General features: G+C 47.8%; 2 protein-coding genes across 7 annotated transcripts in view; one reads left to right on the plus strand and one right to left on the minus strand.

Moving 5' to 3' along the window:
* The first annotated feature begins 5,944 nt into the window (after window positions 1-5,944).
* Window positions 5,945-67,028, plus strand: bcor (BCL6 corepressor). 3 transcript variants are annotated; one of them, XM_088913247.1, is made up of 15 exons: window positions 5,945-6,189; window positions 26,717-26,845; window positions 31,718-31,796; window positions 32,703-35,735; window positions 37,271-37,327; window positions 37,746-37,911; window positions 40,522-40,845; window positions 42,205-42,591; window positions 45,566-45,903; window positions 47,867-48,142; window positions 56,458-56,624; window positions 57,948-58,093; window positions 62,612-62,689; window positions 64,201-64,351; window positions 65,796-67,028. In XM_088913247.1, the coding sequence occupies exons 2-15, from the start codon at window positions 26,760-26,762 to the stop codon at window positions 66,091-66,093; spliced, it is 5,586 nt and encodes a 1,861-aa protein (XP_088769373.1). In that variant the 5' UTR covers window positions 5,945-6,189; window positions 26,717-26,759; the 3' UTR covers window positions 66,094-67,028. The 3 variants fall into 3 exon arrangements, with proteins under 3 accessions (XP_088769373.1, XP_088769375.1, XP_088769374.1); XM_088913249.1 differs by lacking the exon at window positions 42,205-42,591; XM_088913248.1 differs by lacking the exon at window positions 37,271-37,327.
* Window positions 67,029-96,554: 29,526 nt separating this feature from the next.
* LOC148835847 (uncharacterized) overlaps window positions 96,555-143,444 on the minus strand; it is a 150,131-nt gene continuing 103,241 nt past the window's right edge. For all 4 annotated transcript variants that reach the window (XM_088913250.1, XM_088913254.1, XM_088913251.1 and 1 more), the window contains 4 exons: window positions 138,932-138,979; window positions 118,231-118,313; window positions 100,449-100,596; window positions 96,555-97,181 (listed from right to left, as the gene is read on the minus strand). In XM_088913250.1, coding sequence (XP_088769376.1) covers window positions 97,017-97,181; window positions 100,449-100,596; window positions 118,231-118,313; window positions 138,932-138,979 — 444 coding nt within the window. In that variant the 3' untranslated portion in view covers window positions 96,555-97,016. The remainder of the gene's footprint in view (window positions 97,182-100,448; window positions 100,597-118,230; window positions 118,314-138,931; window positions 138,980-143,444) is intronic.

The raw sequence follows: 143,444 nt of genomic DNA on the forward strand, positions 1-143,444 counted from the left end.
GCACGGAGCCCCTTTCCGCCTGGGCCGTCCAGCCTCTGGGCACGACGGCTCTCCGGGCGGAAAGTTTCGGCTCCGCGTAGCCTGCAGCGCACGTGCCGTTCGGTGTTCTTTTTGTCATTCTCGGAAGCGCACACGCACACGCACACCCGATTAACTACAGTGATGGGTACGGCGAGAACTTGGCGGATGGCACCCACAGCCCCACGTCCACAGACGACTCGCTTTGGCGAGGCGATCGCAGAGGGAGCGCGCGCGGAGGCACGGGGTGACGAGGGCTGGCTAGTTCCCCGAGTTTACTCCCCTGTAGGGGGTTTCTCTCCATCACTAATTATAGCTCGGTGACGTGAGATGTTTCATGTGCCCTCACTCGCTGCTCGCTGAGGGGAAAAAGGATGTGGTTCTCAGAAACAATAAGACTTCAAAACAGAAGAAGAAGAAGAAGAAGAAAAAAAAAGTTTCGCTGCTTGCTCGACACGCCACATCGTGATAACACGACGTGAAAGGCCGTAAAGGTAGAAACTGGAAAAGCAATGCGACGACACACGTGTACGTGAATTTCAGGGAATCGTCGAATCTCTTTGACGAACTAAGGGTTCTTGGCTGTGAGCCTCCACCGGGTCTACTGCCAAATGTTACAGTGTGAAAAAAAAATCCTATAAAAACGGAACAATCCAATATTCTGTACAGGTAACGTTTGCCATACGATTTCTAAGAACATCAGAACCGGGAGACAAGACACACAGCGTTAGAGCCCACCGTCCTCAATCATTTTGCTCTGATTTTCTGATTTGTGCGCAGAGTCCCGAGCTGTGCGCTGGCTGCCCGGCTCTGGACGTCGCTGATGAAACGGACAAACTCGACCGTACAGCAGGGCCTGTTTTGTGGGTTAAGTGATCTCGGCTCGTGTTTCGACAGCTCAGGGTCATAAGAAAGCAGGCGCTATCCCTAGCTTTCTCGCCAAAAGGAAATAGAGTCGAATATTAAAGATAAATCTACCAACTCAAAGGCGTGCAGCTCAAAACGTGCGAAACAAAAACGAGACGTAATTCTACGCCAAACACGAAGCCAAAAGGTATACAGATATTTAGGCTGTATTTATGTGCCTATTGATATAACTAACTTGTTATAATATTTCACAATCATCCAACTTCAATAACAGCATAGTTCAACAGAGGGTCATCCGCTACCTAACCTGGTAGACAACCAGGACAAGACACACCTATACATTGTGTTGCGCACACGCAGAAACGAGGGGAAATTAAGAAATACCAGTAATGTTTGACATTTTATGACTAACAATAGGAAACGAGATCACCGAGTGCAAACGCTCACAGACGGAACATGCGAACTCCACACAGACGCCGGCTCAAGATCTAACCTCTGACTTTAGAGTAGTGACTGAACGTAACCAGACTGTAGTAAAATGTCGTAGTCGCCATTTATTATTGTTGATTTATGATATTATATATATATTTTGATCTATTATTAGATGTTTATTGTAATTCAAACATCGTTTTCGCCCTGTTTGTACACCGATTGTTTGTGGACATTTCAGGGTATCCATATTTAAAGTTATTGCAAGAGGCATCCCCTGATAGAAGGGTCAATCCTTAAAAAGCGAACAGTTCAACGTAAATGTGATCGTTTACATTAAGGAGAAGTTTACCCTTAAGCTATATTCACCCAACCTTTGTTAATAGCTGCTGGCTTATTTGAAACTTGTGCTTTCCCCGTCTGAAAACAACGTATATGTTAAGAGTGATGTACTATTAACTGAAAACGTGTGAGCTCTTCAATGAAAAAGCGCAAAAACCCGTTTTGTCCCAATAAATGTATGCTAAACAAGAGGAATGTGCTTACCACACAGGTATTTCAGCTTTTTTTGTATGTTATTGTTTACGGTCCAGCTTCTCTTGAAAAGCCTTCGCGCGCTAAACGCGGTGCACAGTGGTCTGACCCTCGGGTCAAATCCCGGCGGGGCAGCGGGTGGGGGGGGGCTGTCAGTCAGACTACAGGCAATCCTATTACGGCAGGAGTGTGTGTGCGATTATCCAGCTTCCTGCTATACAGCGCAGGAGATACTGGTCTTTCACAGCTTGCTGGTAGGTAAAAGAAAAAAAAAAACAACCAACCGCATCGCAAACACGATTTAAAGAATAGCTTCTTGAGACCTGTCTTATTTTCGTTAATGGATGCAAACTCAGACGACCAAAAACAGACTTGGCAGCCTCAGCGCTGAGTACAGCATTTTCAGTACGTGCCCGTGACAGAATCGAGCCGTTGGGGATTTGAATGAAAGGTTGGTGAGGGTCACCGCGATCTGTTTCGGAGAAGCAGGCGCGTCTCCGCGGGTTTTCGGGAAGTCGCTGTGACTGTTAAAAATGGGAAATCCTGGTTTATTCTGTGTCCCGCACAAGCACCGGCGGAGTTGGAATCTCCCACAGGCTTAGCGAAGTGTGGTGCTTCTTCAAACTGGGAAGCAACAGCCTGATTTCTACACGACATTTTCAGCTGTTCCGTCACCCTCTCTAAGGCGAATTGGCTGTTTTCTACAATACTTTAAAGTTTAACCTGTTTCCCTTATATCGCTTTTCCACGTCGATTTCTTCTAACAAGTTGGCTCTTGCAGCATACAAGTGAACGTGTAAGCCAAGCTGCTGGTCCAATTTTTAATTCACAGGAGAAAATAAAATTGTTTGTACGACAGCTGGTCACTCTGTTCTGAAAGGATCGCTGTGTGATGTTGTCCATTGTGGTCTATGAGCGACACATGCTAGCAGTGCTCAAACTTTGTATGAGAGACAAATGATGACCCCCTTAAGCCCCCAGGGATTCAAAATATTCTTCTTGTTTAGCACTAAGTTAAAAAAAAAACATGAACCATTAAAATGTTTAAATGCCGGACTGAAGCGACCGATGTCAAATGAGTAGCATAGAACCATTCTCCATTCTTTTCAATGCAGATCAGCTGTCTGGTTGTGTTGGGTATGGAGTGAAGCACAGAGGGGATTAATAAGTTTATAGTGCGGTTTTACTTATTGAAATATGAAATATTATGGCTTCATATTTTTGGACCCCTTTGGACCAAGGTCCTCTGTCCTAGCTTCAAGAATGACATCCCCAACCCCTGAACACACACACACAATTACTGATTAATTAAAGAAGATGATAGAACCTCTGAAATTAATGGACAAAGGTGACATTGGAGCCCTTGGAAACTCAGCAGCTGCAATGGGCGTCTGGACCTCATGTTCCTCGTGATACAAGGTTACTGTAGTCGGCTCGTGTCAGAAGACAAGTTCAAAATGAGAGGAGGCCATGTGGCCCATTTAGCCTGTTCAGTACTTAGTCGTTAATGTATCCAAGGATCTCATCCAGCTGTTACTTCAAACAAAATTCTACATAGTTTCCACTTGTGCCCTCTAGTTTGTGGTTCAGTGTTCATTCGGAAGAAACCTGCTGGGTTGAGGTTGTCCGTGTCTCTGAGGATTTTGAACACTTGTGTCAAGTTCTCTCGTAGTCCTCTCTGTTCACGACTAAAAGGGTTCAGTTCCTTCAGCCTGTCAGTGTAGGACGTTCATTCCCTTAAGTCCTGGGAAGTATGTGGTTGCTGTTCTTTATTTTTGCCAGTTGCGTGGCGACGACACAAAGGTTTGATTGTGATCTTAAAAATGGCGGATCTTTTCCAAAATACAGAGGAGGTAGCATCACAGGCAGACCACTCTCGTGCAAGTGTTTTGGCAGTTGTTCAAAACACCGGGCGGTTGGATATATCCAAATTCTCCTCAAGATAGGTGGCATTAAAAGCCTTTCAATTCTCCGGGTCAGCGCCATCAGAGGGATGCAGAAATATTCCGTGAGAAGCCAGTCGTCTTTTGCGCCCGTGTGACAACAGGGAGACGTGGATGAGTTGCTGTCCTGGAGTGGCTAGAATGAAAGTCAAGGAGGCACCCAAAGGACAAGATCAATGCGTCCTCGTTCTGGGGGTTCAGAGGGAGCCCCGGTGGCTCAGTCGGTGTGATGAGAGGGCGGAGGCAGGTCACGGAGCAGGAAGGGTGTGTTGCTGCTGCATGCCCGTGTCTGCTCCCTCGCGCAGGCCTCTGCGTTGCCTGGGCTGCTGCTGGGGAAGACCCCGAGAGACCGAACCCCAGCCTGGCCCCGGGTGACGGCTGAGCCCTGCGGAGCAAGACCCGCGGGTGATGAAAGCCCGCTGATATCTTCTGTGGCCGAGCGGAAAAGAAGCATTCACTGGCCAAAGCAGTCCGAGGAGAGATGCGCCGACCTTAAATAGATTCTATTGAAAAGCCGCACACAGGCCTTGTACACCAAACCCTTTTAACTACGTTCTTCTATAACACGTTGACCCACCTTCCACTACTGCGAAGCACACTGCCTACACTGGTAGTCTGTTCGGTCCAGTTTTGAGCCACAAGCAGATTTTGAATGCACTGCGTTCTGTAGAACCGGTCTGCAATATAGTTTTTTTTTTTAAAAAACCAACAATATTTCTTGTATTTTTAACATTGTGCTTTCTGTCCATATCTGAACGCAGAGAATCTTATATTTAACACGGGGGTGTCACAAAATCAAGTAAAAAATAAAAGACCCAGTGGATTTTGGTAATGACCGAATGTATTTATTTATCTGTATGTAATGTTTGACTACTTAAAAAAACAACAACAACTTAGAAATATATTATAGCCAAAACTGTATTTCCTTTGAAATACAATGCAGGGAGCTTGTGTAGACATTAAATAGGCAAAAGACTTTAAGCAGAAGTAAGTCAAGAACGAGTAAAGACCACTCCACGAGGCGCTTGCACTCGGCCAGAGTCAGGACCGCAGCAGAACCGCTAGCAGTGGTACGATTCAGAAAGGTTTAAGCGTGTCGCATAACATTATTTCACCCGATATTCGAAGAGAAATCAATCTAAAGACCTTCGTCGCCGCGCAACATTCAGTACCTCGGATTTCACTGCTGTATCTAAAAATTTGCCGCGGAAGGTTTAGCGGGGAGAAAGTTTTAGAAACGAAGCATACGTTGTCACCTTTTTTTTTTCCTCCTCTTACTTGGCTTTACATTAATCTGTGACGACGAGGAAACCAAAGCCAGGAATAATTAAAGTGAAGCAGCAGCCTGCGTCTTGTAATAAGCAAACACGCGGCGCAGTCAAGGGAATGAACACGAGTAGACTCGCTGGTTTTGTTTTTACACGGCCGTCGAGCGAAGTAAGTTTGCTGGAGGTTTATGGTAATTGCGGTTCCCCGACTGGCCTTCTGGGTAGAGTCTGTGAGTGGGAGCGAGTAGCTCTCAGCGCTCAGTCTCCGCTGCACGCACGGAGAGAGCAGCAGCTGGTGTCTGGTGCTGCAGAGCCAGAGAAAAGGGAACTGTTGAGAGAGAGAGAGCGAGAGAGCGGAGAAGAAAAACAAGGACGAAACATTTTGTGTTTAGAAAAGAACCCTAAAGCAGAGTCAAGAAGAGAAGAGGTGTGAGATGAACAAAGCTTCAGAAAAAAGAGGGATGTCGTGTAAGAGGAGAGGGTAACTACTACGTTCTGAAGCGGCGTGTTCAGCGAGTGCGGTAAACCCAACATGGCGCTGTGAGGCATCACTGGGCTGTATTAATTGCCGGAGTCCGCGGACCGTCGCCACCTGTACCCGTGTGCAAGACGCGAAAATCCCAAGTTCGCTTTCGTTCCGAGGAATACCTGCACTTTTAACATTTGGATCTTAAAAACCAATCGCTGTAAATGCTGAGGATGTATGTATATTCCTTTAATTTTGTGCAGTTTTCTTCCCACTGGAAATCTACCGTGACTCTCTGGATCACTACAAAAAAAAGTATTCTGAAAAGCCTGTCCGAGGGTGCAAGAGAGGGGAAAATTTAAAGCACCTTGGGAGCCTTAATTCCTTCTGTTCCCCAACACCGGAGATCGGTCGATTGTGATCAAACTACAGCAACAGCTTTTTCTGAAGGGCAGCCCGTCTAGTTTCCCTCTGCACGACGCTGGGCTGAATGAGTTTGAGTTTTTGACTTGGATGTTTGCGCTACTGTGAAACTAAGCTAGTGGATCGTGTCCCCGTTGAATTTTCGAAGCCTAAAAGTTACGAAGGGGGGAAAAAAAACCAACTTAAAAGTCAAGACGGGATCGGATTCTGTACGGAATTCATTCTCTCGGTTATCACGCAGGTAAGACGATGTGTTTTAGCGTTAAGCGGCTTGGGCTGTTAAGACCTGTTTCGTTTTATTTTTGCCACTTTTGCTGGGCGCAATCAGATGTTTGCATATACAGGGACCTACGCAGCAGAACGCATTAAAAACCCTGTGAACAACAGCCAAGAGGAAAACTGGCGGATTTTCTCAGACGTAGCGGGATTCCTGGTCGTATCGGATTTTTTTTAAGCGTTGGAAGTCGTGGAGAATTCGCTTTGCCAGTAGGTCTGAGTAAAATTTATGTTCGGCGTCTGGTGGAGTCCGATTTAACACGTTTATATTGCTTGTTATCGCACGGAACAGAACAACAAAAAGCGATAGCGAGACGGGTGGTCTTGGGATGTTTCGCCGGGGTAATTGCGGACGGTTGATGAACTACTCCGGCTGGATTTTAATCATTTCGCCCCTGAACGGGTGCAAACCTTAATGTCAATAATGAATCATCTGTAAGCTTCGTGACGGGGGGGCTCCCCGGCCGGCGAACCGATTTTTTTTTGTTTTGTTTTACAGTGCTGGTATCGCACAGGGACAGTAGCCCGGAGAGAGGAAGAAAACGAAATGTCCGATTCGAAAGTTGACACGGAGCTTTAATGAAACGCCGAGAGAACCTCACGCGGGTTTCGTGAGGATTTTGCTCTGCCCCCCCCCCCAGAACTTGGGAACGATCCGCCCCTCGGTCACATTTAAGTTGCGTTTTGCCCCGAGATGAAGCCGCCGGCGTTACAGAACAAGAGCCTCGCCCAGGTTTATGGTAGCCTAGTTCATAAATAATCTTGCGGCTCGGCGCAGTTGGAGGGCATCCCCGCGGTGTGGGTCTGCGTGCGTGTGCGGTGAGGAGACGTGTCTCTGGGGGTGAAGAGAGTGCTTGTTGCGAGCCAGAGAGACAGGATAGAGACTGCGGCAGAGACTGAAACCTTCTGGAGAGCTATATATGTTGTGTTCTCGCTCACACCCCTCCCCTCCGCGCGCTTATAGACCGCAGATAGGCTCGTGCAGGTGTGAACCAGACTGCTACAAATTACTTTCTGACGCGTCTGATCTGATTTAACTCGCCGGGCTTCGCAGATAGATTAACAGTCTTAAAATGTTCGCGACCCCCCCCCCCCCTTTTTTTTACAGTTCACGGAAATGGAAAACGGGCAGACAACACCGCCCAAGATTAACCCGTGTTTTAGATCGAGTTTTTTTTTTTGTTTGCATGTTAAGCCTCATTGAGAAGACTGAGGACCCCTTGTGCTCTGTCCGTATTGTTTAGTTTTTTTCTTTAATACAGATATTACTTTTTATCACCGATTGCGTTTTAGGCGGTTTTTCACTCTTTTCCAGGGTCAGCGACCGAGCGTTAATTAGGAAGTACTCTCCGGATCAATGCGTTTTCCAGCTCATTAGTTATCCGGCACCTTCAATGGGACTGAAGGGTCTCTGTTTACCTTTAGCAAGCCAGCTCGCGGACAAAGAGCTTTCTCACGTTCGGGCTTCCAGCGATCAATTGAAATATAGAACAGTGCTGTGTCGTTTATTGGCGTTTTAGTGGAGCCTGCGTGAAGTAATGGGGGTAGATTAACATATGAAACTCTGGAGTGTTTTAAGACGTAAAAGGTGCTGTTCAAATAGTATTTAGTGTATGGATGTATATGTCCAGGTGTCTGTGAGCACTGAAGAGCTGGAAGTGTTAGACTGATTTGGGATTTTTTTCGGATGGATTCAACTGCGTTTTCGCCGGGCTTCTGCGCTTCTGAACGATAATAAAAGACAGCTATTTGTCATGCATTTTTAGTCTGTGTTATGATCGATTGGTCTAGACAAGCGCTTGGGATCTCGAAGCCGAAGCGACACAAACGTGTGTGTGTCGGTGTGTGTGTGGGGGGGGGGGGACACTAGATTGGTTGCGAAAACAAGAAATCGCGTAAAGATCAAAGTGAAAGACTTCACAGGTCGCTGAAGGAGAGCGATCGAGCTAGGAAAGTTTAAAAATGACTGTCGCTGTAGCCGGTTTGCCCACTCTCTGTTCGTCTCGGAGGCCGCGACTTGAAAAAGGGGAACTTTCAAAAGACAGAGAGTTTTGTCGTCTCGAGGCTTCGCTAGCTTTGTGTGACCTCAGCCTTAATGGCAAATACGGTTCTCCTTCTGTGTCTGAAATTAGACGTCCGGCTGTATAGAGTTCTGTGTAATCCATCTTAATTATGTTAATTAATTATAACTTGGTATTCACCTCGGGCTGTGTCCCGCGCCGCGCTTCGTGGATCGTAGCCTGGTGAATAGCACACGACAGGAAGCACTCGGGCGAAATAGAAAAGCAGCCACGAAGACAGCGGCGATTCATTCCTATTACTTGTTTTAAAAACTATACATAACATATGCTCGCATTGAAATCGTCGACGCGGTAAAGAATTCATGGGAATCGGCTGAACGGTTTCGTTCGCGCGGCCCGTTCTAAATATTCGCGTTTATGTGTATCGACTCATTCAAAATCGTGAAAAGACACCTGAAAGCAAAACTGTTTTCAAGAAGCCCTTGACCGCTCAGCTGGCCCCGAGTCCCCCGCTCGTGTAAGGAGGAATTTACTTTTAGTACCATCTCCGGTCTGTCTCGAAATTAACCCGAACAGACGGCGCGCACGGCTTTGTTCTGAGCACGTAGGACCGCAGCCCGGGCGATCGCGCTCCAAGGATCCGCTACGCGGTGCGCGGTGTCCGGCGCTCTGTCGCTCTGTCCTCGGCGTGAGACCGAGTTCCGGGAAGCCAGACTCTTGCGGCTTCTGATCGGCACTCGTGGCGTCGAAAGCTTCAGATCTGGAGGCTGTTTTTTTTTTGTTGTTGTTGTTGTTTTTTTTTTTTAGGCGTAAGGTGTTCACACGAGCAGGCTGAGTGAAATGTGCTCTCGTTTAAAGCGCAATCATCTCAGGGGGAAGGGTGGTTCTTTCGTCCGTTTCCGTGCTGCGATTCACCGCGCTTCATCTTGAGTGTCGTGGGGGTCTTGTCGGCGCGCGCGGCGGTAACCTCGCGTCCCCCCCCCCCGGGTCGGACCAGTTCTGCCTCGCGTGCCCGTGATGTTAACAGGATCGGAAGTTGCGGCTGGTTTCGTGCGCCGGGCGACTCGTGGGATCATAACCAGGGCCATCTAAGACTTTCTGATGGTTAGGCGAAACGGGTAGAATCTAACCCTGTCATCGAGACAACCCCAAAGAGTCGCCGTGGCGAGATTTTAAATTCGCCCCGTCTGCGCAGAACTGGCGTGTGCAGCCGTGCTCCTCGTAATTAACCGAAACAGTATTAAAAAAAAAAGTTCCACCGCCACCGAAGATAACCCCAGATCCACCCATCTTAAGTGGGCGTAAGCTTTAAACCCTGTGCATTACGGCTGGTGGCAGTTCATTTTCATTATTGAACAGCTTTACATTAAGAATTCATCACTGTAGTTGGCTTTTCCCCATGATGGTTTAAAGTAAGTATGGCGAAGGGTAGAAAAAAGAGGGGATAATTGCCGGCTTTTACCACGTTCCTTTGCAATTGTCAGGTGTCTAGATTTCATATGAGGAGCGATTGTTGTCGTTTAAAGGATTCAGAATATTAATGTTGATTTATAGTTGGAGATTTAAATCCGGGAGCTATAGTTGGGGAAAATGCTTAGCATTGTTATATGAAATAACACGAGGAGTGTACGTAATAGATACGCTGCTGTACAAGAGACATAGGTATGGGCAGGAGTTACGATATATTACGAGCATTAAAAATATACTCAAAGCCTTCACGAGTGTGTTTTCTCTTATAACTTTGTTGATAGCGTTTACTTTTGTGTGAAAAGAACTTGTCGTTAAGCAATCTTTAATTGCCATTGATCATCTTCAAATGTATGTGTAATCACAACATCTCAAGGTAAACTATATGTGAGAAGTGTAATAGAACGTAATCCATCACATATACCAATCAAGTCTAATTGATGACTCATTGGTGGGCGTTTCTGGTCATTAGCAGAATTTGTTCCTCTTTGCATCCATATTCCACTCGACAGCTGAGAGGCTGCTTTGGTGTGGCAGCGAAATAAAGCTTAATCTGGATGAACCGATTTGAACATCTCTAGGCTTTCAGGCAGCAATAGAACAGTTTTTGCATAACGAAGAAGAAAGACATTGAGTGAAAACCCCGAGCACTCTAGTTTCTGAGGTGTGGTATCTGAAGCATAGCCAACATGCACGGAGCAGAGAAACATCATCTATAATTGATGAACCCCAGACTGGATGACCCCAAAAGCTACTAACAAGGATGAGCAATACTTGAAGGTAATATCCTTCAGGAACAGGGAGATGAGGAGCGCTGGTTTGTCAGAAGAGCTGGCAGAGGGCTCAGGTGTCATTCAGCTATCTGCAGTGTGAAGGTAGCTTTTGAAATGAAGATTTAAGGGAGGTGGTGTAGCAAGAATAGCACTGTTAAGGGCAAGGAGACTAAAACGCATTCAAGAATTGGACCGTGGTCAAAGGAGTTTGGCGCAAAGTTTATCTGGATCTAATCAGAGACACTGCATGAGTCAGTTGACAATTTAAACTCCTCATGAGCCCCTTCTTGAACAGTTAAGCACAGAAGAGGTTTACTTCCTTAGGTTAGGGGGATATTCTCAGTGTTGGGGAAAATTGAGAGTATGTCGACTGCAGAAAGGTACAAACACATTTAAATCCAGCGTGGTAGTCTCTGTGGGGCAAGACCTACTGGTCCAGACTTCACCTTCCTGCTGCATAAAGATCCCAAACTCTCAGCTGGAATAATTCATTCCAGCTGATTTATTAGAAACAAATTAGAGGTTTGAGAACACACCCTGCTCCCCAGAATGAGATGGTCTTTGCAGAAGGATGGCTCACCATTTCAGAAGAGTGTATAACTCGTTTTTGAGTCTTTAAGAGTCCTTTAAATAACTTTTTTTTTCCCCCAAGGAAGGTGATCGTATGCTTCTTATTTTATATAAAGTTTTACTGTGTATAAATGTGGTTATTTGAATTAGACTTATTTTCAAGGGTGCATGGAACGTATAGATTAAAGTATAAGGGGCCAAATGGCTTTTGGACAGCAGGTTTTCTGACTAATGCGGTAACTGTCTATCGAGGGCTTGGTTTAAAGTACAGTTCCCATTTTTAGTGAGGTGTGCTGGGGGGCCGATTTTTTTTTTTTTTATTTCGACCAAGTTGAAAAACGACGACATTGCAGGGAGGGAGAGCGGAGCTCGGCCCGTGCAGAGCAATCAGAGCCGCGATCAGAGTGAACGCGCTCGTATTTTCCTGGAATGCCGCGAGGCACGAGTTGCCGTCTGCTCTTCATTAGAGGATTGCAGCTTAGTTGGCTTAAGACGCGGTGTGGAGCCTTCGGCACTTTAAAGGAAACCCAAGAATGTTTAAATATCCCGGGTGAACTTGGGAAACCGCTTTGGACTGTGGACACCCGGCAACACTTCCAGCAATACATAAATTGCTTGGTTGCTATTCATAGAGCATTGCGAATGTTCGCATTAGGAGATCGTATCTGTTCGGATCCGAAGTGCCCTGTTTTGGTAAAAAAAAAAAAGCATTATTTCTAATTCTTAAGATTTATTCCACTTTTTTGCAATTCCTTTGGGAACACGAGCAACTTTGAAGTGTTGAGCACTTGGCAGTAGTAGTTAATCTCTCCAGTGGAAGGTGTAACGTTGGATCCTGTCATCTTGAACAACTGGGTTGCGGTGCAGTAACTCCCTGGCCTACAATACGTCGCCTTTGCACTGATGTAATCTTAGCCTTAGATTTAGGGAGACGCGAGCTGCGTAGATGGTGGTGGTGTTTGCGCTAATGAAGGGTGTGATTGGGCGATGTAACCGTGACCTTTGTGAAGGAGTGTTTTCCTGTAGTGTAACATTCAGCTTCGCGTCCTGAAGACGCACAGATGTGGTGATTCAGAATTACAGGTTACCATAAATGCAACGAAACGTCCTTTATCGGGACTTTTGCTCCGCTTCTTGCTTGAATTAATGAGCTGTGGTACCTCTTTTCATTAATATTTCTTAATGTCGGCGGTGCACTGACTCCGTTCTCTTTACGAACACGAAACGCATTGCAAATCCAGGTGAATACTTTTAAGCGGCAATGTTGAAAGAGTGGGGTGATTTGGAATTCAGTTCGAGCATGTTTTGTGACTGTTTCTTCAGTTGTTTTAGAACACAGTTTAATACAACACCAACACCGGTAGAAAACACCGTCATCGTTAAAGTAAGAGTTCAATGATAAAAAGTGCTCAAATGCCCTAACCTGAAAACCACACGGAAAGTCTGATTCGGTTGCGTGAGAGGTTTCGGTGTGTTTCGCGAAAACATGAATAAGCCTATGCTGTATACATCAAGTGGGATTGTTTTTCTAACGTTAAACACCTAATAATCACTATCATTTTTTTTCTTGTTGTATACTTGGAGGTTAATTTATTAGCTGGTAGCCTCCTTTATCTATAAACCTGAACGTCTTCTTTAAATCTTCGTAAGTGCGAAGTTTAAATGCTGTTTTGAGCTGGAATTAATGGGGTGTTACGCTCGTTTATTTTCAGGAACTGAGTTCTGTGCGTTGTTGATGCATATTTGTAGTAATGTATGAAAGTATCATATTATATAATGAAGCCAAACGTTTTGCATTCGTACATTCTATCTGAATTCATTCACCGACGATTTGTTCGTGTTCCTCTGCCGAAGCGGTGCGGTATAAACACCCACAGGCCGACTCCGCGTCAACCAACCATCTTCTAGCGGAGTCCAAAAGAATAGTTGCGCCGCAGGAAAACGTCTTATTTACCAGACAGGAATTTAGATGACTAGGTGTAGGTGCATACCATCCAATTAAAGTCTCTTTGCGATGACATCGCCCTTTCATCAGGAGGCCAGCTACAGCCATATAAACAAACCGGGGGTGTGCGTTAGTACCTCAAAGTGTCATCAGGGTGCGTCATCGGCGCGGAAGTCCTGAAACGACCTGGAGGTATGAGTAGCCGCGGAGAGAAAACCTCACTTTTAATGTAATTTTTACTAGACAAATTCTAAGCATTTAAAGGTACTCTTTCACCCCGGGCTAGTATTTAAGTACTATCAGCTTTCTGCGATCTGTTTTCGGGATGTAACTCTTAGCCTAGGCGTTCGGCCGTCGGACTGTAGAGACAGACGCCAGATGACACGATTGAAAGCTAAATACGGAACACCCGAGGCTCAACACGTCTCGCACAGGGGGCTGGTCCTACTCACCCCGCTGCTCAGTTAACAAGCATTAAATATTCGTTTTTTTTTTTTCAGGAACCGTGCATGGGGTTTTAGCGCTTTTGTAGTATTTTGCCTGAATTAACCATTGACGGTAGCGAACAGAGCATCGATGTTGTCTTTCTAAAAATGCGCCTGAACGGCGATATTGAACGTGAATAAAGAATGGTTTCAGTTGAGTGTATTGGAAACCAGAATGAAAAGCCAGTGCTCAACCCCAGACATGGGCAAAATGGGTAGATAAACGCTGTACTAATACGGGGCAATGTGGAAGGGCTGATCAAGATCGTTGCTATCTGTATTTTCTAAATAAAGGACGATGTGTCGAGTTGAAGCAAGAATCTAATGGCAGGACTCCAAGTGTCTTAGTGGGTTGAAAGGAAGGGCTAGCGAGGTGGATGTAGGCTGTTTGGGCTATTCGATAAACGACTATTATGGGAGCTCCACGAATTGTGATACCTCTCAGGTTATACATTTTAATATGAAACTGGTATGAGCAAAAACCGGGCCAGCAGCAAGTGATCGGAAGGACCGTTAACTCAGCCGACCGTCTCAAAACCCCAGGCAAGTTGTCACCCCCTGTTAATGTTGTTTTATTCATCTGCATAGAAGGTTGAAACCTTGACTTAGTGGGTCGTTTACGTGCTATTGTAGCGTCCCCCCCCCCCCTCCATTTAAATGGGACCAAATGCAGTTTCTTCAGCGTTTATACGCGAGGTACAAAATTTGAGTCACCATTTCAAGTTGCGTTTTGAGACGATCGGACCTAGTGTCCCTTCCGAACAATTCCATGTTCGTCCGCTTTTGACCAAATCTCAAAATGGACGGCCGACACAAAGGGGTCGGGAGGGGTTTAGTACGAGAGTGACCCCATTACCTCTCGTATTTCGGACGCTGCTTATTATTTTCGGTGTCTGCAGATCGTCAGGGCTTGCGTGCGTGGTTACAATAATTCACCGTCACCTTATCTCCCTGAAATAAACACCTGGCCCGGGCTGGGATTTACATCCGAATCAGGTTTCTTTCCTGGAGCTGCAACTCACCGCACGTTGCGGGGACCCGCTCAGGAACAGCGACCGCAAAGCAGCCTTCCTCAGCGGTCGCCTGCTGTTCGCAGCGGAGAAGGTGCTGAGCTACGTGGCCTAGTATAAGGAGGTAGAACATGTGAGTGTGTGTGTGAATAAAAGGCAAAAGTATGGCCGTGAGCTGGCGAGATCGGGTTTCATAGCGGGCTCTCAGAGGAGAAGTCATGGTTTGATTGAAGTTGCACTCCGTCCCAGCCTCCCGGGGGACGGCAGCGCTGAAACAGGAGAGCTCTTTTCTCCGCCTCAGAAAGCCTTTGTGCTGCAGGAGCTCCGCGGTGCACGGATCGCTGCGCTCTCACAAGAACGTGTTACTGCCTACGCTAGCATTGTTTTCTTAACGCTGCATTTTTACCCTCGGAGCAAATCGTTTCGCCTGGGAAACAGCACCCTGCGCCTTTTTTTTTTTTGACGCAGGTCGTCAGGTTCTCCCCGAGGTTGGAGGGCAGTGGATGTTATTTTTAAAGGTTTTGACGCGTGATGTCGTCAAATAAAACATTTCCATTCACTCAAGGCAGCTTCTTTTTATTTATTTATTTTTTTTCCTGCAGCGTGCTTTTTATTTTTCTAATCCGAATTCGAGCGATCTAGGGTGAAGTGTAAACAGCGTCGCCTCTGCACCGCTCCTAATCCTTTCAAGGACTTTTCGGGGAAAAACTGCTTACTGTTATTTCTAATAATACAAATCTCCTAGTTTAGCTCAGCACATGTGCCAAACATCTGGCTTATTTTGCAAATATTAAACAGATATTGATTCACAAATACAGCAGGGGGCTGGAACTGTCGGATGTATATTGGAAGCGTGGTGGGGTTTTCAACACGGCTCGATTATTTTAATAGCTGCGTGGAAGTCTTCTATTAGGACTTCGAGTTGGAGTGGAGTCACTGACACTTCGATATTATCTTATTCTCGAGCGCCAGAGGCCCAGTAACACAGTTGCAGAAAGACACGTCATAAAGTTGAGAAATGTTATTGTATTTACAGGACGCCTACGGACGACAGACGCACTAAGAAAGTCATGATTTTCAATGTCCTGCCAAGATGGGGTCTCCTGTTTGTTTGCCTGTCAGTCCCTGTCAGTCCCAAACGGGTTAGGCGGGCCGCTCCGACACCCTGTCGTTTGTAACCTTTATGCTCGTAAGAAAATTGACTATGAATAGTTGCAAGGACGTCAGTCGACGTTTGGAGGTATCCGACTTGGAAAAAGATGCAACGGGGGGTGGGGGGGTTCTGGGTTTTCCCGTTGCCAGGAGGATTCTTTCTGTCCCATAGAACGACCTGCTGTATTTGAGTGATATTCCTGCCGATCCCGAAGCGGGTCGAACAGTCAGTGCGGCGCGCTAGGCGGGAGCAGAAGCGGGTCAGTCCGCGGCGACCGGGAGAAGGTGACGTCACCGCCGAGGAGCGATTCTTCAGGTGTGCCCTGCCGAGTTGCTTGAAGACCTACTTGCACTGTTCCGTTTTTGATGTGTCGTGTGGGATGATGGGTCAGGAGGCCTGCTTGGTTCGAGGAGACCGTTGGGTGGAACAGATGTCTAATAAAACGTCCCCCTAGATCTGAAGACGTTACGAGGGATTCTGCGACTGAAGGCGGCGTGGGGGTCGAGAGCTGTTCCGCTGACCCCGATGACGTGTTGTGCCGAACTGGAAAGAGCACAGGGTCCGCGGTGTTTAGCAAGGCCATGCCGGCTTCTATTTGGATAACGGGAGGCGACAACGTGTAGGAATTGCACACGAGCCGGTATATTGGCTTCCCCTTGTAAATCGCAGAACTTTATGTACAGCCTTATCCCCACCCCCACCCCCTCTTCCATCCGGCTGGAATGAGTTCAAGAGTCCAGCTGCAGCGGCAGATTCTCCGGCAGCAGCACGAGTCGCACAATGCTGCTGTTGTTAGCCTGTGGTCCGAGTCGTGGAGAATTGTCCGTCTAGCTCTGTCGCGCTGTGGCGAGGGGAGAGCGGTGAAGCCTGTTTACAGGCAGCGCGGATAATGCGACAGCTGTTGAGGCGCGGGTTGTCCGCGCGCCTCTCCGCTCCCCCCCCCCCCCCCCCCGCTGCAGTCACACAATGCCTTTATTATAGAGCTTGCACTTCACCTAAGCACGGGGTTGATACAGCCGCCCCAGTGTTAATTTGAATGGATTTTTTCCTCTCTTTTTTTTTTCTTTCCCTTTTTTTTTCAGACGTGTCCCTTTCAGCAATGAGATGTAGCCTATATGCGGAGCCTACGGTGTATGCATGGCAACGCTTGCTCTCTCGGGATTAATTTATCTTTTGATTGGTTCGGAGTAATTTTAGACAAACATTGTTAATGAGGTCTTGGTATTGCGTCCCAAAAAAAAAAAATCTAAGACAGTAAGAAAGCTTCGGGATAGTTTAATTGCTGTTTGCTTGCATGCATCGCCCTTCCTTAAATGTGTTGATGTGCAGCCCTGTGACTAAGCATTGCTTATTAAGCGAGCTAAGAGCAGCGAGCCGAAACCAGCGCAAGACTTGGCCGCTGCCTTCGTTTGTAGTGGGAAAACCTTTCATTAAAAGTCATGTTTACTTCCTCAACTTTGTTTTCCAAACAATTTACAAATATTTCGAATTCCTAACGCCAACGCCGGCGGCATCTAAGTGTTTTTTTTTTGTGTGTGTACCTGACGACGACATACTTATCTGCATTTGACCGTCCCGCGAAACTGCGTGCCTGGACAGCCCGTCGTGGTTCGGTCACCACAGACTTTTAAAGTCGTGCCCGGTCGCTCGCTACCCAGCCAGCGCAGGTGTTCTAGGGGAAGTCCAACTGTTTCACAGGGGTGAATGACTTCAGATCTGCATCACACACGGATCTGTTTTCCGTGGAACCCTCGTTCGCTCTGCTAGCTTCGCCCTAGGCAAAGGCAGTAACATGAACAAGTCCCGGCCGCTGAGAGGACGCGACTGCAGGTACTTTTGCTTTAGTGTAATTAGAGGAGAAGCTCGTCGTACCACAGCATGTCTTTTCTCCGCAGTGTGCGGCTGCACGTACGGCCAACGCTTGAAGCGGGTGATCCGGAGTGTCTCTTTCCCATGATCTCCGTGCCACCTCGCTTTTGTTAGGAGGATGTATTGTATAGGGACAGGTTGGGGGGGGAGACCTCCTCAATACCAGCAGCTCGCTTTGTGTCCACGGTTTCCGAGGATGCTCTTGGTTCCCGAAGTGGAACAACGTGACGTTCCGTATTTAAAACGACACATCAGAACTGTTAAGTTGTTTTTTTTTAAGAACACGTGCGAAGACGTGTCAATTCTTTTTGTGATGGAGAACAGCGCTTTCTAAATATGCCTTTAATAAGGTTCGCAAAATAAGAAGGTATTCGTGAGCACGTTAGTTGAGCCGGACCCTCAGCAGGCTGGCGGGGAACCACGAAAGAAAACTGGAATTCTGAAAATTGCTGCCTGAAAGAAAACCGTACTGTAGTCACATCGGCAAGTGATCTTTTGAAATGAAATCCTTGTGTGCCGGAGTACTGTACTTGATCACACTTGTCGAGAACGTAAAGTGGGCATCCCGGGGTGAATAAAAACCCTGGCACTCCGTCGTCAAATGAACTCTAATGCCATCGTGTGTCCTGCAATCTAGCCCGTTTAGGTCGCAGTTGTAGGAATAAAAGACCACGTGTATATCTCTCGCATCCTAATGGACCGTTTTCTTAACATCGCGCTGTTGTGCCTTCAGTAGGGGGGTCCCACGGAATACAGAACTGTAGGCCTGCTTTTTTTCGCCTTTGATCTTGTCTGACCTGGCTAGAAAGACAAAGGACCGCCGTGCGTCGGTGCCTCTTGATAATCCCCGTGCTAAGTGTGACTCTGGGGATCGGAAGGCGTGTGACGGACATTTTCTCCGAAAATGAAGGCCGACGGGTGACGAAATTGTGTGCTGTTCCGCGCCAAACACGTTAAAGAGGCTCGCTTTTGGGCGAGGAGCCCGCCAAGTCTGATCTGAAAGTAATGCGAATGTGTTTAATGCCTTTAAACACTACTCGTAGGTGTGAAAGCCACACAGATCCACCGGGTAGGTAAAGTTAATTGTATTAGAGGAGGTGTCAATTAATCTTAAGTAAAGCCAGCTGTATCGACTGTGCAGCCGGCTTCTGTGCTGCTGCTTCATTTTACCCCATATAATGCCGTGACGTTTCCATTGAGTTTTAAATTTAGAAACAAAGCCCGGCGTTACTCATCATTACAGCTGAGGATAAGGAAATTCTGTATATAGATCTAAGCTACATCAAGATCACCAGCGTCCCCTTTTTTCATAAATTCTTGTCATACACGGGCAAACTAAAACGTGGCTCGCGAAGTTTTCAGGGCAGATCTTTTAACAGGTCTGATCTGTAAATGTTTCGTTTTGACTAATAGGCTTAAACAGCCTTTTACAGAGCTCGGTTTGTATGGGGGGGAATTACCTATTGCTGTTTTCGCTCCTTTAAGATCTGTCCTCGTTATTGTTCCAGCTCCAGAGTGTGGGATACAAGTACCGTGGACGGGAGAGAAAAGCCGGTGGTGGTGGTGGTGGTGTTGGGGCGGGGAGGGGGGGGGTTGGTGGACTGGCTGCGCGTCCATTCGCGGTATAATGAGCTCTTTTGAATCCCCGGGGTTTGCTTCCATTCAGATAGGAAAGGGGAGGGGAGGGATTGTAGCTAATCGATCAGCCCCCTCAAAGCTGTTGCGCCGTCAATGTGGGAAACACAGCCCCTGTCAGTCGCAATTATGCAAAACCAACTCCTCTGTGATCAATAGGCCTATCCGCTAATGTCTCTGCTGAATAGCTCGCGGCCCCCCTCTCTTTTTTTTTGATGACACTTTTCTTGTTGGCATTTTGCCTTTAAGGCAGGCAGTGCCTACTTCCCCTCTTCGCAGTTTGTAGTTCGCCTTGCGGTTTCGTAAACTGTTTGGGGTTTCGCAAAAATCAAGATGAGAAATAGGGTAGGAGCGTCTCTACAGGGCCCACAAAAACAGCTTTTTTGGGGGGAAAAAAAGAAGAAAAATAACACGCATTACCCTCCCTTTTGGTCTGTTCCCTCGCGTACGCTGGGGTCTGTATGCAGTTCAGCTGCCCGATTCAACATAGAGACTGTGTGACGACGTGCAGGTGAACATTGCTCCCTCACGTTCGGATGTATTTGACTAACACGTGGGCGCAGTCGTATTCAAGTCTGCTCCCTCTGGGGGTAGTCTAGTGGGTTGGAAATGTTTCTGTCCTGACCACCTAAAAGTGACCGAGCAGCGCCTCACCGCTCTCTGAGTCACACCAAAGTCTTCGCCCGCGTTAGCCCAGGCGTTCCCCCCCTCTCTCCCCCCCGCTTATCTCGGGTTTAAATTTCGTTTCTGCACGACGTGAAACTCCCGTGACGCCCCCACCACTTCTCTGGCTGTTCCGGCTTCAGTCTGTGGCTGCCGAGTCTCATCTCTTTTAAAATGGCGCGGACAGTCTGTCTCCGATACGCCGGAGCCTGTCTGCGTGGGAGAGAGAGGGAGACGGAAAGAGGCTGTGAGCGCGCGTCTGAGAGAGAGAGAGTGAGTGAGAGAGAGAGAGCAGGAGAGTTGCTTTGTAGAAGGACGGACACTGGCCATTTTATCCACCCCCCTAGCCTGTGCTCCGATGTCAAATTATGTGTTTCCTGCGGACAAAGGCTGCCGCGACGCCAGTGTTCAGCAAGTCCCGGAGCCCCTGGAACCCATTCTGTTCTATCGTGTCTGCGTTCCTATCAACAAGCTCACCAGAGCCGATTCCGCTCATCTCTTAACCTTTACTTTTTAAAGTGCGTCGAAGCTGTGGCTTCGCCGAGTGTTGCTCCAGAAACAGGTCATGTGGTGTTGTGAAGAGTTGATCTTCCGAGCCTGAAGCTCTGCAGCAGCAGCAGCAGCGGCAGGCTACTTGCGTTTTAGGGCATAAATAATAGTTTTGCGAGATATGTCAGAGAATCGATGCCGAACTGTTGAAGACGGTTTAAAGGAATCTCCAGACTGCCATTCTGCGAGTCTGGTGTTATTAACCCTATAATTTGTTTCATGTGAATTGTTTTTTAATTTTGATTTATGGAGATCATTAAGCATAACGCATAAATCAACGTAACGAGGTGAATATCCTTACGGAGGTTCCCAGAATAACGTCGCCACCGCCAGAGTTACACGAAAACATCAGCGAAGTCATAAAAAGCCCTCAGCTAATTGCTTGGTTTTCGGAAGAAAAAAAAAACATTTTTCACCCCTTGCTTGTTGTCAGAGCTTCGAGCGCTTGAGGTGTGAAGTGAACGGATACTATGAGGGTCTGCGGGTTTGCGTGCGGGCGTCTGTTTGACAAGTCGAGCCCGGTTCTCAATCCGCACGGAACTGGAGGAGCCAGGGGGCTGGCGGACTCCGCGCTATCAAAACGATCTGGATGGGGCTGTGTGCGCCGACTGTTCACGGGACAGCGGTGTGGTACAGAGGTTGACCCCCTTTAAGAGCAACTTCGAAATCTAGCACGACAACACGGTTGTATTATAATCGAGGCCAGAAAATATCCGTGGGAGAGAGGGCGGCTGAGGGAATATTTTTTTTTTATACCGTATTATGTTCGCCCACTGTAACTGCTTTGTTCTTGATTGGAAATTAGGATAATAGCCCAAAATTAAAATGCAGCACGCTGAGCATAGTCCCGTTGTTTGTAATATCGGAAGGAGAGCGACAGCACGGAGAGAGGTTGTGTATAGCGGCTTTCGCCCCTTTGTTCCCGCGTGGTTTAGACGCGCAGTTCTGCGCCTTGCTCGCTCTGGAGTTTGTCAGGTTGTCTTTCACAGGCGCTTTTAATACGGAGCGCCGCCCTTCACGATCCTCGAGAGACCAGATTGTTCAAAGCCACCACCGGCAGCCAGTGTGGCGGTGGGTGCGCTTTCCCCTGTGACGGTGCTCTACGGGATCACAGCGAAATGGGAAAATGTAATTAATTTTTTTCCCCTTGTGCTGCATTAGTGCTGTGCATTGTACATGATATATTCTGCAGGATAGGTGGTGGGCTGGTAGGTTTTTTGCTCTGCTGCAGATTTCGTTCGGTATTATATGTGTAGAACCCCCCCCCCCCCCGATTTAAATCCGGATTTTCGTCCTCTCCCTGTGTGTCTGATAAAGCTGTGTTCAAAGGCCATAAAGACCGTAACCTTCACGAGTCCGATGTCAGGCATTGAAGCAGTCGAATACAAAGCTCAGTCGCTCTAGCTGTAATCAAAAAGCTATTTAAAGGTTCTGGTAACGATCTACGCGTTCGGCCATTTTGCTGAAAGGTTTCGAATTAGCCTAATGCTTAAGTTCTCCCCCTCCTCGTGGGTTACCTGTTTTTGTTGGCCTTAATTGATTTTTAAGGGAAATTGAAGTTGCTGACGCAAGAGGGTTTAGGCGTCTAGATGCTTTGATCGGTCTCAGCTTGTAACTCCAGCAAACAGCCTTTGGGTACGGTTTCAGTAGCTGGTGTACCCTTGTCCCGGCTGAAAGTACCGGCTATCTGCCCGTCTGAGCGTCGAGCTCTTACCAAGGGTCTCTCTGAACAGGTTGAGCTCTAAGCGGCGCGGCTGGTAGGTGAGCATTTACGTACTTAACGATGCAGTGTGATTTGAAAGTGTCGTGAGAGGCATTGTTTATCGCTATTAGCAGGCAGCTCCAGTCATCCACGGCTAGATCCGGATTTTTCACGAAACAGGCTAAAAGTGCTTTATCCCACTGCAGGCTTTTTTTTTTAATTTTTGGCATATCGTCCTTATTTCACCTATTAATAACTAAATACGCCAGTTTCAACACGTTATAGCCTTGAGCCCACTCTGCTGTGTTTCTAAAGCCGGGTTAAGTCTTTTTTTTTTCTCGGGTATATGCATAAATTAAAACTGCCATCCTGCAGCTTTAAGAGACTGGGAGCGCTAGATACAGCTGGCAATCTGCCAGAGACAGAAAGCGAGAGGGCGCCAAAACGGAGCTCCCGAGCTGATACAGCTGACTTCTCTCGCCCGCTTCCCCCCCCCCCCCCGCTCCTGTTAAGAGGAATTCTCACATCGCGGGTGCCAAGCTCCGCACCTTGGGAGCCGACCGGGCGGCTGATTAAAACTGTGTACAGAACTGGCACCCCCTCCGCTGACGAGATAACCCCCACAAGAACTGATTGTTAGTGCCCTCAGTCCTGATGAATATCATTCACGGCGTGTTGACCTTGCCCTGTGCGATTAGGAGTGGATATAGTAGCCTGTAAGAGTAACGTTAACTCTTTCGGAGTTTTCGATCTACGGTTACAATTCTCGGCGCCTTTCCTGGAAGAGGCAGTGTAGAGCCAGTCCGGTTGCTACAAGCTTGCAGCTGCCTGGTTATAATTATGCAATTAATCACGTCTGTAATACATATAATTATAATGTAGTTCCATATTTCTGTGCATCCTTTAATTGGACTAATTCCAAAGTGCCACATCAATTTGTCAATTTTAGATGTTCTGCGCAGATTCGGTGTTTTTAAGCGTTTCTGTACGCGTGTGGTAGGTGGTCTTATTAAACTATATTCCCTTCACGAGGAACAGGTTCTGGGGGCTGGTTACCTGAGCGTGTTTTGCGTGCGGTTTTATGGTTCTTTGATGCAACGCAAGTCCACTGCCCTCGGATGGTTACAGCAGCCTAGCATCGAATTAGGTGATGGGGGGAAAAGAGGGTTTAACGATTATTGTGCATCTGTATAACGACAGCGTCCCGGAGTCGCAGCGTTATAAATCGATCGTAAAACCGAATGCCTCGGCGTGAGATTGCAGTTGTGGGATGACTTGCCTGTAAATTAATAAACGTGTCTGTACACACAACGCGTGGAGTTATGCCTGAGGTCTGCTCGCTCCCTGCCGCACCCCACCCGCGCTCAAATCCCAGTGGGGAGGCGAGAACTAAGGCTTGGGTGGAAGGGGGGTGTCGCGAACGCTCACACAGTGAGTTATCAGCTGCCTGCGACGGCGGGGGTTTAAGTCCAGAGCTTGCAGGGAAATGAAACAGAAGCTGCACACACGCACCGTGCCACATTTCAGAAAATTACCGTTCCCGGAGCTCTCCCCCCCTCTTCTCTATTATTTTTTTCCCCTCCTCTAGAGATTTATGACACTGTTGCCTCCGCTGATCAAGAGAGATAGAGGTCGGCGAGCTGCAGTCTGCCGCTGGTTGCAGGAAAATTATCAGTGGCGCCGCTGTTTGTACAACAGACCTCCACTTTGAAACAGTTCAGACGAAGTTCATCGGGGCGATAAACTTGTAACTAACTACAAAGATGAGGAAGCGAAATGAAAATTCAGTCAGCTTGCTGTGGGGTACTCACAATATATCAGCTCTGCGCTAAGCATATACTTATTACTCGTGCTTCAGCCTTAAACGCGTTGAATTTATAGTTGAACAGTCTTGTTAATTAATCGTCCATTTTTTGTGACGTAGGACAGCACCGAGTCTATCAACACATCTATATCGACGCCACCAGAAACCAAAAGCGAAAACTAATAATTTCCCCCACTTAAATCTTACTTTTTTCATATCACCACTGTTTTTTGGGTTAAAAGTTAAAACACGCATGTGAATGTTGGTCAAAATATTTGAAAGCACCCTTATTATTCCGTATTTACAATACTTTCCTTGTTACAAAACAACGGGGTGTTGAGGAGTGACACTAGACATCGGTGTTCTCGGGCTTAAGTTGCATTCGAATTTTTTAGACGCAGTTTTAGGTATTCTGTTTTTGATTACCTTTTAAAGTGTTGTGAAACCCTTCCAACACTTTTACGAGTTGAAACGGCGATGTCGTGAAATTTCATTTATCGTTTCATTTAACGTTGGTTTTGATTGTCCTGGTGGGGGGGGGGGGGTGTTCTGCAAGCGGCTCGTCGCGCCTAGCCGAGGAACCCACCGCTTGGTATAATTAAAAAGTGATTATATTCTGGTTTCACCCAAACAGAGGTTTCCACGCTAAGCGCTGCCGACTGTTAGTCGCAGTGCCAAACGTTCGTGATGAAGAGCCATTTAATTTGTTTGTTGAACAAACTATTTTTAGCCCAGTGGAAGGGTGCGGACCGGCTGCGCCGAGTTCCGCACAGTTGTGTACACACCGCCTCGGCTGCGTTCAAAGGTGCGCGGCGTGGCGCTTCCCGTCAGGGATACACCTGAGTGTTATTGCGTGTCTCGGTTATAGCTTCAGGAAACTATAAATCTGTTTGAAAGAATTTAAAGCACGAGGAAGGGTAAACCATGCGTAAATAAAGCTGCCACCGAGCTCGTGGCGCGTGAGAGCGGCGGCGTCGCGGCTGAGGCGGGGTTCCGTCTGAAGGTCCTGTCAGCTGAACGAGTTAAGGTGCAATGTAGGTCAGTAAGCTTTTTTTAGAGAAACGTGTGGTTGTCTAGTGGGATATCCAAGTACATCGTTTCCGATATGCCCGAAGATGCAGAGTCGAATTTGGGCAATATGTAATATGAGGGAGATGGTGTGTGTGTGTGTGTGGGGGGGGGGGTTATTAATTATTATAATCGCTTATGTATCGTTGTTGATGGCGAGACATGTATAAGGATCAAAGGCAAGCAAGTACTTCAATCTAATACCGGTTTTGGTGAGGGGTATCTCTCGATGAATTGAGCACCGCCTCCGCTTACTGCTCTTCGACCAGTCCCGCGTCTCCCCCGCCATATATTAATTACAGCCATTAAGCTCTGTTTCCACAGAGCAGGTTTAGTTCTCGTACCCCAGGTGTTGGAGTACAATTGAAACGGTGTAAAAAAAAAAAAAAAAGACGGTATCTGGGGCAGTGCCTCAACGCTATTGCGCCTGTTCGGACGCAGCCCTTGTGCGGGCTGAAGCCGGGAGGGACGCCTCCTCGCCTCGAGCCTGCTTTAATAAGGCAGCCCGCGCCCCGCGCGTCAAGGCGATGATTAATGGAACGTCCGCTCCAAATGAGGCGTCAGCTGGAAGTGGAGGAGCGGAGCCCGGGTGTCCGTGCCTCTGCTATGCTGAGCAGTGATGTCCGGAGTGTGTCGGATTCATCTCATCTCGCTGTTCCATTCCCACGCATTTTTATTATTGTCTGGCACCTGAACGACACCACGTCTCACGTGCCATACCCCGTTAATCGTTCAAAAGCTCGCGTGGCCTTAAAAGAATGAATCCAGAGTTACCGAGCGCGTTTTTTTTTGTAGCCATAACCGTGTCAGAGACTTAGCCGGCTGGTTTGGAAACTGCAGCTAGTTTTGGTTCCAACGTTCGTTTTTCAGTATAGTTTAGATCCACTGTTTAGGGTTCGGTTCGGTAGCTGCCAGTGCAAAGTGAGCTGGGTGTTCTTCGTTTTTCTTGAACCCCTTGCTGTTCTTGGGATTGCTTTAAAAGCAGTGAGGCTGAAGACCAGCAAGTTGCATTGGCAGCAGCCGATTATAAGATCTGAAAAAAAGGGTTATCTACCATGAAGTGCAAATTTTTTTTAAAAAAATGTAGCCTGTCTTATTCAGGTAAAAATAAAGACAGTCACCTGTACTTTAAAAGCTAAAATTGGTAGGGGGGGGGGGGGGTTGAGTTACGTGAGCAAATGTCGTGCCCAAAGTGCAAAGTATTACAAGTGCTGTAAAATCATTTACAGTACATGCACACTTACGCCAGAGAGAACACAGCATTGTCAAGAGCATACTATATATGGCCCAACCTAAAAATGGATTGGCAGGTGTCAGAATCTTGGCCCGCTCCAGATGATGGTTTTAATGGGTGAGGTTGTGACCCCATAATGACACATGGAGATAAGTAGGCTGCAGCCCGTGTTAGTTCCATCTTCTGGCACGCTAAAAACACGCTCATTGAAATGGGTAAGTGCTAAAACCTCTCTCTGAGCCATATTCCACACCCCCTCTCTTTCTGTCGCTCAGCTCTTCTCGTTGGTGCAGAGATGGATGAAACGGAGGGAGGTTTAATTTGCTTTGGGTGCGCAGAAGAGGAAGGGACATCTCTGGTGACCCCCGACCCCTTTGAGTTTGTTGCTTCACGATAGGGTACCTCCCTGGCGTTGAAGTGCCAGCTGTGCGTGGTGCTGCCCACGGGCGCAGCACCGCTGATGAGTCTGAAGCAGGCGGCTGTATCCTCAGTCTGGGCAGCGAAACTCACGGATTGTGTCGGACTCTTTTTTTTTTTTTTACAGGAGCCAACCTCGGAATAAAATCGACCGCACTTGAGGGGACATTATGCTCTCCGCAACACCCCTGTATGGAACAATTCACAACTGGGTGAGCAATGAGAGGGTCCGCATGTGTGGAATTAATGAAGAAAGGTTAGTGAGCCGTCTCCCTCCCTGTCCCCTGTCTCCTGTCCCCTCCTGTATTCCTCTGTACTTCTGCTTCTCCACTGTCTGTGTACGTCCGTGTGTTCCTTGCTCTGCTTTTTAAAAATTATTCAAAAGACAAACGCACGACAAAAAGAAATCCTTGAGGTGAACTCTATAGCTGTTGAGAGTGCAATGTCACTAGCCTAGCTATCGATACATTGAAGACTGTATTCTCCGTAGTATGCAGTACAGCGCAGTGCAACATAACTTGACCCTTCCATTACAGGATTTTGCTGCAACCAGCTTCTTAATGAGTTAATTGATAATTGGAAATCAATATAGCAATTAAGGAGCTAGCTGCCTCAAAGTGCTATATTGAAGTGGACTGGAGGGCTGGCAAGTTAAAGAGTTCAGTTACAGTGGCACAGTTCTCAAGTACGAGAGGATGCCTTCTAGATGTAGGAATGTGCTTTTTTCCTCCATGTCATCTGTGAAGTGTCTGTTAAACTGTTCATGTGTAGCATGCCAGGGTGCTGCCGGTTGGGTTGGGTTCTGGATCCAGGAGTACACCACGTGCTATACAGATCACACTGAATGTGGTTTTTGCAGTTGGTCAGCTTGTGTAATAAAATCTGATCTTGAAGTCCAAGATTATTAACTTTAATATGAACAGAACGTTGGGAGAAGCTTGTGCCTCCAAGCACAGCTTCACACAGAAAGTCCCTGAGGGCGCAGGAAGAGAAATGTTCTTTTTTTTCCCCCCACAGAAACGGGAAGAGAAGAGTTAAATTAGTCTGTCTGGGTGCAGACCCTCATTCAGAACGGGACACGGTGACCCGTGATCACTGCAGCAATGCTTTCTCATGGAGACACGATTTCTTTAAGGCTGCTGTGCTACTGTTAAGGAACCGATAAACATTTGCTTCAGTATTCACTCAGTCTCTTACTCTTTGCACAATTCTTAATATAGCTTTAATATGAAATGGGACTGAACCTGAACAGGCCTCCCTGTTTTGCATTGCCGTCTGCTGGCTGTCTGGAGTCGATGGGTCTCTTTTCCTGGAAGCTCGTTTGATACCGCACCAGGGTGCAGACTTGACAAAGCCCCCCTGAGTAATCGGGGGGGGGGGCTGGCCTGAGAGGAACTGGACACCGAGAGCCGCTGTAGTTCTTGCTTCTGCCCTGATTGTTGTGCAACACCCGGGGTGGTGTGGCTGAACTTTGTCCTTTGTCCTCCCTGCGCTGGGATCCATTGACGGATACCAGGGAGCGGGAGAGCAGCGCCTCAGCCGAGCGCAGGTTTTCCAGAGCCCTCACCTGTGATTTGCCGCAGCGAGGCGGAATTAAAACGCTGAAACTGAGCAGGCCTGCAGTATGCCCGGACTCGTCGCCTGCTAAATTGCCAGCGGTAGTGAAGAAAGGACAAAGGGTGACCTTACTAGGAGGACATGGTGTGGGTGGGCGAATACAATAGCAGTTTCTCTGGCCACGCAGTCCCCTCCCGCCTGTCGCTCGGCCCGGCCTCCGTCGGGGTGTGGAGGACTCCCAGGCAAGGCGCCGCGGCAGCGACCGGTTTGCGGACGGAGGAGAGCGAGGGCCCAATCCCCTCCGGGCTGGGGCAGCGCGTGAGCCGGAGCCCTCACGAAGATGGGAACGTCTCCAGGAGCAGGAGATTAATGGACCCGCGGCCTGCGCAATAAAAGTGGCATGCCGGGATTTAAAGCCGCCAGTGGCGGCAGCAGAACAGCTTTCCAGAACAGGCACATCTTTTCCCACAAGGACTGCGTTCCTTGTTTTTCCACCTCGCGCTGCCCCCCCCCCCACACACACACACTCACTCACTCACTCACTCACTTAAACCGACAATGACAACCAATCAGATAATAGCCTCTGGTGGTTCGAAATCCTCTGCAGTTTTATGACAGAGACTTTACAAATTCCCCAGTTTGGCTCGGCATGTGGAGGCACGGTGGCTGGAGCCTGTAAAGTTCAGTGCTTTGTGAATCCCGTCTTTTTACAGCGCTTCACTCTTGGAGCCGAGCCTGTCTGTTGGAGCCGTAGGAGAGGAAATGCCTGGATTCAAAAAGATTTTTCTGCTCGGTTAGCATGCAGAGGCGGCGTACAGCTCTATGCAGGATCAGTTGCTGCCTCTTTTTTTTTTTTTTGATCTGCTTTCGCTTTGTGGGTCAGCGCTCGAGCTGTCGGATTAACCCCTTAAACAGCCAAATCTGCCGCATCCCTGGGCAAAAATCCTTCCCAGGAGGGGCTGGGGCCGTCCTAGCGGCGTTCAGGCGCGGCCAGCGCAGCGAGGTCGGTCAGCTTGTCTCGAGAGTCGCGGGGTATTCCGCCCGCCGCAGAGCAAGCTTCAGAAGCCCCAAGCTGATGGGCTGGGACTGGTGCTTGTGGGGAAAGGGAAATTCTGTAGACGTGTTTAAAACCTGACGAGCTCACGAATCCCAGTGGGGTTCCCCCCCCCCCCCCCCCCGAGATAGATGCATCGTGTTTTGAGAAAGCAATGGAGCTGATGTATTTATCTCCTGGAGTGCCGCCTTTACCCCTGTCTTCCCATGCATTCAGATAGGTGGCTGTGATCCTGCATGGTGTCCTTTACAGAGTCTTCCCAAAAACAATAGGCCCAAAAAATCAGACCCGCTGTGGCTCATTCAGCTGACTTAACCTTTGAATAGTTCTAAAACCCCGACATGGGTGGGAAGTTTGCTCGAGTCTGCTGGGGTATTTTCTACAATGTGGTGCCTATTGAGCACAACTTGTGACTGCCTTCTCGTGTTCTCAGGTAGTTTCTGTTATTTAATTTCCCAGGCAAAACGGACCCTAGAACTAAGATGCCGCCCTCAATAGTGCAGTGTTGCTTTTTTTTCCTTGTAAACGCACGTTCTCCTTGGCTAGTTAGGCACAGATAACGTTATCTGCTCTGGCTTTGCAACTCCACAAGTAAGGTGATCTCATAAGCCTGCACTCTTCCCCCCCCCCCCCCCCCCGATTCGTTTTAATATCCAGCAGCTGGGGTGTTCTGATGAGGGATGTAGCATTCACAGTGCTCAGTATTCCAGACAGACAATTATATGACAGATGATTTGCTGCAATGCCTTACCCTGTAACCATTCGGAGGAAGTCATTAAATTTTTATCCAGTAGGAGTGACGACTTTGCAAAAAAAAATCTAATCGTAAAATCTTGCCTTCGTTAAAATGCTCTTAAATAGGTAGTGGTTAAACGCCCCCTCTCACCCTTCCTCCGAATACAGCAAAAATTCGTTTTGATTCAAGGGGGCCTCTCTAATGCTTTGTAGGGAGGGATCACCCCCCCTCCCTCCGAACCCCAAATGACACGTGAAGATTTGAAGCATATAATCTTCTCCCTCGCTGGCACGCTGAATGCGGAGGGTCAAGGAGACCACGGAGGAGAAGTGTTATTGAGGCTGGGGAACGCTTCTCCTCCACAATGAGAGGCTCACCTCCGGGGGGGGGGCGGGGGGGTGGGAACAGCAGGCCGATCCACAGCACTCCAGCGCAGAGGGAGGAGGGGGCGTGCAGTGGGGGTTTGATGCCAGAGAGCCCGACGGTAGCCGTGCCCTGCTGACCTTATTTGTGAGAGGGGGCGGAGGGTGAACGCAGCCCCTCTCTGGTTTGGTGGTGTGGATACCACGGTCTGCTTCCTGTCCACCCATCCTGCAGCGGTAGCGCTGCTATCTAAAGATAAGGCTGGGTCTGCATTATTGAAATCCTGGGCCCGTAAACACATCAATAAGAGAAGCATCATATAGCAGCCTAACGACGGCTCCTATTATGTCATTTCCCAGCCGTGGGCTGAAAGGCAGCGCTAGGTGATTGCATCTGGCTCTTGTGTGTAATGATGAAAATTTCCTTCTGGCAGATGACAGCCATTTTAGCCCCAGGATTATGAGATCTGCTGCCGAGGTATTTCTTATCAGTGCATTCATTCTGTGATAACAAGTCCCAGTGCACGGCCCTGGAGAGGCGCAGATGTGATGTTCCCGCACTGGAGTGCTGCAACCAGTCAGGGAAAATGGAGTGATCGTGTTATGTAGCAGCGAGCACGTCGCGGTGCCCAGGCGCTCGGTGTTTCTGCGCGTACGGTGCCGGGGCGGAGTGATGTGAGCAGTTCCTTGTATGAAATTACAAGGGTTTTTTTTGTTTTTTTTTTAGTGCTTTCAAAGGGTAGGGGATGTTGGGGGCAGAGCTCTGTCATCTCTGCTTGGAGCAAACGCGTTGGAGACCGCAGCAAGATCGCAGGGTAGTCTGAGAACTCCAAACGGCGAGCTCTTCAGATTTTCTTTTAGTGTGAAATCTGACGTAAATGAACATTTGAATGGTGCAGTCTGTAGTGCACGCACACACTCGATTCTACGCCAACTGGCCTGTCAGGCCCCTTTTCTTTGGGACTGAAAGACTTTTCGGTTTGGGGGTCAGAAGCAGGCCTTCGTTTTGGGAAATGATATCTGTGAAGTAGAAGCTCTGAAAGGTGCGTCTGTACCTGACCAGACGGTACTGGATGTTCTGATGCATTATGTGACATTACGTATTGCACCCACATGTGTGCTTTCAATGGCAACATGATTTATTGATACTAAATAAGATATTCAGATGTCCATTTGTACAGGCATGATAATTCCGTCTCTGGCCTTGAGGTAGTGTTAATGAACATAATTAAAACAATATTAGAAGAATAATTTTGATTAAATTCTGTTACTAGAAGTAATGTGGATGGGTGGATTTGATTATGAAACGCAACAGGCCATCAGGACATTTTTAATCTTCCTGGCGGTGTTTTGCACGACCCGAGCCACAGATTCAGCTTTATGATTCTCGCCTCTGAACGCAGATTTTACTGTTTGCAGGAAAGTCCCTGTAGCTGATGGGGAACCCCAGAAAAATAGGTTGGAATTAAGAGAAGAGAATCACATTACACCCAGCATGGTAAGAACTTTAATTTTATTCTCTCTTTTTTTTTCCGTGGAAAGAGAGCTTTTGTGGATGACTATCGAGTAGCTTCTGGCAAAGAGCAAAACTATCTTCAGCATTAGCAGGCACACTTTCTTCTCACAACCATTTTCTTTTGCTTGTGTGGACTAGGTGGTCCTGGAAAATAAGCTTCTAAAATATGTGTATATATTGATTTATCTGTTGTTTCTGTACATGCAGTTCTGTTTTATATGCTGCAGAAAAAGAGGACAGCGCAGAGAGCAACGTAATAGATCTTTGTTGAATTATAGCCTTTGGGCATTTTGAATGTATAAAGAACTTGCAGTTCTCTTTAAAAAGGAATTAAACACACAGCTGAAACATGCAAACATTAACATTTCTTATTAACTGGTGAATTTCTGCATATTTTAGATAGCCACACCGTTGTGTCGGAAGAGAGGGCCTACGATGTATTTAAAGCGCGTCCTTTTTGCTAAAATCAATGCCCTGTTTCACTTCCTGTACATTGTAAACTGGATTGTGTCCTTTTAAGAGACTCTGTTTTGCCTGACGTAGGGCTGATTGCAAGGTCCTGAGGGTCACATTTACTAGGTCTGTGCGCCCAGCTCCTGTCATTCACTCAGTTTGAGATGAAAGCAGTGTCGTGGCTTATCGCCTGTTGTCAGTCTAAACAGCCGCCTCCGATTCTTCGCTAAACTGTGTTGCTTGGCTGGCGGCATCTTTTTCCCCCCCCCCCTCTTTTAAAAAAACGGTCTTTCATGAACCCCCAATAGAACCGCGTGGGAGGCGCACACACCCTGTTAAATTGGCGCTTGCCTCCTCTCCGTCTGCGCGCAGAAGGCAGCGCTTCTGCCGCGGCCCTGCGTCTGACCGCCCGTGTTGCTCTGCTCCCTGCCGCAGGTGGACGCGGGCGCCGCCTGCAGGATGAACACTCTGGCGGCCCTCAGCATGGACCGGAACGCGCTGATGCGCGAGAGCCTTCGGGTGCACGGCGGGATGGTCTACCCTGGCATCCGAGCGCTGTCAGCGGACAAGGCCAGGGAGGGATCCAGCATGCCTCTGGGCTACGTCAGCGATCGCATTCCGGAGCTGCACTACAAACCCGCTGAGGTCACACTGGAGAACAGGAAGCCCCCCAATGGCTACAGTACCTTATACAAGAGCCCGCCTCCTGGGCTGCAGAAACCAATGATGGTTCCAGGGGGTGGGGCAGAGGCCCTGGGGTTGGACCGCCGGGTGGGGCCTGCCGATAAGCAATCTGAACTGGGCCTGAATGGCAGCACAAGTTACTTACGACTCCCCTGGGTCCCCAGCCCTTACCCAGAGGCAGGAGTCTACCCTTTCCTGGATTCCACAAAGTATGCTCTTAGCATGTACAAGGCCTCTTTTATGTCCCAGCATTCCCCTTACTTACCCCAGCCGTTGGCCTATCAATCTGTGTGTGCTGGTGGCGGCGCCGCTGGGGGCAGCGAGCGATTTCTGTACCTGCCCCCTTACCCTCCTTCCCCCATCACCGCTTCGCTGGCACCTCCCATGAGGATCCCCACCGCCACCGTCGCCCCCAGTCTCTCTCCGCTGGTCCACTGCCAGGAGAAGAGCATGCAGAGCATCGGCCCCAGGATTCACCATGAGCCGTCCGCCTTCGGCCAGCAGCTCCACCAGCAGCAGCCCCAGCCGCCGCAGCAGCAGCAGCCGCAGGTGCATCATCAGTCCCACAGCGATCGACAGCACAGCAGCAGCAAGCAGAGCCGTGCGCCCTCCAGCAAGGGGCCGAGCAGCAGCAGTAATAGTGGCAGTAGCGGCCTCTCGGTGGACTCGGCTTCAGTCCTTCTAATGCAGTCGCCGCGCACAGCCCCCCGCCTCCATCAGCCCTCTGCACCACCTCCGCACAGCCATATGGAAAGTCCGCCAGACTTCCAGAAGCCACTACCCAGAGGCCCTCCCACTTCCTCCTCCTCCTCTTGTTCCTCTTCCTCCTCCTCCCAGTCGGTGTCTCTTCCTTTCCCCTTCATGGCTGGCTTGGCTCCGGAGCACCCTTCTCCGGCTCGTCCAGCCAGCCAGAAGCCTAAAGCCCGGGAGGGGTCAGCTGAGCACAGAAGTGGAGGAGGGGAGAGGAAAGCTAGCAAGTCCCCTTGTAAGACTGCCTCGGAGAAGCAACCGAGCCAGGCCCCTACCAAAGATCCGGCAGATAAGCCTTTGGATTTGTCTGCCAAAATAGCAAGCTTTGGAGCCCCTCCCAATGGATTCTCCCCCAAACTGGAAGGCATGGCCAAACTGGGGCAGTCCCCAACAGCTCGGTATGGGCTGCCCAGCCGGGACCTTCTCAAAGACTCCCCGTCCTTCTCTGCAGTGAGCACTTCTTCCAAACCTCCAGACAGGCCTGAAATAATCAGCAATTTACACTCCTCCTGGGTTGTGCCAGGCCACACCCCTCTTACCCCCGAGTCCAGCCAAAATATCGCCCCCCCTGTGATCAAGAACAAGACGCTGGAACGTGTGATGCACCAGCAGCGTAGTTCCTCCTGCCCCAGAATTGGGGAGTCCAACAACAGCCCCGCTGCTAATCCTGCCCCCACCTTGGTACCTGGTTTGGGTCGCCCAGCTTCTGCCTCCCCCTCTCCCAATGTCAACGGTGAATGGCCCAAGGCAAATCCCAACCTTCCAGAAAAAGTTACTCCGGCCAGCCACGCTGGCAGCCAGTCATCTTCTGGGCAAAAAGCATCAAAGCCACCCAAGAGAGTGGAGACCCAGGACATTACCCATAAACCACAGCAGCAGCATCTTGACAATGGGCCCGCCACAACCCCCCTGTATTTACCACAGAACGAGGCCTTCCTCCCTCCATCCTTAGCTTATGCCAACAGGTATATGTCGTACTCGGAGGGCCTGCCCCTTCCTCACTTACCTCTGCCAGCGAAAGGCCCCGTTTACCCACATCCAGTACTGCTGGGCAGTGGCAGCCTCTACCCGGCCCACTTGGCCCCTAAGCACGGACTCCCTTACGGCCTGTCATCCAGCCATCGGGAATTCCTCACTTACCATGACTCTCAGGAGATGGTTCATCCTTTGATGACACCCCTGACTCTAGACCCAAAACCCAGCGAGAGGCTTGAGCGGAGGTCCCGGTCCCAGGATCGCCCCAGGCATAACGAGGAGCCCGTTCCCAAAAGCCGCCCCGCGATGGAAGCTGCCGAACCTGTTTGCAAACCAGAGAAGGAAGCTGAAAAGGTGCTTAGCCAGGGTTTGAAACCACCGAGCAAGCCACCGGCGATGGAGAAGGAGAAGATCGTCTGCATTGACTTGCTCCAGGACGACGCAGATGGAGGCTCCCTGACCACGAAACACTGTTTCCCCATTGCCAAGAAAGGAGATGCCCCGAGGCATCTTGGCGGCAGTGACTGTGAGGGCAGCAGGATGGGCAGTGGGGAAGGGAAGGAACCCGAGCTGAAGCAGCTCCTTCTTTCAAATCAGACTTTTGCTCCGAGGCCAGCTGATTCTGAGAGACAGCCAGAGATCTGTAGCCCTCCTAAGCTCCAGGATCACGGCCTCTGTGGGGAGTTCCTCTCTGCCAGGCAGGATCCGGCTCGGAGGAGTCCTGCTCAGCCCTGCCCGCTCCCTGAACTGCTGGAGCAGCAGACGCTGCGCTGCGCCAGGACGTCGGGGGACAGGGCCGGGGAGGAGGCCGGGTTCAAAGGCGAGAGGCAGGGCCCGGCGGCCCCGCGGCCCCTGGAGGCGGGGAAGGAGGAGGACGTGGAGACCCAGGAGGAGGAGGAGGAGGAGGAGGACAGCCACAGCTCCTCCAGACCGAAGAAGTCCAACCTGGCCAAGAGGATCGCCAACTCGTCCGGCTACGTGGGCGACCGTTTCAAGTGCGTCACCACCGAGCTGTACGCGGACTCCAGCAAGCTGAGCCGGGAGCAGCGCGCTCTGCAGGTGAGCAGCAGGCCTTGGCAGGGGAGAGGGGAGAGGGGGAGGGGGAGGGAGGAGCAGGGGCTCCACCAGCTTCTGCACTGTTTACTCACTGGAATGCTGTGTGCAATACAATCGCAAAATGCTCTGTGGACCAAGCGATGCCTGATACGGCACTCGCCGTCTGTCTTTACACGTGAGGTCCTGTCTTGGTAATGCCATAATCACATGGCTTCAATATCCCTCACAGCTCTGGGGAAAAAGACATTCTATTCTTAGTTCTGTCTTCTAGCGGAGACATTGACTCCTGTTCCTGAAGCCCTTATTCTGCCCTGGACCCCTCAATTAATTAACCCAAAAATAATTGTATTATATTTTAAGAAACTGAGAAAAAATTGTAGTCAGCTGGGGAGGGGGTTTGGGCTTATAGAGCCTATCCCAGAAGAGGTGACTTGGCTTTTCTTCCTCTCTGTGTGCTGAACACACGCCGAGTGAAAGCCTGTGTCTGGCATTACCATTCTACCCAAGTGATGTTCAGAAAAGCCCGATCTTGAAGGGGGAAAAAAAGAAAGCAGCCCCAGCAGTCTGACCCCGAGCAGGTAGCTGGTGGTGCCTGCAGATCGGCCAGCAAGCTGAGTCTTGCCAAGTCCTCACATCCTCTTGGCTGGCATCCGCTAACCTCCCCCGCTGCTGCGCGCTGCGGTTGAGCAGCTTTCGCGAGGCGGGAGTTCTGTCAGTGAGGAGGGGGGGGGGGGGAGGGCAAAAGGAGGCTGACGCTAACGCCGCGCCTGTCTCCGTGCCGCCCAGCGGAGCGGAAGATGGGCCGCGGCGCGCGCCCCTCCTGGCCCTGTGGGCTGATACCGCTGGAGGGGGGCAGGCGTGAGGGCACCCCAACCCCCCAGATCAGCCGGTTCAAGCCCACTTCGGACTTCCCTGTACTAGGGATGGCCGGGTCTGAGCAGCGGCCCTGTTACGTTGTGCGCCATGCAGTCCAAGCTGTAGGAGCATTTCCCCCCGATCCAATCCCATTCCCAAGATTCCCTGCAAGGGCTCGCCAGCCTGCAAATGCTAGCTGTCTGAACATCAGTTGGTGTGCTTTTCTAGTAGTTTACCTGGGCAGACGCAAGACGCTCCAATACAGTAGAAGAGACTTTTAAGTGTACCACAGAAGTGTTTCATACTACGTCTTGTATTTTTTTGCTTGCATGTGAAGAGCCTATGCACAAAACTATCAAAGATTTTTTTTTCTTTAGTATTTAAATATGCGCCTGCCGCCCTACGGATCTATTACCAGAGATGGGCTTCTGTCTTTTACAAAGCAAAAAAACACGAATGATACTTCATACTCTTAGATACAGGATGCCTAAAAGGAGAACCCTAACTGTCTGTAGTCATGCTAGATGTAAGAAATGTGTAGTTTTGTTTTAGGCTCATTAATTGCGTGTGTCTGAAATATTCTGTCTTAATAGGGCTAAGGTGTATGCTGTTGTATGTTAAAGATGTGTCATTATGATTGAAATGATTGAAAGATCTATTGAGCACCCATTTTAATTACTTAGATGGAAGTCTTATCACAAGAGGACAGTAATTTAAGTCAACCTGCTGCTAACTGTGAGGTCAGTTCTTTAAATTTCTTATTACAAATTTAAATATTAAAATGCTGCTGGTTTATTATGGTTTCGCAGAGGGTTAATGCAGTTGATTGCAGTCAGTCTCATGAGGAAGTTTTGCTTTTTTTTTTTTACTTCTATAAAAGAGGCTAGCCATATTTAAGAAATATGTATATTTCCGGGGGAAAAAGAAGAGCTGAGCTAGAACCGAGAGAGCATGGAATGAAAGTGAAAAGGTTTTTTTTTCTTGGTGTAACTGTTGCTGTCATGTGAAATGCTGCTTCTTTTCATTTGCCTTTAGAGATTTTGCGATGTAAAACTAAAGTACTATGGAGAGGCTTAGCCAGGAAAGAACAGCCAGCTTGCCTGAGAGCTCGGCGTGTAGCGTTTTTTTTTTTCATGGCCGTTTTATGTATGCTTGTAGCGTGCAATGATGCGCTTCTCTGAGCTGGAACTGAAGGAGAAGGAGGGGAGCGGTGCGACGGGAAAAGACCTGGCAGACGGCCAGCCCGGCGAGAGCGCCGGGGAGGCCAGAGAGCAGGCCGCCAAGCACGGCTGCGCTGTCCTCCGAGAGGAGCCCGCGCAGGACGGTGAGTGACCCGGCGCAGCGCCCGGCGAGGCCGCCACCCCGCCCCCGCCCCCCCTCCGCGCGTCAAGCGCTCGGTCTATCATCTGCTTAGCGGACCAGAAGAGAGAAGGTGTTGGCAAACATTTCCACTCGTGCCTTCTGCAAAAAAAAACTGCCAAAGAAGGAAGAGGAGGGGGGGAGAGCTCACTTCTTTCAGGTTTTTTTTTTTGCGCTTTAAAACACGAAGGCGTGCTTCTCCAGGCGGTTCATCATAGCGTGAAAACAGCGCAGGCTGATTAAACTCTTGATTTTTTTTTTGTCAAAGCGCCTTTTAATAGCACATAAAAGACTGCCTGTTGTGTCCAAGCTTGGGCAACGTGAGGGCTGGCATGCCTAGAAATTGTCCTGCCCCCCAGTCACAGTGGAGCGCCCCGGCTGGAAGACCAGGCTCTCGGCCGCTCTGCGAGCTGTGAGCGGCGGCGGGGCCGGCCTGGTATCCGGGTGGGACCTGCTGCGCAGCTGCTCGGGGAGAGCGGTCTCGAACTGGGAGGAGGTCCGCGTTAGATGGTGCCCACACAGAGGCCGTCATTGTTGAGAAGCCGTAACCCCGAGTTCAGTCGCTGAAAGCCTTTGCTTGTTGTTGTAGGATGGGCGAGACCAGGGTGTGGGCTAGTATATGAAATGAATTCGGATCGCGTTTGTCCCCAGTGTTCTCCTCGCCTCCCTCTCGTTTGTGTTGCTGCTGTTTGTTCTTCCTTGTATCGGTGTCCGTTATCGCGTGAGTCAACGACAGACTTGACACAAGTTCTGGGTCTACCCAAGTTTATCAGCGTATTGGCAGCCGTGACGTTTTTTTTCCCCTGCAAAAAGCTATCTAAATTCGTCACGTAGGTAAGACGTAAGCAAAAAAAACCCCAAGCTGTTGAAACCTCCTCCTACTGTCTATGTTTTGAATATGATCTATTTGAATACATGATGTGTTATTTGAATGGTCTGTTGAATTGCAACGTCGAGAGGCGCAGATTTACAGTATACCTAGCAAGGGCAGAGACTGCAATAGGAGCGCGTTTAGAAATTCCCGCAGTACTCAAATGATGTGGAAAATAAGACAAAAAAACAGGTGTAAGACATTTATAGAAGCCTGTAGATGTCTTTTTGCTTGCATAGGGGCCTTTTGTTGGAGTTACATAAATTCATAAGTTTCACTTTTTGGAAAGTAACGGGAATTAAAAGTGCAGTCTCACTAGTCATGTTAAAGTTGTGCGCTTTGGTGAATATACTCTAAAGAAGAACATGTTTCATTGTTCCTATCCAGGCAGTGTGTGGATTGTGTGCAGCAAAACTTTGTAGCTGGGGGTGGGGGGGGGGGGGGAGTTTGACAACGAATGCAAAGCAAGTTTGACCCCTTGGTGACCTTGTTATTCTTCTTCCATGTCTGGCAATCATTGGACATTTTAAGTGAATGGTGACGCTGGCTCGGTTGCTATGGGTGAAGTGGACAGGGTTGCCATGGAGATCCTCCTGTGGAGAGTTGCCATAGCACAAACATGGGGATAAATTATGGGATGCATGTGTCATGAGTCATATGATTGTTGTTCACAGATCAAGTGATTTAAACCACCGGCAGTGGGGCTGCATCACATCTGTGAAGCTCACATGGCCGCCCAGGGCCAAGAAGGGAGCACGTTCTTTTCGAGGCAGATATCACAGTGCGCCACTGTCAGCCGCCAGGGCTCACCCCTTCAGCCTGGTGCCCTCCACAGCAGCCTGGAGGGAAGGATTAAAGGGTAGAGCTGGTGGCTTTGTGTTTCGGCACACAGAAACCAACTACTCAGAAACCAGGACCGACCACTGTTCGGACTGGATTTTGTTGGACCTTAAGGCCCATCTTGAAAGGCTAATAAAGACAGCTAGGAAAAGACGACTTAGGAAAGGAGAAGGCCTCACGAAGCGACATGCACCTGACAACCTGACATCCTCATGGGGTTGAGGTCTGACCTGCGCAGGAAGTGACCTCACGTCCTGTAGCAAAGGTCTCGGCTTCCTCTCCCCAGGTATCAGCCTGGCCCCGTCTTACCTGCCCTTCATTTCTTCAGGTTCGGCCGCGAACGGCAACCTGTAGTTTCAAAGCCCGTGTTCTGCAGACGCCAAAGCAGAGCTGCGCAAAGCCGTCGTTCTTCAGAAGGGGTTGTGCCGGATCACTGTACGCAGTCGCTCGGCCGTTCCGGATGTGGCACGCGACGCGAAGGACTCGTTAAAAACCGCGCACTTTCAGAACCAAGTATTGAACGGCAGCCACGGGCCTTCAGACAGACATTTACGTTGCGGTCAGTGTGGCCCTGGGTAGCCAAGTCGCGTGGGTCTGTCTGCGGGTCCGTCTGAATTGGTTTTGCACTGCTCCTCAGAACTGGCCAGTTTCTGGTCTGAGTGCAAAACCTCACGTTGCAGGCGAAGTGACTTGGCGATTCTGTTTGTCATGGCCTGTTAAACCAGTTCTGCATTTCTTAACTCCAGACGATTTATGACTTTTTTGTCCTAGCGAAGTAAAGCCGAGCGTGGCCGGAGGTTTGAAAACTGGAAGCAGGAGGTTTACTTCTTTCTTTCTTTTTCCCTCTTTCCTGGGCCTGTCTAGGTGTCCCGCCTGCGTCTGGGAACCACAGGAGCGCTGTCCTCCAGGGCTCAGGCGTGGAGAGGGGGGAGGAGGATGGGGAGCTGCAGGGAGAGAAGAGGGGTGCCGCCCCGGCCTGTGGGGAGCAGTTCCCCTGCTCGCGCTCGGCGGGCGGGCAGGAGAGCCAGGCGGGAGAGCACGCCCGCCCGGCCGCCAGGAAACGCAAGCACAGCAGGGAGAGGGTGTCGGGCGAGAGCGCAGCGGAGGAGGAGGAGGAGGAGGAGGAGAAGGAAGAGGAGGAGGATCGCGCCGCCGCCGCCAGGGGGAAGAGAAAGAGGATGCTGGCAGGTAAGAGCCCCCGCGAACCGCACCCGTCGCCCGCTGCCCTCCGCGGTCCGCCCCCTGCCTCACGCCCTCATCGTCCGGACCCCCGCCACGCTGGCGGGCCAGTAACAAACCCCCCTGCCCCCCAAAAGAACACATCCCGCAGGGCTTCTTCCTTCTTCTGAGGAAGGGCACTGCCCTCTATCCTGCGCTGCTGTGTCACACGAATCCAGCTTCTTCTTTTCAGTTTTTGTTTGTGTCTCGTGTTTTGGGTTTTTTTTTCGCCCCCTGGCTTCTGCTTTGACTTTTTTTTTTGCACCGTTCCGTTTCCAAAGGAGGGGGAGAGAGAGAGAGAAATAAAAGTCACAGATCAGCTCTCGGCGCACACGCCAAGCGCAGTGGGTCGCAGGATTTTAGGAAGCTGCCAGCCTGCTCTGCCAGGCGAGTCGGAACAGACACTCCTCTAGACTCGGGACTCGGGACAAAGCCAGCTGGCCTTTGTGTGGGCGTATTTTATCACCATGACGTCTGAGAAACGTTCGGCAAGTCAGGGGCAGGGATTGTCGTGGAGTCCGTCCCATTAACGTGACAATATCCCTCTTGTCATAGTGGTTTGTTACACCAGAGCCTGATGTGTGGAAGGGTTCTGGGAGTGCTGAAATATATCGCTTCACAGTTTAATACCCTTTGATAACCATGTTTCATCTGAGCCCCCTCCCTTGAAATGCATGCATGCACCTGTAGCGGGTTTTTTGTGTTGTGCTGCCTTGTCCCCCTTTTCAGAGCGCGAGCTGCCTCACTTCTTACCTCCTGTATAATGAAACCCCTGTAAGAAATTTCAGTGGCGCTTCACATTTCATCTTCCGTGATAGGGGAACTCCCCCCCCCCCCCTCCCCCCCACCCACCCAGAAACGTTTAGTTTGCAATTAATTTAACCCCAGCAGTGCCCTCAGGCTGGTTTTTATCAATCCGTTTCTTCTCTGCAAATGTGCCTGAGCCAAGATAATTAGCTGTGCTCCGTTTATTTGGCTTTGATGCCTTCAGAGGGCCAGAAAAAAAATCGCTGTGCCGCGCGGCGATCAGAAACCGAGAAGCCGACCCCCCGTTTGAAGACAGTCCTGTCTGGCACTTAAGGGTTAAAGAGACAGTGTTTCTTTCCCTCAGCCTTGCAAAAGAGAGAGAGAGAAAAAAAAAGAGCTTTTCCGTTGTGTTAGATGTCTGTCTGCATGGTGCTTTGAAAGATACTGAAGGGAAAAACTCCCCCCCCCACCCCACCCCGTACACAGGCAGAGGAAAAGTGCGAGAGCTGCTGTTTAGAGTATTGAGGATCTGTCTCGGCATGGAGGGTGTGTGTTCTCCATTAATCCAAGTTGTCTCTTTAGATGACTGGCCTGAGAAGGAAATTACCAACCCTTCTTCTGAACACCTCTTGGAAGAGTCCTCTTGTAAGCAAGTGAAAAACCTCAAAGTGTGTATCGAGCTGACCGGCCTGCGGCTCCGCAAGCAGCGCCCCCTGCAGGAGCTCCGGCAGCTCTGGGAGCAGCAGGTCTCGCCCCAGAGGTCGGTCCTCGCGGCCGCCCCGCCCCCGCCCCCGCCCCCGCCGCACGGCAGGAAGGACCCAGCCGAGCCCTGCCCGCCAGAGGTCACGGCACGGGACAGAAAGGTCAAAGGCAGCTTGGTGGAAGAAAAGCCCACCAAGAAGAGGTCAGAGGGCAAAGTCAATAGAAGCTGGTCTGAAGAGCCTCTCTGTAAAAGTGACATTGAACAAGGTACGCTGGCTAGGCCGCTGTGTTTTGGGCGCGTTTTTTTTTTCCTTCTTCCTTTGTTTTTTTTTTTTGTCCGAAGCTTGATTTATGTGCATGCAGAGCAATGCAGGTTTTTAATGTGAGTGGAGGGGGACGCCTGGAAAGGTCTCTTCGTTAATAATGACAGAGCCCGGCGGTGAAGCTGAGAGATGTGTACTTTTAGCGCTCTCCTCATCGGCGCGTGTGTGTGCGCGTGTGTATTCCTACCTTCTCGTTATCCACACGCGAAAAAGGCCGACCTCTCCTTCCCTCCGGAGAGGACGATGGTGTGGTCTCCTGCACAGCTTTTCAGCCGCAGAGCCTTCAGTTTTTTTTCTTCTCTCGAGTACAGTTTCTGCCGGGCTGCTTTCTCTGAACGGGGAACAGGGCCGTCCACAAGAAGCGGGAGACCGTGTTAGGTGTTTTCCACACGAAAGGGGAAGTGGTGTGACCAATCGTTTCCTTTTCACGCAGCTAGTTGGTAGCCTCGCCTCCTTTGCATAGGCAGGTTTCCGAGAGTGGACTCCCCTCGACGGAACATCTTTTCCTTCTCTTCGGGGGGGGGGGGGGGTTCGATTCGCTGTTTCTCTAGCGAGCAGACCGCGGCCAGCGCTACGTCCTGCAGCAGTCGGAAAGCCACAGAGTTCCTTTACCTTTGCTGCACCACCTGAAGTGGGTATTTTAGGAGATCTCCTCAAATGTGGATTATGCTGCTGAACCCTTGGAAGAAAACCCGAATCAGACAGGGGGTCCTAGGCGCGTAACAGCCTGGATAGTGTCAGTTGCGAAATGGAGCTCCTTGCTTTTCTCCTCTTGCCAGTCCTAGAGTTCGCCCATCCTTTGTACGCGAGGAAAAAAACGTCCTCATCTCTGTGCTTTTGCCAAGACGCGCTGGTAGCTGGAGGACTGACTGACGGGCAGACTAGTCACACCCTTCTGTCTTATCAGGGGCACCGCTCAGACAACACATGCCACAGAATAATGAGGCGTGAGATTTGAGACGCGTACAAATAGCTGATGTTTAAGAAGCGTCAACAGGATGCCTTCCAGGTAGCTCTGTGGCGTCTTGGCGTTTCTCTCTGCAGGGCCAGAGGGATTACGTGGAACAGGCCCGGCTTTTGAAGGTTTTTTTTTTCAATCCTCGATGGGAGGGGGGGGGAGATTAATCGCCCAAAAAGTAACCTACGAAGTCTCCTGCCTCCTAATGTTGAAGTGCATTCGTAGTTACATATGCCAGTACTTTGGAGCGATAAATCAGATTTATTCTGTGTTGCATGCTAATGGGAAGGTAATTTTCACCAGATGTTGCCGTTAAAATATGGCTGTAAGTGCATTAATGATTTCAATGGGTGGAAGGGAAATGCAGCTCGGTACGCCGATCCATAGGACTTTAGTAGTGAAAAGACGAGCTTTATTCCCCGTTCTTTCACCTCCTGTTCAGCAGTGCCCCAGTGGTGAGACGAGCTTGCCTTATAGCTCAATCTTAATTTTATTTTTGTGTACAAATGATAAACCGCGCGTTTAATGCAGTGTGATTCTCGACATCGCAGTGTGGCAAACACTTGACCCCAAGACGGTATCTCACGGTTTTTAATCCACTTTCAGTCACACCCTAACCCTCAGACACTGCCTCAGTCTCTGGTGCTGGTATGTGGGTCGTTTAAGATACAGTATGAATACAGCGAACAGCTTGTGACCATTCTGCATGTGAAAACGGAAGAAAATGATCCTTTAACTACTTTCCCTGGAGGCATATGGGGTAGGGCATTAATTAGCCTTATTCAAGAAAGGATGCATTTTACTCAAGCTTATACTGCAATGTATACTGCACCCTAGGGAGTTTTTCCCTTTCTGTATTGGGAGTATTATACAGCTTGTGTACAAGCCCCATACCAAAGATCTGCTCAAAGGCAGGTTTCCACAGACTGGGAGCTGCACTGTGTATAAAGGCACATGAAAAGCAAGTACATTCGTACTGAACTATGCATTGCTTTAAGTTTGTTTTTTTTCCAGTGTTGTCCACTTCTGTGATCTGTCTCTTGTTGCCCGGGTGGTGGAGTCGGAGTGGTTTGTGCGGCTGGTTATTGCTGCTTCTCGTGTATGTCTGCGTGTTTTTCTTTTGGTCTGAAAATGCGGAATTGCATTCGCAGGGCTCTGTGCATGTCTGTGTGAGCAAACAAGTGTAAAACGCACCTTCGCATCTCCACTTGCTGTCCCTGCTGTCAGCCTTCCTTCTTTTGGAAGCACATTTGCTTCTAAGCACATCCCAATAAATTATTTAGCAACTAGAGGGGGTGAAAACCCGAGACTGCGTTTCATGAAAGGCCTGCCTTAAACGTTTCAGGGAGCTGGATTAACATAGCCGACGGAAGCTCAGTTAACCCTTTCGTGTCATTTCTTCACGGTTAATGGCGCGTTCCGTTTGAGGCAGTGTGGGTCTGAAATAGTCAAGACTAGCCCAGCGAGGTCCCAGCATTCTCCCGGACGCGGTTGGGCAGTGTCTTATTTTGCTTTCTTATCGTTCTGTCTTTGTCGGAGAACCGGAGAAATTCAGTTCTGCTCCAGCTCCAAGAACATCACGCCCGTTTGTTTTGGTTTTTTTAAAATCTGCGAAACCACATTTACGTGCACAACAAAAACCTTCATAGCCAATATGAACAGAAAGAACTGTCCCGTGTCCCGGTCTGCAGTCACGCGCTTCAGCTCAGAATGACACCTGGACCGGGTGCATGCTGCTCTTACAGGCTGGGGCTTGGTTCTTGCTGCCCCTGAGTGGCCTCGGTGGGATATGTGTGATGACGGGTCCACACGTCCTGTTGGGCTGTACTGGCTGTGCTGCTGGGGTGACGAGTGCAGCCCTGGATCTAGAGAGCTGCAGGAAGGCTTACCGTCTCCATTAAAGCACAGAGTCGCGAGGGCGAGGTGTTAACGCGTGTCTCTGCTGTGTTTTTATGCTAAGGTCTGCCTGTTCCTCCCGTGACCTCCCCGCACACGGACTGCCTGGACTCGCCCCCCCTGGACGAAGCGGTCTCCAGAAAGCCCCCCCTGGCGGCGACCCGGCTCTCGGACAAGAGGCAGCGACTCAAGGAACATCGGAAGGCCAGCGGGCTGGGGCCACCGTCTCCCAGCTCCGGGAAGGACGCCGAGACGACTCCCTGGCTGCGGAGGCACTCGGACCTGGAGAAGCCCAAGGGCAAGAGGCAGTGCAAGACCAAGCACATCAGCCTGAGGGAGAGGAGACGGGCATCCCAGACAGCGGAGGAAAGCGCCGATCTGGAAAGCCCAGTGGAACAGAAGGTAGGCAGTCGGAAGGGTTTTTTTTTTTCTTCTTTTAGTGTTGCAGGCAGCATATTCTGTGCTTCAAAAACCGGGCAGGCAGCAGGTTTCGGGAAGCTGGAGGTTACTTGGAACGGACGTGCAGCGTTTAAGTCTCACTTAAACTCAGAAACGAGTCCAAGCAGTGGTGCTAACCCACAGCGCCGCCGTCTGAAGAGCCACATCTGGAATTGCACTTGAAAGTCATCTGGAACGCAGTACCTTAACCGGCACGGCTTTCCCCTCTTTTCTCCATGCTAATAAAACATGGAGCACACAAGGAATGGGGGGGGGGGATGAAGGAAGATGTGCTCCCCGAGTTCCGAACAATCCATGCAAGTGATCAGAGCTCCGGAAGCGACGATTTTTCATCATTCGGGTGCCAGCCAACACTTGCAAGCATGTGGTCGCTCTCGGGAGCTGCTGGCAGCGGAGTGGCGGACTTCGTGCTAATGAGTTGCTTGTTCGCTGCCTTCCGAGTGAAAGCAGCGTGCGCCTCCCGTTTGTGATGCAAAAAAGACCTTAATCGTGAGCGATAAGTGCGAGAGCAGTGCTAGTAAAACACCCGCGTCACGGAAGAGGAAAGCCATGCATTTCCGAAGTGAAATTAGACATCCCGCACTCAGAAAAGCTCTGATGTGCTCCGTCGAAATCGCTGGACAGCCGCGATGATCAGATTTCCAACGCTGTTATGGGTTAAATAGGCTTTTGTAGGCTGGCCTGGGAACCTGACCACCATTTGTAACCTTGTTTCTATGGGAAACTGCATTCCGAGTTCAAAACACCCGACTTGAAAACGAGTTTTTGGAACACGTCCCGTTTGTAAGTCAGGGACTTCCTGTACTGTACTGGGATTTTTTTTTTTTTTTTTTTGCTCGGGTGATGACACGGGGTTTCTCGGTAGACAGAGGGAGGAAGCGCCTTGAGAACTGTTCTGTTTTCGAAGCGGCTCTGAGTCACCCCAGCCATGTTGACCTGCCCTCGCAGTGCTGACAGCTGGTTTGCCACGTTATTCCACGGGGGAGGGCAGACAGCTGTCCCGGCCCAGCAGCCAGCACTGCAGACCTGTTCCTCTTCAGAGAGCTTTCTCCCGCGGAGCATTTTAATGTTTCCCGTTGAACTTCTCTGGACATCAGCAGTATCGCTGAAAGACGCCTCTTCTCCTGCAGTAATAGGAACATTCCTGGATTTAATATCTGAACTGAACCTGAAAAACAAAATAAATGGGAAGACGATTTTCCCCTTGTGTATAGCCTCTCCTACAGCTGTAACAATCAAAACACACTCGGCTGTCTGAAAGGTTATTAAAACGCCTCTTTATGGTCCCACGGATCTATATTCATTAGGCCAAAGCATTTAAAGAGGTCTGCCTCGTGCTGTAGCCCTGCCGGAACACATCCGCATGGCTTCGCTGAACACCATAGCGCTGCAGCACGAGAACTGCATAGATCTAAGTAAGTGTGCGGAGTGGATCATATTTTTATGCTTCTCCTCTTGGTGAAGAGCAGTGACATTTAATAACGTATGCTGTGCCTATGGGCTTCCAGCACAGGGTAGCTTTCTGAACTTGTGGCTGTGAATAATTAGCACATCTTCACTTTCATCTTTAGACCAGCCGAGATGATAACCCCAGCCTCACAGAGCCAGGAATGGGCTGTGCTGAATTGGTTGGTTTTTTTTTTAATTGTAGCTTCCAGTTGAATGGAAAAAATGATTTTAGGTTTTACTTTTACTTTATTTAAGCATCTTTTACTTGAAATAAGAGGTATTCTCTTACGTCAAATGACTTCATTAGGATGACTTGTCACTTTGCGGTATTCGCATCATAGTGTTTTACATTCTGGTTAGAATGACCGATTCGATGCTTACAAATACAAAAATGTCTGACTTCTTTGGCCCGAAAAAGCGAGTGAAAGTTTTAAGTCGGTTCTCTTTCAACGAACAGGTCAGCCTGAAGAGGTCCACCAGGAAGAGGTCAGCGTCCGTCTCGGACTACGAGTCCTCTCCCGTCAAAAGCTGCAACCCCGCGGGCTCCCCAGCTGCGCCCCAGACCCCCACCTCGCTGCTGTCGCCTGCCTCCCACCCCTCGCCGCTGCCCGTCGGGAGCCCCCCTGCGGAGACCCCCACGAGCCGGCCCATGCCACCTGAGGCGCGGAGGCTGATCGTGAATAAGAATGCCGGCGAGACGCTGCTACAAAGAGCTGCCCGTCTGGGTTACGAGGTAAGCGGCTTTGCTTTTCTCTCTCCCTCGTTTGCTAGCAAGCTCCCCCCCCCACTCCTCCCCACCACCACACACCCCGTCCGTCCGCTTTCCCCTCTCTCCTTAAATCTGCTCTTCCTCTTTCTTTGTGACTCAGATTGTCGTTGGTGGCACCCACTTCCTCCTTCGCCGTGGAGCGGCTGGCTGCACTCGCTCTGCCCCCTCGCACTTCATTAATTCTCCGCGAGGCCTAGTGTGACATGTTAGCGTCCCCGACAGGCACAGAGCAAACGCTTAGCACACACGCTGGAAAATCTCACTTCTCCCCGTTAATCCCAGGCAGCTCTTAACCCCTTCAGAGCCCCGCCGCGGGCTCGAGTTTCTTCTCCCCCGGCGAAAGCTATCGACAGTCTGCAGAGCGCGCTGCACAACATCTTCCCTGTCTCATTTTTCTACAGATTAATGACGCTGTGGATTAGTTACGGCAGGGGTTTGCGAAAAGCCCAACGTGCAACACAGGAAATGAACAATTACCGTTGCAGGCAGACGCTCGCAGAAGGTTCATGCTCCATAAATAAAAGAGCTCGAGAGGCTAAAGTAAAGGGCAAAAGTCTAAATTTATCTTAATGGTAGTTTGCTCCTTCTGTCTGAACCTAGTCCGGCGCGTTTATTGGTTTCTGCGCAGGCTTTTTTCCCCCCCTTCCTCTTCAGTACCTTATCCCCGACGGGGGACGTACTGTGTCCCAACGGGGTGGGCTCTAGGAGGAGCGGCGGGTTCTGCCATCCGAGAGAGCCGCTGGGGTTTCTCGCACGAGGGTGGCGTCTTCATCCCCGGCGTGATCCGCTCGGCACCCAGCTCTTCAGAACAGTATTCCCCCCCTAAACAGGAATTTACCTTTCCAGCGACTGTGTGTGTGTGTGTGTGTTAGTAAAATAGTCCGGACAAGACCGAACCAAAGCGTTCAAGTTCAAACGGGAGTGAAAAAATGTGCCTGCCTCGGTTCCAGCCCCTGTGCGAGGTGTGCGTTCGCTGGCCTGGCGATCGGAGGCGGCCGGTACAGGTGCAGGCTGGGAGACTCGCAGTCGCGGGGCAGTCGGCCAAGGTGACTGGCCCTGGATCAGACCCGCTCTCCTCCTCCCCCCCCCCCCCCCCCCCAAGGGGGGAGGGGGGCGTCTAGAAATGATGTTAACGACAATAAACAGCAACCTGTATTTAACAGGAGCTGGGAAATGATGACTGAAAACATCACGGATGAAAACTAAAATTAATGTAGTGTTTCAAAGGGCTTTTCAAAGCCGCCCGCCCCCCCCCCCCCTCCTCCTCCCCTCCGCTCCTACCCCCGCCCCTCTCTCCCGGTCGGAGCCAGCTGCCGCGGCGCGAGTGTGGAGCACAGCAGCTGCTGCGCGTCAGAGAGCCGGGCCGCTCCGACGAGGCTCTGTTTACCGGGACAGCCTGGGCAGGGCCGCCCGGCCTCTGCATCGCACCGCCGTCTGCGCTGCCTCACAGCACACACACACACACGCGCGCACACACACACGCACGCACGCACGCCACCCGGCTCCCCTCCCGGCTCGCTCTCACGAGCGCTCTCTCTCTCTCTCTCCAGGAGGTTTACTTCTTCCACCTCCCCCCACACCCCCGCGTACACACACACATACACACGCGCACGCACGCACACACACTCTCTGTGCTCTATCACTGAGAAAATTAACACCCCCTCCCTCCTCTTTCCCCTCCTTCCCTCTGCCGCTGCCTTAGTTCATTAAGTCACTCTGCCTCCTGTGACAAAAAAAGACTTCTCTAAATTAACCTCCGAAAAGAGAGCCTCTCAAGGTTTTTTTTTTATTCCTTCCCCCCCCCCCCCCGCCCTTTCGTCTCCGCGTTTCCCTTCTCCTTTTCCGTGGCGCGGCCTTTGTCTCGTCTGTTCCGCTCCCTTCTGCCGAGATCCGCGTTGAGCGTCGTGATGGTGATGTGTTGAGTGGGGGTGGAGGTAACACAGTCCCCCCCTTCGGAAATTCTGCTTTCAGTAGAAATTGCTCTTTGCCATTAAAGCTCAATCAGTTATCCGACAAGTGCTCTCTGGGATCCAGGGCTTAATTAATCTTCTCGGTGATGGTGCTTTGTGGGGAAGGTGCTAAATAGGTGCTGTTTTAGGCCATTAGCTGCCTGCCTGTACCAGGACCCTGCTTTGTGAAATGGCCCTTGCGTCAGGCGGCCTTAATTGGTGCCACACTCCTGGAGAAGGCCGTGTCAGTCAGAGCGGAGCAGAGGGCTGGAGCAGAGATCACTGTACGGGCAGCGCAGAGAGCCAGCGAGAGCGCGCGCCGCACACACAGCCCGTTTTATTCCTGTTGGAGAAGACGCATCTCGCGTCCAAGGACCCGTCACGGCAAGATACAGGCTGCTTGTTTTCCTGCCCGGTTGTCTTTGCCCCCTCGCTTTGAGAGCGCTATGCTGTTAGCGCTGTAGTTGTAGGCGCAGTTTTCTTTATTCCGCGTGTCTATCAGAGGCATGGCCTTTTGTGTTTGTGCGTGAACCTTTGAACTTACTCCCTCCGAGACAAGAGGACGGGGGGCCGGCTCAGCCCGTGTTTCTCTGCTTAACTGTGCAGGTCTGACGTCGGTGAGAGACTGGCGCAAGAATGGGCCAGGTCCTGTTTCAGTGTTTAGGAGTGGCAGTGCCATCTCTCCCTTTAAATTCTCCACTTGAGTCAGCGATGTGTACTGTACAGCACTTTCAAAGAAGGAGAGGGTCAGAGCCCTCTTTTTTTATATCATTTTCTTTCAGTCATGAGGTCATCCAGTCTGTAAAGCCTTTCCTTTTCATTATCTCTTCCTGTTGTTTAAAGTTCTGGTGGCCAGCCGCCGAAGCCCCGCGGTATGGCGCGATTGAAGGGGAAGTTTTGTTAGTGGTCAGTACCTTGTTTTTGTAGTCTCCCTTTATTTCAGTTGGATTCAGACAGGAAGTGCCTTCCTAACTGCCTGTGTGTGATAAGCCCCCAACAGCTCCCTGAGGCTTCATGTGAAGTACAGCGAGATATGAACGCACAAAGAGGAAAAAACCCAACTTGGGCTGGCAAAATAGAACTCCAGCGCGTTGGAGTTTATTTTTAGGCTCCGTAAGTGAGCTGTCTGGAGCAATCTGAAATCCTCTTCAAAAAATATCATTTGACATCACTCACTGGGTTTTTTTTAAGAAGAACATGGCTCTTGTGGAACACAAAAGTGAGGCGCAAGAACTTCAGAGTGGCCGAAACCATCCGGCCGCCCACGTCCGGGTGAGCGCAGTTCTTTTGGAAGATTCCGAACGTGTCCCTCGTCGGAATTCGCAAGCTGCAGCTACAGGAGCTCTGCGGCTCGGTCTCTCTCCACACCGTGGTTTGGTCAGCACCTGTCTCGAGAGCACTGCTGCTCGTGAATCACTCTTTGTTAACGCAGCGGCAGCTGGAAGAGTTTTTTATTTTTTTTTGTGGTGGGAGGTGGGAGGTGGGAGGGGGGGGGGATTTTTTTAGGTCTGATTGTTTTCCGTCTATATATACACAGGCTGTATAAAAATAGGCCACTCGCTTCACGCCTTTGTCTTAAAGCACAAATTGCAATTTTCTGCTTCAGGGAAACAGTTGAACCTGCACAAACGGCGATGGCAGGTATCATAAAACATCCAGCCGCGCTGGGGAGAAGAAAAATTTGGGAAGCAGCGTTCTTTTGCCGAATTGCGGAGTTTATCGTTTAAGCTTTTTTTCTTTTGTGAGTGGGACGCTCTGCGCGGTATTGCGCTGCTGGGAATGTCTCGATGGCACAGCAGCCGTGCAGAGAAGAGGGGACGTCCCACGATGTCAGGAGGGAGAAACTCTCCTCCCCTCGTGTTCCCGCCGGCCTGGTTTAGACCGTCGCGGCCCTGGGAGAGGGTTCTGGTCCGTCACCTGAACTAGAGCAGTCAATCCAGTCAGAAGCCAGAGGCCGCGCCGATACCGGTGGCGGCGTCTGGTTTACTTCTGGATGGAATAAGTTTGGATTCACCAGCCGCTACAGAGTGTTTCACGAACGCTAACAGCCCCTCTGCCACACACACACACAGTGTCCCCATCACTCTTCGTCCCTCAGACCCTCTGTGTTCTTCGTGTTAATTTAGTTTCTGCGATGCTTGTCGCCGCACGTGAAAGTCTGCGCTCTCCGTGGTTTAAAGCCCGCCGTCGCTGTGTTTAAAATGTTAATGAGGGGAGTCGCAAATTAAGTCTTCATGGTTTGCTTCTGGTCTCGGAGTTACCTGCTGTGGTTACTGGCAGCCGTGTTAATAACCCAGAAGCGAAGAGCTGCCAAAGTGAGCGAGAGAGAGAGAGAGCCTCCCGCCTCTCCAGCCCAGGACTGCACAGCGGTGCGAACTGCTGTCGAGGCAGCGCGCAGAATTCCTTCGCATCTCGTCTGGGAGCTGGGGGCAGAGTGAAGAGCCCCCAGGTACAGCCGGCTTCAGCTGTGCTCCTTGGGAACTGCACAGCCTCTTAGCCAGAGACACCCCCCCCTCCTCTTTCCCACTCTCCCCCCCTCCTCCATCCCCTCAAGTCTAGTCCTGTCTCGGAGAGCTGTCAGTGAAAATGCCTGCTGTAGTGTAATGATACACTTCCCAAGCAGCGCAACCCTCTCGCTCTTACCGCTCCGACTCGCTCGCTGGCTGACTGACTGAAGGCGAGCGCGAGGAGCTCTGTTTCAATTAACAGATCCGCGTCCCGATCTGCTGCCTCTTTTCAGCGCCCCTCGCAGCCCAGTCGGGGGATCCAGATCGCCTCGGATTTGCATCTCAATGAAGGCGCGGGGAGGAAGATGCGTAGACCTCGAGTGGTTTTTTTTTTTATTAAAAAAAACAACAAATTGCGTTTTTAATTGGCACAGCCGCGGGACGGCCTGGAATCTGGCACGTCACTTGGGGGGAGGGACGGGGCTCTCCTCTTTTGCGGCTCGGCCACGCCGGCGGGCTTCGGCTCGGTGACGGTGCCAGGCTCGTTGTCCCTGGCTCCGCTCTCGGTGGGCAAGGGCACACAAGGCAGCGCCGCACAATGGGTGAATGCCGCCCTCGCAGGAAAGAAGAGCTGCTTCAGCCTTTACGGTGAGCTTAATTAGCCCCACCTGAGCTTAATTAGATACTGTACATCTCAGGCAAGCTTAAGTGCAGCTCATAAAGCTCAGCACAAAAGCCTGAATTACGCCTAACGGCTATTCATTTGGAGTCCTCTTTTTTGTCTGCATTGTGGGATTTCACATGCGAATTTGTGTACCCCGGACAGAAACAAATACCAGGAAGAAACACCGTCTTCAACCTGCTGTGCGCACACTTATCTTTCTCAGCATTTCAGCAAAGATTTGGCATCTTGACTCCGGGCTGTGGGCTTTTTAAAAAAAACCTTTCTGGGGTGGCTGTGGTGCGATAAAATACATTTTCCTTATGAGGCTGACTTTAAAAAAAGGCACACATTGTGGGGGGGGAGTATCTGACTGCTGGACTCATTTTGATTCATTGATTGTGTACGGCACAGACAAGTACTCCAGAGAGGGAGATTAAAAGGGAGGCGGAGATGTCTGGTTCCACCGTGGAGACACCAGCAACGGACAGAGACATACAGCTATCAATAAGCGCCTGTGCCCTCCTCAAGCTATTAAACAGCTTTAATTTTCTGCTTAATGCCATGCTAAGCCCTGGCTGGTTAAAATCCTGGCGTGTTCCAACGCATTATTCCCGGGGCTAGCGGGAAAACACGGACCGGTCGAAATCCCTTCCAAGTGGACAGCGCTCATAAGCAGTGGTCCGGTGCTCCTGGTGAAGTATAGGATTCTGCCAGTACACAGCAGTGGGAGTGAGGCTCCGCCGTGATTTCATTTCTTATTTACAGAAAGGATTAATTAAAAATGCTCTACGAGCGCGCTGGGCAGATCCATCTCTCCCGACGTCTCTAACCTGCCCCTCCCCCTCCCCCTTCCCCTCCGCCTGCCAGGAAGCAGTAAGTGGCTACTGGGCAGGCCAGCCTCGCAGTCATGTGACCCGGGGTATTTTCATGCCTCGGACAGAGGGCTCATTAGTGTCTGCTGCCATCCGCGTTAGCCTGGTGAGTGCAGGCCCTGGTGATGTTGCCGCTTCATGCTGTATCCTAGATACCAATCCCCATGCTGGCGGAATCGAGAGGCGGCACGCTGTGAAGCAGTGCGGATGTGAATGGGGTGGGCTTCGCTTATTTTAACACGGGTCGGAGGAGACGGGCGTTCCGCTGCCTGCACTCGAAGTTCGTCCAGCCGCCCCTGAGCGGAAAGGGCCGGCCTGCGTGGCCGATGGGGCTAGTATCCGGCCTCCGTTTGGGTTCGCTCCTTTTTAGTTTGAACGGCCCCCGCCCGAGTTCTTCCAGCAACTGGTGTTTCTCTCAACGTTTGGATGGATGAGTGTCCGTGCCCACGCCGTGATTACCAGGCGTTTGATAACGGACAGGATTTACGGTCTTAACAGTTCTGGAAGTACTGCGGGGGGGGGGTATAGGAGCCTCTTGCTTCTGCTGCAGGGTAAAAAAATCCTCCACGGGAAATGGTTTTATACCCCAGTGAAAAGCAAGGTGACTTCTTGTGTAACAGTGGATTATTCTGCTAATGAAGGAGTCAGTGGTGACAAACTCAAGTCATGGCAAATTAACCAGCTGCAGAGTTGAAAAGAAGCTCCTTTTTTTTTTGTGTAGGTTTACAAGCTTCAAATCAAAGAATTGTCACGTCTCAAGTACCTCTTTTCCTGAATGTTTCGCAGGCCATTAAGTGGCATTTCTTCTGGCTAAAAAAAAAAAACGCATAATTTTGTTTCAAGCGAAGCTTTAAAGCTCCCAGGACATGCTGCTTCTCATCTGCACAGAAATTAACCATGAATCAACTAAATGACTTCTGCTTCTGATGATTTTCATCTCCTTCCTCAGCCCTCCCCCCCCCCCCACCCCTGCCACAGCATCTACCTGTCAAGACTCGCTATCCCAGTTAGACGCATCATCCATTAATTGTGTAATCTGGGTTCTGAAAAACGCGTCCACTTCCATTAGATGTGTTTACCACTTTTTAATCAGCGCTTTAATTTTAATTCCGCTAGGATTTAACTCCGAAACGCTCCAACTCCCTAATGATCTATTACCTCTGTTATCAAATGTGATTATCAATGTCTAGAATGTCATAAAATACTTAACTTCCATTGCTGTGTGCTTGTATCAACCCAGAGGCCCTCCTCTGAGAACAGACCAAGTGCAGATTTTGTTTTCGCAAAAATTACAACTGTACTTGGGAGAACTGTACAGCGATCGTATCCTTTTGGGCAAACGCACATGACTATTTTTAAGTTCTCCCACCCATCTTGCTTATGTTTTATGGCCTTTTTTTCCTGCGGAGAAACCACCGCGATAAAGAGAAATCGGTTCTCCAGTCCTTGTCGCAGGGACGTCGTCTGAGGCCGAGCTGATTGAAACCTAGCGTTTTGCAGGGAGTAGATTTATATTCCAGATGTCCAAAATATTAATTTGACCATTGTTGACAGATTGGATTGAGGTGTTCCCAGTTTCCCAATTTGCGAAGAAGAGGGGAAAATTACGAAAGCTCTGACCGAGACTGCCAAATTTGCATAGAAATAGAAATTCGAAAAGATTGCGCAAGTTCAAATGAGATGTTTTCTGCCTGAATCCGGGGATATTAAATGTAGCTACATTGCTCATTTCTGTTTCTGTCAACTTTAAAGGCAGAGTGGGGCTGACCTTCCGATCCTGCCCATTAAACCAAGTATCAAGGCGTTCTGTCCGTCTGCATTTTCCTCTACCCAAACCCCCCCCCCCCCAACAAATCTCATCTTGATTTTGGAGGGGTGCGGGTTTAGTACAATCCATTCATGTGATTGCTCATTAGGCCTCCCTCTTTTTCTTCCCTGTTTTTAGAATACAAAATGTTTTCTTTCTTTAGCCACCGGGAGACGGTCAGTCTTGGCGTTAACGGGGATGTCAAAGAGTTTAATACTTGTTCTTGTGATAGCCTTGTGACTGATGGCAGCGCCGATGCGTGTGGTGTGAGCACTTTAATGTAATAAAGGAATGCTGCAGCCAGCTGAGAACTCAGTCCCCAAGTCGCTTAATTGTCGAGATTGTTTTGGAGTGGGGAAAGCCGAGCGCAGTGGCACTGGGCAAGCCTGAAAGTGCGTCGAGCTCTCGCACACCGATTAGGTTGACAAAGGCGGTTATCCTGCGTCCTTTTCTAATGCCTCGGAAGACTTGGTTTCCGTTCCGGCCCGCACAGCTGTTAACGTCGCCATCCTTTTGGGCTCCCTTTCCCCTTCTCTGCAGGAAGTGGTGCTGTACTGCCTGGAAAACAAGGTGTGCGACGTGAATCACCGCGACAACGCCGGGTACTGCGCGCTGCACGAGGCCTGCGCCCGGGGCTGGTTCAGCATCGTCCAGCACCTCCTGGAGCACGGCGCCGACGTCAACTGCAGCGCCCAGGACGGCACGAGGTACGCTGCCACTTCTCTCCCACACAAACCCGCAGGGCGCCAGCTGGGAGAGAGCCGCCCCCCAGCCTCCGCGCGTCCTAAAAGGCGCTGCGTCTAATCACGCCTTCCTGTCACTAGCCCGTTGTGTTACCAAGGTCTGTCCCTTTCAGTATTACTGAAGCTCCTGTAATTGCATGTTTGCAAATTATGGGTGAACGTCAATACACGGCTTTGAAATCGGAGGTCTGTTATTTAAATGTAAGCTAATTAGAGAGTTGCCTGCAGCTTGGTGGTGGTGGTGGTGGTGGAGGGGGGGGGTTGGCTGAAGCTGTTGTCATCACTGAAATGTATTAAACATCATTAACGTGAAAACTGCTGGGAAAAAAAAAAACTTTAGTCATTTTTTTTTTCCCAGTGATTAATAAATAATAACCTTTGAAACTTCCAGTTCATTTGCAGAAATCAAAAAGAAATCGGCACAGAGCCTGTACCCCTAATCATCTTGTCACTCTTTTCCGGGCTTTTTGCCGTTATTCAAAGCAGCTTGCAGGCTTAATTCTGCATTTTAAGGGATTTTCTAGAGATGAAGATTTCACATTTTGATCTTTTGTGGGTTTTTTTTTTAGTTGATTAGATTCTCAGATTTTTGAACAGGTGATAGTAGATGTGTGCTTAAACTTTGAAATTCTGTTTTGCCACCCGGTTACGGACAGTAGGTCTGATTTTCAGAAGCTAGCTTGCCTTCACGACAAAATTAAATGGAAAAGTCTGAACACAAATCATTCCGGGGGTGGTGCCTCAGCAAGCAGCCAAAATCTCCTCCAGCATCCAGTAATGAAAGCCATTTGTTGCGTTAGTTTGGTGCACAGCGAATCCCCTCTCGGACACTGGGATGGGACTGCGTGACTAGCTGCTGCTTGGATTCCAAACAGCCAAAAATGCAATTCAGCAGAAACCGCTCCCCCGAGCCCTCCTGGGGTCCGATCCCGTGAATTGCCATTCTTTGTTTTTTGTTTTCGGGTTCCGCTGTCGTTCCTGACGGAATCTGGGAAGCCGTGGCAGGCGCAGGAGTCTTTCCGCGTGTGCCGACTGACAGCCTGCGCCCCAGCTGCGTGCGGTCTTTAGTGTCTGACCAGGCGGATCTTCCTGGCAATCTGCTGCACAGCTGTGTTTCTTGACAAGCTGATGTATCTCTGTGCGCCGCGGGCCTGACCCGTCAGGGGAACTCGCTGATTTGCTTTGGAGGAGCCCCAATGAAAACCGTGGCCGATGCTCCCGGGGACCCCCGGTTCAGAACAGGATGCCGTGAACCCTGTGTAACCCCCGGTGTCTGCGACTCTCTAGGCCGCTTCATGACGCGGTGGAGAACGATCATCTGGACATCGTGCGGCTGCTGCTCTCCTATGGGGCTGATCCGACGCTGGCGACGTACTCCGGCCGCAGCGTGCTCAAAATGACCCACAGCGAGCTGATGGAGGCCTTCCTCTCAGGTAAGACCTGCTGCTCGGGCTCTGCGGCTCCGTGTCGAGGCCCGACTCCGTCTGTCGCCGCACGTAATGGACTGGGGGCGGCAGCAGCCTTTGGAAACCGCTGTTACCTCTTGAAAAATGGTGTCGCCCGGCCTCTCGCTTGCGTTTGCCAGTGTTTTTGGTTGCTTAGCAGCGCTGGTGTGTATTTATTTCAGAAAAAAAGTTCTCATGGTATTGGGCAACTGAACGCCTTTACCCCTGAGGGGGCAGGAAGTGTTTGTGTCTGTGTGTTTGATTTTGCTGTGTTTTTGTTAGTTTCAAAACAGGCAGCCCGCTTTTTAAAGTGAAAAGCGCTCTGTGGTGGTTGTGTTTAAATAGTAAGTGAAAGGTCCTGTATGGTAGTGGGATTGAAGGCCTTGCTCCTTGGAATCAAAACAAGGGTTTGCAGGCGGTTGAAGGAATGACTTCAGGGATTGTCATGCTGTGTTTAGTGAGCACCGTCGTCGTTGGTCTGAGCACAGGGGCTCTCTTCCGGGCCCCAGAGGGATTCTAGTCATTGTGGCGCGAGAAACAGTTACGGGACAATGGAGACTTGGTCAAATCGAGTAGTGTATGAATAAAAGACCAGAAGAAGAGAGAGAACATCAGAGGAAGCAAATGTTGAGGCGTCCTGGGCCTTCTGTGTTCCTCCATTCACGTTTCAATTCACTGTGCCCTCCACCTCCCCCCTCCCTCCCCTCCTCCCCTCTCTTTCTATCAGCCCAGAGCTTTATTAATCAGTCTCACCCTGCGGCTGAAACGTGTTCCTGTGCCACTCGGTGGCTTAGACACGCGGTTTAATTTCACAAGCTGAGCTCCGGTGGACTGATGCTGCCAGTAGCACCTGTCTCTTTCTCGCCTAACAAGTAGGGACCCAATTACCTCCCAGACAGACAGGAGCGCAGCCTGCCTGCACGATTCCTGCTCCAGGACCTGTTCTCGATTCCTGGCTCGACTCACCCCACCTGGCTGGGTTCATCGGCAACCTTCTAATCCGAGCAAACGGATTCAAACCACCAAGCGTTTCTGAGCAGTGACGACTGCCGAGGGGAAATTCCTTTTTTTTTTTCCCCCCCGTTTGTTTTCACGAAAACGTTTTCTAAAATTATCCCTTTCATAACTGGAACAGCGGCTACATTGTGCCACATTGAGCCTCTCTGGAGTGTTTTAGAATTTTGAATTTTTTCTTCCCCAGTAAAAAAAAGAGGCATCATACGTGACTATACAAGCGTGCGTGCCTTTTAACCATAAATGAGTCCTCCGCCTTAAGATTTAGGATAACTGTGGTCAAAGGTGTTTTTCTCCCCAAGGTGTTTGCATAATTAATGTATTTTGTCGAAAATTCTCCAATATAATCCTTTGTATTTTAAAACAAGAGGGATTAAATGCAGTGGTTGAATATCTTTCTTTATATACATTAAAGTGTAAAGCACCCCGTACTCTACTTGTTGGCGAGAAACACAAATTGTTTCTATACCCATGTAAATCCAGAACAAAATGTGGATAGGATTTTGCTGTTGCAGTTTGCCATTCTAAGCCTGCCTAGTGGGATAGAAGTGTTTAATTTGGCCCTTTCAGTCGGGACTGGAAATATTTGCCTACTGTGCACCTTACCTGCGAGCCTTTCTGAATTCCTGCATGTTGGGAGGGAGACTCGTGCTGCTTTGTGATAGAAGGAGAGTTTCGCAAGGCTGTGGTATTTTGTTTTTGGTTTGGTCTCCTGTCTGAGGCATTACTCAGACAACAGCGGAGAGCACAGCGTCATAGAGCACTGGGAGCCCTAAGAGACCGGTTGTTTTTAGAGAGTCAGACATCAACACATTTTTGTTGTCAAGACGAGCTTAGGAGAAAAACAACACCATGTATTGTTTTTCCTCTAAATGTATTTGTCGAATTGAACACGTGAACTGTCAGTCTTGGGTCGCTTCTGTCATTTAAGGACAGAGGTTGTATGTTTAGCCTTTGGATTCCGGAAGGTCCCGGTCTTCAGCCCTTGATAATAGCTCCCATGTCCCCTTCTTCCGTTGTCGTCTAATGAGGAGTGAGTCATCCATGGCAACAGGAAAGCGCTTCTCGGCAAACATCTCCAGATGACAAACCGAAAACCTCTCCCTCCGTCTTTCGGGGGCTCAGCCTTCGTCCGTCTGTAGCTCTGCAGGTTGTGGGAGGGAAACCTCTGGGGGTGCCCCGTAGCGGGGCTGTACCTGTGCCCGTGTTTGCTGGAGAGCTGGCGGCTCCTGTGCGGTCCGGTGCTATCCGGGGGCTCCGGAAAGGCCGGCCTGCCTGCTTGGCGAATGTGAAGAGAGCTGCCGAGGTTTCGGCCTCAGCCCACCAGTCTCCTCTGCAGCGGTGAGCACGCAGAAGAGATCACCGCTCCGCCTGCCTGACCTACATTGGGCAGCTCGAGCGGGCGGAGGCAGCGAAATCAGTCAGAGGAACACAGAGGAGGCAAACAAAACGCTAACACCAGGCAGCACGCGAGCCCGTGCCTACAATTAGGACTCTCATTCCATTCGTTCTTTAATCATTATTTCCTACTTAGCATTTAAAATGCTAGCTTCCTGCGCTCTGGTTGCCGTAGCTACAGGGAACAACAAGATACGCAATCAAGCTACTCTCTCTTCCCCCTCCACTCTCTCCCTTTTTCACCCTTTTAAAGAGGAGTGATATTGTTTGTCTACTGGTGTTGCAGTATGATGGGGGGGGGGGGGGGCTTTGGTGATTCATAATATGAATAGGTATAGCCACGTTTCAAGTTCAAATAGTAGATATCTTCCCTGACACATTTATACACCCAGCTGCTTTGCGGACTATGGAAGAAAAATCCATCCCAGCCCATTTCGCGAGCCGTAAACACGCAGTGTCGCCATGATGGTAGAGAAAGCCGAGGCCGGTGGGGAGTTCTCGCACAGTGAAATAATTCCTTTGCCATTAAAGTTGATGGTTTTAGCTTTTTCCCCATCCTGCTTTCTGTGCCACTGACATGGTTTAGGTGGAGGCTTTTGGATGAAGCGATTATGATTCTCGGCACCCTCTGTGAACTGTTTTCAAGCCCTTTTGCTGTCATGTCTGCCACAACCTGCTGTACATTCGAATGGAAATGTGGGTACAGATCTGTGCTTTAAGTGCTCGTCACCCATTCCCCTTTTGTTATCCCTAATTAAAGTGCACCTTCATCCTCTTTCTCGGCACAGTTCAGCCTTGGGTGCAGCCTACGTGCACCCATCCCCCCGAGAGCTCCCATTATTCTCAATAACTCAGGGCCACAAACTACATCTGAACGACCACACCAGCGTTACAAGCAAGCTCATGGCTCATTGATCCCAGGATCTCATCCAGCCATTTCTTGAAAGAAGTCTGAGGTTTGGCTTCAACAGCATGGGGTACTTGTTCCACACTCCCACCCCCCCTTTATGTAAAGAAGAGCCTCCTCAGTTTGGTTTTATCTGATTTCCGCTGGTGTCCTGGTCGGTGTTTCAGAGAACGCTTGACAGTGCCTTTGAGGGTCTGGACCACACAGTCCTGGCCAATTTTACTCTGTATTTTTGATGACTAATTTATAATGGTGCTGCGATCTGCTCCTGCAGGCGCTTGGCACTTCTGATGCCATTGTGTCTGGCGTGCACGCTTTGATTTTTCTTATTAGCAGCGGTGAAGGTTTTCTCGGAAGTGTTTCAAATGATATTGCGGCCTTGATAGTCGTGATGGTGCTTGATAATCCCCATGGGAAAGCAGTAGGCCTGCAGGTTTCTATTGCATGAATCCCCCCCAGCACTCCTTATCCCCATGGCGACTCTTTCATGCTGCTCCTGGGCTCAACTCCTCCCCCGGTCACCTCATACACCTCTTTCCCTCCGCTCGTTTAATCCGTGCTGTTCAGCTTAGAGGTGGGATACAACAGTAATGAGGCATGTGTGTCGCGGGCAGAGTCTGCAGTCTGGCAGTAATGACACTGCTGAGGAAAATGACCGTGAAAATCTGTCAACTCCTTCAGCACTCGGGGTCCCGCCAAGTCACTTTGTCATCACTGTCCCGAAGACGCGGATTGACCACGGCGGTTGCGCGTTCGGTGGATTGAGTTGGAAAATAAACGGGTGTGGTTAAATGTTAGGAGAGGGTTCCAAAGACGAAATAGGAATGCGAGGCCCCAGAAAATGTCCGACAAGTTCCCTGTCTGTCTGCTGTTAATGGAGGCGAATTCACTAGATCTGCATTAACAGGGCATCGTGCGAATAAAAGAAATGGCTACAAAAAAAGGCGAGTGTGGGCAGATTCCCCGTTCTTCCAGGATATTGGAGGCAGGGTTAGTAGGCAGACACGTGGCTGTCGGGGAGCAGCTGTCAAAGCATTAAGCCCTGTCCGCTCGCGCTGCGCGGTCTGGTGTGTCTGGCTCTGACCTCTGCAGAGCCGTGCGGAGATTTGAAAGGGGGGAGGGCGGGCGGGCGGGCAGGCGGCCTGGCTCGGTCACTGAAGTGCTGCTTTTTCCTGCCGTCTCCACAGATTACTTCGCCGACCTCCAGGGCCGCGGTGAGGACGACCCCGGCCTGTACTGGGATTTCTACGGCAGCTCCGTGTGCGGTGAGTTCACGCGCGCTGTTCCGTGAACACTGCCGCAGGATAGCGCTGGCCGTGCGGAGCTACTATCCACCGGAAAGCCAGAAACAGCATGAAACTCCCCTGTGGGCAGACTCTAATGGAGCCTTTTCACGGATACTAGACTTCTCTGGCCAGGACTGTAGGGGGCTTTACCACACAAGACCTCTGATTTACTTGCATTCAGCTTACATTAATGGAAAGACCGCATATATCTGTGCTACTGTACCCTTCCTTTTCTATTCCTCTGCCCCTCTCTGTCACCCTGTGCTTTAAATTCCACTTTAATACATAAAACAAGTTTACAAATAAGAGCAAACCAGTTGTGTTTTTCAGCTGAAACAAATCATTTTTTTGTCTTGATGACAAAAGTTTATTGTGTTACGGTAGGACACCATTTTGGAAAAGTTCAAGAGAAAGCCGAAAACCAATCTTAGTCCCACCATTTTAATTGCATTATATGATTTTTTCCCTTTACTTCTTTGGAATAAAGGTACAATCCTCATCTTTCTTGACAATTTCTATAACAGTATGCATTCGATTTCTTCAATGGATTCATCTCCCCAACAGTGTAATCCAAAAGCTGCAGTATTTTTTGTTTTTTTGTTTTTTTTTTTGCTCGTGCTCTCTCAAACATGTTCCTTGAACACCGTTTAAGCTCGAGGAGCTCTTGTGAACTGCGCAGCGCGGCGCGGCTAGTCGGTGCTGCCTGCCTCCCGCTGCGCAGTCGATCTCCTGCCTCATTCTCCAGCTCCAGAGGCACAATTAGAGCTCCCACATGACAGAGCTCCTGGGCTGGCACGGGGCTGTCTGTCTCACGCATTACCGAGTGGAAAAGTCCCCTCCCAGGAGGAAATGCAGTCCACGTTAACCTGAGAAATATCTTTATCCTCTGTGAGCAGAAACGAGGAAAAAAACAAGCTCTCCGGGCTCGCGAACGAACACATCCCCTCCCAGAGCCTTTTTTTTTAACTCTTGTGAACTTGAACGTCTCTGGACGCTGCAATACTCTGCTTTTTTTTTTTCCCAGCTATAAATCTTGATATGTTTAATCCCTCCAAATGAAGGCGGAAATATCTTGTGGGAAATTTAAACCAATAAATAGACAATGATGCAGCACATAACTCATTTGTGCCAGAAAGGGTTTTTTCACTGATCTCTGAAGTGCATAGCAGCCCTGCCAGGAACCGTCTGCATTTGAATTATTCAGGAAACTCTCATTTACGGAGTGTAGCAACTAACTTGAGGGGAACACCTGGCAATTAAACATGGTGCGAGTGCATTCGGCTCATGCACCACTGCACTGTTTATGTAAAGGGACAGCAGCAAATCCCATGAGGAATACGCCTCCCGGATCTGTGGCTCATCCAGCTGACAGAAAGCCCCTCACGAGCCGTGGGGAGTACGGCCTAGGAAATTTAAACGATGAAAGAGTTGCGCGAGCAGACGGCGCAGGAATCCGGTTGTGAGAGTTGTCCGCGCTCTTGTGTCTCCAGAGCCAGCAGAGGACGCGTCCGCCTTCGACATCCTGGCCAACCCGCCCGGGCCCGGCGAGACCGAGGAGGAGCAGAGAGACGTCTTCGAGTTCGAGTTTTCCGACCGCCCTCTCCTGCCCTGCTACAACATTCAAGTCTCCGTCTCCCAGGGGTAAGGGGCGATCCTGTGCCATGTCTCCGGCCAGCTGCTCAGTACCCTCCTCCTGTCGGCCTGACAGCACTGTCGTGCCATTCTCCCTGCATACAGAGTTCCAGAACACGGTCGCTTACTTATAGGACTGGGTATTGGCTATAGTACTTGTGTTTGCAAGCCAATTTGAATGTTTTTTTTTTTAAACAAGTTACCTGTCCTTTAAGTATACAGGATTAAATTAAAGAGGCCTTAACCCTTTTGCTGTTCAACAGATCTGTTGACTGTTGCCAAACTGTCTTTTCAGCCACCTCCTGCCTGCTTTTACAGACTAATCACAGCCCTTGCTTTAAAAAAACACTTGGGAATTGTAATATTCTGCTGGCGAATGGACTAAAAACTCCATGCTTTGTGATAATCTGAATCTAAAATAACACTGGAGCATTCTACCTGAGTTAAATGTTCTCTCACATGACTAGTAATTACTAGTCACCAGACTCCCAGTCTTGGTTTTGGATCCACCCTTATGCAGAGCTTTTAATTAAATGACCAAACCCAGGATCATTATTACTGGAGTATTGATAAAGTAATACGTCTCACCTGGGGCTGTAGGTCATTAGTTGGCAGCGTGCTGGGAGTTGTCACGGAGGTTGTCTGGGTGGAAATAATTTATGTCGCGGGGGCTCAACCGCTGGAACACTTCTCTCCCTGTCAGCTCGATCCTCCTAAATAAGAGCAGCTCTGAAAGGCAGGACGGGGTGCCGCTAGGCTTTAGCGCAGCCAGCGAAAGACGTGCGCTCTGCGTGTAAGCTAAACAAAACCAGACAGAGCTAATTGCCTCCTACACTGTCTTACTCACTCACCCAGCGAACCCAGCCTCAGCGCTCTGCATCAATCACCTCTCATCAGCCGAAAAAAAAACCCCAAACGCATGTTTAATCCACTTAAAGAACTCCCATTGTCTTTTTCCCACCCACACTCTTTAGCAGGCATGTGCTCTCCAGTGCCTACTCCACCCTGAGCAGGCTGCCACTGCTGAGTATTAATAGCTCTCCATCGCTGGAGGGGCGATTGCCTGACTCTCGCTCGTTTCTCCTCGCGTCGCACCGGCAGGGCTCATTCGTCGCACTCGCGGTGAGCCTGGCAACGTGTCGGATGGATGATGTGCGCCCTTTTCAGTTTTGGAGGAAGGCGGCGCTCAGTTGTTTCCCCATCGGGTCCAGCTCTCTTGCTCAACGCTGTAATCGCTCAGGCAGGGCTCAGCGAGCCGTCTGGCCCTGTCCTGGTGTTGGCGGTTATCAGCTGGCTGCGGGACGGAGAGCCGCAAATATCTCCACGAATGTAGGATGCGGTTTAATTAAACGGCTGCTTTTCTGCGTTGGGCCTTTGCAGCTGCTGTGAAGGTGCTCTTGAAGGACGTCGATCAGTGGTGTGATCTAATGGCCGGTGCTCTCTCTCTCCGCAGCCCTCGGAACTGGCTCCTGCTCTCGGACGTGCTGAAGCGGCTGAAGATGACCGCGCGCGCCTTCCGCGCCGCCTTCTCCCACATCGAGGTGGCCACCATCGCCGAGGCCGAGTTCTACAAGCAGGCCTCCCTCAGCCAGCTCTTCTCCTGCCCCGAGGAGCTGGAGGGCTTCGTGCCCGACAGCAAGGAGCTGCTGGACCTGGTGGAGTTCACGGCGGAGCTGGTGGCGCTGCTGGGCTCCTCCCTGGAGTGCCTGGACACCCGCTGGGACCCCCTGTCCTCGCATGGGAGGTCGTGACCTCTCGGACTTCACACTGGACTCCCCGCGGGAGAGCGGCCGTCGTGCCTGTACATAGTGTACATACTGGAGTAAAGCGCAGACTGGACTCAGCAGGGAACATGGGAAAATCCCATTGCCCCGGACTGTCGGGAGATAATTCCAGTTCCCTTCAGAAGGACTTTTTAATTTAACTATTACCTTTTTATTTTTATTTTATTTTTATAAATATATAAATATATATAAATATTTCCTTTTGTGTGTTTTTATTATTTTATATACTGCCTATTTCTTTTTCTTTTGTCCCTCAAGGAAGTCAGCATTTTCCACAACTGGTCTTTTAAATATGAACCCAATGTAAAAAGAGAGAAATAGGCACTGATTTTAAAGAATGGTGCTCACTTTTCAAAGCTCATGTGAGCCTCCATGTGACTACAGTGGGAGAAGCTTTTATATTTTATTTTATCTTAAACAGTGCACTTCATTATTTGTTTACAGACTTACCTGCCTTGGTCAGGTGAACGAATATTGTTTGAAAGAAAGTTTTCTTAAATATGGAGTTCGTATCCATAGCAACCAGACGCCCTCCTGCATTTTTTTCCTCATAAAGCTCAGCCTTCAGGAGCAGTTCTTTTTGTACCTGTGTTCAAACTCAGTTTTTACTTTTATCTCTTATTTAAAGATGAAAAATCTAAAATATTTTTTCATGTTTTTTTGTAAAATATTAAAGAAGTTTAAAAAATACTAAAATGTTATAAGCTGTTTGGCAGGAAACATGCTTGAACTTGTACATAACAGGGTGATGACTGCAGTTAACTGTTTCTGACTGGTGTGTTTATCGTTTTTGGAGACGTGTTTAAACTTTGTAATTAAAAAAATACCCCTTCATTTGTATTTATATTTTACAGAAAAGTTCCTTTAAAATAAATGGCAATAAAACCATAAGAGAATATGTTTCCTACTGTGTATGCTAGTGTTTTTTTCCACTGTGAAACATGCTTATTCTGAGGTAAAAATAAATTCACAACCATACTTATCTTGGAGTTTTAGGACTCGGAGTGTGGCTGAACTTTGAAAGAGCTTTTGGTAATTCCTTTAATAATCTGAACAAATGAGTTTTTAAACTTGTCAATTGGTATGTTTTCTGCAGTAAGGTTCAGGTATCTTAAAATGCATCTTCTCCCAACACGTGGGAAAATAGCTTTGTTTTTGGGAACTGGGGGTGTATTATGTCAAGGGTGAACTATTTATGTGGTCCTGAAGATACTATCTTGAGCACAAATATTCATGGATAAACTTTAGAAGATCGGCTCTTGCATTGAGCAAACATGCTCTGTACGCAACCATACGAATCCTGCTCTCGAGTTCTTTTCATTTAAACACACAAGGCTAAAAAGATACCTCAGCTTCGCTTTCCATCTGTCCCTCTGTACGTATGTATGTATGAAAGGAGAAAAGTCGTTGAGTTGTACCTGTTCGGTTTTCACAGAACTGTAACACTATACCTCGAAACGCTTCCACGATGGTCGCGGCTGTTGATCGTGTGTGAGGAGCCGCAGAGCCTGAAATCCTTTACCTTTGGAAACGGCTTTCGAAACCCCACTAGGCCGCGAAGCTGAGAGAACCGAATTTAGCCGAGCGACAGACACGCTGACATATTACGCAGCTGCGGGGGTTTATTATAGCTGGCATCAATGAATAAACTGCCTTGTCACAAAAAAATGCACCGTACTGTGCTTTCCCTTTCCAGCCTCGAGGAAAAACAGCGGGAGTCCATGAGTACGGAGTCTGAGCAGCACCGTTAGCAGTTGAAAACGATTCGTCTTCGCCGGACATTGCAGTTTGAACAGCTGCGGAAACTGGCATCATACGCACAGACCGATTTGTACGCGCTCCTCGGACAGACAGCATTTCTAATTGAATTCCTAAGTGTCATAAATACTGCTTTCGTCTGCACGAAATTCTGGAAGTAGCGGGGGGAATGTATAGGAAGTGTCATCCGTTTTCAGGAGCTGAACCTAAAACCCGTTTAAGACCGAGTGGTTTTGCGGGCCCCCGTGAAAGAACGTTATTCTTCGACGTCACCGACTTGATAAAAGACGACTTTTTTCCATATGGAATTTATTGAGCTATAATGGGTTTTGTTAAAATGGAAATAAAAATCCAGTTTTTGTTTTAACAACAAACAAATGTCGTTTATTTTTAATGACACCTAACTACAGTATGTCATGGTATTCGTGCTGCGTTGTAATATCCCAGTCGTCGAGAGGCTTTTTAACAAGAAGGGTCAGTTCCTATAAATCGATCCACGGGCTTTCCTTATATGAAGTATAAAGGTATAGGATAGTTCTCTCGACCATTAACGGTGTTTATAATAATATACAAAAATTCTAGATATTTGTATCTGCATTTAATTTGCCGATACAAAAAAACGTAGCATGTGACGATACAGCAAAAGTGGGCTCTGTTGTCCTTTCACAAGCGGGGGTTTACGAAAACACGAAAACATACTTTCGTTTAAAAGCGTCCTTTTCTGCTTCCGCGCGGTTATTCATTTCCTTATTTTTGAGAAAAGCCTGAAGGCATCATTAACAAATTAGACTGGGAGTTGAATCACTTGTCGGAAAAGGCTTTTGTTTTTGGGAACGCTGAGAGATCTGCCAGCTCCACGTTAGCTTTGCACTTCAGGTCATTAACTGTGAGGTCGCGGAGACTGAATAAATATCGCGTCTGTGCCAGATCCCAACACCGGGGAATTGCATTAGCTACCTTGTGTATAAGATAAAATAAAGTATGTATTATTTAGATGAAAAAAAATATCGTTGTATGTTACAAGGCAAAAAAAAAATGTCGACCAAAGCAAACTTTTTTTTTGTCATCTGTGTACAATTTAGCTCTCTTTTCAAACCTCAGTACAGCATAGCATAGTTTTGGGAGAAATGAGAATAGTGGTGTTAATTTGAGAAGACCTTCATATCGCTTCCTATTAAGTGAACTCTCCCTTGGCATTACACAGACACAAAGCAAGGCGTCAGGGTTGGGAGTTTTATCACAAAGCTGCCAGGAGCCTGCTTTGCTTCATTCTGGGTAAATGCGGATAGTCTATAGTTCTTGCTCGCCACACGACGCAAAATTACTGTTCCATAACCCTATTTATTGCCAGGCGGGCGGTGTGTTTCAATCATCGAAGCCTCAAAAGGGAATCTCGAAGCCTGCGGTATGAATAACTTTCCCTGTCCTGCTGGGCAATGTAATGGCCACTTGAGGCGTAATTAGATTTGGGTTAACTGCTGTAAGTGGCTCTGGGGGGGGGGGGACAGAGGAGGGGGGGGTCGGTAAAAAGATTTGCTTTGCTGTTCAATAACGGGCTTCTCGTGATGTTACACAGTAAAGCGTGGCTTGACCTCCGCTGACCCCGAACTTTGACAATTAATGCTCTGCTAGATTAACGTCCTATATTTACGCAGCAAATAAAGACTAATGGGTGTGCCGTAATTAGCACCAGCCCGTACACGCAGACGTAGCAACGTTAAAGAAAAAAAAAACCGAATTGCACTTTCTAGTGCTGTAATCGAAATGTGATCTGTAGGTGTCCGAATATGTTTTAAACCATTTATACATTTTCTCCCTTCAGATTACACGGTTCCGTACGGAAACGGTTCTTGTCTCGTTGGAATGATACCCTTCAGATCAACGGATTCTTTATCAGCGGAAAGCCGTCCTGACTGTTGACGCTACTGCCATGTTCCGAGCTGTTTCATTCAGGGGATTAAATGTAAATTTCGGGCGGCACGGTGGTACAGTGGTTAACATTGCTGCCTCTTAACGCTGTGGCCCAGGCGTGAACTGCTGTCTGCCTCTAGATAGCCTGTTCTGTGTTCGCATTTCTTCCACAGCCCAAAGACGTGCTGGTGGTTTAAACAGCCCTGGTGTGAGTGCGCGCCCTCTGGTGCGTTGGCTTCCCGTCCATGGTGTACCCAGCCTTACGCCCGGTGCCTGCCGAGATAGTCTCCGGTTCCCCTGTATTGGATAAAGCGGCTAGAAACTGGATGATAACAGCTTGAAACGGCAGCAGCTTCACGTGATGTGTGAGTTTGTGGAGGCAATAAAAAAAAACACGCAAGAAACATTTCTGAACATTTTTTGAAGCTCGTTGTTTTAGATTAGCTGGATTTACAAGTGTGATCCCAATTGTTTCAAATTATTACTTATCTCTTTTTCTATAGGCTACATCGAGGAACTACGGTAAAACAATGCAAACTAATCTTTGATTAATGGAAATTCGCTGCGATGCGCTCCAAATTCATTGAATGCCTCATTTGCTTTATTTAAAACAATTCATACGCAATAAATAAATATTAAGTACGTTTCACCGTGTATTAATATTAATGGTCATTCATTAGGCAGGCTTTGATTAAAAAAAGCGACGCTGTTTAATCACAAACTGATGACAAACTTAAAAAAACTGGGAGAGGATCAAAAGGAGCCTATAGGATTTCACGGAGCTTTGCTTCAGTGGAGTTTGGACGCTCAGTATGTTTTTGTTGTCGATAAGATATATGACGTTTCGGATTTGTCAGATATTTTCTGAGTTGCGCAGTTTGGCGGTGAACTGACAAATATTACACTGATAATAATCAGAAATACCCGTGAGCGACCTCAGTGAACCGAGCAGGGAGATTACTGCACTAGTACAGCTACAACTGCAACAATAAACCCCAACAGAGAAAATAGAAGTGATTTGAATAAAATCTACCGAGAAACCTTAAAAGGTTTAATCCGCATTTTAATCTTACAGCCCTCTTAAGGTCATTTATCTTTGTAAATTATGACGACTTGGATTTAACTCGTACAGCAATATTTTATTTAAAACAGGGAACTAATCGCGTCTTCGGAGCAAAGGAAGCCCTACAGACGAAACAAAAAGATCGTCAATCCGAAAAGATTATATTTTAAATATTTCTCAAGATGTTTTGATTCTCGCTGTTTTAGATGAGCTGGCTTTACAAGTGTGATCCCAGTTGTTTCAAATGATGATACTCTTACACCCGAAGAAGGTTCCAAAGCCGAAACGTTGTGTTTTCTTTCTTCTCTTTTCAGCACGGAATAAACCTATTACTTGATATTTTAAATGCTTGTCTCGCCTCGACAGAATTTTTCCCCTTCTCAAACTGACCCCTGACTGGGAGTCTATAGCAGTGCGTCTCAGCTTTGGTCCTGGGATGTCCTGGCGTTCTTTATCACTTTATTGGCCATATACAACTTGTTGTATTAGGAATTTGTCATACGCCATACTTGCTCTCCATGAGACACAGACAAGGAGAGAAGCTTGGGGTCAGAGCGCAGGGTCAGCCATTTATACAGCACCCCTGGAGCAGTTGGGGTGAAGGGCCTTGCTCAGGGGCCCAACGGAGTAGGATTTCTCTACCGGCCACAGGATTTGAACCGGCAACCTTCCAGCCACAGGTGCAGATCCTTAGCCACAGAGCCAGCTCAAAATCACAGGCAGATTGGTATCAGTGTTCTATCTTAGGTGTGTTTTTAAATTTTCTTTCAGCTTTTAAGAAATTGTATGTGGCTGGTCATTGGCAACACGCCTGTGCCAATTCCTGACTTAATTCCCCCCTTTGGGTGTTTTAGCTAAAACCTAACCAGTTTGACTTATGCAGAAGGAAAAAAACACTGTGGGAGTGTTTCCTACAATGTCATTTTCACTGCTCAGCATTCATTGATCACACATTAAGAGCTTTCTTGCTGGAATGCAGTGAACCATTAATTTGCAATTGAGGTGATATTGTATAGATGGAAGTTCTGGGAAATAATATACTTGAGTATTTTTTAAACTGAGTGCAAAAAAAAAAGTCTAAACAAGCAAAGAGATGAATTATGTGCTGGTGATTAAGGGTGATTAAAATGGAATGAAAATCTGGAGACACAAGTTAATCCCTCGGATCAGGATTGAGAACACCTGTCTATGGCCAAGTCCATTTTATGAAATATCCACAGTAAGTGTTGCCTTAGTACAGGGGTTCTCAGTCCTGGTCCAGCAGACTCACATACCTCCTGGTTTTCATTGCAGCCCAGCTTAATCACCTAAGAAAAACTTTAACTGAACTAACAAATGACTTGACTGCAATATTTGCAAGTTGTTTACCTCTCCTTGGAGGTTTGGGATTTTATTTTAGTTATGAAAAACAATAGCTAAAAGGCAACCTTTGACATGTTGAAAAGCTGGAAACAGACAACTCAAATGAAATTTTGGTTAGTGGTTGAACTGTGTAACACAGAGCTCAGCTGGAACTCTAACCTGCAGGACCAGGCCTGGGGATCCTGGGTTAATAAACACAGCTTCTTGTGCACAGAACATGCTTCTGCCATAACAGAGGGACACTGGCAAGCCATGCTGCAGAGTTCATTAAAAGGTTTAATTGCAATGATTGGAAGAGTAATCTGGGATAAGGTCCAGTAGATTTTGGAGAAATTGTTAGACCTGGGCTTTGGCCAATTAAAAAAAAACAATTCTCAGACTTTTTCTGGTGGCCAGACAACAGCGTCTCAATCCAGGGGCTACAAGGATGGAGAGCAAGGCGTTCCTGTAAGATGCCGGATGAGTGCTTCGACAATGATCTTTTGTCAGTGGTGAAACGAAAACAGCACTGAGTCAATACTCCCCCCTTTCAGAAACACCAATAAATCAGTGCAGCCAAGGTCTTCCCGTGCCACAAGTGAAACCAGCCATCCATCCATTCCCAGAAAGCTGCCAATTCCCGGCCAAGGTGTCAGTAGGTTTGTGCTTGTCTTGAAAGCACAGAGTGCTTTACACCCCAAACGGGACATCGCCGTACCTCAGGACGATATCATACGGCACACACTGGAACGATTTAGCGCCACCCTTTCAGATTGCCAGCACGTCTTTGAAAGGTGTGGGCGCAAACGGGAGCACCAGGAGGAAACTCACACTGGAGTCAGTCCAGGATCAAACTGGAGAAACGGGAGCTGCGAAGCAGCATTCCTAACTGCCACTGCTACTGCAATGATCAATTCTGCCCCCCCCGTCAGACGTTGCATCGCCGCTAAACCAGAGAAAGCTTTTAGAATGTCGGAGCACGGTCATGAAAAAGTCCCTCGTTGAACAGAGACCGCGTTAATTAACCAACCGGGCCATGGAGGTGACAGTAATTTAGAGGAGGCGAAGCACAGCCGCCTGCCGATTCATTTAATCGGAGCACTGTCGTGCTGCATTCACCGTCTTCCTGCTCGTCCCACAAAAGAAAACATGCAGGCCTAGCTCTCACACGAACTCCCGTCCACGCCCCAGACGGGGATCATTTGTTTTCATTCCTAATGCTTTGACAGGCTGAGGTTTCACATTTGTAGACGTTAGCAGGAGAGTTACACCGTTTTTTTTTTTAAATCAAACAGCTTTGGTTAACAATGAGCGAGCTGAAGGGAGCCGGCATGTTGGATTGAACACAGCTGTTAAAATAAGGAACCCCACCGCTTTACACCTAGATCCTGAAAATGAGGAGACGACTCGGAGCTGCAGCTCTGACTAATTGACGGCAAATCTCGGGGTTAGAACACGCGGGTCCCACATCGTTCTTTCTAGAAGCTAGAAACTCGCGACAAGATACACTCCTGTAAAAGTCAGTATACAAATAATTTAAGTTAATAGACACAAATAGTGGAGAGCTGTATTATAATATAGGTTACACCATCATGCTGGAGGAGTAAATGCATATTACTCATGGAGAATGCGATATTGCTATACCTACAGGGAGACTGAATGGCATTTATCAAACTGAAGGATGAAGACAGCCGCTCAAAGACCACAGAGCTGGTCTGGACAAGAAAAATAAAACACGTTTCTTTAGATCACCCTTTAGAAGGCTCTTTTTGGTTATTTAACTGTTGATCTGAGGGGTTGATATCAAATCATCTTACACCGTATTTCATGCATTTAGGGTTGTATATTTGAATAGTGTACACCCGAAGAAGGCTCCACAGTCGAAACGTTGTGTTTTATTTCTTCTCTTTTCAGCATGGAATAAACGTATTACTCATCCCTATTAACGTTTACCGTTGTGAACTGCCACGCTAACATCACACATTTCCCTATACATCTTCCACCGTAGCATCTTTTATACTACGATGCAGTATTGGGTTAAAGTGGCGATTCGGCATAGTAAATAAGGGAAGTGTTTCTTGCGATAATGCACGGTATTGCCCCCAGTTTAATGTGAGCGAAGGCGAAGTATAGCATTAAAAAAACTGGCGATAGCCGAGCGAATAAAACAGTAAAGTGAAACCATAACAAAATTTGCGAATGTACCGTTTTGAGCTTAGAACTAAATTGCTGGTCGTGTCTGTGTGGTATAACAATAGTTCCAGCTATATAACCAAATGTATCTTAAAGGATCCCAAAGCGCCAGACATACGGAACCGGAAGGACGTCACCCGTCACTGGAGGGGAGCTCACCTGTGCGACACGAGGCAACCCGCCCGTTGTGCGCCGGCGGACCCAGCTCATGGCAGATCCGGCGGAGAGGTGAGAAATGGCGTCACTAGTCAAACTGAAACGGAACATCAGGAAGGCCTGACTGTGCAAGCGGAGGTCGGATGGCCCAACCCAGATTAGAACTGCAACCAGCACACCTGTGTTTACACGCCTTCTCTTAAGAGATGGGCCTTGGCTCTTTAATGACCAGGCGATCAGAGCGTTTCTCTTCAGAAGGAAGGCACCTCCTTCAGTAGTGCCCTCCCGTCGCTGTCCTGGGGCATTTGTCTGGAAACCTGGGACTGGAAGAGAGTCACCTAGGTAAACGAGTCGTGGCTGTGCGCTTTAAAAGTGTTTCTGCTCCCCCACAACACTGACCTTGGTTTAGTGCAGTAAAGCGTGATGGATGAAGACATGGATTCTAATCTTATAACATAACAAATGAGCTGAACGTGTTTCCTCTCACGGAAATAACGCATTGCTCTCTATAAATGCCTTGGTTTGAGACGGTGTTATTAAGAATGGTTAGACATTGCGTGGGTTGTTTTCCCCCATAATTTTGCCTCTTTCTTTTCCTGCGACAACGAAGGAGTATGCTATATGTTGTTAGAAACTGAAGCACTGAAGAGTTTTTTTTTCCTCGCGAAGAATAGGCCGTAAATGTAGTCTTCAAAACGGAGTTAATTACTGTTTAGATTAGGGGTGCTCTGTGGTAGTCTTCGAATTCCTTGGTGATCAGCCTTAGGTACGTTACGTAAATGAACTAATAATTTGCTTAGCACGTCTTAAGTGGCCGACGATTTAAAAACGCCTATAAAAACCTGCGGCGTTCTGCCCTAGTTAAACAGCCCTGGACACACCAAGTGACAAAAAAAAAAAAGATTATAACGATCCGTGGAAAACCGGATCAAGGATCGCAAAGGTAAACGCAGCCACTAGCTACGGCGTCAAGTTTATTTCCCCCTGTTGCTCTTAGCTCACACTTGGGATATTTCCAGCCTCACGCGGCTTATTTCCTCGGCCGGGATTCGGGAGAAGAGCCTGCGGAGGATATTGATATTTAGCAGCCTAATGCTCCTTACGGCAGCCCGGCTTAATGGGATACAGATTCACAGCCGAGATTAGTTTGCCTTTGGAGAAGACGGGGGAAACGACATCCTGGCTGCGGTTCTGCCAGGGAGCTGGGGGGTTGGTTGGTACGGGGAATACATGTTAATAATGACATATTAAACACGTAAAAAATAAATAAATGCTTTTCGCGGGGGACAGCGCGTCGTGAAACCTCCGACATTATGCTAATGATTGCAGGATTACCAATCACCAATTACCGGATGAACAGGCGCCTCAGAAGGCACTGTGCAGGGTGCTGATCAATCCCCTGTGAGATGAGAAAGACAGCGCCTGGGCTCAGGGATGCTGCGCTGTCTCATTAATCCAAGGGAGAGACAGCATAACCAGTGTAAGCCCCGACTTCCTCGAACCCAGGTCGGCGCCCACCTGGCCCTGTTAAGAACAACACAATGGCACGTAGCTTCAACCAGCGCAGCGCGAAACGAATTCAGACAGCCCGCTGTGCGACTCGCTTCACGAGTAAATCCGCGGTCTTTCCCGGAAACGAAGGCACGGGTACCTTAGAACACAGCCAGATACGCTTTTGATAAAATGAAGGTCGGCCCGACCGAGCACAATAGATAAGCTCCAGCATCTTCCGTGCAGCAGGTGCAAGAAAAATGTTCTTCTTTGCAATCCGGGAAATCAAGGACGCTCCTGAATGTTCAATTGGGATTGTCATTTTAATCACCCATTTAAATGTTGCTTCGATTGTCTTTATTTTAAAACAGCTAAAATACATTTGACAGGGTCACGCCGGGTTAAGTGCTGCATTGTGAAAGGGAAGCTTTTTCAGGCGGACCAAATCAGGGTTTCATCACAGATGTTTTGGGGTCGCCTGAGTTTATTTGTTTGAGGTTATTATTTTTTTATAACCAGATGACCCCGTTCCGTTCTCTGCGGTTGTGTCACGCGTTTCATTCTCAGCTCTGCTGAACAGTGGCCACCGTTAATATTGTAGCGAACTCGGGTTCTCGGGCTTGTGCCCTCGGGTTTCCGGCGTCGCCCAACAGGGGTCTTGCCGGCTGAGCTAAAGAAGACCTTCCTCAGCCCTGGCGGCCGAGATCCCTGTTATGCGCGGGGGCGTATTCGTCACAATACACTGTCTATCACAACCGTGTCGCCTCCTTAAAGAAACTCAATCGTTGGTCACCCGCCTTAAATACCGTGGCTCCTCTTACACCCCGTGCGTGTGAAACCCAGACGGCCTTCGCTGAAGGAAAGTTCACAGTTCAGGCTGTGAGAAGTAATTCCTGCCTGTGCGCGCGCACACACACACACACACACACACACGCCGTGAAAGGCGAACCTGATAATCCATATTGTACAGGAGGCCTGCAACAGCAGAAAACACACGACAGGCCTCCCCCTTGCCTCCACCACATGCCTGTGTCTTTAAGTGGTAGAAAACAGCTGTCCCCTAATTGGCACGAGCAGGGTGTCTGCGCTATATATAAAACTCTTTGTTGGCTTTGTCGCGCGCTGATAATTTCTGCATCATGGAGACAGCGCAGGATTCATAAGCGCCTAATGAATTTCGCTCCATTTTATTTGATGTTCGACGTAAGCCCTCGCAACATCCTGGGATTCACCGCTCCAGCGTCATACCGAGGTTAAAGCACTATTTAATTTGCACGATTTAATCCTTTCACAGTTCTAGTCTGCTGAAGTATAACGACTCAGCACTGTTGTTAAGCATGGGTTCACCGGCAGCCTATGCAAAACGATGCAAATAAGTTCATTTTACAAACAAAACGAGTTCTCTCACCGCCGAATTGTAGGGCTATGTCTATCTACTGCTTCTGTCGTGTGAAAGTGTACATCTGAATGCCACCTACACAGACACAGTAATCTGCTCTGTGGAAGGCTACCCGACTGCGCATTTTTCTGTTGAAGCGCTTAAACTTTGTGATAAAAAAGGAAACGTTGACACGTAGTTTAGCAAGGGTATAAAAAGGGGTATTATCTTGAGACAATCGCGTTTTCAGTCTCGCCCAGATAAAAAAAACACTAAAACTTTGAGAGAAACTCAATTATTTGAAACTCATAGCCAAATATATATATATTGTAAAACCGTTCAAGGAGACTCGGGAATGGAATATTTTAAAGAGTTGTTTTCCTGTTTTCAAGTGGAAATGTATTGCATTGCAAAATGGAGCGAGAGTCACAGCGAAGGATAGCCACGAGGCAGTAGTGAGGGTCAAACGGGCCAGCTCGAAGCTGGCTCAACTTTTGACTTCATTGTAACGAGCTGGAAACAAAATCCGAAACCTCATTAAATCTGGCGATACCTTATTTGGCAGGTGTACGACCACTTGTAATGTAACACAGCCTGACCCCGATGCGTTGCCGGGCTCCCTGGGATGCGCTGCCCGAGCCACTGTCTCCGCTTAAAATAGATTATAGATGAAGCATCGTTTTACGCCTGAGCTAGTTAAAGGCGGTTTACGCCCGGCAATAAAAGTGCACGTTTTTTATCTCAGCAAAAGCGGTGTCCCCTAGCAATAACTGCTTTCACAACTGAGGATGGAAGCGGTTCAAGAAGTAAAAAAAAAAGTATCTCGGAGCGATATATTGAAGTATCTAGTATTCGGGGTGAACTAGCCGTGATCTGAACAGACGAGGTGTTCTGAGGTTTCTGAGTGGAAAGACGAATCGAGGTGGTTACTGTTCGGTGAGCGAAAACGCAGAGAAATTCACGCAAACAGCACCTCGGCGACTCTGTAGTTTTGTTCTGCCTCCTTTTCCTGGCGACCACCCAGCGTGTACGCGGAACACCTGAAATATCCGTAAAGTTTGTTCAATATAATTATCCGGCTGAAGGAAGTGGAGAAGAAAACAAAGGGATTGACACATTCTCCCCAGTCTTTACTCAAGGCGTTTTGCAACGTTTGCTTTGTTTTCGGTAACTTTTATAGAACTGACAAATAGATAAAGACCGGGTTCGCTGAAACGCTTTAAAAGCTTGGACGTTTTGAAAGCGAAGTTCAACAGAACCGGATCACGGCGCGCCAGCAACATTTCAAGTTTGTTTTAAAAACGGAATAATACGCCTTTGAAGAGCAGAAAATCGCTCGACAGCTTTAGCCGAGGTTATAACAAAAGACATTATGGCAAAAACGCGATTGTGTATAAATAGCGTTTAAAATATTCCGAAGTTATAGCACACAAAGCCCCTGAACGTGACGCACGGAGTACAAGGAAAGCGCCGTGACGTTCCGGTGAGCTTGTGTTTGGATAACAGCCCAAGGCACGACTGTTTGTCTTGGTGAAAGCTCACTCGGGACGGTTCGAGCAAGATTGGGATGTGATGGCCAAGAGGCTTGGCTTCAGGCCAAAGCAAACCTTTCAGGAGCAAGTCCCATGAAAAACAAAACAACGGCTTTGTTTATAGCCTCGGTGTTCAAACACCGCACTGTTTAGTGTAAACTGGGGGGGTGGGGCGGGTGAGAGCGGCGCCCGACAGCGCAGCATGGCTCGGAGTGAACAGTATTGAAGATCACGCGGTCAAGGGGAGTTCAATCAATTAAAACACCCGGCAGCATCAAATCCGCACGAAACGAAAACTGAGGGTTTAAAACCGCAGAACTTCAAAGCCGCGTCTTCTTCTTTTTTTTAAGCGAGAACGGGAATTTTCTGTTCAGACCCCGTACGCACACGGAAATACAACAGTGACATATGATTTAATAAAGCCATTATACAGTTCGGTAATGTGCTTTATGAGAAAAGCTTTTTCACCGGGGCACGCCGAGCCGATTTATTTCAGCGACATGTTGTCAGACCTGTTGAAAAATAACGTTTTCGTCGTGTTTCTTTGGTGATTAGGGTAGGTTATAAACGGGGTGTCTCACGCCGGGAAATAGTAAGAACGTGTATGTTTCTGTTTAAGCGTCGCCGCTGAGATCAACTATATATCTGCGCGGTTTATGTCGAACACCAGAGCATGGGATTTGCGGACCCGTCCAGAAAAACGTGAAGGGAACATCACAGTATTAAAAAAAAGTCCGGTGTACTACTACAGTGCTAAAGCCATTAGGCGAAGCTGCAGGAAGTAATCAAAGAGCAGGAAAAAAAAACTTTTGAAACGGCTGTGCAACTGAACTGATCATATCGCGTATTGCATCACGGTTGCCTACGGTGTTTCTGTGTTCAATGACCAGAAAGCAGTCCTGGGTGTCATCTCCAGCACGCCAGCTTCTAAACAGAAAGTCCCAGTTCTCCTTGCTGGTAGGAGGTGAGAACATCGAAACAGACTTATTGGGAGGGTTACACTGTATGGTTTATGGAGATTTTAGGATGGGGTTATTACTGTGTGTCCTATAATTTTATTATCTGCCTCATGATAGCTATTCACCGTGCAGCATTAATAATTCTCCTCTTCAACACACCTACTGCGAAGGCATTCACGGATTTCTAACATTCCCAGCTGTCCAGGCAACATGAATGTACAGCCCGCTTTCTCTTTACCGCTAAAACAGCGATAGCGGAGCTATTTCTTTTTCAGTGCAATTCATATGTGTAGGTATTGTATTATTTTCACATTTCACTGCGGATTCCGTATCAAACTGGCATTTCCGAGGTTTAAAAAACAAGTCTCTTCGTGCGGGAATCTGGAACTAATCTGAGTTTTTGGTTCAGTTCCAGAGATGAATGATTCAACAGCCGCCGCCTGAACGCCTTTGACCTCGGAGGCACCCCAAGGTCGCGCAGGTACTTTCTCTGGCGTTCGGTGCGGTCTCCGAGGGCAACGTGTCTTTTTCAAACCAGTTTTGTTTTGTTTTGTTTTTTGGGTCTGTTGACCAAGAAACGAAGGTTCGAAGGGCGGATGAAAACGTCCTAAGTGAAGAACCTGTTCACAGCGTCAGGAGCGTCTGACTGGAATAAGCGAAAGTGTGTTCCCGCCATCACAGGAGACTGTGGGACCGGAACCGATCTTTTTTCTGTGAGCCCCTGAAAGATCGCACTCCTGCGTCTCTTCGCTGAGAAGTTTGAAGCGCTTAATCTCCCTCCCTCCTCTCTCTATTTTTTTTTTTGCACACATCATGAACATTCTCCGGTCTCATTAAAGGCCTGCTAACACAATCCCTGATATAGTGCTATTACTGTGCTTTAGCTCCAAACTACATCCAACCCCATTAAAAGCACCTTCATTAAAACGCTCAGACCGGCGGCTCCCAAGGACAGCGTGTAATGAGGGGAGATGACGGGTGTCTCTGACAGCTTCATTAAACCTGCTCTTCAGCGCTGCCGACCCCACCCTCTTAATGAGATTAATGCCTTTGACAGACCTACTTATTTATTTTTAATGGTTAAATTTTTTAGAAATGTGGAAGTGCGCAGATTTCCCTTCACTTCTCCCTTCTGTAGTCTCCACTCTGTCAAGTATGCACACAGTAATTACCGAGATCATCAGCAGGGCCGGAGATTAGAGTTGCATCCTGCCTCAACACCTTTATTATGAAAAAAAATACATACGTGTGTTAATGCACATTGTGTGTATACGTATTATATATTCACCCACACAGAAATTATCACACCATTTTGGATTTATCTATTCACAAATTAAGCACCTTCCAATTTTTATTACAGAACTTCTGAAAGGAAAAGTGGACATACGCGCTGGGCATCTATATTTATGGCTTTGCTTTTATGTTTGCACTTTGTATTTATAAATACCTCTAAAATCCTACTTAGCCTTCTAGTGCAGGAAAGAGGACTAACTCCTACATATTTCCAAACATTTTAATGATTACTTTAGAAGATTTTATTGATGAATTCATCTAGCAGACCTATTTAGCAAAAAAAAAACATCTTCTCAGCACATTTTATGTGCATTTTTCATGTGTGGTTCCAGGAAATTGATAAACACTTTGGATGCCACCAATCGAGCCAGAATGTCATCTGGTTTTCACTCCAGCTAATATTAATTGAATTTTAATTGAATCAATCATTTGCTTAATTAGGGGGATTCAAGATGCTTTCCAGATTTCTAGATTTCCAGATGACTAGTGTGGCTGTATACCTTAGCGTGACAGAGAGTTGTCTCCCTGTTTTCTGTCCTGTCTCTCGGTCCCTCTGTTGCGATAAGCACAGTACACCTGGTATACACCCGCACACTGGAGCAACTGTGCGCTCCCGGTGACCTCACACGATAACAGGTGAACATGCAAAACAGCGCCTGCTGGGCAGAGTCTACACTGACCTTCACACTGTTTCTGGAACAGAACTATTTACAGAAAACGAAGCGCAGAAAAGTCCTACTCCGCTGCAGCCATACAGCAGGGTAAGATCCCTGAGAGAAACCTAACTGTGTCGTTACTAAAAACAGACTTGTTTTTCATAGTACACGGCACAGGAAAGCTTTTTGGAGAGCACGAATTAAGGCAGAATTATATTAAAAAAACTTAATCAATCAATGCTTTATTATAAGCAAGACTATGAGGTATGCTGTTTGGAAATGTTTAATGCAAATAGCTTTTTTTAAAGATGTTTTAGGTTTTATAAACATGTCATACCAACAATACAGTTCTGTCTTTACTGTCAAGATTACGTTTTCCACGTTTTTTTGAAAGCGTCTTTTCTACAGCGTTAAATGAATTCGGCAAAGCGTCTTGTCTGAGGGCGTCAGTCTCTCTGGATTGTGATGTAACGATGACGTCAGAGCGGCCACCATCAAAGCCCGGACAGCACCCTCATACAGGATATTGAAAACGAATATCTTCCAGATCAAAATAAACAGGCGCTCTGTTTTTCGTTTTTGCTTTGGGAAACACAAAGCGCAGAAGCAGCCGTGCAAGGCTCGACTCTTGCCTACAGGGACGTGGTATTTGCTTGTCAACGGCTTCGAGTTCACAGCCTCTCCTCAATCACACTCACACAGCTGATACTATCGCTGCCTTGCGGCTCAGAGGACGTGCATAATACACCCGTAGCGCCCTGACAGAGACGCCGGTTTCTTTCTCACTATTTAGGCTCAACAGATAGCGATTTGCAGAAAAATCTTCCTCTAACTGGAGGTCAACATCGAGAGATAGCAACATGTGGAAGAAATGTGAACTAAGGGACCCTGCGTATCAACATTGAGTTCCAAGTTGTGAAAAGAAGGGAATTCTAGACGAAAGAGGTTAGGAGCTGTTGCTCAGTATCGTGTTGCCTAGGTCACCGAGCGTGGTTTGGTAAGAGATGAACTTGCTTTTTTTTCCCGCTGGTACTGCTGCAAGTGCTGAATTCAGAAATCTTTTCTCGGGTCCCCTGTGGTTTAAGTAAGAACGACTGATGCTTTTGAAGGACCACACTGGTCTGATTCATAATCTAAAACGGGCACGCTCAATGTCACATTGAACAATGAATTAGCCCCCCCCCCCCGTCGTTTCAGGGGGCGACAGGGCACTTAACGGCGTGCTAGGGACTGGGTGGGGAAATAAGCCAGACCTCCGCTTCCAGTTTCACTCGGACGCGCTCGCTCTGCCGGCGCAAACACCCGTCTTACAGCCGCAGACTCCGGCCGCGCAAGAGGACACGAAGCAGGCTCTATCCGGGTACAGCAGGCTGTAGATACGCTTCATTTTCATAAACCTGCATTTGATTTGGCCGTGACAAACGAGAAAAAAAGGGGGTAGCTTTGTCAAAGACAAATGTCTGGGGCTCTTTAATGTACGCGGACCAGATGGGACCTCCGGTTAGTTACAGGCTCTTGTGAAGTGCTCGCCACGGCCGGCAGCGGCCTGCTGGGTCTTTTTCCTGCTCCCCCGGAAAGGGAGAGGGTATCGATTAGCCCCGGATCAGCTTGGCTAAAGTGCGCAGATCTAATAGCGAAGCTGATCACTCACCTTTGCAGTGGTTGTCGCACAGAAAACAGATGGTCTGCAAGTTTGCTAACAAAGGCATGGGAACAGAAACTGGCTCTGTATGTCCTATTTATGTATCAGACTTGGCATGTGTGAAGCGCCATGCTGAAGATAAAGATTTGACTTGGTAATCACAGCTTGTGTTCCAAATTCCTTCTTCTGCTGATACAACTTAGGTATTCCTGGTATAGCCTCAATGCTTCCTGCATTACTGCTGTCAGAGTGCTTCACGATGATTAATGTCTGTCTAGCATTTCAGCCTGCATTCTAAGGTTAACCCCGTCCACACCAGGATCTCAACAGATGAACTCGCTGCACGTTAGCCGTCCAATCCTGTTTTGCTTTCTTCTAAAAAAAATTAACATTTCCCGGAGAACGATCATCACAGTAAGCAACACCGGCCATCCGTAACAACTTTAAACTGGGCTTCTGTCTTGACAGATTTCTTCCCCGGTGAGCTGATAGGCCAGCTCAGACTGTGTGTGTGTGTGCTGCAGCCAGTCAGGTGAGCACTGGCTGCTGCAGTCCTGTGCTGTGCCTGGGTCAGGGGTCCCCCCAGGGCTGTCTGCACCGAGTGTTTACACAAGCTGATCAATGCGTGTCGACACCCAGGAGGAATCCAAACATCACCTACCGGCTCCAGCAACAGGCTCCGTTTCATCACCGCCTTAAGCTTCATTTTCCCCCATGTAAACACACGAGTGTAGCTTCAGCGACGTATTTCTGGACGGCTCTTGTAATCCGCAAAGCGGACGGCGCTGGGCGGGCAGAGGGGTGAGGTGCGGTGGCTCGCGGTGAGAGGGGATCTGAGTGCCAGTGCGTCAAAACGTGGGGTGCACGCCCATCTCAAAGACACAGCCGCTGCGGGCCATTTCCATCCCTTTTTTTTTCCAATCACAACCTTTGATTTCACCCAACGAGTCAATCAAGAGAACAATTCTCATTTACAGTGATGCACTAGAGAGAACCAACTTTTACAGAGGGGTTTTTTACAGCAGCATTTCTCATGAACCGCTTAGCTCAGGGGGTACAACAGCAACCTGGCTGGGACAAGAAGCCCAGAACCCTAAACTCTGCTTCACACTATCACTCCTGCCAGACCTCCTCCTGCCTTCAGAGCAGAGCCCCTCCTCACACTCATCATCATGAGTCCAGTCTCCAGTAACCACGCCTGTGAAGAGGGCAGAAGTGCTCAAAAAGGGACAAAAACCATCTCTTCTCACACTGCTGACTAGCGGAAGATCAGAAGATGGACCAAGACCCCCCAAAAAGAGAAAACATGATAAGAAAACCTCTTGACACTTCAGAGCTGCAGAGCTCTTGATGCTGTGCCTAAAGTGTGTGTGCGTGCGTGCGCGCGAGTGCGTGTGTCTGGGGGGAGGGGGGAGGAGGGGGTTGTGGCCTTTCGTTCTGGAAAAACAGATGTCTGCAGCTTCCAGAAGCCACCCTCTCTGCAGCCAGACTGCTCCCAGAGCCTCTTGTTAAATCGGCAGTGCTTTCACTTCCTTCCTCAAATTAAAAGGCCCAGATGCTGCCGCCCGGCCCTGGCTGAAGGTAGTCATTTGGCCCGGGGCGCTGCGGCACTGGTGCCCCCGGCTCCACTTCCTCCTCCCTGCAGCCGGCGAGATAAAACTCTACGGCGGCCGGCTGCGCGGCGTGTTCTCGCCTCGCTGGGAACCCGAAGGAGAAGCCACAGGAAGGGCCGTGTAAACAGGATCTTCAGCGCCCGTTCAGAGGCTACGCTCTTCACCGCACGCATTTGTGCTGGATGAAATCACGGACAGGCAATATGTAAGGGCCCCTCAGTGCATTGTTAATAGGCATTCACACATACCGTACGTACTTGCGTGCACAGACAGGGCTGCGCCGTCTGCTAGGATGCACTTCTGCGAGTAAGTGAGGTTGATAAGGACTACTGAGCCCCGGCTACAGAATTCAGGGAGCAGACTCTGACACCCACAACTTCGCGCTGTATTTTTACTGATCCCACTGAGTGCACCACGAGAGTCACTTTCACATGCACGGACAAACGACGTAGGACTCCTGTTCTCTCCAAAAAAACTCGCATTGGTTAACGTGGCTTATTTCAATACAGATTCACATTTTTATTGCCCATTGCTCCATTGTTATTGCAAATTTTATTGCCGCTTCGGGAAAGAGTGCATTCTCTCCTAATGATCAAAGGTTGTGCAAAGCATTGTCCACGTTTGCACGCACACACGAACAGAGTCTTGGAACAAAAAACAGGGTGGTTGCTTACGTGTGGAAATCACACACATACAACCTCGACATAGTGCTCCAGCTCTGTCTCGCTCAATTTAAGCTTCATTATTTAATTGTCAAAGCCCGTGAAGTCATTAACATGTCACTAACTGCAATTTACAACATTCATTTGTAGCACAACAGAAAGTCCTTAGCTTATGTGACTATTAAATGCTGCGTCTCCCGTACAATCACATTTTTATGTTGCGACAGCCGATTCTATTTCAGGGGGACTTTTTCATTACGGGCATCTTAATATTACTCGCCGATCTGACTCTGTTTGACACGTTAAAGGCTGTAGAGAACACCACTTGAGGAAAAAAGTTAAACTACAGACATTACCTGTTCGACACACTCCTGGTTGCCATGGTAGCCACAAGAGAGATAAGTAAGACATCACAGAGACTTTCAAAGGAAAACTACGATTTTTTTTTGTTTCAGCTCAGAACTATTGAACTATTCGAAACCTACCGAAATCAGCAAAATCTACGAAGACAATGGCTGAATTTTAACCAACAAAGAGTTACGCTGACGCACGTTATGAAGTACAACTGTACTGCAGCACAAATACGTCCCCTGTCCTCCACAGCCCTACTGTTATTCCTCTTAAGCGATACCAAACACAAACACAAGACGACGAAAAGTTTCTGAGAGCAAGTAGTCTTTTTTTGTGGTGGTGTTCGCTCGTCAGAGCCCTAGCAAAGTCATACGGGGATTTAGGAAAAACCAGCATTTGCTTAATTAATAAACAATTAAATGACATTAGCTCAAGCTAATTATTCTTTCCCAGTCAGATCCATTGTACCGATGGTTAATCCCCTCCTTATCTATTACCACTGACATTGAAGGCAGCAGACCACAGGGGTAAAATCTGACAGTGCGCTGCCCAGACTCCCCGAGCCTCGGAAAGCAGAGAAGCTTTACCGGCTGCGCAGGGCTGAGACACATCTGTCAGAGCTGTAATTCATAATGGAGGAGGGGGGGAGTGTGTGTGTGTGTGTGTGAGGAAGGGGGGGGGGGGGGGGGACTTTTATTGCAGCTGTCTGGGGGAATGCTGCTCATGAAGGACTGCAACAGACACGCACATTTCCAGTTTAAGGGCAAGAAAAATGGTCTCCAGTGGATTAAATAACCTCTAAACTGATTAATTCAGGGGAGGCCATTCACAGCGTCTCTGAGTTCCGGCAATCCTGAATGGAGAGTAGGTGTTTGCCGGTAATTTCTGCTTCAGCCAGGGAGCTCGTCTGAATGGGCTGCATTATTCCGCAATGCAAAGAAGATCAAAAAGTAAGGGTCTCCAGGGGTTCGCTGTGTTATAGCAGAGCACTCTGTGGAAGGAGAGGCAGGGATGTGGGATATTGCTGCTTAAAAGACCTGGCCGCGCAGAGCTGTTGATCTTGGATGGGAAAACACAAATGCCGGAGCACTGGCTTCAACCATGCTCAGGGGCTAGCAAAGCAGAACTATGTTCCTTCCCTCCGTTTGTAATGGCTGGGCAGGGACTGGACCATGGGGAAGAATGCAGCAGTCCTGACAGCATGACCGGAGCATAGCCACTGATCTCCAGGGCTTTCCAAAACAGGAAGGACAAAACAGGGCGAAATAAATCTGACCTGTTCAAATTGAAACAAGTGCGGTAATGGCTGTTATGTACTTGCTGGCCATTCCTAAAAGTAGCTCTTCAATACACACAAAAATATTTTCTTGAAGCACAGCAGATCCCTCACACTGGCCTGCAGCTCGTGGCCTAATTAAAAGTACTCTGCGCCAGCACGCAGCTCCTGTGCTCTGCGCACTGCTGATGAAATTTAAAGTGGACTTTAAGGTTTTTCCTCTTCAAATATGAAGCTATAAGAGATTATCCAAAGAACGTATTGCATGAGTATAGCCCAGCCTTTAATCAGTGAGCTGCTGATTCAGTCCTAGTCCTTGCTAGTCTGTTGAAAACCAGGATCCACAAAGAGCACCAGAGCCTTCTGTTGTGCGATACCATGTCTGAGGGGCTCACTGCCCGATTCCATTACAGACTCTGTGACTGTTAACGCTTTTAAGACTCTTTTAAGAAATGCGTGATGGTTTCTTAAAAGCCTTAGAAATTGTATTATTGGTATTATTAATGTAATTTAAGACCTTTTAGTCACCAGTAGTGCCTTGATTAAGCATGTTGGACAGATCTGAGTACACATCTGGAAGAACTTTGGGTGATAGGCAGCCCGCAGCCTTGTAACTGAAATTAACGTCATCCACACTCTTTGAAGTGAGCTTAACTGCTTGGAGCTCCCTTTCTACTCCTCCTGCTTTTCATTGGAGTTTCGCATGGCGAACAGTGCCACCTGCTGCTAAAATGCTTTAATCTCAGCCCCAGTTCTCTGGCCCTGTATTATGAGATATGGAGGGGGGAAAAAAAACTATAAATATAATTTATGAGCTTTAAAAATGATCAAGCACAAACAGCCCTGCTAAGCCAACACACCAACAGACAGAGATTGTGTCCCAGTTTAAAGGTCTCACCTCTACACCTTCCTCCTCATGGCTGATAAGGCTTCAAAAAGCTTCAGGCCGAAAGGCCGACTGACCCCGGCGGGGATCGTGATTCTTTGTTTTTTTTTTAACAGCTTTAATACAGGAGATTTGCCGAGCAGCGCTTGAAAAATCTGCCGAATCAAAAGAAATCTGCACCAGATCTCTAGCATAGTCTAGCGCGCATTTGAAACTCAGAGAGAGAGAGAGAGAACAGCACCGCATACACATACACTTGACTTGTGTGGGAGTCGCACTCTCTGGGAGGTAACAATGATCCCGCCATCTGTTCCTAGACTCAGACACTCGGAGCGACTGCTCTAAAGCCTGCGCAGCCAAAGGCTGGAATGAAAGCTCTGGCATCGTCTCAGGCGGAGCCAGATAGCGAGAGCTGGAGACCTATTCTGGCAGCTCCGATTGCAGGAAGTGCTTTGCACGCAATGGCGCCTCGAGCAGCCGTCATTAATCAGAGCGATCCACCTGCAGATCGTTACGGATCGCTTGGAACAATCTACACAGAAAACGCCAGCCACCGCCTCCGAGGGCCGCGGCCGTCAGGGCTGGGGGAGCCCTGCCTCCCCCCCCCCAGAAAAAGAAAAGTACAGCGATGTTTTCTACATCTGTCATTGGGGGGGGGGGGAAATAAGAGAAGAAATGAAAGCTTGCTGCTGGCTTTCGTCCAGTGTGGCTCAGTCGTGTAGTGGGATTTGATCTCAATGGTAGCCGCGACTCCGGACGCACCCTTGGTTAGCTTACAATGTGCATGTTTCAAGTTAAATCTCGAACTCCAGCAATTCCCTTCCATTCTCACACACACACACAGCAAATCCCCAGGAGGTGAAACATCCTATCTTGTACATTCGCTGGCCCTGTAATAACGGTCTGACACACACACACACACAAAGTTTTGGTTATGAAAGGCTGCCGTTGTCCTTGATCAGAGGAAATTCTTCTGGCTTTATCGGTTGGTGACCTGGTAGAAATGCTCATTTGTAAAGAGAGTTGCAAGCAAAAAACATAGAAAAGACTTTTCCAGCGGACCTTTAGAATGCGCATTTAACCAATCTGGCCTTAGGTTCCATTTCCCCATCTATTTAAATATGCATCAATATGTGCATGTAGGTAAGTACTGTACGTGTATGCCTATTACTGCTTTTTGTTCTATCGCTGTTTATGAATCCACCTCTCCAAAATGCGTTTTTTTAGCACTTATTAATTCGCACAGTTAAGGCAAATCCAATTTTCCTCTCCTTCTTGCCAGTTCTAGCGTGCACAGGCTGGGGGCGGCGGCTTTCCGAGGCTGTGCTTATAAACACCTTCACGCTGCTGAGCTCAGGAGAGTCGCCAGCGCATCCTGCGTTTCTCACCTCTCCTCCGGTCATCAACGAGCCTCGCAGCCCCTCGCTCTCTGCGGTTTTCAAGCCGACCCTGCGGTCAGGGTGAATGAATTACAGCACTCCGAGAGCCCGGCAGCTGCTGTCTGGGGTGGCGAATACTGACCAGATCATCACGTTTCTAAAGGAGGAAGAAAAACAGACAGGGCTTCAGCAACTGTTCTTGCTGGTACGTGTACCCATAAGCTTCTGAGAGGCACTGATTTTCCGGAAAGATATCCATTATGCATTTTTTTTTCCTCTCCATTTTTTATTTAGCAATCCAAAAAAAGAATTACCTAAAAATCGTTTCTTTCAAGTCCTTCCCGTGTTGATGAAAAGCCTGACCTCATTTGCATTCCCTAATGGGAAATTTTGCTAATGGAACTGAAGTTTCCATGGAGTCTTCAAGGCTGTGATTGCAGCTTTTGAGAAATCAGACATTTCAAGCCATAGGTGGACATAAAAGTGCTGGAAGTGTGGCAAAGTCTGTAATCAATAATCTCCTTCAAAGAAAAGGCATACAGAATTAAGTAGCAGGCTGGGTAGAAAAAGAACCGGTGTGACCCAGAATTACACAATTGCAGTCAACAAAAGGCATAAGAAGTCATAACACAAACAGGATGGACAGATGTCAACAACATAGTCAACCAAAGTTATGAAATGAAACCAACACTGTACAAACAACAGACTGTGCAAATAAATGCTTGTTATCCGACAGTTTTAGGGAAATCCTGGCTGACTTTTTACAGCTACTTTCTGTACCAACATACACGTATAGGAGGGGCTGCAAGTTCAGAGATATCATTTCTTCATAAGGCTAATGGAAGATCAATTCTTAAATTGCTGGCAGCAGGCTTTCAAAGTAATGTCTTTTTGAGGCATTTCTAAACTGAGAACCAATAAATGGTTGGATTGCAGACAAGTGAGGGATGCCAGTGGAGTCCCACAAGGACCTGTGTTAGGACCACTTCTCTTTAATTTATACCAATGTATAGTTAGTAAACCCATCATGTTTGCAGATTATATCAATATAGGCAGATATGCCTATGCTGTGAACTGTTTGAAGGAAATTCCCATGATTTAGATGAGACTCAAGACTGGGCAAACACTGGGCAGATGACACTTAATGTAGACAACTGCAGTGTTGTATCCTGGTCGCAGAAACAAACTACAATGGGAAACAGTTTGAAGAACCTACTTATGAAAAAGATTTAGGTGTTTATGATGACACATTGTGCACATCTTCAAGTCTATACAGTATGTGGAAGGAATACAAAAGCAAACAATGTTAGGATACATAGAACATAATTAAAATTAAATGATGTAGCAATTGTGCAATGCACTAGTAAGACCTCATTATAATTCAGATCACAATAATTGTTACAAAAAAAGGTATTGATGCTTTGAAATAAGTACGTGGAATAGCAACTGATAACATTCATAGGCTTAAAGGAATGTCCTGCTCTGACAGGCTGAAAGAACTGAATCTTTTCAGACTTGAATTGGAAAAAAAAAACCAGAGGAGCTCATTCAAGTATTCAAAATCTTCAAAGGTACTGACAAAGTCAGCCCAGTGGATCAGTGAAACATGAGCCAGAGGACAAAAGTAGAAACTATGGAGAATCGCTTTTTAAAAGGAGAACAGGAAGGCCTTTTTTACACTAAAGCTTGTGGGAGTTTGGTACAAGCTACCCCAGCCAGGCTGTCAAATTTGATAACCTGGCAGCTTTCAAGAAAGGGCTGAATGAGATCCTTAGATCACCGAGATCACAGGTGCATGACTCCACACCTCCAGGGCCGGAGCTCAGCAGATCTTCAAGGTCTCTTTAAATCATCAGCAGTCTTTACGCCATCGTCAAGACCATTGAAAAGCGTGAAATTGGTGCAATTAAGCTAATAATTAGTCATTTAGGTCATTAAGGGAGAGGTGAAATGAAAACCTACAGACACCGAGGCCCTCCAGGGTTGGAAATGTGCACCACTGACTGAGCTAGTAGCAATCAAATGAGCTAGACGGGTGCAATGGGCTCTTCTTTGGAGCAATGGACAATAGTTAACAGGCTTAAAATCTGATATCAACAGGAAATGAAAAGTATTTGTCAGAATACAACAGGATTTTCTAGAAGAAGACCAGAAAGACATTTCTGAAACAGGCACATTGTGTATAAGCATGCTTAACTTCCCAGGCATTTGTGTTCCCTAAAAAGAACAGCCCTGGCCCCACCTGTTTTTAGGAAGGGCGCTGGAAAACAGCCTTAAGTGTTATTTGTTCCGAAATCTCCTCAAACCTTCATCTTCAACGCCGCGGTGACAAAGTCAAACAGAAAGCAGCTGCCCCTGCACGTCAGGGAGCAGAGCTGCCGGTCTGTTTGCGAGTTAATGGGCAGCCTGTCTCTCCGGAGGGAGAAACTGCTTCAAGAGGCAGCCCAGGGCCTGCAGGGGAAGTGAGGTCAGCCTGTATTTCGGGCATGTTGTTTGCTTTGGCCTGGGAGACAGATGATGACAGTACTCAGACATTGCTGGCTCCCCCACCTCCCGGGCTGCAGATCTGGAAAAACATAAACAAGAGAACGCACCACAATTATCGAGCACAGGGAAGACTTGTTTCTGGAGTCCTTGCCTCACAGCTGCTTCCTCGTCCCGAGTCCGTTTCACAGAACCTGTGAGGCTGCTCTCTGCGACGGGCGAGGTCTGGTGAGGAATTTCAGCTCTCTTCCACGTATTCTGTGTATAACCCCTGACCCGGGCACTTGACCCTGCTCGCCGAGATCGGCCCGCTCCGCTCCATCCGCGGGAACAGGGCGAGGAGCCGTCTGAACGCTTGTGTTCTAAAAGCCCCCTTCTCTCTCCCCCCGCACCCAAGAAAAGAAACGCCAACTTTCACTACGGACGGAGGCAAACAGGATGCGAGATGTAGGTGTCAACGCCACCGAGAAAAAGTCCAAGATTAAAAAGGAAGCCCTGAAGACGAGGTTTCCATGTCAGGCAAGTGATTGCTAAGTAAATAAAGGGATCGCTGTGTGGGGGAAGGGAGGGGAGGAAAAGAGCGTTAATTTTAGCATTCAAACGCAGACACCACACTCCGCTGTAGAGAGCATATTTGACATGCTCTCGATGCATTCATTTGCACCAAAAAAACATGTATGGTTATGTAAATAATTGAACAATCCCATCTCACTCAAAAAGGTTTGCACACCCAGGACTGTGGCTGGATTCCTTCCTGCAGTAAGTGCTGCGTGTTGCTCATTATTGGTCCCATCCACACAGCCTGGCCTTCACAAGTGCTATCTGCCCCCTGGGTGCTGTAAGGCTGGAGATTACAGGTTTAATGTAGGAGCACACGCACACACACACACACCGCGCTAGGCTCTCGTAGCGAGACATTCTCTTCCGCTCTCACTCAGACGCGCACACACACACACCGACACACGCTCTCAGGATGGTTAGCAGATATAAACGGGGAGAGCGCTTCAAATCTATTGAAAGCAGAGACGCATAATGAGGAGCAGGGGAATGAAATATGTATAGGCGAGCGCGTCTGTGTTGCCGGGCGGCTGTGGGGAGGCTGGCGGTGCACGCCGGGGAACTCCGATATTAAACCTCTGCAGTAGCCCCCTGCCTCCTACACGCTGCCTCACCGGGGCTGTGGCCCAGAGCTGCTCTCTCAGAGGGTGATTTTTCTTTTCTCGGCCCAAACAGCAGGGCTAGCCTGCAGGATGCAAGTTCGCACCACATCTATCATGTGGAGCAGTGCTGAGGCATCCCCCGTCACAGAAGTCAAAGACACCTTCATTCTCTCTCCTGACACCGAGTTCCAAGTCACGGAGGGATAAAGACCGGGGGCCAGGATGTCAGCTTCCAGGCTGCTTTGTTGGCTGATAAGGCGGTTTTCCTGCTGAACGAAACAAAAGCCGAAACAGAACACATCTCAAATAGAATGCTACCGTGGCCTCTGTCCCACAGCTGCAAATTCAAAAACAATTTGCAATTCGGGACATTTTTTGAAATGTGGGTCAGAATTCTGATTCTTTGACAATGCTTGAGAGCCTTGATAAAATAAAGACATAAGCAAAAAAAAAAGACACTGCTGTGTGTTCTAGAAGAAAAGACCAAACCTCGTCTTGCCGAAATAGGTGCTTTGTGCGGTTTTTTTTTTCCGGCAGATATATGACCCTTCTTTCTCGCTGCAAAAAAATTAGGTTTGAGGGAAAATGAGCTGAACAAAACAAATGGGAGTTAAACAGCACAATCGAACTGACCTTGAAGATTTTTTTTTTGCTGCTCACTGCAGAACAAGATTAAATACTCTGTAAGTTCCTGCTGTAAGGAGCTTAGATGATTCCTGTATGAACGCTTAGCTCTGACTAGGAAGGCAGCGTCCACAGTAACAGAAATCTGGCTCTTCCCACACGGGAGACGGTCTGAGAAGAGTAAACCGCCTGCCGATGGTTGCGCCGCTCTAAAGGCAAGCTCAGTCTCTCTGCCAATATGCAAAGCTGTACACACACACATACTACTGCGCTGGCACTTGTACGACCCACATGCTTTGCATATTCTGTTTGGACAGAGCAACCAGGCAAAGAAAAAAACAGCCCCCTTTGTTCCACACTGCTGTCGCAACGTCTAATGGTGACTTGACCCGGGAGCTGTCGGATCCCGTGAGGCAACCCCGGGTCCCCCCGCCAGGCCTGCCCAACCCTGCCCTGCCCTGCTCTGCCCTGCTCTGCCCTGCCCTGCTCTGCCCTGCCCTGCTCTGCTTCCAGCCCAGAGAGCCGGCTCTGCCGTGCCCTCGCTAACGAGCAGTTCCTGTTGTTTAAGAGGAAGTTTACGAGGCTGCCCCGTCGCCCACAAGCTCCACCAGCCAGAGCCGAGAGGCTTGCACGATCGCAGACAAACCCCCTGAAAGCATTAAATTTAATGCTTCCTGCTCAGTCTGCACGTCTTTCATATCTGGCCAGCTGTGGGCTTCCATTTAAAATTCTTTTCCTGCTGCGCTGTCACCCCCAGTTGTTGTCTTTTAACCTGTAATGCACCAGGTCCGGGCCAATCCCCCCCCCCACCACATTAATCCTTTTGTCATGGGAGGGCGTGCGTCTTCTTTTTTACGAGCCCTGAAAAATAATTCCTCAGCGAGGCCAGTTTGTGGCAGGCACTGTGCGCGCCCGCATGCCAGGGGCTGCAAATGTTAAATTGTATCCAATTACAGCACATGCGGCGATACGGGGGAAATAATTCTTTCCATATGACAGGGAGAGATTCGATTATTCACGTGCACCGCGGTTCTTACACAACGTTAATTATATCTTAGCGCATATGAAAATCCCCGTGATTGGGGAGATTTGGGTGGGGGATTCTGTTATTAAAGGGTTAGGCTGAGGAAGGAGCTGGCCGAAAGAGAAGTAGCCCACAGTACCTCGGCTTCTGTGGGGGGGGTTTCATGTATGACCCGAAACCATGGAAACTGTTGTACAAACACCTCTGTTCGTTTATTGCCCGCCAAACGAAATGAAAGAAATCAAATTACAAAATCGTTGGGTTTTTTTTTTCGCCATGCAAACTTGAGAACGATCAGGTATCCATGATAACACAGGCAAGACAAGAAAACCATGTTGTTACACACGTTTACACAGCATTTGAGGCGCACTCCGGTGTTACCCGCGGTGGTTACAGTCGCATCCCAAGAAAGGTGAAATCTGCATTAATCTGTACCTGTGTAACCAGCTGTTCTGTATTTCTTTGTTCTCATCATGAGGTGGTCTTCGACACAGAAACAAACCTGGGCTGGCATCCCCAGAAACATGCCAAGAGATTGAGGGTACAGATACGGGAAACGTGTTTATTTTGTTCTCCGGAAGACGAAAGGGACGTTACTGGACTCGGGGAGGAACGGCGGCCTTCGAGCAGCCCCAGCGATCCCACTCGCTGGACGAGTCTTCCCCCTTCCCTGGCAGCGCCCGGAGCCGGCAGCAGCGCCGCGTACGAGGCAGGGCTGCTGGCTCAGGCGTTTTTAACTCAATCAGTTCTCCACGAATGAGTAATGGACTGGCGTGTGAAAGCGTTATGTGTAAATTAGGAACGTAATGAGGTGTGAGGAGGGAGACGGGACTGCTGGAAGCACGGCTTCACTTCAGGCTGCCATCTTGCGTCGGGAACAATAGTTAAAAAAAGACAAATCGGATACAGTATATATACATACACACACACACAGGATACTTAGATTTTCCCCCAACAGTTTGTGGAAGCCTTCTCACAACAACACCACAACCCACAAAAGAAAGAAAACGCCAAACTTCAGCGGACTGATCTTTTTATTTTCGGGGTGAATGAACGACCCCCCCCCCTCATCCCGGAGTGTGTGGGTGGGTGGGTGGGTGCTGGGGGGAGATTATTAATACTTTCAGTCTTGGCTGGCCGGTGTGGACGACAGCTCCCGGAGACATGAGAGGATCCTGCACCGAGGCTGTCAGGGCCGGACAGCAGCGCCGCTCAGCCGCCCAGGGGCTGGGAGTGCTGATCAAACGGCCCAGCGATCATCTGATGCCCTGAGGACACCGCTGCCGGGGACGCTTGTTCTGCCGAGGGATGTAAACGGGGGGCTTCAAGGACCCTGCGCTGCCGCCGGTTCCCGCCCACGCTCACTCCGGCTCCTCAGGGCAGCACCCCGGGGCGCCGCTTCTCACCGCCTGCCAATCACCCCCCCGACAGCCCGTCCGGGCAACTCCTGGCAGGGCCGGCGCCTCCCCGGCGGCAAGGTGAGCCGCCTTTCCACTGAGGAAGCCCGTCTCGGCGGTGGGAACTGAACTCCTGCCCCGCCACGGCAGCGAGTCAGTCAAGCGACAAACAGAAAAGGACACGTCGACATAAAAATGCTTATAAGGAAGCAGGATTGTGTTTATGTACATGCCAAAAAAAAAAACCTAAGAATATACACCATAATACATAAGGGTAGCTTTCCAAGCCAATACAAAAACAACAAATACCATGTAAAGTAAAAAACACTGCTGAATTGAACAGGTTCTTCCCAGCCTCTGTGGGCTGTGGGCATTGCACTTTTCTCTTGCCTTCTCCTCTGCTCTCACCCCCTCCCGTCTCTGGAATTCAGCTTGATATGTCCTCTGCATGTCTGATGACTCCTCGGCAGCGTGGGGAGCTGCAGTTTTATGACATTAAATATTAAGAGCTGGGAATTAATAATGGAGGCTGACAGCTCATCTCCAGTGTCTCCCTGGCTGTCCTCCTGTGCGCTCCTCTGCACAGGCCACTTCCTCCCTCTCTCTCTCCCCCCTCTCTCTCTCTCTCCTCCGGCTGGGAGGCGCCGCGGTCCCGGCTTCCTCAGGGACCCCTGTCCTTCAGGGTCATGTCCGGAGAGTAGAAGAGCACGGTGGTGTCGTCGTCCGAGTCGGAGAAGCCGCCCTCCTCCGCGGGCGCGTAGCGCACCGCCCCCGGGTGGTACTCCCGGATCTGCGTCCTGTCGCAGAAGCGAGAGCGCAGGGCCAGCTGCAGGGGAAACAGGGGAAACAGGCAGGGTCACCCCGGGGTCACCGCGCCTCCGCTCTGCCCCACCGGAGTCCCCGCACCCCTCGCGCAGCAACCTACTTCCCACCGACGCGCTCCCCGGCTCGCTCAGGTGGAAACCTCCCGAGTGAATTCGGCTGCTTCGCGTCGTTCTTTTTTTTTACCCCGCGTTTCCGGATCTGAAAGCAGGTGGATGCCACAGATGATTCCACCTCCTTGATCATGGCGCTGCCTGAACAACGTTTCTGGGTTTAATATTGCCAGCACCCGAGAATGTAACGCAGGGGGGAGAGCGTAAAATGACAGGCTGTGTGTTACACGGATCGGATGAATGTTTCCGATTCTTCGCGCACCTCAGAAAAAACTTTGTGCTCGCTGAGCCGACGTGCCTTTCCTCTCCTCTCCTCTCATGCAGACAAGAAAAGGGATAGCGTTTCCAAGCTGTCTGAGCTGAGCAGCTCGGAGAGAAAATAACTGAGCATAAAGAGCACGTTGTACAGCGAGCACTGATCAATATCAAAGACAAGCGAAGCCAAGAGAAACTCTTCGAGCTGATGTGGAATGTTCCTCACAGCAGCCCCTAGATGTGATACCTTATTTGTGTGGGCAGCAGGGAAATGGCATGAACGCTGCCAGGATAAACAGCAACTGCCTCTTAGTCACAGAGCACACACGTACATGCCAGCTATCATAGTGTGTTAGAAGATAACACTAAAATAGTTCTAATTATGTTTTGTATCTCTTTCATCCTTAGCTTCACAAGAGCTGCTCTATTAATTAGTAATATAATAGGGGATGTTTTAATTGAATGAAATGGAACTGAGTCTCTTCATCGCCACCTGATACCACCTCCAATGTATCAATGTCATTGACCATTAAACTGGGGGGTCCACTCCTGCAGAAACACTGTGCATCTGTCTAAAACTGGAGCAGGCACACTGGCGTGGCTCTCCAAGTTGAAGTGAAAGAGCTGCTTTCTGCATTGAGGTCGCACACAACCGCCATATAAAGCAAGAGCAAGCAGCACCTCCAGCCACACGCAGGCGGAAGGTAATAGCTCGCTCGTGTTTGGACTTCAATGTACCTCCCTCCCCTTAAGAACGTGTCCACTTTACATAAATCCGCATTAATCAGAGACAATCTCTGCTGACATTTCTGATAAAGGTCACCGAGCTCCACACGCCTCCCCAGCTCTGCTGCTCTACAGAGAGAGCCTTCACAGCAAACACGGCCTCCACCGCCGCCATTAAGGGCATCTGCAATTTACCGCTCAGCACATGTAATAACCAGCTATTGTGCTGCACCTCCTGTATGTTTGGGGTAATGCATGTTAAATATAGCTATTTAATGGCTGAAATGTCTGCACAACAGTTGAACAGAAGCCTGAAACGTACCCTTTGAAGGTAAATAAAACCCTTTCTACTGTAACACCCTTCCCTCTGGATGAAATTGTTGGTGAGCACGAGCATGAGCTCACTCACGAATCAGATTTTGAACAAACATTACGATAACTCTACATTGAAATGCCGAGAAAAAAAAAACAACAACCTTTCAAATGCTGAAAAGGTTCCTGGGCTCAAATAATTCTAATTGCAACGCGCGTTGAGAGAATTGATAGTCTTTAACATTTAAAATTCCACAAATGTCTCTTCCGCGGTTCTGGGCTGAAAAAAAAAATGAAAAGTTCAATTATTTTAAAGCCTTTCAGAAGAACTCCATTCTGTAAGGAATGAAAATCGCTGACAGAGCCTTTGCATTCTCAACACAGAGGGAGCGCTCCTAAGTAAAGGACACTGTTAGGTCTAATCATTCAATCTTGTTCTAAAAAAAAGAAACGCTGCTGAAATCCTAGTTCAGCCTTTTGATCACAACAAAAGAAGGAGGCCAAGTGCTCCTCGTCGTCTTTAGATGAAGACATTGGGTGGCATATGGTCATACATATTGCTAAACGAAACCATCCCGAGGTTTAAGACTCAGCTGATTTACAGGTCAAAAAGCAAAGGATCCTACCATATCATTTCAAGTGGGACGAGTAAGAACTGAACAGCTTGAAAGGATTGATGTTAAAACTTCTGGATAATTAAAGTTTAAAAAAAAGAAGAAGAAGAAGAAGCAGCTGTGAAGATTGACAGCTGGGGAACTTAAAAGAAGTGGATCAATGTAAATACAAGAGAGCAAATGACTGGGATTAGAGCTGTAAGCTACATGCACTTTACCAGCTCCTCTCCAGCAAATCTGATTCTACAGGCCTGCCGTCGCTAATCTCTGCGAAACAATTTCCCAGCCTTTCCTGTCTAGGACATGCTGCATTACAGACCAACACATTTATCAGGCTGCCTCCTTATCTGTGGATCTGCACGGAATAGTTACGATAATATTAGAATAGTTTCATGCTGAGAGGGTTTTGATTACACTGGCAAGCGCAAAGGCAAAGCTGAGACGAGCAAGACGGGGAGAAGGCTCGATGGGAGCGCGTGACCTGATACAGGCTAATGCCCGTCCTCATTATCAGGCGACACAGCCGAAAAGCTCGTCTCCTTGCCCTGTTAATGGCAGGTGGCGCTGGGCAGGTTTTGAAACAGGTTTTCTTCTCCTGCGCTGTCCAGCCGCTGGGAAAGCATGCCGTCTGCAGGTGTTCGGCCTGGAACAGACGAGCCCTCCCCCCGGGGGTGGGGGAACCGCAGGAAAGTCAAGGTCTGCGTCTGAAATCTGAAACCGGGACTCGAGGGCTCCCTACAGCTTCAGGTCGAAACCACCTGACCGCCTGCCTTCCACTTGCACTGCGAGGCACTGTTATTTTATGAGCTGTTATGACTTCTAAATTTATTTTGTGGTTCGCCCTGCTTAGCAAGAAAACAGCCCCTGCTCCTAAAAAAAAAGGGCAGAAAAAAAAATCAATAACCCACTCAGCCCTGAGCGATGTAAAAAGGCAGTTTCTGACTGTGCGTTTTCCCGTGACTGCCTGCCTGTGCCTGTGTCAGTGCTGCATGGCTGCATTCAAGCCGGCCAGCTCTTCCTGAGCCCTTTTCACTGCCAAGACTTTATCACAACCTACTGCATTTTTTGTCTCCACATGCCAGATAAAGTTCCTGGCTGAAACGCTCGCTAGCTGTGCAAACCTTGGCAAGATGGCCTTCTTGTATTTTACCCTGCTCTCACATGTTCAGCGTGGGAACAGCGGGAAGCCTGCCTGAGCTCCGGAGACGAGCCGGGGGGGGGGGGGGCTCTTCTCCTCACCGACAGCTGTACCTGAATGCCTGTGAAGCTGAGCTGGCCCCAGGTGTCCTTATCCAGGCCGAACACGAACGAGTTGGCCAGGCCGTGCAGGGGTGCGGAGAGCACGTGCAGGAACGTCAGGGCGAAGACGGGCTGCTCGGGGTAGAGGGCGTTGTGCAGCCTGGGGAGATAAACAGAGAGCGGGTTTCACCGCGCGGCTCTGCGCAAAGCAGCACAGCTCAGCACAGAAGAACTAACAGGAAGCTACTGGGAGTAATTAGGTTAATGCTCTTAACTGCAACCAAGTAGTCTACCCGTGGGTTAATGCCATTAAATATGCAAAACTTTCGCATAATAGACAGCAACTACTTTCCTACTCTTGCATCCAAATTCACCCATTTTACTGACACATCTAAGAATTAAAAGCATGTTCTCAAATACACGTTTTATCTGCACTCCTTCCCTTTCAAATCATTGAAGACACCGAACGTTTCCTTTCTGAACAGTCCTCCGCACTGATGTCTAAACAGAAGGCGCTCCACACCAGAGAGGGCCGCCGCCGTTGTCAGAAGACCACCTTTATAAACACTGGTGTACAGTGTGCAGCATCCCAGAAACACTGCCAGCACGACAAGGCGTTTTGCGGACTGTGAGGCACACATCGCCATGAGCCTAGCCCACATTCTGAGACGACAAAACCTCTAACCCACACCTGAGAGTATAAACAGGAGCACGACAAGGAAACAGAACACACGCAACAGTTAATGCCCTTCCTAGGTGCCTCGAGTCTGTCTTGGAGTGATTGCTGTTAAAGAGATGGCCTGTGTGCTAGGCTGCCTGCGACGTTACTAATTGGAGCCACTTGTACCGTGGCCTCCTGCCAGCAAGGAGCTGTGCATTCACTCCAGGTAGGGCCCCCAGTGGCACCAGGCAGACTGTAGGCCGAGCCCTCTCTCTCTCTCGTCAGAGTCATTTTTAAACAAGACAGAATTCTGCTACTGAGGGTGAGACAATAGTGGCAAGGGGAAGTCGTATAAAACTGTATTCTGTACATACAAAAAAAAACAACAACAAGATCTTATCAAAGGAATAAAGAATTGACAAAAAAACAAACATCATGTGGGATCTGGACACGAGCGGAAAGCTCATTTCAAACCGTGAAAAGGGGGCACCTCTTTTACTCAGTGGATTGTGGGGAGTCTGGAACAAGCTAGTTTTGCTCTGCTGACAAGTTTACTATTGAAACTCATCAGCCTTCTTCGGATTTCAACACCACATTGCTGCGTGTGGAAACATATCGCTGCATGCTTGCTCGACTTGCATCAACCTTAGATTATTAAGGACTGAATAACAGGGTCGGTTTCTGCATCACCGTTTTATGGGGGGGGAAAAAAAAACGGTACCCAAACAGTTTTGTATGAACAGGAGAGGAACAGCCTCGGGAAAGGAGGCCTCGAGCAGGAGCCTGGGCGCAGGCGGCCCAGGTGAGCGTCAGACAGCAGGTGTGCAGCTACGAGCAGAAGCACCGCCGCCCCCCCCGGCTCCCCCGCCGTCAGCCCCGCTCATCGAGGTCAGCACTCTGGCGCGGGAAGAGAGGCGGCCTTCAAAGAGCAAGGAGAAACTCCCGGGGCTCTGTCCTTCGGTCGTTTCCGAGTAAACGCATTCATACCGACAGCATTTTGAGGGGATGCAGAAACGCCGAGCTGACCTACATAGCTCTTCCCCTGCCTTGGGCGCCTGTGGCCGCGAGGAGGGTCTGTTAAACACATTGCCTTCCTGCGCTTCCTGCTTAATAACCTGCATCACTTCACAGCGAAGGACACTTTATATCAGCGTTTAAGAGACTATTATGGCTTGTGGAAAAGTCCAGCGTGACACATTCCTGGCTGGGGCTCTTGAAATGTGCAGCAGCTTTAAAAGGACAGTGGGATGTGTTACTGTCTCAGCCCTTCTCGTCTTTCTGAGCCAATCTAACAGCCTGGGAGGACAAATTAAGGAGACACTTGGCTAGCCACCCTACCTGGGGCTTGATTTATCTCTCAGTCTGAGCTTGGCTGACTCTGGTCAGGGGGGATGAATGGGGTGTTTCACAACGCAGTGTGGGGGCTCATAAGAAAGTGTATTTTAGCACAGCTCCAGCTATGTCCCAGAAAGCTTTCTTAAATAATGTGGTGTCAGTGTAAAATCTAAGGCTCGCTGCGTGAGCAGATCTTGAGAAACATGACAAAGAACGCATGAAGGAAATTTGCATCACTAATTCTCAATTTTTCATTGATTTTCCTTGTGGAGTTTCTTACATATTAGAAACTGTACCTAGGGAATCGAATCAGGGAACAAGAAAAGCAGAAATGTTGCAAACAATCTCAGTGCTACATCTCACTTATTAGTGCCATTATTACTTATGTTTATAAGGATACAAATCCCATCCCAGTTCAGAAAGAAAAGTGGAAAGAAATGTCGAGAGGTCCTTAATAATTTGAAGATTTACAACCCTGAAACCGACTGCATGGGCAAATGTCTCACACTGGAAATACTTGGTGAAAATCCGAAATGGAAAACTACATGGAAGCATTTACACACTCAACGTCACCCGTACAAATGTGAAGGGATTGGACTGGACTGGAACGCTGGCAGAGGGCCCGCTGCCAGTCCTCAGTGCCTAGTGAGGAGCATCTCGGAAAGAATTAACCGTGCCAGCTGCTGCTCGGATTTGTTTCACTTCTTATTAAAAACAAAATACATCAAGAGCACAGAAACATCCTCTCCCCTCTCCTGCGTGTCTGGAGGCTGGGAAGCAGGCGCAGTCACAGAGCAGACTAACAAATCCGCGCTCCTGCTTCCTGTTTGCCTGGAACGGGAGCTTTGTAATAACAAGGAAAAAAAAAACCGACGGGGGCTGGAGTCAGCCCGCTGAACCGAGTCATCAGGGATATTGTTAAAAAAAAGAGCGAAGCAATACTTCCGAAGGAATCAATGGGATACGCTGGTGGGAACCGAGTGTTGCGTTGGCGCTGGCGATCCACTGGACTGCGGGGGAATCACTAGAGGAACAGAGAGGGCAGGCCGACAGCAGGGGAAGACAACGGACAGCTAACGTCTGAGTGGAGGCAAAGCCTTTCAGTAGAAGCTGGGAAAGACGGAGAAACTCGAGCTTTACACCCGCAACACCCACAGCCGACTAGGATCCAGGCCCTCCTGGACCAGATCTACACGTCAGCGCCGAGACTCAGGTGGACCTATGCGACGTTTCGGAAGGGCGCGGAGGAAGAGGAAGAAGAAGACCACAAATTCAAGGGCTTTACAGCACAACAAGACTGCTTGTTACTGCTTATTCCATCAACCAAGTCAAAATGTCAAGAAACACAACACAACAAACCCCTTCCAAAACCCAATTTTTATCAACGATAAAAGCTGCAAAGTTGTGTGACCGTCGCGGTTCCGCGCGGGCCCGGGCCCTCGCCGCTCCTCCCCGCCGGTTCGTTCTGCAACACCTGGGGCGCGAACCTGGGCCTCCAGCGTCACGCAACAGGGAACCAGCCGCATGAGCTAAAGGAGACCTCCCCCAGCCCAGGCGGCTGAGGTCCCCGCTACGCGCAGGGAAGGCGGTGACGTCACCGTGTCCGAACTAGCTCCTCTGCAGTTGCAGAAGCCGAGCCCTGGCAAAAATATTTCTGAAACGCATTTCCTTCAGTTTCAAAATCCAAACTCTTCTGAACCATTACAAACTGAGCTGTTGCTTTGGTATCCAGCGCTATGGCAGGGGCTCTCCATCCTGGTCCTGTGGACCGGTTAGTTTTCCTTCCAGCCAAACTCTAAATCACACGGCTGAACCCTTAATTAAGATGATAGTTAATTAAGGATGAATTAAGGATAGGATGAATGTGAATTCTTCAAATTGTTTTCAGCTCAGATAGACATTCCGGAAGTCGCCTTTTAACTAGCGCATTTTGAAAGAGTCTTAAAATCCCCAATGTTCATATCTGAGAGAAAAACTCCTCAGGATATCACTTAGTAAAGAGCTCCCTTGGAACAAAATCCAGGACGAGGTTTAAAGAAACCTTGCGTTACAGCAAACCACTCCTTAAAAGTGGTGACACAAAATGAATAAAGATGTCTATCGCGTTTCACTAAAGAGGGGTGATAATCTGTGGAATTACTAATCCCTTGTTATTTTCTTTCATTGCAATGTTCCTGTTTTACCAAGAGCCTCCTGAACAATCTGCTGTGCTCTTCCGAACACACAATCAGTGCAATAAAACACAAAAACAAAGAGGCCTACTTATTATTCTGTCGTGACTCCAAGCTGGGAAAAAAAATAATCACAAACATTATTCCTTTCCTCGGGTACAGCTGCAACTAGGAAAGGCTTCTCAGTTATATGTGAGAACAAAAACAAAAGCCATTTGAAAAGCCCTTTTCACTGGCTGCTTCGCAGAGCATCACACAACACGCAGCATTGTCACAGAGGCACCGAAACACATCAGTGAGGGCCGTAATTGTCTTACTGGCCAAACTAATCAGTTCGCGCAAGAATTAATACGAAATACAGAGGACAAACAAGAAAAGAGAACAAAAAAAAACAGATCACCACCCGCCCTAAAATAATCACCCACCCTAAAAAAAAAATACTTTCCCCCTCCAGCCTGTGGTTGTCGGCTGTGATTGATATCGCGGATTATTGTATTTAGACACGTAGCTAACCGAGGTTTCTTGAACAAAAACAACATTCATAACGAAAAGGAAGTACTGATAAAGGACCAGCCAAATGCCGCCCCGACGGCACCGAGCCCAATGGCAACCTGTGTGCTGTCTCTACAAGGCAAACGCGATCTCTCCCCGCTCCTTTAAGGAGAGACTGCACTTGATAGGGGACGAAAGAGGAAGTTAACCGGGGGGAAGCTAGCGGCGGATGCTGGCTCTAATCGGACCGCGCTGATTAGTGAAGTTGGCAAGCGCTGCTTTCCTCAAATACAGACTAAACCTGGGTCTGGGAGACAATGCCAGACGCCCTCCATTCTTTATTATTCATCCCGAAACCCTTCTGTGGTAGAAAGGGGAGCTTGAACATTTTTCTTCTTTCTCCTTGGCTGCGCCGCACAAGTGGAACTGCTTTCATTAAAGAAAAGCTGAAAATCAATTACTGTGTTAAGACTTGCACTACGATGACAATTATAGACGATGGATGGACTGGTAACTCTTAATTATTTACTGTGGGCAACTATAAAAATGAAACCGATTCCACGGACGCCTCGGAATATTTTTTTTCTCTCTCGTTTGCCTTTTGTGTGCTCTTGTGCTCTGACGAAGGCTGCTTCCTGCGTCTGTGCTGTAGGCAGGCTGCCGGTGGGAGGGTGAGGGTTAAGCTGCGGTAAGCAGAGGGCTGGGAGTGTCAGATTCCTGCTGCAGGAGGTCGCGGCGCTATTTGATACGCGCCTCGGCGCAGAGCTCAACCCGGGCCTTCTCGGAGCGCGCACACTTTCCCCATTAACGGTGCCACTCCCTCGGGCCCTGCTCCGCCACCGTCTCTTTCTCTCTCTCTCATCTCCTCTGCGCTTCGGATCACAGACCTTCGCCAGGCAGCTGAGAAACTCAATACCCTCATTTACAGACAGCCCAAGACATCGCACGTCACCCCGCCTCCCTCCCCTCACATCCCGCAGGCGGCAATAGGAGTTTTACAACGCGCGTTAGCGTTATCTGTCTCTATCAGCTCCAGTCCCAGTGCCACTGCGACAGGGGAGAGCTTAAATCCTGTCAGTTCCCAGCACCTGGATAGCCCAACCCCTTATCGTGGGGGCAGAAACTGCACACTCAGCCCTGGTCACTGTGCTTTTGGTGTGCTGAAGTCTAAACAACGCTTGCGATTTTATATTACGTATGTCAACAGCCGTAACCTTGCTCTAGTCTGGTTTCAGAATTACAACAAAATATAAAACAGGCAATTTGGAGATAGCTCTGTCGACGTCTTCAGTGTTGCGCAGGGTCTCCAGAGAGCATCATCCGTGCTTATAAATACACGGGCTCGGAGCTCCAGTCTGAGAGAACGGGAAGGAGTCTCCTGGCGTATTAAAGTAATTCTCACCTCTGTCTCCCCAGACGTACCCCCACGCCACGTAACTCGCACACTGCTCTCAGTTGTGAACGCACACACGTTGCCCGTTTTCTACCACTTTAAATTTCACCCTCGTCCTCTGTTGCATTTTGTGCATTTGCGTGACAGAGAACGTCGCTACGTGATATACCCTGCTGCTGATTTTTATCAAATGTTTACCTGCACTCCCGGTTTTCAATAAACTCGTTTCTTATTAGCCTACGCTGCCCTCTGGCATAGACGAAACATTTTATTAAGGAAATCCACTCACTTCATTACAATTCACGAATGTTTTCATGCTAGCCTTTTTAATATGTTTTTTTTTTACGGCCTTGGCTTCTGTGCTTTAACCTATTAAAAACGAGGGTTTTGTTTTCAAAATAACGCGAGCTCGCCTCTAGGGGAAGCAGCTCTTCAAACTGGCTGGGATGAGCAGACTGCACCTAGCTGCACGGTAATCCTCCGTGCATTCCGCCGCCACGCTCCACAGCAGCGCTTTGAACAAGCCTCCTCACTCGCCTCTTGAAGCGATGCGATCCGTTTTGTTTTTTTACAAATGTCTATACCCTTATTTTTTTCTCCCGGAGTGCCTTTTCCCCACCTCTCACATAAGTAGCACGCCGTTCCCCCGCCGCCCAAAAAAAAAAACAACAGCGCAGGGAAAAAAAAAACAATAGTAAGGGGATTTAAAATGCTGATTCTTTCTAAACTAAACTAAATAATAAAAAAGTAAGACGAGAGTAAAAGGCCTTCCAGTCTAGCATTAAACCCTCTGATATTGTGCCTCGCCTCCCGAGTCGCCCTAGGCATCAGAGTCTCATGCTTCTGTTCAGCTCCCACAGCGAGCCTCCGGCCCTGCTAATCCCCAGCGCTTTGTCACCACCTCCCCAGCCTCACTGACGCTCAGCCTGTCCGTCTGCTTATCTCTCCACTCTACTAAGGCTGCCCTAAGCCTTCCTTTCCTCCCCTGATCTCGCCGCACAGACGGCGCTGAGTGACTACCGCCTCTCGCCCCCGTGCGTGTCAGAGGGAGGGGAGGGGGTCGGGTGGGGTGGGAGCCCCGGAGTGCGCGAGAGGGCCTGAATCCCCCTTTCTCCGTGAGCGTCTGGGGCCCGAGATCAGACCCGCGCCGCCGCCCTCAGCCACACTGCAAGCACAGCTGGATTGAACTAACAACACAGGGGCAGCCAAGGCTGCCTGACGACACTCGCAGCGCTGCAGTCTGCACCATAATCCCCTTTGATCAGCAAAGCTGGGGTCGCTGTGGGGTCAGCGCTGACAGGCGGCTGTCCAAGCGAAGGCTGACAACGAGAAATTTATTACACGCCCCGCATGTCCTCCGTCCAGCTCTGTTTTCCCCTCTCCCTTTTTTTTTTTTGCTGCGGCCGCCCCCCCATCAACTCTCTCCCCTCATTCCCAAGGAACATCTGTGTGTGATTGGAACATGGCATAAATTATTTCAGAGGCTGCTGGAAACACTGGCTTTAAGTCTCTCTTTAGTTTCTAAAGCTGCGGCACTGGAAAGGCTCTGTCAGCTTCGGAGTGTTTGCGCTAACACGCACACACAGAGGCGCGCACACCCCCCCATCACACACACACAAATACTAAGTGGCCGGCGCGCATAGCTGTTTGGTTACTAAGCGTCTGAGAAGGAGTACCTCGCTGGAACTGACAGGAACCAATGGGATTAGTGCCCAATCAGTAGGAAGACCGGACACACAATGAGGAGGGCAGGATTACAGAAAAGAATTCCACTCGTGTTAGGTATTATTGCAGGGGCGATTACTTCTGCTGCTGATAACGCACGGAAAAAAAAAAAAGAAGCGAAAGAAGGCTAGCTCATGTAACAAATGATATTCCACACCTTTTCGCTTCAGGAATGCCAGGAAGGAAGACGGACGCCGGCTGTGGGGACAGGGGTGTGCGGTCGCACTGGCCGAGGTCTGACCCCCGGCGCTTGCAGTCCGTGAATCCCTCCCCCGTGGCCGTGACCGCAGCGGTTACACGTACACGGGCTTGTGTTCGCTTCGTTACATAAGAGCAACAAAGCTTCCGAAACTGGGCTTTCTTCCTAGAAACCTTCCAGTTCTACCGGAAGGGATTATCTGTATATTTACCCTTATTCCAATCTATCCACGGGCGCAAATACAGAGTCTGCCTACATTATGAAAATAATGTCTTAGTTTTTTCTAAAAAAGTTCCCAATCATTCCCAACTAATTCCCTTATTTATTCCTGGCTTTATTCATTTCCTGTGGAGTGTATTAGAAGTACCACTTAATATCAAATATTTTATCATCAATAAATAATGCAGGAGTGTCTTCAGAGGTACAATCTTAGAGGCCTATTAAGATTTATATCTACAAATATGGAAAATACTATCAATCACAGTAACAAAGGAGTCTTGGTACCCACCCTTCAGTTTTTGGCTTTCACATGCAGAACACAGCCTGAACTCATTCTGTACAGCTTTAAACCAGGGGGTGGAAGTATATATGCATCGATACACATAGTAGAGCAAACTGTATCTCACATTAGCCAAGCAAGGATGCTAACAGGTCTTTGAATATGTGAAAGCAAAAACACCCAGTTACTAAAAATGAGACAACTTTCCTTCACGTGTCAGGCACCCCGTAGATAAAAAGAACAGATTTTTGCATGTCTAATCTGTTAAACAGAATCTTTAAGGAAGTTACGGCACGCCACACGCAGACTAAGACTAACAGTGCAGCCAGGACGATGAATATTTAAATGAAGGAGCCTGCGAGAGACTGTGAACCAGAGTGTTGTGAGGCTGGTATAATTTATTAATACCAGCAGTGGGAGAGATAAAGAGATCGGCTGTGTACACAACACAGAGAGGTGGCTGGTATGCGCGGGGTTCAGCTGCAGAAGACAGCAGTGGCGTGCGATATCACAGGCAAATGCCAAATCACTTAAAAGCCCAGCATTCTCGTCAGACTGCTTCTAAATATAGACAATACATCCATTATTAATCAGAGTATCCGGTGCCGATGAGGGGTTGAAGCACGTGCCCGTCAGGCTTTGCATACCCTCTCTCCCTTGCTCCTTAAAACAAATTAACCAAGGGGACACAGGGGAGAGAGGAGCTCTGGACAGGAAGACCACTAGGCACTGTCGCAGAAACACGAGACAGCGTTTCGGCCATCTTCTGCTGGAAGGTAGGAGAGACCCGGATTCGCTGAAGCTTGCTCTGGGCATGTACTGCAAGACAAGAGCTTCGCTTTGTCAGAGAAAGAGAATCCGACCAACTAATTCTTGACAGCCCCTTTGTAATTAACATCAAAAAACCTTTGAACCAGAAAATATATGCTACCTCACCCCTTAGCTTCTACATTTCATTTTCAGGATTTGCTTTGCATCGCCCTTTCATTTTTCTGCTTCTATTACCCTGAAAACGTGAACAAGCTCGTTGCACCTGGTGAAGAATTACCATTACTTTCTCCTGTTAACTGTTTGTCATCTCTAATGCAATCACGGTTACATTTTGTTTTAATTGTTACAACTCAAACAGCATTCCAAAGCGCAGTTAATTCTATTTGTAGCTGACCACAACCCTTCTGCTTCCTTCCTACACATAATATGTTAATGCCTGCCTGTCGTTTTACACCCCGCCATGTGTTATAATTTGTCATGTTTGCTTTAATTTTTCATGAGCTGCTTGTCTTTGACTCCCAAGTGCATTGTATTATACACACTTCTCTTCTGTAAAAGTCCCATGATTGACCAATAAAACTCCACAAATGTTATCATTTTGGTCTTGGCTAAGGTAGGATGGGCTTCCTGTAAAAAAAGGCACAGGTAGGATTACGATTGTTCATAACATCTGAGAAACTGAAAAAAAAGAACTCTCAAGAGCCCATAAATGACAGTGCTGACATTTTTAATGCTAGAGTTTGCTGCAGGCACAGAGAGACGGGTTTCCAGAATGACTAAATATCACTTGCTGTACGGCCTTGTTCTTAAAGCTAAATCTGTATTTGAAGAATTTCAAAGAAGTGGAATTATAAATGTGTTAGTCTTGATTAAAAAAAAAATCTGACTTAAAAGGAAAACGCAATAGAAAAAAAAACATTCGCAAGATAATGCCATTAACAGCACAAAATAACAGCTGGCTTCTAAAGAAACATGGGTCTCCTTAATGCATCCGTATTGTAAAATGTCTTCATGGCCATGTCAATAGCAGCAGTAGCTATTATGTTCTAAGGGGCTGTGATGAAAATCACTGCAAGGCTGAGGGTCTGCACCTACAGTGAAAATGATATTTGAGGTCTCGGCCGACAGACAGCGTGAGAGAGGAGGAAACAGAAAGGAAAGGCAGAGGGAGAACCGTACGAACAGCAAAGTGAGGGAGATGAGTGTTAATGGAAACCGTTTCCCCCCACCCCCAACCTGTTTGCGATCCTTGCTAGCTTTGTGAGATGAATAATTACTAGCACTCAGAGCCTCCGTTCCTCATTTTTCACAGCCTTGCCGAGAAATTATCTTCTGAAAAGCGCAAGATCTTCTGCACTGACTGTGCTTCAGGCTTCTGGTGTAAAAAAAAAAATAAATCCCCTTGGTGAGGAAGCCTACCAGTCTGGCGGGCCCTGGGCTTTACAGCCAGCGTGCTCGAACAGGCCCTGCAATGACCAGCCAGAGTAAAGCGCAACCCGGAGAGAGCAGAAACGCTCCCACAGGTCTGGAGCGATCTCGGAACGCAGGGGAATCTGCTCTTGTAACGAACCCAAGACACAACGTGTGGCAAAAAAAAAAGACAATCTAGGGGGCAAAAGGAAGAGAACAGACACGCAAACGGTTGTTCCCAGATGAAAGGGGAATTCACAAAGCCTACCACTTCAAAGAGATATTAGCATTTTTTTTTTCTAAAAGGAGAAAAATACTCACAATTATTTTTTATAATAGCCATTCAATTAAACTGTCCTTGTCCGTGCTGATTCTGCGGTTCAGAGCTCCGGCCATTTAGTATTTTAATAGCCCTGAGGAAGGTAGTTGTTTGTTAGTAAACTTCATCTTTTAGTATTAAGAGTGAATCTTAAATGCTCCTCTGGTTTAAGAATAGAAAGCATTAAGGTTCTTAAGTGAGAATGAAATAATTAGGTGATTAAAGAGATCAATGAAAGAAAGGCAAGTGAGGGGAAGACAAAGATCAGTACATCTACTGGGCCTCGGGGAAAAGAATCAGGTGACCTTCAGGAGTTTTCTTACTCCTAGACTTTAGAGAGAGACTATAGATTTGTCTGCCTTTAAACGAACTTCAGTTGCTCGCAACTGCTAATAAGCTAAAACCGAGGAATATGAGCAAAGTAATTCCCCTTTAGGGAGCAACACCGCAGAGATTAATATGCAATCGTTGGGCGGCAGGATTTAGATCTCCTGCTGTTTAGATCAAAACAGACTGCAGTATGTCTCTCACCTCTGCGATCGTGCCAGTTTCTGAAGCACTTTCTGACTTGCATTAGCCTGGCGCTCCAGCGCCGGAGCCCTGCCAGCTCTGAAGCCCCGCGGGACAATGTCACGGCAGAGAGAGTCAAGCCCCGAGTCCAAGCTTGCGCGTCAGCAGCAGAGGGGGGGAGTCGCGGGTGTGTGTGTAGGGGGGGGGGCTGAGTGAGTCGGCGCACGGGTTAATCCGAAATCCTCGCCCAACGAAACAATGTAATGAACAGCTGTCACAGTAGGTGGGTAGCTGGGGGGGGGGGGGAGGCAGTCACAGGAAAAAAAAAAAACGAAGCATTTTCTCTCCATGCGCCCAACAGCTGGTATTGAATTTGCATGTGTTTGTCAGTGTGTGAGAGCGTGCGCGGCTGGGTCTGTGCTCGGCGCTCAGTCTCATCGCTGCACAGCCCCGGCTCTTCATCCTCTACATAAGCCCTGTTTAGAAGAGCTTTCTGCATCTAAATTACTGTGAAAATAATCCCCCTGTGCTCTTGATGAGAGCTGACCTTTGGTGCACCCGAATGGCACGCAAACAGAACTGCGGGGCTGTGACAACTGCTTTACATGCTTGGGAGGCCTGAAACTCGATGTGATCGCGAGGCAGACGGCGAAAGAGAAAAGAGAGAGAGAGAAAGAGGAGATTGAGGAGGGAAGTCAATTCATTTTTATGTGATTTTTTTTAAACAAGAAGGTCTATTGACTGGAAAAAAAGAGCAATCAAGGCTTTATATTTCGAAAACTGGATATGTCAGCCTAAGGTCTGAGAGACATTAGCGTAGGCAGAGCTTGGCTGGGGAGGCTGTGGGTTCAGTGTCAGGCCAGGACTGGCGTGACGTGAGTGTAAGTGCTCTCAGGTTGAGTGGCTGCCTGTGCAGCTGGCCTGTAAATTGTCCTTCATTAGGAGACGAGGCGAAGGGGCCCCCGAGAGAGAGAGAGAGAGAGACTCGCAGAGAGATCGCCAGCTCCCGCAGGGACCCTGGAACAGGACCTCAGCCTGCGCAAGGTGGCCTGTGGGGCTTCGAACCATATGGCACAAGGGCTAGGTGTCTATTTAACGCTTCATTTAAGGAAATTCCACAGAAAGGGAACTGCTAGCGTGTTCAAGATCAAATTAAAATGCAGTGATCCATATTTAACTAGGGGTGTGGAGACCAGAAGTTTGCTGTTTCGTAAACGAAGATGAACACTTTTATAGCGATGTGAAGCTCAGAACATGAGTCATGATTGCTTAAATAACCGATGCCAGGCTCTGTCTCGCAAGTTTCGTGATGGTGAAATTTCTTTTTATTGGCTGCTTAAAAGGAAACGTGTGAACAAATCAACTGAATGAATAGAACCTCACATGCTACTCAAGCTTATTTGTTATGTGGCAATTTGAAATGTTTGGTTATGCATCCATTATAGCCTGCAAACTATTATCAAAGAAAAAAAAACAATAAGCATTGCTTTCTTTAATCCAGTGATGTATTTAATCTTAAAAAGAAAATGCAAATGGATTTTTAAACTCCTAAAAATATCTTCCTAAAATATGTAACTGTTACAGTTGCTATAAATAGTTAAGCAAAAACATCCTGGACCTCTCATTTGAGTGGCTCAAGAGCAGGCTGAGCTCAGTGACTGCAGGTTCGAGCCCAGTTCATGTCACTAACCAGCCGGGATTAAATCTATAGATGATACAGAAACAAGGCCAGTGGCAAACACAGACACAGGGGAATGGGAATTAGCAAAGCCTTAAAGTTAGTGACTGAGCAGGCACGTTGCGAATGACACTGAACATTAAGTGCAAAGTGGGTTGGAGGAGTGGTGAGCATTGCTGGGACCCTGGGTTCAACTCCAGACCTGGGGTGCTATCAGCGTGGTTATCTCGCACAGTCTAAAGACATACTGGCAAGTTAACTGGCCTCTGGGCAAACTGGCCCTGGTGCGAGTGTGTGTGTGTCTTTGTGTGTCTTGCACCTGTAGCTTCCCAGGATAGGCTCCAGCTCCCCTGCGACCCTGTACTGGATAAAACGGTTTAGAAAGTGAAAGGATGGATAGGTGGGTGAAAGTGCAGAGCGATTCAAACTGGAAGTAGGATGCACTGTACATACTGCATGGGTGATCCACAGCTGCTGAAGGTACAGTACTCACGGACGTGTGTCTATACAAAAGTATGCAAAAATGTTTCATTTACTTACTAGACTCAAGCTTTAAAATACACTATAACAAGAATATTGTGTTCAGTTCTCGTCACCATAACACAAAAGGGATATTATAGCCCGAAAGGGAGAACAAGAATGATTCTGAGATTCAGAAATGAGATTTCTGGTCTCAGAGGATTATCATATACAGAAATCTTAAAGGAACTAAGCCTCTTCAGTCCAGAACAAAGACAACAGATGGGAGATTTGATTGGAGTAAGATCCTAAGCTATGGTTCATCCAGGGGACTGTTTCACATTCCATATCAGGGACACAGAGTCAACAGTGAAATCGAAAATGGAATAGTTTGGAACCGAGAATAGGAAATTATTTAACTAGATTATTTTACTAAAGAAATGTGGGTGTCTGGAACAGTCTTCCCAGCCAAGTGATTGAGGCCCAAAAGTGCTAGAAGGGCTGTATGGCCTCCTCTTGTTATCAAACCTGACTCTGATGTAATGTTCCATTTCATTTTAAAATGCATATCCATCTAAAAGCAAGCCATCCTTTGCTTAAGTACAGATACACAAAGCACATACGAGACCCACAAACAGTGAAGACACTGAATGACTGCAGCACAAGTAAGGAGAGGCTAACGTAAAGGACAAAAGGCAGACAGATGCGCTACAAAGAGGACTTCATCAAGAGGACTCCAAGGTGCACGGTACAAATAAGAAGGCCATGACATTACAAACAGAATTTTCTTCATGGAGGACAATTAGAACACTGCTAATAAATTATGCCAAATTTGATCATTGTGGAGGGGTGATGGACAAGTCCCGACCACTGAATTCCAGCTAAACCCCCCGTCTGGCAAAAGCTGCAGCTACAGCACGAGAACTGGGTCTGAAAATCACACACCATGAACGCCTCATTAGAGGCATGAAAAGACTTCCTGGACTGGAAGGAGAGTAATGTGTGTCCCAGGGTTGACTGAGTGCATTTCCTGTATGTCGCTGGCTTTCCTGCAGGCTTTTGCTATTTCAAACACTTTATCATGCAACTGAAAGGCTCTAAGAAGTGAACTGAAAAGACTCAGCAAATCACTGCAGCAAAAACTGTTGGATAATTAATTAAATATAATCTTCTGTTCCTGCAGCATATTCATGGATTTGTAACAAAAGTACCTACACTCAAGTACTGTCTGTAACTTAAAGTGCCACACATATTTAAGATGACCAATATCTAACTTTCTGACTTGAAGACATTTCCAACAGATTTAAAGACAGAACTGTAAACACCTTAAAACCAGTAATTCTTTGAGTAAACAGTTAAGTCTAATTCGGACGCTAGAAGATTTTTAACTATGAAAGACTTACACAAAACACTGTCAGAGTAACAACAGGGATACGACAACACATTCAGAAAACTCCCACAGAGAACGATTCCTGTGAGCATGGTGAAGTTCTGAAAGCTGCATCAGTTTTGCACTGTAGAGGTCTGATCTGCTCAAAAACAAAAAATGTCCATCAAAGAAAACTAAATATTCTATACTGTGTATATGTACTTTAGTGGAGAGTGACTAAAATGCAAAAGTCATAAAAAGAGATTACAACACAATATTTATATTTTGAGCAACTTAGAGGCTTAGAGACTTCACTCAAGCTTCTGTTTTTAACAGGGTGACCTGAAAAAAAACGAGTTAAAAGACTCGACCTCAGATTTACAACTTGGCTTTACAGCAACGCACGCCCTTCAGATCTTTACAGTGACTACTAGCACAGGGAAGAGATCTGTCAGTCTCAGCCCCGGAGCAGAACAGACTTTCTTCTTGTGCAGCACGGGACAACAGCCGAGCAAAAGCCTGCCAATTCTGTGTGTGGCACCTGCCACCATTTCTAATGTGCGCCCGCTCTCTGAAGTGCCTCATGGCACCGTCACCAAAGGGCAGATTCAGAAGAGAGGAGGAAAAGCGAAACTGGCCCTGCTTTCTCGCGCTCTCTCTCTGAAGGACGGTGGTGCTACACAGTTAATTTTCAGCCTGTTAGGAGCCCCCGCTGTTCTTTAGAATTCCTGCTCTGGCTGGGATTGTGAAATTAAAGAGGCAGCAGCAGCTGATTGGAGGAATTAGCACTGCATCCTCTGCTCCTTCTGATCAAATTCAGTTTCCCAGCTCCGAGTGCAGCGCTACCAGGAACAAGTGGCCTTTTCCTGTGGGTGCGTGCTGCCTGTCTGCGCACTGTGCGAGCGAACCTGCGGATGTGTGTGTGTGCGTGGGCTCGTCCGTCACTCACGCTGAGCTCCTGAAAGCTCTCACTTTGACAGGAAAGACGGGAAACACCTACCAGAGCGAGGTCTTTGAGAGGCCCGTGTCAGGAGCGGAGGACGGCGATTCTTTTAATGTACACTTTCCTGCCAAGCGAGGCGGGTGTTTGGCGACGGGAGGTTCTCGCTTCGTTTCGTTTTCAATGACGGAATCAGATGTATATAATGGAAGGCGATGGATTCAAATTCCCCCCCCCCCCCATGCAAAAACAAAGCAACTGCCCCCCCCAAGTGCAATAGGAACAAACGAAGGAAAACGTTTGGGGCTCTAGAAGAATTCACAAATGTCAAACACCGGTGTCTGTGGGGAGCGTCTGCACCACAGTACGGAGGAGGACGTGTCTGTGCATATCGGAAAAAGTGTGCTGTAACAGAGCGCGCCTTGCGTGTTGGAGAATGCAATCTGTGCAGAGAGTGTCATATGTCTGTACATTAGCGCAGGCTGCTTACTGCCTGTGAGCGTGTGTGTGTTCTTCTTGCTGCTTGTGCATGCCTGCGTAGTCCGCGTCGGCCCTTTCTGGTACAAATCGGTAGCGTCCTCAAGGGGAAAAATCAGATGCAATGATTTTTCCGCGCAGCCGGTCGGACAGTTCCACGGCCCGGACTCATCTTATTAATAGCGGCCTGAATGAATAATGCAGACACTGAGAGCGCGGTTGGATTAAATCCCTTGTGCTAGAAATCACAGAGCGCGCCACTCGATTTGGCGTCTTTCGCTGTGCCTCCTGTTTGCGGCTGACGTGCTCTGGAAATGGCAGGTCCCCGGAACGGCCCCTCAGACTGCAAGGGCCGAGGAGCCAGCGATGTGGAGTGAGGTGGCCGAGCGGCTGTGGGAGTCAGCCAGGGGCTTTGGGGAGCTGCGACCCTGCAATTGACCCAAGTCCAGATTAACATTTGCCTATAAATAGTGAGCCACTGGAGCTAATCACTTAGTTACCCTTCATCTTGTCACTCAAACTCCCTGGGGGGAAGTGAGGCGGCACTGTGCATGCTAAGAACTATTAATATTCAAAAACAGGCAGCCCCTTGGCCAGGCACTCAATGCGGCAATCACAACAGAGCAGATACCTTACCTAGACCTCAGCCTTGGAGGATCTTGCCTGGGAATTAGGCTCCACATAATACGCAATGCCTGTCGGTGCTAACGTACTGGGCTCGGCCAGGAAAGTCAAACGCATAAAAAAATCAAGGCACTCATCAAAGCAGCAAGAAGAGGATTTGGGGAAACATTATTAACATGCTCTATGGGCAATAACACAGCAAAACACACACACACACACACACACACACACACACACACACAGCATTAATGAAGAGAAAAGATCCTTGCTTCCTTTCACAGACAAAAGCCTGTTCCTAAGGACAGAGTGTGCTCCGACTGAAGAGGAACCAGCCAGGCAGCTGAAGGAGGTATGCGAGATGGCGCTTGCTTTGAGGAAACACCCCTCGACTCTCTAAGCTTTGGTGCCGCTTGGGAAAATTGGGAATCCCACATGCAGACTTGCCACTGAAGGCAGCGCTGGACTGTTAAGAAAATGTCACGTTGGCGCATGAGGATGAGAGCCCCCTAAAAAGCTTAAACAAAAAAACAGCATGGAAACAAAAGGCTAGCACATCTAAACAATCCACATTTGCAACTGCTTTTCTCTCCACCCGGCTGCAATCTTTGAACTGCAATAAATACAATCTTGGCAGAGGGGGGAAAAGGCAATAAGTCGGCTGACTGCAGGAACGAATAACTCAACACCGTTATTTTAAGGCCCGCTGGAAAATGAGTGTGTGTCTTGGGTAAATGGAACGAGCCAGACATGTTCAGGCCTTACCTGTTAATGAGGGGGAAGAGAGACACCAGCAAATACACTGATGGATACCACTTCAAGGGCTTGATTTCCTCTGCCAGCGAGACCTGTAGAAACAAGAAACTGTCACCTCTCGCTACTGATGGGCACCGCTAGGCACTGCCCCTGCCATGCTGACAGCCTGCTCTGTTGGAAGAAAGACAGCAATTCAGAACTCGAGAGCATGAGGGATCAGTGAATACACAATCTATACACAACTCCCGAGGGCTTTATCAAACAATAACAGTTGTTCATATTTACTGTTGTTTTTAACATTGGGGCTGTTGATAACTGGGATATTTTTGAGTTGATCATTTTTGTCATTAATATAAATGATTTTAAAAGAGGGAGACTGTACGCAATGCACCCATTAGAAATATCGGTGTCTGGTCTAAGCAGTCAGCCACACGTGTTGAGCGCTGTGTTGTTTTGTAAAAGGCTGTTATTGCAAGGCCATTAGGAGAACCCGAACCGTGTGTGGGAGTCTCTTCAACGCTCTCTTGTCTTCTGAAAGACGTGAAATGCCTGTGATAAACATGTATCAACGTCTCCTAAGTGAATTCACACAGATGCTGTTATAGCCATTTGAAAACCAAAGCTATATTCTCAAACAGGTGTGGCGTTTTGGCGTTACTTGTTTCTCTGAACGTCAACGAAAGCAACACAAAAAGCCAAAGGATGAAAAACCCTGATTCAAGCATCTTTGGCACGGGAAAGAACCCTTGAAATGTCACGGTTTCCAAGTCTGTACAGGCAAGAAGCAGCTGCCGAAACGCATACAGAAATAGCCATACATCCTGACGCGTACGAAACTGCAGCCCGCGCCGAGAGACCCTACACGCACAAACATACACAGATCCAAACAGACGCTCGTAAAAAAAGAATGAAAAATAAAGCCATCCCCCCGCCGCACACCAAACACCACACACCACACACACGCGCGGCAGCAGACACAGACACACAAACACTCTGCCAATTAGGAGCGCAGCGGCCGCCCCAGAGAAAGCTCCACCCGGTAGCCGCAGATCCCCTACAGCCAGCACATTCATTATTAATAGGGCTGGGAAAGGCTCCGAGGAGATCACTCAGCGGAGCGCCGTGGAGGTGAAGCAGCACATCAAACACTGACAGCCTTTTGCAAAACTATTCCCTTTGTTCAGTACAAAAAAAAAGTAATAATGAAGAAAAAAAAACCCGCAGCACAGGGAGCGCAAATTCCACAGCTCGAACCCGGAAAAAGAAACCGAGCAGCACAAGTCCCAATTTTCTGCAGACTTGTGACGACTGTTCAGTTTTTGCATCAAACGGAACACGCGGGATTTTGTTAACCGGCAATTAATCGTAACGTCTTTCGGACCAATCAATTGATTTAGTTTGCAAAGTGCATAACATGCAAGATCTGTACTGCCTTTTCTTTTTTTCGTTTCTGCTGCACCGTGTAGCACAAGGTTTGCATAAGAAATAAACCGGTCCTTTCCAATTTATATCAGCATGAAAGAAACACTGACCACCGCGTCATTTGGTTAGACATAGGAAAAAAAACCCACAAAACTTTGACACAAGCCTTTTTTTCTCAATTAAAGTGGACAAAATATCCATCAAAATATTCTTATACATTACCAGGATGATTAAGAATATGAATATAAGACATAGACTGGCCATTAATCCAACGGGTTTGACACCAGGAATGCTTTGTTTTAATAACCTGTAACACCCCTCAATATCTCATTTCTGCCTCACCACCCCTGTGCTTGAATCATACCCATAACTACAGTCAGGCAGAATGTCTGTACAGTAAGTATAATCTTCATATTCTCCAGATTGATTTATACATACATATACAACACTGTGCTGGGGTGATAAGTACCACAACAAAGCACAGATGAATATTCAACTATAACTGCATATCTATGAATGAAACACCCGTCTCACTGTTTGTATATGTGCCTATGTGTACTTGCCTGCCACTCATACAGATATCCATGAAGGTGGCTGGTTACAACAAGGAGTATCAGAGAAAGCAGACGGCATATCCGTCTCGCTAAGATTATTTTTTACCCTTTTTACTTAGAATTCAAACCCTGGGAGTACATCAAACAGCACCCTGGAAGAAAACCAAAATTTAAACACTCAGGTAGCGGAGTATTAAAAACTTTCCCACCTCTCTATTCATTAATTGCGCCCCAAACATGCATACATACATAGCAACGTGAAATTCACAGAGTGCCTGCTGTCTAGTCACCTTCTGTGACTGTCTTTTTAAACCCTAGAGAGTAGTTTTGTAGGTACGCCACACAGAACAAGACTCTTCACAAGTGACTCAGGTGATTACATTACCTACAAGAAGCAGTCATAGACATCGCACTAGTTGCAGGGCAGTTGTTCTTAGTTTCTGCAGAAGGCAGGTCGGTTATGACTAACATAATTGGAGCAGATTCAGTCAACGACTGCTATATGTCAAACAGATCGTTACTGACTTAAAAAAAAATAATGGTGAAGGCGGCCTGTGGAGACTGGAGTCTCTGCACCTCCCTAATTGCAGGTGCGTGCGGTCTCAGAAAACAGCTGCTGGGCATGTTCCAACTGCAGAGAACTACAAACCCCGCCGTTTAGCTCCACGCTGCCTCCTGCTGGCAGGGAGGGGGCATGAGTGAGCTGCCACCTCCAGTCCCCGGTGATTGAAAGTCCTGAGGATTCCAGTCTGGCAAGACAACAGTACAAGACGCGGTCCTGCAGTTCAGCCTCTTTACTGATATTCCCAATGCACCTTCCTGCTCCTGCTTTTCAAACGGGGAAGGGGGGAAGGGAGGGGTTGACCTCACAGATTTTATGCACACACTTCATCACGTGTTTGGAATGACATGGCTGAAGGAGAGGACATTCAGCTTCCGAACGTCTGAGAGGCACTGAGCACTCTTGTGGGCGAGGAACCACACAGCTCTGAATTATTGATTGCGTTCAGAGCACTCAGCCGGCCTCTCTCCTCTCCACTCTGTGCTGCAGACTGAAGGCTGCTTTCCATTTCCTTTTATGAGGGCACGTATTAAAGCCAGCCAGGCACACTGGTGGCCTTAAAAAAAAGAAATAAATAAACAGCTCAGAAAGGCCCCCTGGTGTGCCATTGTTTTTTCAATCACTGAGAGCCTTGCACCACTGTTTCCTACCTGCAGTTAAAAATTATGGCTCCAGATTAGCTGACACCCTAGAGTTTTATTATTCAACCATAAAAAAAGAAAAATGACTAGAAGGATACATTTTGCATATTTAGAGCTGAAATTATGAAATTAATTTCCAGGGTGCGGTAAATCTATGAATACATCGAAAGGAAGTAAGATGAGAAGGATATGAGTTTCTTAGGTGTTTAATTGAAGAATCAAAGGGTACTCTTCAGGGCTGCATCTTGAAAAGGACAAACATCCGAGTCTGAGCTGTTATTCTCTACAGCGAGTAGCAAAGGAACATTAGTCACACTGGAGGTTGACCTGTAGCTCTGCCCACGCAATTCCTGTGTGTATTTACCCTTCCGAATTGATTGGTAACCTGCAGGTGTGTGGAGTGTTAGAAAACAGCTGTTGAGCATGTTTCAACTGCCAACTAACTACAAACCCCACAGTTTGGCTCTGCGCTGCCTCCTGCTGGCAGGGAGGGGGCATGAGCGATCTTGCGTCTCCAGTCCTCAACACTATCTAACAAGGTACAGCACAGACTCTTTACTGACACTCCCCAGTGCATCCTGGGAATGTCAGTTAGGGGGTCACACAGGCCCGGGGGTGGGGAGAGATGGCCGTCAAAGACAAACCCCAGATCACGCTGGTTGGCAGCAATGTGGAGGAGTGATCAGGGGTCTGGACTGACGTCTACAGCTGGAAGGTTTAGGGTTGAAATCCCAGATGGGGGCACTACTGTTCTTCCCACGGGCAAGGCACTCCAGCTTTGTAAATACAAGCGACAAACCAAAGTCGCTTTGGATGCAAGTGTCTGCCGTTGTAACTAATCCAGCTTTTACAAGTCCTTAAAGTTCAATTAACAACCGAAATGCCGTCGTTTTAACAACATTTACTGAGAATAGACAGACGTTACCTTTCAACTCTGGGCTCTAAAAGGAAAAAAAAAAGTACATACAGTAATGAGCACTTGCATGTCTGTCTTCGTATTCACTCTACCTCTGTCCACATGATGGGAGCTCAAATCCTACCTGTATCCAGTTTTGATAAGCGCAGAGGTCTTAAAATGCCTCTGCATGTCATCTACAAGTAGTACTTCCATTTGCATAAACAACATGGAATACTTTCAAAAAGTCCAGATACCGTGGATTGATTCACTTTGTCATTCGTAGGGTACAACTGCCCCTTGACACAGAAGCCCCAAATCAACATTTACACCACCAGCCTCCCGAGTAAAAGTCCTTTTACTGACCCCGGGTCCGTGGGACCGAGGCTGGTTGAACCCAGACGGCTTTCAGCTGGCTGCCAAAAGGCAGGTGCAGACAGGTCCTGAAGTGGAAGAGCACAAGCAGGATGAAAAAAGAGGATTTTGTTTTTCCTTTACAGGCGCTTCCCCCAGGAGATGAGACGTGTTTATCTGTCAGTAAGCCAAACCACTGAACGCTTATCCCTCATATTGAGCCAGACGAGTGTGGTAATAGCGCCTCATTTCTCCTTGAACTCTTCCGCAAGAAAATGAGCCATTCCATCGAACGCACACAAACAAACTGCACTTGTTTCCTACTTTCAGCCCTCCAAAGTCATGCACAGTATTGCACTTAGCCACATATTTTATGCTGCTCTCGCAGCTCAACTTCCTGCGAGTCTGTTATCTTAGAAAGGGCTTTATTTCGGTGCTCTAAATCTGTTTTGAAACCCTGTGAGGAACACGGGGAAAAAAAGGGACATTTGCGTTCAGCTTCATGTTGCAGTGCTTTTTACTCTCCGCCTCAAAGCAAAATGAAAGAAATGCAGGGAAGGAAATCACCCCAAAACCATGAAGCGAAATTACACTTCTTCAGAGACTTTAAACATCTACTGCGTGGCCTTTCATTAAATCTTGGGATGACACAGCGCGTCACAACCATTCCCCAGCTAAAGCAACAATCAGGTGGCAGGCGCAGCCAGTGGGTGGGCAGCTGACTTCCAGGATTTAGATTAAGCTCATCCGAGAGAGCGCTGTCGGCTCAGGAAGTGCAATAACCCGTGGCTGTCAGAGACCAGCGCCGCCGCCGCCGCCGCTATTGTCCTGATCTGGAGAAGCAGCGCAGACACAGGGAATCAGCTTTCCTGCTGCTGACGCTAACCGCTGCACACCACGTCCTCCTCAACCCTTCCCACCACTCGGGGAAGTAATTATAAAGGGGAGGTGCATGCTCTAACACACACTAACATTCACATTGACAGACTGTAAATTAAAATAAAAGCAACATTTTTACAATGCGCAGAACATCTTACCTTGTCGGTCATTTTTTAGAGTTAGAAAAACAGAAAATAGCATGCAATAACACGTTTAGCCCAGATACAGGCCTTCAATTGTCTATACAAATAAATGGAGATCACTTCTTTCACTTAGGTTATTTATGTCTCTATTATGCTGACCTAATCAATGTGTACAAAGATGGAAGTGAAAGTCAAACAGTACTTTACAAGGAATCCAGGACTCTTATTTTATTAGATAATGCAAATACCATTCTTGCACTTGCTCCAAACAGCTGTTCAGAAGATTAGGCAGTGCACTGCTCTAATCAGAGAATAAGCTCTCATAATTCTTTTCTTCCTCACCAACTGAACCTCTTGGTAAAACCTCTGTTGGTAATTAAAAAAGCAGTGCAGATTGAAGACGTGGAGAACTTCGCATCACGAAATTCTCATTTCTCTTTCACATTCCAATAACTGCTACTACAAGGCTGTGTGCTTATGATTAGGAGAACTAGAGTTGCTTTTTTGGTCCCTCCTGACTAATCCTGTTGGACTGTAGCCAAGACCTGGGCAGGAACTGATGCTAGAAATGAGCCAGTGGTCACTGGGGCCTGACGTTATCTCTAGGGCAGTCAGTGAAGACGCACTGCCGGCGATCGGTCAGAAGCGCGTCAGGGCACGCCGACGGAGCGCAGAGGACAAAGCCACAGCACAGCAGCCCAGCGTGCACACCGCGGGGCACCTCGCTCACAGTTTAGCAACAGCAAAACATATACAATGCCAACAGCGCTGCACACCAGCACCAGATTATGATGAAATTAAACATCAACAACAAGAGAAAAAGCCAGTGGACGTTCGTGCCCAGCCTGCCTTTGTCTGTCTGCCCGGGAATAATAATAATGTGTCAGGCACACAGAAGAGATATGGGGCCTTTGTCAAGGAACGGCCTCCCTGGAAGCAATGTGATAACAGGGTCATCCTCATGGAAACAGCAGGCCGCCAGCATGTCTGCGAGGGAGCAGGAGTCAATAACGCCTGCATGCGTATTTGTGTCTGCGTGCTTTCAACAGTAACACTAAAGCTGCCCTGCCCCAGCAACAGGGATCACCTTAAAGCAAACTAAGAACAACAAAATAAAACCCATGTCCTGGCTCTGTTTAAAGCTCCCCAGCGGCTCGACCGGTACAGGCGTCCTGCCCAAGCTCGGTGTGAGCTCCAGGATCCAGGCACTGCCGCTTCGAGGTCACTAGCAGACTGACTTTCCGAGCGGCGGTGTGTGATTGGCTGAATGCGGCCAAGGGACGTGTTGGGATTGGTCGGCTGGAGCCTCTTGGCCCCCAGAGACACTGTGACCCCTGTGGCCTCCCAGACACCTTTGCAGGCTTGTGGTACTGTCAGTGGGGGGATGTACCACTCCTCCAGTCGACTTTTAAAAAAAAACAGTCAAAAAAGTCTAAACCTTTAGTAACCAAATGACTGCGGGATTGCAACAGCTCCACAAGTCTGAAGCTAAGATGCCAAGGTTGTTCTTGATGTGTGAAAGAAAATACCTTAACAGGACAGGATAATGGATCATGGATAAATGGACAGGAAGCATTTTTTGCTCCTTAAGTTAGAAAAAAAGGAAATGTTTCAACAGTTATTTCACATTTGTAATTTCACTCTGTATTAGTAACCAAATAGATGCTGCTGTGCTTCATATATATAATTAGTACTCAGTATGGATGAGAAGACATCTTGACTAGCAGAATTGCTGACACTGTAGAAAATGCCCTCTGTAGATTCAGTTTCAAATGTATATGGTGCCCAAGCAAGTGTGTCTCGACAGATCAGCAAAGACTCTCCTGCGTATGCTACCACATAATGTAGGCTTCATCACAGATTTACAGCTACTCTAACAAATATTCTGGCACTCTTCAGAAGCACCAAGTTCTTTTTCTAAATTCCGACTTTTCACGTCAAAGGTCCTGTGCTCTTCTCTTGAGTGTAATGAAATGGTAATTACTCAGGGCAGATTTGAAAGACTCTGTAATGGGCACATTAATGAATCTAATCACTTCACTCATTCTCCAGTCTGGAACAGCAGAGAGCTAGAGGATCTACAGTAAGTATGCAGCCATGGTGTTCACACTTGGCATGTTCAGGAGACAGAAGGGCCAACACTCAGAAGGACAAGACACACCACACTCTGCACTGAAGACTAAGATATTACTATTTCCCTTTCTGATCTGGGTCTGCATTCCTCACATCTTCGTGTTTTCCATGCAAGCGTGCAGCGTTAGATCTGCGTTACATAAAACTGAGAGTACAATATTCTGGGTTCTCTTAGGAGTTACAAAATATTTCAGTATGTTGTATTGAAATAACTCAGTCTAAGCACCACTTTGTTACACTGCAAATTCCAGATGGAAAAAAAGTGGATGGAAGACTGAGCTTCTTTACACCTTCCATTCTTTAAGCATTTTAAAAGAATCCTCTATGCACAACACGGTGCTTTTAAGGATACTGTTAACTTTAAGGATCTGCCAAATGCTATTTCTTGGTATTGGGAAAAAAAAGTTTTTTGGTTTGATATTTTTTCCCCTAAACTATTAGAACTTCCCATATGCAGAAATGTGACTAATGTAACACAAGAAAGGGGAGCCAGCCCTATGAATAAATAGAAAAGCTGTCAAGATTCATCATGAAAAGTAATTTTCGAAATATCATGGTTTTAAAGGTACACACAGCCACCCCTTGAATGAAATTTCAAATCTGAATGCTTTCACATTCCTTCTTCCCTGCTTCATTTTACTTTACAGAAAACAAAAGCAAAACAGCTATCAAGCATATTATGGAAATAAGGGATGTCTGTGGATTGCTTATGGGCTGCCTGCTGTACATGCAGCTAGAATATTTGATGAGAAAGAGCAAGATCTTTTTCCCCACTTCTTCTACAGAGGCAATTCAGAGACTCCGGGCTCTTCTAAGTATAGCGGTTGTCCCTAATGGTTGCTGAAATAAAGCACGCTGCTTAAATCGGTAGTGATCGCACTGTGATTTGTACTGCACCAGCCCCACATATCAGAGGCGGGATGTGCTGTCCTTTTGCGGCTGTTCCAGCAAGGCTTTCACAGATGCGAATGCGCGCGTATTTACTTATTTATTTACTTTGTCAATACCGTCAGCCACAGGAGTGAAAGTCGAACGATAACACAGGCTTGGTGCTTGCATGCAAAAGAAGGGCATTATTCTCCTGTCTTTGTGTTTGTCTCCTCCACACACAATGGAGAGAGATAAGAGAGATCCCTGGGCTGATAGCGCGGCCTCTTCAAGGGGGCTGCTTTCAGAGCAGTGTGAGGGGCTGCTGCCTTCCCCCTCGGAGAGGTCACTGGCCTCTTCAAGCCAGAGAGGCCTTTGCCGGCTACGCTCTGCTCAAAGGCGTGACGTCTTCATACGGTGTGAGACCACAGACAGGCCATTATTTCTCCCCCGAACGAGGGGGCTGAAAAACGCTATCCCTCAACCGCTTGAAGCTAGGTCACCTTTCTGTACAAGCGGCCTGACATTTTAAAAGCAGGTATTAATTCACGCTCACGTTAGGATGCATTCAATCTGAAAACGGAAACAAAAACAAGGCTCAATCGGAATTATGCAGTATGTGCTGCAGACCTGTATTGCAATCTGATAAAAAGCAGCACCACTGAGAGAGCCCAGCCCTCAGAGCTCCATCACATGAGGAGGCGGGAGGGTATAGCCAGCGATTCAGTACAAAAAATAATAGAGTAAAAGCCAAATTCTACGCCATTGGCAAATACAAAAGTTTCATTACTTGTTTGTATTTTACATCCAGGTATTTTCGTTACGCGTGTATTATTTATTACTTAGCACACAATCAGTGTATGACTGGTTCAATTAATCATCTTCAGAAGTGTCTGAGAGAAACGCCATTAGAAAAAAAAAGGAAAAAATCCTGCTAGACTCTGCGTATGCTCTGTAATTAAACGACAAAAAAAAAAGCGAAGGGATTTGTGAAACAACAAACCCAACAGATACACACACACCAAAAAATGAAGCACCGCTTGCTCTTCAGTGTGTTTTTTTTTCTCCGCAGTGCTGTGGTCCCTGGGGGGGCGCTCTCTGTGCCCTCTCCCTGACCCCGGTGCGCGCTGGGATTGACCGGCTCGGCGAAAGGCACCCAGGCGCAGCTGCGTCTGTCGGCCTCCCAGGAGAGAGAGCCCTGGAGAGCCGGGAACCAGCTGGGGGGTGGGGGGAGCCGCGGAGACAGAGCCTCCCTCGGGAGTAGCTCAGGCAAGGCGGTGTCACAGCCCCGCGATTGATGGGGCTGATAACCGATGTGGCAGCCTGCGAATGCTGTGAATGTCAGTACTCTTCGGCGTCAGCCATCGGTCGCGTCGCAGGCACAGGCAGAGAGAGAAACCACAGCAGGCAGCAGCAGTTTCGCAAGCGCCCACAGCTTCGCTTTTTCGTCACCTCTCGGTTTCTACAGGAGGAGTTTCTGGGGCGGTGTGTGTGAGCGGTTGCTCGTTTGCCGACTGAATCATTGCCACCCGCGACGTTCCCGTGTGCGGGCACAGATTTCCTTCAGCTTTTTGTTGCCGTTGTTGTTGTTGTTGTTGCCGTTTTCTTTGTGAAGTTCATGTTTTGATTCCAGGCAGGCCGGCTCCACAGCAAGCTCCCCTTTCAGAGCGAGGACGAGGTGGCAAAACGCCTTCAGGCTGCAGCTGTGTATTAAAAACCACTGGGAGCTACAGACATCGTTCCACGCATATCTCACAGCACTGACTCGATTTCAACTGACGCTTACAATTTGAAAAGCATTTGATAAAATGCGATAAAACATAGCTATCAGGTTTTATAGTGCGCACAGTTCACACCTAAAGGCCTAGAGGTACTCAAGAAAGAGCTTCATCTCTTTAGCCCGTCAAGAGTCTTCAAATCAGGAATTTCAGGTTATGAGATCTGCATTTACTTTTCTAAATTTAAAGATACATATATATATAGGTATATATGTATCACATATATACAAGCAATGCTTTAAATTTGCCTTTAAAACGAAAACCTCTGTGCATGTGTCTCAAAGTCATTCCTCGGTTTCTGTCCATTCCGCTTGGATTAGCCAATCCAATTAGCAGTTCAGAAAGGCCTCCGGGTGAGTCCGTTTGGTTAAAAAGAGAACGTCCTGTAGTGGGGGAAGGCTTTCTTCTGCTCTTCCCAGCACAGGAAACGCTCCAATCTAAACTCTGGCTCACCTGTGCAATCCCTGGTCAGCACATAAAGCGGTCTGACAGACTCCATTCACCACCATCACATCTCAAGGTCTCTAAGAGCACACTCCCTTCAGAAGAAAATGAGATAATCAATTAAAACCCTGGCTGCTGACATTCTTTAATAACTACAGTCATAAAGGCAGGCATTAGATTACTATCTATCAAAGCTGTCTGTCCCACTGGCTTTGTGACGAGACCTCGCTGTTCTGTGTTAATGTCAGGATTTGCAGAGCCCTGGCTGGCGCATGGGCCTTTACAGACACTCATCTCCTGTTCTCATTTTCTTTAAAACGTCTGAGACGCATAATTCCTCCTAATCTGGCAGTTAGAAGGAAAACAGACTCCATGGAAATGCATTACGCTTCACCGACAGCACCAGCAGCATCAATTCTAGGGCTGTTGAAAGGTCTGAACAAAATCTCACACAGCGCGAGAACATTTTCCCTTCTCGGCGACACGTTACAAATGTTTTTGTCATCTTCGCACGGGGACCCGGGAGCTTCCAGTCATGATTAATCTATTTTCAATCACAAACTGTAGTTTAATTAAGATAGAGAAATAGTTATTCCATAATTTCCCTAGAATGGCGCTGATAAAAGAATAAATAAGAATGTTTTGAATTTATTTGCTTATTTTAGATTTGCTGTGTTTTAATAAAGCGCTGGAAGCAAAGGTTTCACAGCAATATCAGGCTAAACAAGAACAGTCACTTCAAATCCTCTAAACGGAAGACAGTACTAATACATATTAATTGATGAAATGTTGCTAAGGGTCATAATGCAGAAATGCCTTTTTACCGGAGTCATGGATGTTTAATAATAGGCAGATTTATACTTAATAGTCTTAATTGCTCTTTATTCAAGGATGCACACGCCAAAAGCTTTTAAAACTATTTTTATTCCCGTTCTGTCTCCGAACCAACGACATCGGGACACAAGTACCCTTGGAGTGGACAATTAAGTTTTAAAAATCAGGCTAAAGTAAAACTGTCAACTTGCTGTCACAGAGTTTCTCCAGAGACCCTGGACTGAACCAGAGTGGTGAATGGGGAAATCTAGCAAGTCTCTAATCAGACCCCAGGGAATCAGATTACCTTCCCCATCAGCCAGCCAAGGCCCCGGAGTTCTCAGTGCGCCAGCGACGTCTCCCAACAAGCACATCAGCAAGCCAAGCCTGACATAAATACGGGATGGGAGTTCGTTTTATACTACGTTAAAAAAAAGGGTCTTTTTATCGTCCTCGTATTCCAGAAGTGAATAGGGAAAAATTAAACCTTTTCTTTCCCGCAAAAAAAAGAAGCGTTTGACCTGGTTCTGATGAATACATCACTGATGGGTTGGCAACCCAATTAAAATAATTTAGATTCAACAGCAGCGAACCGCGAGCTCTAAAGATAACACGCCTAAGCGAATGCATCACAGCTGCGCTTAACCACCTGTGTTCTGCAGACAGAGCTCAGAAGCTGTCTCCAGCGCAGGCACAGCGCCCTGCACCCCTCCGGCTGCACGCAGGCCGACTGACAGGGAGCACCAGCCATAATGTAAGATAGGATAAGATCACTTTATTGGCCATATACAATTTCTTGTATTAGACTTTTTTTTGTTATTTCGCATACCCCCAACTTGCTCTCCATGAGACACACAGACAGGGAGAGAGAAGCTTGGGGTCAGAGCGCAGGGTCAGCCATTTATACGGTGCCCCTGGAGCAGCTGGGGTTAAGGGCCTGGCTCAGGGGCCCAACGGAGTAGGATTCCTCTGCCGGCCGTGGGATACGAACTGGCAACCTTCCAGCCACATGCGCAGATCCTTAGCCACAGAGCCACCGCACATCCCATGTGAATGGGATTGGAATCTCATGGCGCCTCACAGTACTCCGAATGGAAAATGAGTTTATTCAAGACCTTCTGCTATGCCTGGATTCTGCTTTAGGTCCTGTCACTGTCTTAACTTGATTGGTCCCAAAAGAGCAGGATGCAGTCCACACGGTGAAGTGAATCTGATTCTGTTCATCAGCGTTAAGCAAAGATGCTCAGCTTGCCATTGTCCTGGGATCCCAGGAGGTGTCTTGGTGACTAGAAGCAGCCCACCATCAAGTCTCCCTCTGTTATTCTGGAAAGTTGTTCAACAACACACTTCTGTGAGAGCCCTGGCCTTGACCACTTCTGATAAGACTGCCCAGAAAGGTGCCATTCTTTATTACGTGGGAGGGCTGACACCACTCGGCACATCACATGAACAACCCGAATTACACGAGAACAGAGAAACAGGTCAGAGCAAGCCAGACAGCCCACCGTGTGGCTCCCAGTGCACTGCTAATGTGGAAACAGCTGGGCCGCGCTGAAGGCTTTAGCGGTTTGTCAAGTTTAATGTGTCTGTTCCTTTGTCACAATGCTGCACACCGCTCTGTGGGCTGGAGCCGTCATGACTTACTGGTTACCTGAGTTGTGCTTTCCACTTCCTGCCTTCAGCCTCCTCAGCTGTGGCGGTCGCTCAGGGGACCTGTTGCTGACTGGAACGCCCCCAGAGAGCCCACTTGTACCCAACTGTCAACGCGTCTGAACTGCGTGCCTTCTGCTCTAGGCAGGACTTCACAAAACTAAAACAGCAGGAAAAGAATCTCAGGCTGTCTAACCTCAGCTCAGCCTGATATTGTCGTGGGACGCTACCTTGAATCATTTTTTATTACCTTCGTGTCAAACCTGAAACCAACAGGAGGAGCTGGCCAGCAAGCATTTTGCTCCAGCGATGGTGGAAAAAAAAACACTAAAGAAGGAGGGTCGAAACGCTGTACACAGACCTGTAAGGTTTCATTAAAAAGTGGTATTTAAGCTATTAAGCTGCGATTAGAAAGCCCTGCAGATCCATCACATCCTGATCCCTCAGGGTGATCAAAATGGGAAACAGCACTGTCTCCATCACCTGCCCAAGACCTGGAGTCCTTGCGAGGCCTGACATTAGTATTCCCTGGCAGAGCTCTACTCCACTGTGCCTGAATACATTTCCCGGCGTGTGCAGCGAATAATCTTATCTTGCACACTGCTGCCTGCGCTCTGAAGCCAAATGCTAATTTTTCTCTATGCAAATATTCCCAAGGATTATTATTACTCTTATTACTGTTTGATGATATTTATACAGTGTAGCCCACTGAGGTGCTGCATACATGCTTATTTCCAAAAAGCCCACTCCCTCAAAGATTGGCTTTGCACAGTTTGAAGCCCTTTTTTTCTGCCAGATAAGAAACATCGCAACCAAGAGTCAGTTTTCTTTTTTTAATTTAGACGAGGGGTTTACAGACATTAATCAAAAAGAAGCAACACTCAAATTTCTGCACTTAGAATGTACTCGTTTTAGAATCAATGTTATTTCAAGTGTTTCCAATTCGTGACTCTGTGTGTATTTTTTAAGACGGCAAGCAGGCCAGCTTTGACTGAGAGCCAGAAGTTGTCTAAATTAAACTTACAAAAACTGCAGTTGTGTAATTAATGTGTACTGTTATTCTTACCATTGGATTATGTTTACTGCGCTTGCCTTAAACCACAGTTCGAAATGTGAACCACATATTATTGGGATGTATACTGAAGAGAGGGTATTGAAACCTTGAGCTAAAATGGCCCACTGTGTTCATTTCTGTACCTCATACAATCTGCTATAGAACTGGACTACTTCTTAATTAACAGATCCAATTGGCGTCTTTGGAAAGCTTGTTAGGTCTAAGACTGTAACTGGGTGAGCTGTGTGAGAGGTCTGTGTGTATACTAGTAGACCTGGGTACAGTTGTATTTCGTTTTTTTTTCTAATAATACTTGCTGATGTGGAGAAAAGGAGACCTTTATTGGGGAAAGCAGCAAAAAGCTATAGGCTGCTTTCAAGCTTTGCTTAATCCAATTTATATTTTACCCCTACCTGAAACAAACAGATTCCTTCTATTTTTTATAGCTGTACAACTCACGTTGAAAAGACCGTCAAAGGTTAATAACATGCCAGATCTGGTCAATATTGGTGCAGTGATTTTTCACTCTCTCAAAGCCCAACACTCAGACCTTTTCCAGTACTAGGCTCTGCCTCTACACTACATGAATGTGCAGTAAAATCAGATTTGCACGTTTATGAATTTACAACATTTCTGTTTTCAATACTTAAACTGAACGCGCCGGTCAAATGCTTCACTAGAGCAGCTCTGAGTTCAGTGTAATACTGCAATGACTACTGTTATTTCAGTCCATCAAAAGATCCTGTTAGTGCTGTGCGAACACTGGTCCTTAGCTCATAAGCGCTACACTGCAGATGGATAAAAGCAGAGAATTACAAAGACAGGCTGATTGTGCTGAGATTCAGGGGCACACAGGTTTCCTACAGATCAGCATTCAAAGACAGTGGAGCCAGTACAGTAAGAGAGCAGAACCTTGAAGGGAAACAATCAGACTGCTAATCAAAGGCTGACTCACACACCATCAAAACACCCTCAGATACAACAACATATGGAAGATGAACTACGCATTAATCAAATGATCAGATTCTTTCAAGAATTAAAAAATACTAGGGCATCAACATATATTTGACTTCAACAGACGTTTACAACTCAGAGACATACACATTTTCAGTAAGGTAAAATCTTGGAGCTAAACTCAGACAGAAACGCCAAGGACAATCTCCACAAGGCACAAGATATTGAGAAAGATGGAATGCATCTTTTCGTGAATTAAAATGAAAAAAAAAATGTTTCTCTATTCACATTTAAGTTTTCCATGAAATCTTCCTTGGTAACAGAGAAAATTTAAATGAAATGGAAGAAAAGGATATTTAGGTTTGACATAAAACATTAAAGGAATGATACGTTGACTGTAATAAGCCCTTAACTGCCAGTAAGGGTAGACTTATTTCTCTTAGAATCAGATGGAGTTTTTAAACGATAATCACCAGCAAGATAAAAAATGATGCTTTTTTTACTCCTTACTGATTTGCCAGTTAAGAATTCCACACCTTATTCAGTATAGTGTGGGATGTCGCCACGAGATCTTAACACTCTACTCGGCTCTGACAAGCACACTGGCATCTCTAAAATCCACAGGAAGACAGTACCTTGATTTTCTGTCTCAGTCTAGACACGCAGCGCCTCCCTAAAGCTTACTGCGCACAGGCACATACAAAAGGGCATATCTTTCAGCAAGAGCAATTCCAGGCAGTGCTCCTACAGTCCAGCAAAAAAGCATGACATGTTCTTTCAAACTACCACCCTGTTTCCATCTTGACAACTTTACCAGGCAAGCAGAGGATTTGTAAAATCCTAGACAGTGTGCTGCACTGCAAGACATGTCCCTCCTAAGTACAAGTGCCCTGGCAGGGAGATAAAAGGTGCATTTTAAGTCAAACAGCTGCATGTGGAATGAACAATACATATTAACACAGGGGTAACAAAAGAAACACAACCATTATCTGCCTGACAAAGACTTGTTACCTGCACGGTATCAAATGGAGCCATGTTCCAATGCTGACAGCCGGTGTCAAGCCTGCAGAATTTAATTTCTGTGAGACACTAGCCAACAAGCCATTAACAGACAGCTGTACGCTCTGTGAGATTGGTTCCTTTTGCATGACTAGGGCAGCACAATAAAAAAAAAAAGAGTTTCAGCACTGACTCAAAAAGCTTTGTCGTAAAGGTTTCATTTGATCCTCGATTTGGGAATTTGCAGGCTTAGAAGCTCACTCTACTGATCGGAGGAGAGAAAAGGGAGTATTTTGTATTTTGATCTGGAAAGCGCCACTTAATTTCTTCATTACCAATGTTGTCTGCAGCTCCAATATGGTGTGCAATAATTACATTTACCACTTAGGGGCAGCATTAACATAAACTTTGTAACCAATTGGAAACGCAGCCAAACCACCAAAGCACTTTGACATGCAATTAGACAACCCTGCTGCCCTCTGCACTGCCTGTGAAGATTGTATTAAACACGATGAAAGCAATGAAACACTCGAACACGCACCGCGGGAACTCAGTGGACCATCCCTCTGTTAGTGCAGACAAGGACATCCCACTTTGGGACCAAACCAATTTGTGTTTTTAAGGAATGCGAAAATGGGATTCGTCTAACGAGGGTCCAGCCCACACATATTTCCATTGCTGAACAGCTGCTACTGGGAGAGTACGATTCCAAAGTACAAGACAGGAAGGGGAATTCAACTATATTTTCTGTGTCTCAATGATTTTATCAGTCTTCAAAATGAGGCATTAGGAACGTCTGTCGTCCTTCACCTCTTCTTATAGCAACCCTAAGCAGTGTCATCCAGAACATCAACTGAAAACATGACCATCCAAACGAATGAGAAAAATTCCATGCCAGATTTTTTTGCTGCAATTCTAAATGGTGCTGACCTCTATCACAGATGCGAGCCGGGCTTTGTTCCTTGGGGCTGGGAGAATCGGAAGAAACGTCGGGGGTATGTTTAGTAATGTTTAATGCCGCTACAAGAAAATGAAAGCCTGGATGACAAAACTCCGGGAAGGAAAGACAAAGGATGCACCGTGCATTTCAGGAACGCCCAGCTGGGTAAGAGAAATGGCCAGGCTGCAAATGCAAAATACCAGGGGAACTATCGGAATTCAGCTCAGCCAGGCAGAACCTGCACACTCTGCACACAAGCAGGCAATTAGAGTCCCACCCTGAGTGCTGAGCAGGGGAGCTGTGAGTGGGCTACAGTCAAATTAAAGTCCCTCATTATTCAAATAAACACAGAGCGAGGAGCTGCGCTTCGCTCATCTCTCGCAGAGCAGCAGACTGCCTCTCACCTCCCTGCCTGCCTCTATACAGTGCCCTCCAATTACAGCCTTTTCCCCTGCTAGTCTCATTACCAGCTTAATTCCTGGAATGTATTGTGTCCTGCGTACAGCCTGATATTCTCTGCTTGTATTCTTTTTATTCTAATTAGTGAGCAATCAATGAAGCAATTGATTTTGCAATACATGAGACATAGGTCTACCAGCAGTGACATGGCACTACAGTTAACAAGGACCTTGTTTTTACCGGGCATATGTGGCGGAAAGAAAGGGAGTCCGAAACTCCAGACCAGGAAGGAGTGTGTGATTTGTACTTACTCCCTTAGCTCCCCTACCTGCAAGACCCAACAACAAATGGCAAATTCTTCATTATCGAAGATAAAATGCATACAGTTCTGAAAAATGCAAACATCATAGCTGGATGAGATTCTTGGATCAATAATAGTTTGGTACTAGCTACCAAACAGACTGGGTGGGCCAAACGGCCTCCTCTTACTTATAACCAATCTTATGTTCTTAAGAGCCGATTCTGCATAGTGCATGGAGCCAGATCATTTAATATGGCTGACATACCTCAGACAAATGCTTCTGCAGCACTTACTTATGTTACATTAATACTCATGCAAACGGAACAACATCCGCTGTTTCTCTTACCTATTCCACATCTAATATTCATCCCCCTATGACACCAGCACATCCTGTTCTTTACTTTGTTACACCTAGCTGCCTGTCACTCCTGCCCTCTGTATTGATCAGCATTTCCAGGGAATATTCTTGTCACTGAAGAGCACCGTGGCTAGGGGGTGGCGTTCAAACTGCCTTGGAAAAACACTTTCGTAAAAAGCGCTCATCAGGGGTCTCCTGTTTCCACGAGAGAAACCAGTGCTGAATCTTTCAGCAGCTCTGCTTTCAGTATCTCTCAGGGAGAGTTCTAAGAGGCCAGGGGTAGGGAGTGAAACTGCACCATTCCTAAGGAGATGGAATTTTATTTTGGACTCGGTGGCTGTTAGTTAGACAAAATCAGCCCAGGTTCAATCTTAAAAACCAGAGGCAAAATGGACAACATAACCGGTCTTTTACTTTGTACCAGCCTACCTCCCTCTTCCACATGCTTGCCTGTCTCAAGGTCTTGATGGGGTTAAGCTTTCTCATATCTCTCCCTTAGAAATAAAAGGTCACCCCCTCTGTCAACATTAATATAAAGTACCCTCATGGCACAATGCTGGCTGATGAATATCTGCGAGGTTCAGCCTTTTCAAAAAGGCTCTGTGATATCAAAGAAGGAAGGGTGGAGGCAGAGCTCACAAACAGTGGCACGCACCTGTTCCCTTCAAAGGCGCCGTCAGCCTGCGGACACACGGCAGCTGTTCCTCAGAACACATGAAAAGCGGATGGCTGTCGACACACATCAAACGCTCAGGCCTCTCAGGCGCTGAACTCCAACTCAGTCTGTGTTACGAGGACTGCTACGTACTGTAGATGGATGCAGTGCAAAATGGAGCAGCGATTACTTTTAAACTACCCTTGCTGAGAAACGTACACAGCATCAGCCCACTACCGCCTTCTTTAACAGCTTAAGTGCCTGAGCACGCTAAAATGCCAACAGTCGGTTTCCTGGAACGCTCTGTTGCTTTCCTGCCTGGGTTTCCCGACAGACGTGGCCGACACCTTGATCAAGCTAACCACCAGGGTCAAGTGTTTCAGCCTTCTGCAATCCCCTGCTGGGCCCACCTCTGCACTGCACAAGTATTCAACTTGAGCACCTGCAGACGAGGGAACGCTCAGGCTTGCTGCCAGTGTTCCGGACAGTGTATACGGTATATAGCCATTCTCCAAAAACTCAACTTGTTCCCCATAAAAAAATGTATCCTCAATAATTTCTAGAAAAATATCCAGGAACACGTGCTACTTATGCATAGGTGGAGTGCTTGTGAATAAGGAATCTTTATAGCTATCAAACTACAGGATTAATTGTGAAAAATGTCACTAAAATTCATCGGCAACTGTACTATCTTGGCTCCCCGTCTTTTAATGATGATACAGAAAATTTGGGAGGAATACTTATTTTTTTCTCACACTTTGTGAATGTCAAGATGTATATATCATTTATTTGGTTTTAGTGTCAAAGTATTTCATTATTCAATCAAAGGGACTGGTTGCGTGTGCCTGCAGTACGCATCTCCGTGTTGCCTTTTGGCAGAGTTCTGTACAGTTGTAAAAACAAGAACAGAGTGCTTTGGGGGGCACCTGTGTTTGACACGGCTATGTCCTAGAAATTCTAAAACTGCACAATCTTGTGTTTGTGTCACATGTGCAAATGCCCATGAGTGTGCAAGTCAATTAGCAAATATAAACTGTCTTTAAAAACTTCAGGAAATAGAGAAACATCAGCCAAGCTTAGGAAATACATTCTCAGATTTGTGCAGCTGAAGAACCACGCTGAAGGTTAATGGCACGGTGACCTTTTATCTACGGAGTCTCCTCTTCAATGGTGTTAAGAGCAAGGGGCTCCCACAGTGTGACTATTAAAAGACAATTACTCTTTCATGCTGTCTGCTGCTGCTGACTGCTGGCCTTGCCCACAACCAACACAGGCTACAGTATTATCTTTCAACAGGAATTTCACAGAGCACAAAAATCAACTGGAGCTTCCCTGCTACTGGTTATAATAAGGTCTCCAAAATTAGTGACTTATCAGAAGTTCACTGGTGAACTGACACACTAGTTTAACAAAGATTTATGGATTGTATTTGTACGCACTGATTGCTAATCTCTCAACAACTGGTCTGGATGCTGATGGAAGCCTCCTCTTCCCTTTGTTTCCTGTACTAGTACAGACATCCTCGGCATCTACCATATCTATGCCCATAATTAGTACATACACCCACACACCTCCAGTCCACCTTTCCTCAGCCGGACAGGTGAATATATACAAATAATCCACATGACAGATACACAATCAGATGAGAGAGTTACACGGATCAGCTAAATTGCTCTTACTGCATGGTGATTAAGAAATGTCATGACTCTAATTAAAAAATGTCTTTTCTTATTATAAAGAAAAGGGGCGGGACAGGATTCGGCCTTTCTGAGAATGCACTGGAAGTCTGGCACAGAGATGGAGATATGAAAATGAGCAATATACCACTCTCTTAGCCCTGAAAACCCACTGCCTTGAGTGGGTTGAGGCTAATTGCTAGACAGGCTCCTGGTTAGTAATGGAAAAGATGACTTACCTTCCATCTCTCTCTCTCTGGGTTGAATGTTCCAGACCAGGACTGCACCTAAGAAATAGAGAACAATAAGTTCTAAAAAATGTTCAAAGATTTAATTGCTTTAAAGCCGCAGTCTTCCATTAAAAACTGCACTTTAAAAATATAGGTAATCGAGGTAACATGATGTAAAAATGTTGCTATTAAAGCATTTTAAAGCCAAGCAGAAAATAATTAGTTTAAAAAGAATCTATTATTCACATTTTACTTCTTAATGTCTTTCTATAAGGGGCAGTGCAGCGACTAGCACTGCTGCCCTGTAGCCCTGGGTTCAATTCCGCATCTGGGGTGCTGTCTGTGTGGAGTTTGTATGTTCTCCTCGGTCGCATGGGTTTGCGCCAGGTGCTCCAGTTTCTCCTACAGCCGAAAGACATAATTGGTTTCTGGGGAAACTGTTCCTGGTGTGAGTGTGTGCATGTTTGTGTGTGTGTCACGTGATGGACTGGCGTCCCCTGTCTGTGCCTTGTGCCCGTTGCTTGCTGGGGTAGACTCCACCTCCCCCAAGACCCTGTATTGGATATAGCGGTTAGAAAATGGATGGATGGAAGTCTTCTCTAAGAATATCTTCTTTGTGTTCTGTGTGAAGGTTTAGTCTCTCCTTGTAATGTTTTAACAGAGTTCTGGAATAAAACACTGCTTCTGAAGAGGCTTCTGAGAAAGTGTGCAGTGTAAGCAAATGTTGGTTTCATAATGCTGTTGAATCGCTGGGGCAGCATTATAAGCTCCACTCCTCGCAATGCTGCTAAACTCTTCACACATTTTAATCGAAGATCAAAGGGAAAAGTTCCTACAGGCTATTTGTGGCAAAGCAGGATGGCAAATAGTGCAAGAAAAAAGAAATCTGTGTGGAAAATGACATGGTAAGTGAAAATGCAATAAGGACTGAAACAGCAAAACACATAGTTTTTTGATTTCCTCCTACAGATGTACCTCAGTTCCAAACATATGGAGCTTTTTCACGCACTACTCCCACCACGCAGTCATAAGCCCTTAGAATACCAAATCCTAATTTTCGCTTCATGTTTTTCTCAAGGGGCAGTTCTTGTTAAAATAAAAATTTCCTAATCAATGCCAACTGAAAGAGTTAACAGCCAAGACTTGGTAGAAAAACCAACCAGAAAGGAGCACTATTCCAGACACTGAGAGAAGAAAGCACTGTGTGTAGTGTCTTGACTTCCCGTGGATACAAATCATGAGGGAAATGATATACACAATGTTTCAAAATGCTTAAATAGGAAATCTGTTATGAGCTATAGAAGAGTTAATATTGTTCACACTGTCAAAACTGCTAGAGACAATGTAAGTGAAAAATCTGATCTTTTTACTTCGAAACTGATTTCAAACAAAAATGATTTGCCGACAGACCACGTTCATGTCCAGTTTTGTAAGAAACCCCCGATATACAAGGTAAGAATACCTTACTGCACAAACTGCTGTCTAGGGCACTGAATTACAGAAAAATCACAGTTGAATACACAAATGGACTGCAGTGCTACAGAGCATTTTTGTGTTTTTTCGACTGCAAGACCTTACACTGCTGTCCACGCAAAGACGCAGCCTTCAGACAGGTTCGGATTTCTCCAAGGAAGGAGAAAGAAAAAGGAAAAAAAAAAAGGCCAGGCCTCCAGATTTTAATTGCCTCTGCACACAGGTCAATATTAGCTGTCAAATTAGATCAGGTCTCAGAATGTAGGACCTTGTGGTCAAATGAGCAGTGAAAGTTCGATTCCCATTTGAAAGCGTGCCTAACTGACGCTGCAGTATGTTAATTTAATGAGTTCTGAAGCGCTATTAAAAAGCAGGTACTCTACAGAGCAAATTAATTTAATTACATTATTTGTATTCAGCGGGAACTGCTGGAGCTGGCACTGACTCTGCACAACAGGCAGCCTCTGCAGAGACATCATGCCCGGGCAGTAATAAAAGGAGAGATGAAACTGGTTCTCTAATTCCAGTTCAACAAGACGCTGACCTCAAGAGAGCCTATACCCGACCAACTCCTCCGTGCCGACTGCACACCGGCTCAAGAACACGGGTGGAAATCCACTCGTCAAAGGGCTCGGATCTTCCCAGCCCCAGCGTTCATTTCGCCGGAGGATTAGTACAAATGATAATTGGACAGCCACAGCACTGCGTTCCCTGTTAACGGAAGCTGTTAATTTATGCAATCATCGCGCGTGCCAAGTCGAAACTGGTTAACAGATGAAACCATCGACATTTCCTCACGCTGCCGGAAAACCCTTTAATCCTCAGTGGGCTTCCACATTGCAGCATAGCGGCTCCCACTACTCTGGCTGTACAACGGGAAGAGGCAGGGCCCGGCCACGGCGGAGGATTAACTAGGAAGCCCGGTCTATTGTTCCCTCTGTGAGCCTTGAAAGGAAAAAGCGACACTGAAGGAGAACTGAAGTTTAACACGGGGGTCGGACTTCGGCGAAGGGAGATAAGGAGAGGGAGGGGCAAGGGGAGGCAGGAGGCCTCTGTTGGCCCAGGTAATGCGGTGCTCAATGGGCTTTCTTGTCTTTTTTGTACTGCTGGGATCAAAGACTACACAGGGAAAAAAAAAAAAAGCGGCTGGAGATGAAGCATTACGACCTCTTTGGTTGTTTTTTTTCCCCCTCACTGGCAGACCTGGAACTAAAAGCTTTGAGAAATGAGGTTAAACTCCAGCCATTCTCTGTCACAAAGAGGTAAAGCACCAAACAATGAGGTCTGCAACACTGCTGTGTGCGCTGTTCCCTGCAATCACAGACCACAAACGTCGCTGAAGAAAGTGCACTGAAGGTCTGGCAGCACTGTGCTGACACTTAACCAAACAACCAAAACCTTGAACGTGTAAAAGATATCGCTGCAGTAGCACAGAAAAGAAGCATTTTTGTGTCGGGTTCCTTCAACCACAGTTTACTTCAGACGTTTTTCCACCTAACCTAGAGTATCAGCTGGAAGTGTATCCTAAGACTGCAGACTGCTGCGCATTAAATATCTGAAATCAAAAACGATTTTTTGGGAATAAACACCTCAGAAAGATGAGCAGAACACAGAGAAAGTGCCACCTCACTTCAACAGGTATTCCAGTGTCTGCAAGGTCCTCTCACTTTGAACTACATTTTTTATTTAATAAAAAAGCAAGTCTGGTCATCTAGACTTGAATGTCACATTTATTTTTTAAAAGACGGGTAGCCAGACAAACACTGCTGACAAAGGAGAACAATGTCTGCTGTCGCCTCTCTTTTTTTGCGGGCTGAGATTCGGAGAGCCAGTTCCCAGAGGGTCAGAGTTGAGATACACACACACACGAACACAGGCGGGGGACAGCTGCGCCACTTTCCATCCGCTGCCTGCCCTGGTTCGAAATGCCCTTCTGCCTTTCTGCTTCAGAGAAAGCATTCTTGGAGAGCTCAGCTACCTTACAAAATGTTCTTTCTTTTCTGTGCAGAATGTTGTTCCTGGACATTATTAACACTGAGGCTATTTCACTCCTTCAAGAGTAAGGCCTTCCGACTGTGCACAGCTAATTAGGGCTGCCTGCAGTGCTCTGAGGTTCATTAGTCATGTGCAGTGTGCTGTGCTGAACAACCACTGTCTGCAAAGGGCACAGATTTCCTTTTTTCTTCTTTCTGTGAATTGTACTTCAGGAAGACTGTTTTTTCACTCAACAGAGTATAAATCATACTAACTGATATGATAAAAGACTGCACTGGAGATGTGAGGCAATCGTCATCTTTTTTTAGCATTTCAGATTAATGCTATCAAGTTGAACGAATCTTTAACACCTTCATCCTCGATGCACATTTTCACAAGAGTGGTTTTGTTTTCTATAACAAATATTGAAACATTTTTCTGGTCAGATTATGTTTTCATCACCCATAGTTTGATTGGAATAACTTCTAGAAATTAAGTAATTTTATTAATCAGGGAAGCAATAACAATACACTAAATACATTTTTATGGTCACTTTACCTTTGCCTACTGCCCTGTCTCTCTCACACCTGAAGAAGGCTCCACGGCCGAAACGTTGTGTTCTCTTTCTTCTTTTTTTCAGCATGGAATAAACCTATTACTTGTTCCTTTGCAGCCTACGCATGCTGACGCAGCTACCCACCTGAACTACATACATTTTTATAATAGCAAATGATTGGCCTTAAATTGCAATTATTTACCTGTAATTATAATGTCTAAATTAGCCTTCTGAAATGTACAAAAAATAAAACATTTTGTCAGGAAGGCACAAAGCAATACACTTTTATTTCTACAGCTACTTATCTTTTAATCCACTGGAAAGAGCCAGATAATTCTGTAACAAGAGCAAAGTTTAGACCGCATTACATTAGATTAGTAGCAGGAAACAATTTGATAGGACAGGGCTCTGCTCTCAAATAATTACTATGACATAAAAATATAACATACAACAACATGTCAAAACCATCTGTGACTGCAAGCATGGTTTGGAAAATCATATTAGGAATGTGTGAATGTG

The sequence above is a fragment of the Atractosteus spatula genome, chromosome 4, assembly GCF_055471065.1.
Source record: "Atractosteus spatula isolate fAtrSpa1 chromosome 4, fAtrSpa1.hap1, whole genome shotgun sequence".
Lineage (NCBI taxonomy): Eukaryota > Metazoa > Chordata > Actinopteri > Semionotiformes > Lepisosteidae > Atractosteus > Atractosteus spatula.

What these genes read in the sequence shown, in the direction of transcription:
- bcor (XM_088913247.1), top strand. Translation starts at nt 26,760, where the DNA reads ATGCTCTCCGCAACACCCCTGTATGGAACAATTCACAACTGGGTGAGC. An exon ending in GAGAAAGAGGATGCTGGCAG is followed by an intron (nt 40,846 to 42,204) that starts GTAAGAGCCCCC and finishes TTGTCTCTTTAG; the next exon opens with ATGACTGGCCTGAGAAGGAA. An exon ending in TAAAAGTGACATTGAACAAG is followed by an intron (nt 42,592 to 45,565) that starts GTACGCTGGCTA and finishes TTTTATGCTAAG; the next exon opens with GTCTGCCTGTTCCTCCCGTG.